The sequence below is a fragment of the Oncorhynchus keta genome, chromosome 2, assembly GCF_023373465.1.
Source record: "Oncorhynchus keta strain PuntledgeMale-10-30-2019 chromosome 2, Oket_V2, whole genome shotgun sequence".
Classification (NCBI taxonomy): Eukaryota; Metazoa; Chordata; class Actinopteri; order Salmoniformes; family Salmonidae; genus Oncorhynchus; species Oncorhynchus keta.
In genome coordinates, this window is record NC_068422.1 from 68265953 (window position 1) to 68409768 (window position 143816).

The window sequence follows — 143816 nt, forward strand, 5'->3', positions numbered from 1 at the left end:
TCTTGCTGAAAAAGGTTATAACCAGAAAGGTTACCATCAGTATTCAAAACATTCTTTCTTAATTAACCACGTCTCAGTAATGACCAACACATATGGATTGGAGCTGTGAACCCACACTTTCAATTGATCCATTTTCGGTAATAAGTTTCTATTGTTAACGTGCAGAAAACACAGGCTTTTACGAGAGTGTACATGCACATTTCTAGATATCATCAACAGTAATACAATCAAGGCACGGCAGAGGACAGGTAGAGCTCTGCAGTGTTGATTTATGACATTTGAATGTGTATTATATGGCAACAAGATCATATTATACAGCAATTTCATCAGGTAACATGAAAACAAACCCGGCGAGAGATGGTTAGAATAGGATGGGAGGCAAAAAGTCTGTGCAACCAATAGAGAGTCGGAATCCCGAGTGTGGGAACAAACATATTCTGTCCCACAGTTGGGTAAAGATGAAAGTTCATAGTCAACAAAGCATGCAGGAGTCATGAGGCAAATATCAAAATGCACAAGAAAAAAATATATATAACGACTTGGGGATAGCCATTGTAAGTTCAGAGTCACTCTCCCCAACAGTGCCTGTGTGCTGGAGGCGAACGAAAGCTCAGTAGAGAGGGGGGAGTGTGGTGGGGGTACCTGTACAAGTTAGGGGGAGACAACCCGAGCAGACGACGAACAGATCGTCAGGTGGAATCCAAACAGCAAACAACAGGAGAAGGTGTTACACCCACGTGGGAGAAGCTTTTATTTCTGGAGGCAGATTTATTGTAGAATACTCCAGTGGATGATCTCTGAACAGGAGGGGGCTTCAAGGCCTCTGGATCTGGGTGTGGTAGCCTGCCATATGATGGCCTCAAAGGCTTCGACACCTCTCACTCTACACCTCCGCACTAATTGAAGTTGTATCTGGTCTGTCTGGTCTGTCTCAGTTCTCGGTTGGATGGTGTATTAATCCTTCCAGGTAATGTTGTCCATAAATTAGGTTGTAGGTTTGGAGTTTTGATCTGGAGTGAAGGTTATGCTGTCGAGGGTAGCCTTAAGCTCTCAGAGTGATTAAGTTGATCTAACTCAAAATCTATATTTTTGCAAAAAACATGTTGAAAAATGTGAGAGCTCACATGCAGCTGTCTCTCTCTCTCTCTCTCTCCCTCCACCTCTGAAGTAAATGTAATTGCCAAAATATACTTAAGTATCAAAAGTAAAAGTACAAATCATTTCTAATTCCTTATATTAAGCAAACCAGACGTCAACATTTTTTATTTATTTACAGATAGACAGGGACACATTCCAACACTCAGACATAATTTACAAATGAAGCATTTTTGTTTAGTAGAAGGGCCTTGGTCAGGGAGGTGACCAAGAACCTGATGGTCACTGTGACAGAGCTCCAGAGTTCCTCGTGGAGATAGGAGAACCTTCCAGAAGGACAACCATCTCTTCAGCACTCCACCAATCAGGTCTTTATGGTAGAGTGGCCAGACGGAAGCCACTCCTCATAAAATGCACATGACAGACCGCTTGGAGTTTGCCAAAAGGGACCTAAAGGACTCTCAGATGATGAGAAACAAGATTTTCTGGTCTGATGAAACCAAGATTGAACTCTTTGGCCTGAATGCAAAGCGTCACGTCTGGAGGACACCTGGCACCATCCCTACGGTGAAGCATGGTGGTGGCATGTTTTTCAGCGGCAGGGACTGCGAGACAGGTCAAGATCAAGGGAAAGATGAACGGAGCAAAGTACAGAGAGATCCTTGATGAAAACCTGCTCCAGAGCCATCAGAACCTCTTTGGCAGCCGCCCAGTCAGAGCCCGGACTTGAACCCTATCGACATCTCTGGAGAGACCTGAAAATAGCTGTGCAGCGATACTCAACATTTAACCTGACAGAGCTTGAGAGGATCTGCAGAGAAGAATGGGAGAAACTCCCCAAATACCGGTGTGCCAAGCTTGTAGCGTCATACCCAAGAAGACCCAAGGCTGTAATCGCCGCCAAAGGTGCTTCAGCAAAGTACTGAGTAAAGGGTCTGAAAACTTATGTAAATGTAATATTTCCATTTTTTTTTTTTTTTGCAAAAACAAATTACAAATCAGTTTGTGCTCTGTTGTTATTGGGTATTTTGTGTAGCTCCATGAGGGGGGGGGGGAAATAAATTACTTTAGAATAAGTCTGTAATGTCACAAAATGTGGAAAAATTCAAGGGGTATGAACACTTTCCGAATGCACTGTACACCAAAAAACGACTTTCTGTAAGTAGTACTTTAAAGTATTTGTACTTAAGTATTTTACACCACTGCATAATGTGTCTTGCAAGACTTTAGTTTTGTAATATTCCTTTCTAGCAAGTTTTCGCAGAGAGGAAATTAATTTCAAGCCAGAGGCACTATGGGCTGAGTCGCATCCATGTTTGTAGGCTATAGTTCAGATTGCATCCTTGGTCCTTAGACAATAGACATAAAACTTCAGAAATCCATTCACAGTGAATCGTTGTTCTCTCTGTAATATAAAGGTCAGACTCTATAAATATACAGTGTAAGGTATGTTGATTAATGGACCATGTCTCTACTGGCTTAGGGCAGTTTCTCTGGACCCCCGCAAAGTCCAGGTCTCTGTCGGGCCTGGGAGGCTGCTAATGCTAGTTGCTGCAAAACTAGGCCTACTGGCTTCCACTGCGATGGTGTTTCGTCAAACGAGGACAAGGGGGTAGCTTTGCTGATGTGGCAATTTGGCACAAGGTTGATCAGATAAAGCTTTTTTTGCGGCGTATTTGTGCACCTCTTGGTCTTGACTATTATTTATCCATCTTGAACAATTCACTCATTCTCCATCCGAGTCCGATCCGATTCACCTAACTTTTTAAAAACTTGATAGGCAATTAGGTGATGAGGCCGAGGCGGTTTGCCGCCAGGCCGTTGCGATTTAGGCTAATTAGATTCATGAAAACTATATTGTCTGACTCACCTACTGTAGATTGGACAACACAATAACTCTGCTTGCTACATGTGCAAATTAAAATGGAGGGTTACTGTCAAAATGATTTCTAACAAATATACAGTATCAAGGCACAAGGCGAGACCCAAATGCAGACACAGGAGGCAGATGGTTGGAGTCTTACAATGTTTATTAATCCAAAGGGGTAGGTAAGAGAATGGTTATGGACAGGCAAAAAGGTCAAAACCAGATCAGAATCCAGGAGGTACAGAGTGGCAGGCAGGCTCATGGTCAAGGCAGGGAGAATGGTCAGGCAGGCGGGTACAAAGTCCAGAAACAGGCAAGGGTCAAAACCGGGAGGACTAGAAAAAGGAGAATGCAAAAAGCAAACCGCTGGTTGACTTGGAAACATACAAGACACCTGAAGGGGGTGGAGACAATCACAAGGACAGGTGAAACAGATCAGAGCGTGACAGTGCAGTATATATACAATTTAAACAGAGGTGTGAGATGACAGGCGCATGAGCCCCAAACTTAATGACAACACACTGCTCTGTCACTGTAGAAGCAAGGTTTCCATGGTTGGCATCCTCAGCCATTATTATACCTGTATACAGAGATTGTTTGAGGATACTTTGACCACAACATGTGAGATAATCCTATGTTGGGAAATGCAGGCATGCACTGTCAGGACCAGATGTAGTGGGTTAAAGTGGATGGAGTAGATTTGTGTCAGCAGCATGGGCTGGAATAAGCATAAAACTATTCAGACTATAGCACTCTCATGATTTAATGGCCTCAAAACCTAAGGGCCATCTGTCAGCCATGTCTGTCATCAGAGTGATTAAAGACAGAGAATATCATATTAATAATATTCTGGTCTAAACCCAAGGAGAGTTGCCATCTGCTTTCTATACACTTTGATTAAAAAGCTAATTCCATACCTCGAAGCAGGTGAGCTTAAGGCCAGTTCTGTACCATGCGACGAACTGTGCAGGGTTAGAACTCAGTTAAAAAGCACTTCAACTGACCCGGAAAAATCCAAGTCAATGTTTTTTAGGACAGTCTGAAAACTCCAAGGCTTCCAAGACACATACTGAAGTATTGATAGATTTGGCAAGGTTAAATGAAAGGAATGGAGGCTGGGCTGGAGTGGTGGGGTTGACATTAATTCTGATGTAAGTGTAAATAAGCAGAGCCAGATGAAAATAAGCACTGCCATTTTACATCACACCCAGGTAGCCTTACAAACCGCTGCCTCCACACTGTAGTAAATCACAGATGTGCAGTGGGCTGTATGCCTGTTAGCTGGGAGGAATGGACCACACTGATCATACTGTATAAGGGCCTGACTCATTCTCCCATGAGAGTGAATCTGATGAGATGGAGTAGCATAGGAGACCAGTGGTTGTTTGTCATGTCACCTCAGGGCTTACACAGGGAAGGGGGAATGGAAAACAAATGGATCCCATCTTGATGATCAAATATATTCAAATAACAATGCCCTCTATGTTCAAATGTGATTCTAATGCGATTATAAAGGAATACATTTGATATCAAATGGTAAGCAGATGGTATTACATCTTCTAATTGTGTTTGCATAATGTCTTCCCCTACTGATCCTTACAAATTTCCCATCAATGCAATTGTTAAAGCTTTTTAATTCCCAGAGATGCTGAGGCTGCTTGGTGCTCTATACTTGTGGCATCCTCTCTCTAATCAAGTTTGTAATCGAGGCCAGCCACACAGGCGGCCAGTAATTCATTCTGTTCTGAAGAGGCAGGGACTGTGAGTGTCCCACAGCGAAGGTTGAGAGGGCACCCGCCACCTCCCTGCTGTGACATAAATATGCTGGTCAAACTCCTTAAGCAGTGCAGATGTCTGTCAGGGGCAAAGACCTGTCATAATTATCCGCCTTTAATCTGGTGTTGAAAACACAACTGGCCTGCTGGGGCAACATTCCCTGCCTCTCTTTCATCACATATATTGTGAGTCTGGCCCTGCTGCTGTCTTTGACTGGTGCTTGTGATGACTAAGAAACTGAGTGCAAATGACCCTCTAGCTCTCCTTCAGATCATATTGAGAAATGTAATTTTAGGTCGAATGCTGATACCAGACTTTGATACTGCCATTTATGCCCAACCCTGAGGGAGAGGAGGCTTAGAAACACGGTGCTTTAGAAATAGGGAGCTACACAAAAGTCATGTTCTGGTCACACTGCAACAAACCTCACAAGAGGACCATGGGGCCAGTGGGATTTATGAATACAATATATAGAGTGGGCTGACCTGTAAAAAGGTATAAATTAGTTCCTCTTGATTGGCGACAGGAAAAGGGCTGTTGGAAGCTGCTGGTATCAGAGGAACACTTGAGGCATTACACAGATGTCTCTCATCTCTAAAAGCAGTCAGCATGAAGAGCGAATCAGAATGGGATTTGGGAACGTTTTGTTCCAACTGGCACACAAACAGAAAATCCATTGGCCCCACTGCACCAAGAACATTATATTCCAGCAGATATGAGAATTACAGCATGGTGCTTTGGACTGAGATTTTTACAAAACCCTCGCCACTCTGACTAGGTTCTGTGGAACAAGACTGGCTTTCTGCTGTGCCCCTTAATTGAGTCTCCACTCTCTCCCACAGCTGCAGTGTGCTTGGCATTTACAAAACTGGCACTGAAGCCATTTACAAAGGGCCTGCACTCTGGGCAGACGCAAATACCAATTTTCAAAATTCAAGTTTCATACGACTAGACGATTTGAGATCCATTAACGGCATCACAACAAAAGGGAGGCCCAGAAAGGCAATTAGTGTACAGCAGAGCATGTAATTCAGGAAGGAGGATGCATTGTTGGGGTGGAGGATGAGGAATGAAGGGATGTGACGGAAGAGGTGCAGCGCCTCCAACATTTACCTTTATTAGCCTTTCACCTCTGACCAATGTCACATACCGTGCATAAAGGTTGGATCTACAGTGCATTCTGAATGTACTCAGACCACTTGACTTTTTCCACATTTTGTTACGTTACAGCATTGTTCTAAAATTGATTCAATTGTTTTCCCCCTCATCAATCTACACGCAATAGCCTATAATGGCAAAACAGATTTCTAGACATTTTTGCAAATGTATTACAAATAAAAACCTGAAATATCACATTTACATAACTATTCAGACCCTTTACTCAGTACTTTGTTGACACATAGGTTACAGCCTTGAGTCTTCTTGAGTCTTCTTGGGTATGACTGTCACGTTCTGACCTTTATTTCCTTTGTTTTGTATTTATTTAGTATGGTCAGGGCGTGAGTTGGGTGGGCAGTCTATGTTTGATTTTCTATGATTTGGGATTTCTATGTTTCGGCCTAGTATGGTTCTCAATCAGAGGCAGGTGTCATTAGTTGTCTCTGATTTTTTATTTTTTATTTTTTTATTTCACCTTTATTTAACCAGGTAGGCTAGTTGAGAACAGGTTCTCATTTGCAACTGCGACCTGGCCAAGATAAAGCATAGCAGTGTGAACAGACAACACAGAGTTACACATGGAGTAAACAATTAACAAGTCAATAACACAGAGAAAAAAGGGGAGTCTATATACAATGTGTGCAAAAGGCATGAGGAGGTAGGCGAATAATTACAATATTGCAGATTAACACTGGAGTGATAAATGATCAGATGATCATGTACAGGTAGAGATATTGGTGTGCAAAAGAGCAGAAAAGTAAATAAATAAAAACTGTGGGGATGAGGTAGGTGAAAATGGGTGTGCTATTTACCAATAGATTATGTACAGCTGCAGCGATCGGTTAGCTGCTCAGCTAGCTGATGTTTGAAGTTGGTGAGGGAGATAAAAGTCTCCAACTTCAGCGATTTTTGCAATTCGTTCCAGTCACAGGCAGCAGAGTACTGGAACGAAAGGCGGCCGAATGAGGTGTTGGCTTTAGGGATGATCAATGAGATACACCTGCTGGAGCGCGTGCTACGGATGGGTGTTGCCATCGTGACCAGTGAGCTGAGATAAGGCGGAGCTTTGCCTAGCATGGCCTTGTAGATGACCTGGAGCCAGTGGGTCTGGCGACGAATATGTAGCGAGGGCCAGCCGTCTAGAGCATACAAGTCGCAGTGGTGGGTAGTATAAGGTGCTTTAGTGACAAAACGGATGGCACTGTGATAAACTGCATCCAGTTTGCTGAGAAGAGTGTTGGAAGCAATTTTGTAGATAACATCGCCGATGTCGAGGATCGGTAGGATAGTCAGTTTTACTAGGGTAAGCTTGGCAGCGGTAGTGAAGGAGGCTTTATTGCGGAATAGAAAGCCGATTCTTGATTTGATTTTCGATTGGAGATGTTTGATATGGGTCTGGAAGGAGAGTTTGCAGTCTAGCCAGACACCTAGGTACTTATAGGTGTCCACATATTCAAGGTCGGAACTATCCAGTGTGGTGATGCTAGTCGGGCATGCGGGTGCAGGCAGCGATCGGTTGAAAAGCATGCATTTGGTTTTACTAGCGTTTAAGAGCAGTTGGAGGCCACGGAAGGAGTGTTGAATTGAGAATCATACTTAGGTAGCCTGGGTTTCACTGTGTGTTTGTGGGTGATTGTTCCTGTCTCTGTGTTTTGCACCAGATAGGGCTGTTTTTGGTTTTCCACGTTTATTGTTTTTGTTAGTTTATTCATGTCTAGTGTCTTTATTAAAAAACATGAATAACCACCACGCTGCGTTTTGGTCCGCCTCTACATCACCTAAAGAAAACCGTTACAATGACGCCACAAGCTTGGCACACCTGTATTTGTGGAGTTTCTCCCAGTGATCTCTGTAGATCCTCTCAAGCTCTGTCAGGTTGGATGGGGAGCATCTCTGCACAGCTACTTTCAGGTCACTCCAGAGATGTTCGATCGGGTTCAAGTCCAGGCTCTGGCTGGGCCACTCAAGGACATTCAGAGACTTGTCCCGAAGCCACTCCTGCATTGTCTTGGCTGTGTGCTTAGGGTCGTTGGCCTGTTGGAAGGTGAACCTTTGCCCCTAGTCTGAGGTCCTGAGCAGGTTTTCATCAAGGATCTCTCTGTATTTTGCTCCGTTCTTTCCCTCGATACTGACTTGTCTCCATAGGGATGGTGTCAGATTTCCTCCAGACGTGACGCTTGACATTCAGGCCAAAGAGTTCAATCTTGGTTTCATCAGACCAGATAATCTTGTTTCTCATGGTCTGAGAGTCCTTTAGGTCCCTTTTGGCAAACTCCAAACGGGCTGGCTGTCATGTGCCTTTTACTGAGGAGTTGCTTCCGCCTGGCCACTCTACCATACAGGCCTGATTGGTAGAATGCTGCAGAGATGGTTGTCCTTCTGGAAGGTTCTCCCATCTCCACAGAGGAACTCTGGAGCTCTTTTAGAGTGACCATCAGGTTCTTGGTCTCCTCCCTGACCAAGTCCCTTCTCTCCCGATTGCTCAGTTTGGTGGGGCGGCCAGCTCTAGGGACAGTCTTGGTGGTTCCAAACTTCTTCCATTTAAGGATGATGGAGGCCACTGTGTTCTTGGGAACATTCAATTCTGCAGACATGTTTTGGTACGCTTCCGCAGATCTGTGCCTCGACACAATACTGTCTCGGAGCTCTAGCACAATTCCTTCAACTTCACGGCTTGTTTTTTCCTCTGACATGCACTGTCAACTGTGGGACCTTGTATAGACAGGTGTGTGCCTTTCCAAATCATGTCCAAACAGTTAAATTTACCACAGGTATACTCCAATCAAGTTGTAGAAACATCTCAAGGATGATCAATGGAAACAGGAAGCGCCTGAGATCAATTTCAAGTCTCATAGCAAAGGGTCTGAATACTTACAGTATGTAAATAAGCTATTTCTGTTTTTTATTTGTAATAAATTAGCAAACTTGTCTAAACCTGTTTCGCTTTGTCATTATGAGGTAGTGTGTGTAGATTTATTTTTATTGAATCCTTTTTAGAATAAGGCTGTAACGTAGCATAATGTGGAAAAAGTCAAGGGGTCTGAATATTTTGCGAATGCACTGTCGATAGAAGAAGACAATGCAAACCATGCATCAATGAATCGCTGTGGTGCTGAATATGTTATCTTTGCTTTACTGTAAATCCATTAACTTACAAAATAATGACGCCATATTGTTCAAGCGCTGAATCGCTCGTTAGAGGGGAGGAAATAATGCCTTTCCACCAGTACATTTGCATTCCTATGAGGCATAAAACCAAAGTCTCAATGTGCAGCTGAACTCACGCTGGCATCAGAGATCAATAGCCATCTCAACTTTACATTATAATATTGCATATCCATCTTCCATGATGCCCCCCATTGAGCGGCTGCTGAGATGTGTCAGTGTTTATTGTCGTTTTCAGGCCTGCAGGGGTGAAATCCTTTATAGGCCTGCAGGGGTGAAATCGTTTATAGGCCTGAGGGGTGACATTTCTCTCATGCTTTCATGTTCCAGAGGAATACAGGGGGAGAGGGATCAAGGCCCTGTCTGATGCACACAGCAGGAGCAACTGGGCACACTGGGTTCCCTCCAGAAGGAGCCATTGTGCATGATGGGGTTGGTTCTAAGACCATTGAAGGAAGAACTGGGCCAAATGCTTTCACCATGGTCCCCACTCTAACAGTTGTAGCCTGTTTCAAGTAGGCTTCTCACTCAGGGACACCTAAATGCACACAGCAAAGATAGATTTCTGTGCCATTGTGCAATGAAATATGTTGTTGTGCATGCAGGGAAAATGTGTATTCTAAGTGACTGATTATAATAATGATGATGAGGATGAAAATGTGTTTCAGCACCTTATTGTTTTGTTTGGCCGTCTGTTTGTCTCCTTCACTGTGTCCTCACATAGCGTAACTGTGATGACCAATGGAAATGTAGTAATTGGGTTGTCCAGTGTTCCCCCCTTTGGAGAGAGAATAGGCTTAATCTACAAGCAATAAGCAGGACACTGTTATGAGATAAACATGTTAATTTTCTAACATTAACCTTTCCTGTCGAACTGATGAAGTAGTGTGCACAAACACTTATAATACACCTTACCATTTAGGTCCCAGTGTCTCTATCTTGTGGCTTGATAAAGTATTGCAAGTGATCTCTCACGCTCTTACTCAGTGCCACATCCATTGGAAACAAAGTTGAACGTTCAATTTGCAGGGAGACGCTATTAAAAAAATTGGTCATTAATTTATTTGGATACAAAAAAGATTACATGTCAACAATTACCTTAAGCGACATGGGGATAATTTTGTCACAAGAACAACATATGACATACCAACTGAGTGTTTTCTCCAAGCCAATCAGTCTGATTGTCTGTAAAGGTGGCAATATTTAATACGCTGTCATCTCTAGGATATGTTTACTAGGCCTACTCTTAGTATGTGACAGGTTGCAGATGACAAGAATGCATGTGACAAGAAATAAGTATTTGACAAGAATTTAAATGTCACATTTTACAATGTAAATTGTAGCCTAGGTTGAATCTATTCCTTGATTGGACAACAGTAAAGTCAAACTTCAGTCATTGTATGACTTCTTGGACTGTACAGTAGCCTACCTTTATATCAAAATAGGAACATCGTGAAATTAGTAATTCCTATCTATTAATTATTAGTGCAATGAAAACCTTCACAATAACCCCCCAATCTAAATGGATAATTGTGGAAGTGAATGCACAGTAGCCTATTACACAATTTTACTATTGTTTCTCATTGGACAGCGGTTAAACGCATGTTCCACACGCCTTCTGTCTGTCGGTGAAATCGCGGCTGGTGTGGACTTGCAAATGAAGCGAAATAGGGAACGTTCGTCACCAAGACAATCACCTTTACTTTCCAACGACTGAGATTTTTTTCTCTCCATTTTTGACCTACCTATTTGGATTAAATCATAGCCTTCTGCGCGTGAAGGCAGAGTGCGGTTATTGGATCCGGAGGCGCTGGTTGCCCGCATTTGCAGAACGAATTGCATCGTTGTGGAGTTGTAATTTATCCAGGTTGCTCTCAAGTGACGCGCATAGCACATTCTAGGATTTTGGTGGGCGACAGTCGCACTTGTCCTCTGGTGTATTGAATTTCGTTGGCTGTATGGAGGGATGTCGGGATGGCTTGCACCAGGAGAACCAAAACTTTGGTGTCTACATGCGTGATCTTGAGTGGCATGACCAACATCGTGTGTCTGCTCTATGTTGGATGGGTCACTAATTATATCGCGAATGTATACATCAAAGTCCCTATGCCTGTCCCAGAGAAAAAGTTAGAAGGCGATAAGAAGGGGGAAACCCTACGGATCATAGAACGACTTGATCGACTTGAGAATGTGGTCAACCAGCACATACAAGGTAAAGTAACCACTACACGGAGCAAGTATCCTTTACTTACCGTTTGATAGATTCTGAGTTGCATATGTTTAATTGCATTGAATGGATGGTTTGCGATGCATTAATGATATCGACCTATGTGAATGAGCCTATATCTCCAAACTCAGCAAATAATGACATTGTTGATTTATAACATAAGATGACCCTAACATTTTCCTTTATGAATAATGTGACCAACATTTGTCATCTCCTTACTTTGAGTGGTCTGCCTGTCTGGACCATGTGACAGAAAGGGAAAAGGACAATGAGATCATTGAAAAAGCCATTTATTATTCTCTCTGGAGGCAAAATTCCTAGTAGTCTATGTATTATAACTGGAGCAGTGTTGGTGAACTTAATGGCTTCTCCCACAGCATGAAATATACATATAGTCAATGTGTAGCTGCAGTTATACTCAACCTCATTGTTTGCTGTCTCTCACATGCTGAAGCTAAAACCCTTATTTTTCATACATATACATTTTGGCATAATTGTCCATTTTTTGTTTTGCATCTGCTCATCAGGTGTATTATGACTGCCTATTGTGAAACTATTGAAGTTTGTTTTTCTGTTAGGCCAATAGTCTCATGAAGACTGTAGTGTAGACTGTGAATGTGAAAACTAGCCCAGCATACTGTACGTATCTGCTACAATGTCATCTATTTTGAGCTTTAAAACTCAATGTCAAATGTACTGGGACTACATTTTGAAGGATGTTATATCAATGTAATATGTAACACACAGTATATACTGTACCCAAACAGAGGTTGGTCTGTTTTCCCCGGACATAGCGTTGGAGATACTGTTGAACTTGCAGCGAGTGAATTTCCACAGACATCATTTTTGTTATACTGTTCTTTATAGTATTATCTCACAAGCTCAATTGCTACAGAATGGGGCCATTAATTCAATTAATCTAATGGTAATCTGATATTAAAAAAACATTGAATATCCTTTTGACTTTGGATTCCTCTTGTGTTCTTGGGAATGTCTGGATTTCCCTTCTCAAATTCCTTCAGGCTTTGCCTCTAGCTTACAGCATACAGTTACTCCATACTCATACTGTAATTCTCTCCCTCCCTTTTTGTGTCATGATTTGAGCTTCACTCTTGTCAACACAAGAGAATAATGTGAACCAGGCTCTGATTTGACAGGTAGAGTATGAGTTACAGGGAGACACCCATCCCTAGGTCACGGGCAGAGGTGGACTTCACTGAGCTGTGAGGCACCATACATAGTCAAGCCTGTCTGGCCAGTTGTGGTGCCAAGACTACATTTCCCTATTTGGCACTGACAGAGAGCAGCCTGTTGAACAGCGCTCTGTACGTTTTCTGTGTAAGAGTGTCTGCCTAACTGTCTCATCTCCTCAGGAAATGTTTGGACTATTTGTGTTACTCAAAAGGGGAAATGTCGCATTCGGTCAGATTGTAAAGATCAATTCAATGTGGCACAGAACACGGAAACACTGGTAGGACAGAATGCCCTCTGTCTATAGCACTATACTGTATGGATGACGGGTGGACTGATAAAACATGCACTGTAACTCAGCTGTGCATGCATGTTGATTTATATAATAATAATAATATAATAATATATGCCATTTAGCTGACGCTTTTATCCAAAGCGACTTACAGTCATGTGTGCATACATTCTACGTATGGGTGGTCCCGGGAATCGAACCCACTACCCTGGCGTTACAAGCGCCATGCTCTACCAACTGAGCCACAGAAGGACCATCACTCAGCCTATTAGAGGACCTCAGATTTGAGATAGGTTTGAAGACACGGCTTGGGCAGGCATAGAAAAATGTGGATTAGTTTTGTAGAATAGTAAACTAGGAAGACTACTACTCAGAACACATCTAGTGTTCTGTTTATCTTGTCAATGTAACTGCCAAGAATTAAAACATTTCTAGTTTGCTGTCCCTGTAACTGTCACACACACACACACACACACACACACACACACACACACACACACACACTTTTGTTTTACTATCCTTGTGGGGACCAACAAATATATTCCCATTCAAAATCCTATTTTCCCTAACCCTAAATCTAACCCTAACTCCTAAACCTCTAACCCTGACCGTAATTCTACCCATAATCCTTATTGTAACCCTAAACCTAGCTGCTAAGCCTAAAATAGCCCTTTTCCTCGTGGGGACCGGCGAAATGTCCCCACTTATCCAAATGTTCTCGTTTGACTATACTTGTGAGGACTTCTGGTCCCCACAAGGATAGTAAAACAAAACCACACACACCTCAAGCGCTGCTTGAGATGTAAAGATAATGCCCCATGTCCGATAGTGTGTCACTGCATGTGGGAAGGGAACATTTTCACCGGTACATTTTCACCATGTTGGATACAGACAGTCCGTTAAAATGTGTCTGACTGATGTCACCTCCATACTCAATATATATACGGCTTGAAAACTCCTCATATCAGTATTTGATGATTGAGGGCAGTGGTCTGCATTTGTCTAAAGAGAGCATAAGGCACTGCACACAACCCTTGATTTGTATTAAGCAGTCACTGAATGAGGTTTGGCTGGGTGCTGAAAAGTCCACACACGCCCACCATAAGTGCTGTTACTGCACTCTACGGCATTCTAAAGTGCCTATTAGGACATCCAATAGTCAAAGGTATATGAAATACAAATGGTATAGAGAGAAATAGTCTATGCATTATAATTCCTATAATAACTACAACTTAAAACTTCTTAATTGGGAATATTGAAGAACTGGGAATATTGAAACACCAGCTTTCATATGTTCTGAGCAAGGAACTTAAACGTTAGCTTTTTTAGATGGCACATATTGCACTTTTACTTTCTTCTCCAACACAGTGTTTTCACATTATTTAAACATGTTTCATTATATATTTGAGACTAAATATATTTTATTTATGTATTATATTAAGTTAAAATACAAGTGTTCATTGTTCACTCAGCATTGTTGTAATTGTCATTATTACAAATATATATATATATTCGGACGATTAATCGGTATCTGTTTTTTTTTGTTCCTCCAATAATCGGTATCGGCGTTGAAAAATCATAATCGGTCGACCTCTAATAGAATTGTGTCTTGTGCTGTATAACACTGGGCATCATTCAGGCATCAACCACTCAGAATGATGGTGTTTGTATTGTAAGTGTGAAGTGTCTTTCCTCCTGCAATGTGTTTACCTGTCTTTTTATGAGCATACCAGCGCTCACATTTGGAGCCGTTCAAGAGTGCTCCTCTACACAGGTAACTGCGAATTCACTTGAGAGGTCCTGAGTCATAAAAAAGTGAATATGAAACTCAAAGGAGTTTTCTTCCGTAAAGTACAGCTGTGCATCAGAGACTTTACTATAGATCTCCCCTCTGAACACGAGGAAAGCAAAGACAAAGTATGGGTGTATTTAATGGTGATTGTTTTTGTGAGAAGGCAGTCGTCCTCTGGTTTATTTTACCTCGGGGGCTGTATATTACCCCTGGGGATAACTAATGCTTTGTTGCTGATTCAGAAGGAGATGATGATGCTATTTGATTGGAAGGCCTCAATCAAATCAACCTGTCAAATCAATTGAAAAGCCCTCTAAATCACAATGAGTGTTTACTCTTGAGAAGAGGAGCGAGAGAGGGGACGTGTGTGTGTGTGTGTGTGTTATACACTCCTTGCTGGAGGGCAGGTAATAAATGCTGTATAATGGAAGAAGACATGTATAGCTGATGGTTTTATCTTTTTGCATGGTTTTGGCTATAGAGCACTTATCTGCCTTGTTGCTTCCACAAAAATATCGCCCCCCGTATTCTGCCATGCCAAGTCAGTTTGCCCCCAAATCCTTTCAATTAAATATTGAATGACATAATGGCTGCAAGAGGCAGCAGGCGTTGACCAAGTGTCATAATAATACATTATGCTTAACTTGCTGAATATACAGTAAATTGAATATGAATATATCGAAAAAAGTGGTTCTCTTGATCTAACATTAGAACACAGGCGGTGTTCAGCTGATCTGCTGACTGTTGGGAAGCTACCCAAAATACTAATCAAATCATTGGCGATGCCAGGTTACTTTTGTTTTTTGTAAACGTTACTTAATGCATCAAAGACTAACACACGCAACCCAAACCGGCTACGCGCGTGCACCAACGTGCTCAAATTTATTTTGTCCCCCAACACCAAACGCAATCACGACACGCAGGTTAAAATATCAAAACAAACTCTGAACCAATGACAATAATTTGGGGACAGGTCGAAAAGCATTAATCATGTATGGCAATTTAGCTAGTTAGCTTGCACTTGCTAGCTAATTTGTCCTATTTAGCTAGCTTGCTGTTGCTAGATAATTTGTCCTGGAATATAAACATTGAGTTGTTATTTTACCTGAAATGCACAAGGTGCTCTACTCAATTAATCCACACATAAAGCAGCCAACCAAATCCTTTCTAGTCATCTCTCCTCCTTCCAGGCTTTTTCATCTTTCAACTTATATGGTGATTGGTATCTACATTTTCATAGTATTACCACGACAACCGACAAAACATTTAGTCTTTCAATCCACCACGTGGGTATAACCAATGAGGAGATGGCACGTGGGTACCTGCTTCTATAAACCAATGAGGAGATGGGAGAAGCAGGACTTGCAGCGTGATCTGCGTCATTAATAGGAATGACTTCTATTTTAGCCCTTGGCAACGCAGACACTCATTGGTGCGCGCGAGCAGTTTCATTAGATATTTAGTTACAGTCGGAAGTTTACATACACTTAGGTTGGAGTCATTAAATCTCGTTTTTCAACCATGCCAAAACTATAGTGTGTTAACAATACATTTGTGGAAAGTCGGTTAGGACATCTACTTTGCATGACACAAGTCATTTTCCAACAATTGTTCACAGACAGATTATTTCACTTATAATTCACTGTATTACAATTCCGGTGGTTCAGACGTTTACATGCAATAAGTTGACTGTGCATTTAAAAATTTTGGGAAATTCCAGAAAATTATGTTATGGCTTTAGACGCTTCTGATAGGCTAATTGACATCATTTGAGTCAATTGGAGGTGTACCTGTGGATGTATTTCAAGACCTACCTTCAAACTCAGTGCCTCTTTGGTTGACATCATGGGAAAATCAAAAGAAATCAGCCAAGACCTCAGAAAAAAAAATTAGACCTCCACAAGTCTGATTCATCCTTCGGAGCAATTTCCAAACGCCTGACGATACCACATTCATCTGTACAAACAATAGTACACAAGTATAAACAACATGGAACCACACAGTCGTCATACCGCTTGGGAAGGAGACGCGTTCAGTCTTTTAGAGATGAACGTACTTTGGTGCGAAAAATACAAATCAATCCCAGAACAACAACAAAGGACATTGCTGGAGGAATGCTGGAGTAAACCGGTACAAAAGTATCTATATCCACAGTAAAACAAGTCCTATATTGACATAACCTGAAAGGCCGCTCAGCAAGGAAGAAGCCACTGCTCCAAAACCGCCACAAAAAAAGCCAGACTACGGTTTGCAACTGCACATGGGGACAAAGATCATACTTTTTGGAAAAATGTCCTCTGGTCTGAAGAGACAAAAATCAAATATTTTGGGCTGTAATGACCATCGTTTTGTTTGGAGGGAAAAGGGGGAGGCTTGCAAGCCGAAGAACACCATCCCAACCGTGAAGCACGGGGGTGGCAGCATCATGTTGTGGGGGTGCTTTGCTGCAGGAGGGACTGGTGCACTTTACAAAATAGATGGCATCATGAGGGAGGAAACGTATGTGGATATATTGAAGCAACATCTCAAGACATCAATCAGGAAGTTAAAGCTTGGTCGCAAATGGGTCATCCAAATGGACAATGACCCCAAGCATACTTCCAAAGTTGTGTCAAAATGGCTTAAGGACAACAAAGTCAAGGTATTGGAGTGACCATCACAAAGCCCTGACCTCAAACCTATAGAACATTTGTGGACAGGACTGATAAAGTGTGTCTGAGCAAGGAGGCCTACAAACCTGACTCAGTTACACCAGCTCTGTCAGGAGGAATGTGCTAAAATTCACCCAACTTATTGTGGGAAGCTTGTGGAAGGGTATCCAATACATTTGACCCAAGTTAAACAATTTAAAGGCAATGCTACCAAATACTAATTGAGTGTATGTAAACTTCTGACCCACTGGGAATGTGATGAAAGAAAGAAAAGCTGAAATCATTCTCTCAACTATTATTCTGACAATTCACATTCTTAAAATAAAGTGGTGGTTCTAACTGACCTAAGACAGGGAATTTTTATTAGGATTAAATGTCAGATATTGTGAAAAACTGAGTTGAAATATATTTGGCTAAGGTGTATGTAAACTTCCGACTTCAACTGGAAGTACCCGGCTTTGTACTGGCAATCTTTATGTACTATTAAGGGGCCAATGAATATCCTCATTTCAGAGCAGAATGCAGAAATGCTGTAACCCTTTTCCCTCAAAGGGAAGTGGAGATACAGTATCTCATTCTCCCATGCTGCCTTTTAACTCTCAGAATGCCTCTTAGCAACTCCCACAGTTAATTACCTTTGCAGGTTATGGGTTGGTAGAATCTGGGTGTCAGGGTAGCATTGGTGCCACGGTAACAGAGTAGAAATGCTGTCCTTTCTCTACAGGGTGTCTGTTCTTTACAGAGTACAGCCTCAATGTATGTAGTGGTTTTGGGATTGACAATTTACTGGAATGACAATTAAGATCTACCAATCCAAAGGGAATGTGGTGTCAGTGAAAGTGTGCTGAAGCAGGGGTGGAGTGTGAGAGTGTGGAAAGGGAGTCTCCAGAATGTTGATTTGCTTTACCAGTAATGGAACGATTATTGAGTTACAGAGAAACAAATGCACTGGAGGACTATTGCTAATGAAAACAATTAATTACCTTGAAACCAGAGGGCAAAAGCATCATGAAGAAAATCAAAATAAATGAGAAATTGTAACCTCCCTTGCAAGTATTTCAGTTCTGAGTGTCCCCTGACAATTTATTCTAAACAGGAAACTATTTATGGCACTTCTTCAAGGCTGCTGTTCCATGTTTATTTGAATTAACTAATACAATAGTGTCTTCATGTAATTGTTGTTAGTCACTACTGTGATTCTGAGGTAGATTTATGTCTCATTTCTGGAGAAGTGTAAGGAGGAGGTTATTGTTACGGTTTACTCCGTATCTGCTATAATATCTAGAATGCAACGTACAGATAATTCAGAACAGCGTTTAGAAGTGTCCCACTGAAACAAAAGCATTTGACAGCCCTCTCTGCCTATACCATGATTAAGATGGCCCCATGCAGACTCTGCCTCTCCTCTGTACCCAACCATCATCCCAAGCAATTTGTCTCAGTCCCTCATATCTGCCCAGTCTATTTGCTAAGTGCATACATGGGCACAAAGACAGCTTGTGTTCCACCATACAGACTTTTTAGGGAAGGCTCATCTCCATGTGGCGAAACGAGGAAGCTGAGTGAAGGTGACAGTAACTTAGACAAATTGGAGTGCTTTGTTTTTACATGCTAGATTGTCTACCCATATTCGTCTGCCATCCCATTTACTTCATAATTCATGCCTCTGAGTAAGAAAGTAACATTTTGGTTTGAGCAGAAAAAGCCCTTTATTTCTGAAGTTCTACAGTCTTTCTAGTTTTCTAATACTGTATTATTCTTTGATGTATTGATTTATGAGTAGGACTATTTTCTCATAGAGCAGGAAACATACCAGGATGTACTACACATGGGAAATGCACAAACTCATTTTCTTATTTAGGAATTCATACAGAAACTCGGTGGTGCAAATCGAGGTCGTGCAGAACACAGAACAGTCGATGACTGCATTCGAAAACAGGTCTGGAGAAATTTACAGATGTAGGATCTAAATTTGAGCTATTTCGCTACAGCAGGAAAATAATCCTGTGAAGTATTATGTGGATTATAATTCATGTACATTTTTGTAGGGGTTGATGCATTTTTCAAAGGGAAAATTAAGTCTGAAATTTTCAATTACAAATTACAAACTTCAGAAGCTTTTTTAAACCGTAAATACACTACATGCCCTGCATTTCAGGGAGGTTCAACTGCAACACAGTGATCAAATTAAGATCCTATCTGTAATGAAGATGTCTTATTCCGTAGGTAGTGTGTGCAGGTTAAGACATTTAAGGTAGGGTATCGCTGGAGCTTATTGGCAAAGAGGAAAAGAAGAGTTGTTCTTATTGCATGCCTTATTTCTCTATGCCTCTGCACCTCTCCCTGATGAATCAGCAGACTACAGTTGTAGGATCTTAATTTGATCACCCTGTTGCAGGAGAACTTTCAAACGTAGTGTATTTGAGGTTTAAAAAGGCTTCTAAAGTTTGACATTTTCACAGACATTTCAGACTGAATTTAGCCTTATGAAAAATGTATCAACCTCTACAAAAATGTATATTAATTATAATCTACATAATAATTCACATTTCCTGTTGCTGCAGGATATTTTAACCACTGTAGCAAACTGGCTCAAATGAATATCCTACATATGTATCCTGCTGAAGGTTGGTGTAAACCATGGATTGATAACCCAGAGACTGAAGGAAGTGAGACAGAGAGAGATGATGACGGGAAGGAAGGAAGAGACTCAGCAGGAGACTGCATCACCAGTGGCCTGCCCGAGGATTCATCACTGTTAACCCTAATTGGGATGTTAATCAAAATGCATATGTCTCATCATGTCCCCTACTCACTGGCTCCCAGGGCTTTTAAAACATTAATAATCCATCACTGATCCAGAAGTGAACCGAATGGACCTAACTAACTGTTATACTGTGGGTCATTGTGTGTTATTCTATGATAGTTATTCATTGCCACGTGCGTAGCTGGGAGACTATTGAGGTTGCTGCTGTGTCATTGTCGTTGAACCGTCAGTGAGTGAAACAACTCCCTCCTGCGTCGGTGTTCTTATTACGGAGTGTACTGAGTGGAGAGGCTTTCTAACTTATACTAACTATTGAGTGAATGAAGCAGCTAATTACAGAGGAGACACTTTTTTCTCCCATATCTTGAGCAGGGGATTCTAATTAGCGGCAATGGGACCTAATTGCTGGTTAATTAGAGGGAATGAAGAACCTGTGAGGAGCTACGAATATAGGCCCAATCAGCCAGAGTTGAACATTCCCTGATCCTGACAGAAATTAGTGCTCCATTGCAGACTGGCATTTGTGCTGATGTATTGGGAGAGAGTCCTACTAAGGCATCTCATACCCACAGGATGTTGAAAATCAGCCTCAATTATCACCATGTCTCATTTGATAATTTTTACCCTGGAACTTAATTACTTCGTGCCGCTAAATTCTCCTGTTATCTAATTGTTTTTCAGTATTCCTCACAAACCACCTGAAGGCAACACACACACCACACAGGTTTATTTTCAGATGTTCATTAAAATCACTACAGCAATTAGCATCTGGCCACTTTTGTCCACTGGGCTGCAACACGTCCTGTTATTCATAATAGCTATCACCAATCCATATAATCACAATCTGCCCTGTGCGCATTAAAGACATGCCCCATTCATGCTGTCGTGTTTTCTTATAGTGCACATTAATACTACCAGTTATAGTAATGTGCCTTCCTGTGTAGGCTATCTTTATATTAATTCATTCATCATTATATTGAACATATTGCAAGTACAGTAGGGCTGTGGGGGTCATGAAATTTTGTCAGACGGTGATTATCAAGCAAATAACTGCCGGTCTCACGGCAATTGACTGTTAATTAACATAAACACGTTTAGCATCTCCTGGCTTCCACACACAGCCTACAAGCCACTGATGCAGACCTTTGGAACATCTACATTTTAAAAAGGTTAATAAATAAATCCATGTAATATAGCATAGACCTTCACAATAAATCCATGTAATATAGCCTAGACCTTCACAATAAATCCATGTAATATAGCCTAGACCTTCACAATAAATCCATGTAATATAGCATAGACCTTCACAATAAATCCATGATTTATTTTAGACAGGTATAAAAAAACATGATATGAAGAAAATGTAGTCTTATTTCAGAAGAACAGAATAGCAGTTGTCCTTATGTTAGGCCCTGATCTGGTTATGCCATATGGCTGTGGGCTACACTAGTTCATTTAGCAACAAGAGTTGCTTAGAATCCACACAATTTTTAAATATTTTATAGTATGAAGAATACAATTGAACATAGCTGAATAAAATTGAAAAAATATTTTCTTCAAACGATTTCCAAGGAAGTGCACGCAATTCTGTGTTGAGCGGTTCACAAAGAAATAGGTCCTCATATATGCTTAATATCGAGTTATTTATGCAACGTTAGTTGTGATATAAACTTTGGGCTATGTGTTTAGATTGTAATACATTCTGGAGCTGCACGATGCAACTCTAATGATGATTGGAAAAAATTCTCATGAAAGGCATGAGCTCTGATTTGTTTCTTGTGCAGGCTGCACAAACTTCATCAATCACTCATTCTCAATTTGACAAGCACTTGATAATATTCTCAACAGACTATGAATTTCCCAGCAGCATCCCCCTTTTGTGGCCATAATGCCCCCTAAAAAAATCCATGCCTTTTGCGGTGGACATTGTGCCCTTGGGCTTAATATAACAATTATAATTCCCTTCTCCCGGCTGTGGCACTCCAAAGCGCCTCTCACTCATGTGGCTCTCTCAGATATCTCAATTCTTAGCCAATGCATTATCAGGTCCTTCTCACAGGCATCTCAGCTAAGAAGTAGGCTACAAGTGAAGACAGACACATTGGAGATGTAACTGCGCGTATCCCTCTTATCGAGTTCCGAGGCGCATATTGAAGATGTTAGAAGAACTAGGCTTAGTACAAAAGTTGACCTAAAAATGTTTAAAAGCAATGAGGCTGATGCAACAGATTACAACATTTGACTTAAAATGTTGATAAACAATTAGGCTATTTCAGTAAGCTATAAGCTATAGCTTATATAGCTATAGCTTATAAGCAGTAAGCTATAAGCACGAATGTTACAAAATGCAATCAATTAGCAGGAAAACACTGTTCTCAAAAATGACTGCAAATGCATACGGTACATGCAACAATTTCAAAGACTTTACTGAGTTACAGTTTAAATAAGGAAATCAGTCAATTGATATAAATTCACAAGGCCCTAATCTATGGATTTCACATGGCTGGGCAGGGATGCACCCTTGGCAGATGGGCCCACCCACTGGGGAGCCAGGCCCAGCCAATCAGAATTAGTTTTTCCCCACAAAAGGACTTCATTGCAGACACAAATAGTCCTCACTTTAATTGTGATTCAAAAAGTATCAAACATATAGGCCTATGGACTAAGCTACATGAGCTGTGCGACTGTGAGGTGTGCAACTTTTTTTTTAAAGTAGCAAAAAAAAGGCATGCACTGTTTCTTGCCTTACTACACACACTGGGCATCATTCACAAGTGATAATACATCATTCACAAGAATTGTCACCCATCAGATGATTCTTAACTTAATGTTGTCTTTTCATATTCTCAATAATATATATGTGAAATTGGTTTTGATTTAGAATAGACCATTATCATGCTCCTGTCTCGAAACATGCACTTAAGTCGTGAATGGAGGACACTTTTCCCATGGTTCATTTTTATGCCAGCCAGGAAGGCTATGCTCCTGTTGTTAAGCAAAGCAATCTGCTTTAATATTAGGATAAATAAATATAGTAGACTTAGCCTATAGAAAGCTGATGGGATCCTCCTCTTTTTAAAAGAGGGCATCAAAACTGTTTTCTCACGCAATTGCATAGCCTATAGAAATGTTGCGCAACAAGAGCTCTCATGAAGTGTTTGATTTGATTTTTCGAAAACATTTGCATTGATGTCAGAGTGATTAGAGGGACAATAGAGTGCTGAGTACCAGGCAGTTAGCAAGTTTGGTAGGCTACTAATGACCATCAGCAGCATCAGAGCTTGGAGAAGCCAAGTTACCATGACTAAATGGTCTTGTGGAATTTGGTGGTAATATGGTCAACGAAACAGCCCTAATCCCAAGCATGTTCAACTGTCACTGGGCATTAGCGATGTCCATCATTAGCCATACTACTGTAGTTGTATTGATGTGGACATATAGACATGTTGTAGTAAAACTAGTAATGTATGATTGCAGTCTAGATGTGAAGTTGTCATATACTGAAAGGGAACGTAAGACAGCACCCTTCTGTCTGTTTCAAGGCCAGAAGAGACAGTTGCAGGTGAAGACAAAGAGTCATTCTGGCCTCATTGCGTCAGGAGTTTTGGCTGAAGCCAAAAACATTTGCAAGCAATGATGTTCTTTGAAATGCTGTTAGTGGTAAAAGCATGCAGGTACAAAGACTATAAGTGATGATTTGCTTTGAAGCCAGAGGAGCGTGCACGGTTCAGTTGAATCCCATTGAGTGCACACACTGTTGTTTTTTTGTTGGAGAACCACAGACGACTCAAAAGATTAACTTTGAACAGATGTTATTATGAGGGGGAAATCATCCATGCCTGCACTATCAAACCTCTCCATTTCTGCCAATGGGCAGAGGGCAGAGGTTTAGTCATCTCTGTTTCATCGACTGACTAATCTCGTATGGAAGGACAGACCTGTAGAAGCAGACAGTGGCCTATGAAGACACTGAAATTAAGTGTAGCTCACTCAAGAGACTGTCTTGAAACATAACGTTGGATTGGGTTTAATAGTTAAAAAAAAAAAAATTAAGCAGTTTCCCAGGAACGGTTCAGGTATGCTTCAAGGCAAGCCCCTAATCTGCTCTGCTCAGAAAGAAGACCCAATGATGTGTAAACCTTCCCACTGTGTTAACTTTGCAACCTGTGTCGGTGTGTTTCGCCTCTGGCATTACCATGTAGGCGCGTCTTGTAACCTTTGAATCGAGAGAAAACTGCTTCAAAGAATATCAACCACTCTCATTATCCCATCCTCTTTTGATAACTTCATTCACCTTACGTCAGAGAGAAACCCTAATTATTTTCACTTTAAGTTGTGACATTAGCATGAAAGACAGTAGCCTTAAATTCTAATTTTAAGAGAATGATAATGTATTTACCCTCCAAGTTCAACTCACTCGTCCTCTTCTCTCCAGTTGAACTTGAAAGCCCAGTGTTACATTTGCATTAGCATACGTCAGATCCGAGGACAGATAGCAGCCTGTCCTCTGCTGTTTCAGTAAACTATTAAACTTGGGGTGTTGGTGTCAGATGCCTCATGTTGAAGAGCACAGACCACAGGGCTGGTGGAGGAGAGCCCTTTATGCATCTGTTTCCACAGGGAACCACTACAGAGACGACTTTGTGTTACTGTAGGACGTGATGCTAGGTGAAGTTATCAGGCCCTTTGAAGCTCAGAGCTTGCACCTGAATTGCATCAGTGTCACAGGGGACATCTTCCACATTGACTGCAGCAGGTGCATCAGCAGAAACAATGTGGGGGTATTTATCATACACAATATTCAGAAGTTTCAAATATTTTCTGTTTTAAATGTTAAAAAGGTCTCTTCAACTTGTCAACACTGGTTTAGTCCTGTCCATCTCTCAAGAGCTGTCACTATGTCACTGCAGGCCATTCCTGAAGGAATGCCCAGAGATATGAGTGGTGTTCTGAATCATGGCATCTCTACTCCTGAAATAGTCTGAGTGATGTATTACTTGTTCCCACAACTGCCTCTGACACACAGGCATCACAGATGTGTGCTCAATTAACATGAGGTTTTTGTACATTTGAGAGACATTGATCTGTAAACCTCATTACTGATATCTGTAGCATGTGTGGTTGCTATATTCCACTTCCTCATGAAACCTTCCTCTTCTGCAGGCGTTGTTTTTGTTTTCAAAACCTCATCTGTGAATGTTTGTATCTCAAAGAGCTGCTGTTGTTTCTATTGATTTAGAATCAAGGCCATCAGCTTGTATAGAGAAGTAGCCCACGCCAGTCAGAGGCTGAAGTGGAGCCAGAATCTTTGGTCATAAAATGAGTTTATGCCAGGAGTGCTCTGCTCTGCTCTGCCAGCCTCTCTCCTCTGCCTCTCTGTTCCACCTCCTCACTGCACAAGTGCAAGCCATCAAATATTCACTGCTGCCTTTAGAATGCAAATGCAAAGTGTTAAAATAGATCCAATATGTTTGAAGGTGGTGATACTGGAAGGACTGAAGTCATTACCCATTCTCCCAAAATATACTTAAAATGTTGTTTGCATTCGCATCCGACCCCCTCCACTGAATTTTGTACAGAACTCTCATGAACTCAGGTTGAGCATTCCAACAGCGGTAGTGTTGGCTCGCTGCAGTTTGATTCTGTTGGACCCACAAAAGGCTCCTTGAAATGGTAGTGGTGCATTCATCAAAGAGGATAGCCTGAAGTGTATGATGTGCATCAGCTAGTACTTCTCACACTCATGACATGATCCCTCAGACCTCAGGTCACAGGTTCAGGTTCAGCCTCATTAGCTACTCCCGCTCTCTATCAGTTATTTAATCAATTCCCTAAACCGCAATTATTCAGATAAACATCTATGTGAAGACAAATAGCACAGCGTGGAGAAGGTTAGAGGAATGTTAACAACAAACCTGATGCAGGTATTACATTCTAAAGTTAGTTCCACAACAGTGTATTGTATTCGCTTGTTACATGTTTATATCAACTCTGATGACAATTCCCCATTGTAGAAAGGATAGTACAGTACTGCTCTGTAACAAAATAACTATTTGTCTGATACATCTGCCGCAGAGGGACAAGAGTGAGCCATGGAAATAAAAATGCTGAAAACAAATTAGCTCCCTATTTAAAAATGAGATGGAGAACAAGCTACGTTGTTTTATGCAATATAATAGGGTTCTTAGAACTCTGTTGTGTCTGTGTGAACTGAGAGGAGCTTTTGAGATAGGGGTATCTGGAGCTGACAATTGATTTATGCCATAGAATGAGGTGGTGTTTCTGTACTGCAAAGTACCAGGGACAAGATCAGAGCCTTGTCTTAGGGGACAAACTCTGTACAGTCTTCATAGCAAATGCTATCTGCCTGGGGGATATCCCTTTCTCATATATCAAGTCTCACCTTGGGACTCATTCCACACATCTGTTGTTTGTCATGTAGACTAAGGGGGGCTATCTTTGCCATATAAAAGCTTTTGGTATTCTTTGTGTCGGAGGGTGGTTTGTCGACCAGCCATTGTTATTGCAGGGCACTCACGTCATTCACTTGTGTGTGTGTGACCTGCTCTCCTTATTAATAAGTGAATAAAGATTTAGTTTAAGTATAACTCTAACTTGTGTGATAATATAGAAATAACCACTACAGCTATGAAGGGAAAATACTGGAGTTTTGGTGCAGGGGTGGCAGCGTAGCCTAGTGGTTAGAGCGTTGGACTAGTAACGAGTTCAAACCCCCGAGCTGACAAGGTACAAATCTGTTGTTCTGCCCACTGTTCCCAGGCCGTCATTGAAAATAAGAATGTGTTCTTAACTGACTTGCCTGGTTAAATAAAATAAAATAAGGTACAGCCAACTAGTGCAAAACTAATTTTGCGATATATTCAAACTGATACGATACAATATATTGTAAAAATTAGTATCCTGATATTAAACTGAATAAATGTTTTCCCCCATCTCTAGTAATAACTCTACAGCAGGCATGCTGCACAGAGCACAATGCAAATAATGCCTATTTAGTAACAATATATTATTTCTTTGTTCACAGCTTTGAATGTCTTCATGCTATGGTTGGAGAATATTGTCCAGCCACCAGCAGCTTGAGAAGAACAGAAAAGAGAATGGTCTTGAATTAAAAGGCTACAGGGTGTATTGTGTGTTACTTCTGAAGGCTCTCAATGGATACTTCTGAGCTGCCTTTCATAAAAACCCAGTTTGAAGCTTTGGAAAACAGATATTCTGACAAAACATGACAGGAAGGATATAGCCACCAGGCAGGGCTTTGTCAGTCTGGCACAGAGGGCAATGGCAGCCATCAGCGGCCAACCGCTTTGTCTGACCTTAGGTGTTAGCGAAGCTGCACAGCGAAAACCTTCCCTCTCATGTGCTTTAGTGGGGCATCTGTGGAGTGGTGATAAGGAGTGGACTGTTTAATTTTTCCCCTCACTGCAGACATTTTCAAGTCCATTAAATCTCTCATAGCACGTTCTGGAATTTAAGTTAGGGCAATTGTTTGGTTCAGAATTTATGAATTTGCAACCCCAGTCGTGATAGTGATAGCACATGTTGTAAAATGATAGCTGGGTTTATTGTCATAAACCCCTCAAACAGTAAGGTAAGCATGGATATGCTTTACTCTGATTACAGAATTATTGAACGCCTAAGCATTTCTTCCTCTCACTGTGCTGCATATGCCAGGAGACTCTGCCATTTTCTATGAATTAGAGCTACAGTTTAAACTTAATCTTATCACATCTGAGTATCGGTGTTACTGCCAATTCCACATCCCCTAGTCAATTTCAATTAATCAAGTTCACCTCACATGGGAGTTTTACTTCGTTTGATGATTTTGAAGGGAACACTTCTTTTAATAGTATAAGAACGATGGCTCTAGTGTTTTCTATGCCAGGAGATAGAATCAGCATAGACGTGTGTGATGTAGAATGCTTTTTTTCTCCAAAATGCAGAGACTTCCAGGGACTACACACTGTCAAAAGTCTCATCAATGAATTAGACTGTTAACCGTAGGTGATTCACCTTAAAGTCAACAATTGAAATGCATTTTCCTCCATGGTTATCTATTGTTCTATTGTTTCCTTGAGACAGGTTGTGGATAAATATTTTTAATATAACATTTTTAACTAGGCAAGTCAGTTAAGGCCAAATTCTTATTTACAATGACGACCTACCGGGAAACAGTGGGTTAACTGCCTTGTTCAGGGGCAGAACAACAGATTTTTACCTTGTCAGCTCGGGGATCCAGCAACCTTTACTGTTACTGACCCAACGCTTTAACCACTAGGCTACCTGCCACCCAATATAAGCTTGTTGTTTTCATAACTGTTCACAAACTCTTCACCACTCCCATAATCTAATGCCGCAACTAATCGCAACTAGGAAACTCGTACATTTCCGACTTGCTAACAGGTTGTAGTTATACATGTGCCATGTTCTACCAGTTAGCAAGTTGGACATTTCGTAGTTTCCTACTTCCGACTAGCACACGAACGCATTATTAACTTGTGGTCCATGCAGCTGCCGTTCCCTGTTGTGATTCACTCTAAAGAATGAGAATGTGTTGTTTGTTGTGTCTGAGAAAAACTTTTCTAAGTAGAGAGGCCAAACCTACCAGTTTTGAGAGAAATAAAAGCGCTCTGCTGTAGCAAGGTTGGTGAATGGTAATTATCACAAATGAGAAAGCTTTTACCTTGCCATAAATATTTAGAGAGGAAAAACATCTATGGAAAAAAATACAAGACATCTGAATGCAGATCTTTGTGGCCTCATTGAGTTGCCTTCCACCCCAGGCAAACAAAGCGTAATGGTGTTTGTCTGGTACACATAATGCAGAGTCAGCCAAGCACTTCTCCCTCTGAGAGCAGCCTAAAGCTCCCTGCTGGATGTCTGTCTCTGCAGCACGCAGACTGAGCACGCTCAGCAGCAATGAGCCCCCCAATCAGTCAGGCCCTGTTTAAAGGCCAGTCTCATCCAGTCACCCCCAGCCTCCTCCCTCTCCCTTCCTGCTTCAGCCACTTTCTTCCTACTCCAGCCTCCCCAGTCCCCTTCAGTCTTCCCCAGTCCCCGTCAGTCTTCCCCAGCCTCACCCAGTCTCCTTCAGTCTCCTCCAGTCCTGGTCCCTCTGGTTAGAGATCTAAAATCCTCTGGAGAGGAGGGGATCTGGGCCACATTGAGAAGGAAATGGGGGTAATGGAAGTACTCATGGGTCCACTGGTCCTGTCACGGGGTCTCCACAGTCACCAGAACGCTCCTTAAAGAGGCTCTGTGGTAGAGGGGAGGGGGCAGGTTCATTTGGAGATAGGTAACCATTTCAATCCTGCTCTCCTTGTGCCCATATTAGAGATTGTGAGGATGTGGAGACAGGACTCAAGAGAAAGCTGTTTATTTTCAGTCTGCAGTCTAACTGGAGTGGAATGTAAGTGATGAATAAAGGCAAGGGGAGGACAATAGATAACAACAGATGACTGACTTTCCCTTCACTTCCATTCAGCTGTTGTTTGTCATTTTTCATCATGAATCTATTCTGTCAATGCGTGGGAGGAAAAGGCTAGGACTGTATTCGAGCTGGAGAATAGAAAGATGGTGGACATATTTCTTGCTGTTTGCATGTGGGATGGTCCGGTACAGAAAATACATCTTATAATAGGGGCTCACCCTCTATTTTGTATTATTCCCAGGCTCCCATCCTGATGTCTTGAATTTGGTTGGCAGCCTGTTTCCATTATGTACCCTTATGGGAGACTTCTTGGGTTCTGGGGCTTGTTTTCCACCTTCAATGGCTGGTGACACATTCAGCCAGCTAGTTCAGTTAAGAAGGCTCTGCATTTAAACAACAACAACACTACTACCTCAGGCTATCATTCCACCCATCCCATCTCTCCCTGATGCAGCACCCCTGTTCACACCGGCAGCAGAACAGAGGAGGCTGGTTCAGTAGAGCTGGGTTAGCATAATATAATGCCAGATAAATAAATCACATAAATAAAAATAAATCACATTACTGTACTTCCATCAACTCTGTGCTTTGGTGATGAAGGGCGGTGTACGTGTGATCCTAGCCTCTGCCACAGAGTATCATCTATTCCATTCAGAGTTAGGTGCAGCCTAGGAACTTATGTTCCTAGCCAAAAGCCAAAAGCCAATCACCAAGCGAGCAGCAGCTCATCTGATTGAAGTACTTGCAAAAGGCTCAGGCTGCACTGACCTGTGCCAGATTCCCATCAACATTCCCTCAGTAAAAATCTGAGCGCTCCCAACTTGAATAATTCATTGAAAACCAACACCAGATGGAATAACTGTGATGTTATGATGATGCGAGATCCCAGTGATTGGCCCTGCAATCAAAATCTATGTGGACATAGTGTTCTAGCATATAGGCCAGTGGAGTCTGTTTTTAGAAGCGGTGAGAAACAACTCAAGTTCAGGTGCACATCACAAGTGGTGGGTGTTACATCTTTAGAATGGTTGTTTAAAGACAGCAGTCTGTTACTGAAATATTTAACACAGCAGGTAGAAGAAACCTTGAGTCTTCTCAAGGGTCCTTTTCACTTTATCTACTGGTGTCTAAATGAGTCTTCTCAAGTTCCTTTTCACTTTATCTACTGGTGTCTAAATGAGTCTTCTCAAGTTCCTTTTCACTTTATCTACTGGTGTCTAAATGAGTCTTCTCAAGTTCCTTATTACTTTATCTACTGGTGTCTAAATGAGTCTTCTCAAGTTCCTTTTCACTTTATCTACTGGTGTCTAAATGAGTCTTCTCAAGTTCCTTTTCACTTTATCTACTGGTGTCTAAATGAGTCTTCTCAAGTTCCTTTTCACTTTATCTACTGGTGTCTAAATGAGTCTTCTCAAGTTCCTTTTCACTTTATCTACTGGTGTCTAAATGAGTCTTCTCAAGTTCCTTATTACTTTATCTACTGGTGTCTAAATGAGTCTTCTCAAGTTCCTTATTACTTTATCTACTGGTGTCTAAATGAGTCTTCTCAAGTTCCTTATTACTTTATCTACTGGTGTCTAAATGAGTCTTCTCAAGTTCCTTATTACTTTATCTACTGGTGTCTAAATGAGTCTTCTCAAGTTCCTTATTACTTTATCTACTGGTGTCTAAATGAGTCTTCTCAAGTTCCTTATTACTTTATATACTGGTGTCTAAATGAGTCTTCTCAAGTTCCTTTTCACTTTATCTACTGGTGTCTAAATGAGTCTTCTCAAGTTCCTTTTTACTTTATCTACTGGTGTCTAAATGAGTCTTCTCAAGTTCCTTTTCACTTTATCTACTGGTGTCTAAATGAGTCTTCTCAAGATCATTTTCACTTTATCTACTGGTGTCTTCATGGATTGGAGCATGTTTTGGAGATTTTAGAGTTTTTTGTTCTTTCTGGGGGTTTTTCTTTAGAAAATATTATGTTGTCTCATTTGGTTGATTACAATAATTAAGATGTAGTTATGGTTTAGATATCATGACAGACATGCAGATCCATTATTTGAACAATGTCACCCACAAAAAAAAAGTTATCTTGCTCTTAGATGAACTTTGCTTAAGCAGGCTCCTTTGCAAGATCTTTGTATTATCTTATCTCAGTATTATCTCTGTGATAAAAATATCTAACTTATTAACCTGTAGGGCTTTGATCCAAGTTGATGGAAATTCATGTTCTGTAATGGATCAAGCACCATAATTCTGTACTTATCATAGATTTTGACCAGATAACTCTCTATTATCATCAGACAAGCTGCCTTGATCTCATTTCATTTGGCTCAGCCAAGTATTTATTTCCTGAATCTTGTGATCCAATCTAAAAGGGAAGGGAAGGCGAAATGTTACGGGCATAATAATCATTTTCTGTCTCTTTCCAGCTTCAGAGTCTTGTTACCATATTGGAAAATATTCAAAATGCTTAGGGAGGCACATCACGCTTCTCTCTCTCTTTCTCTTTCTTTCTTTCTTTCTTTCTTTCTTTCTTTCTTTCTTTCTTTCTTTCTTTCTCTCTCTCTCTCTCTCTCTCTTTCTCTCTCTCTCTCTCTCTCTCTCTCTCTCTCTCTCTCTCTCTCTCTCTCTCTCTCTCTTTCTTTCTCTCTCTCTCTCTCTCTCTCTTTCTCTCTCTCACTTTTTCTCTTTCTTTCTTTCTTTCTCTCTTTTACTTTCTTTCTCTCTGAATGGTATGGTGTGACATTCAGATTTATGTTCTAAATTTTGAAAAAGTGTTGAGTTACAATATTTAATTTGTGGTAGAGGAGAAACATTTTCAATTTAGGTGGTGAACAATCAAGGCAAGTAATAGCTTACTGGAAATCAATGTAGTCCAACATTAAGGCACACACACTAGAACTTAATTTGATACAAAGCAAATGTGAGCCATGTTGACTTTTTATAGGTCTTACGTTGAAGATTATTCAGACAGTGCGTCCCTAGAGCTTATTGTATGTCATTGGTGTAATTGCTCTGGCCCTGGCAAACTTGTTAGCTGAGTGATGTGCTGTGAGTCAGACTGTCCGGCAACTGAGGACATTAAATCAGATAGATGATTCCCAACAGGCTAGTATAGATCTGAGCAAATGAGACACAGGATCATTTACATAAGAAATTAGTCTTTTGGGGGATATGCCTGTCCCATAAAGTTTGCAGTGTTTCTTGATACCCCTCTAGATTTGCAGTTTTGTGGAGTAGCCAAAGGAAATTAGAGTTTAAAATGTAACCACACTTCCATGCTAATTTGCGCTCACTAAAGCATGCTCCATGCACTCCATCTGTGACCGTGTGACATTTAACCTAATGAATGATTCAAGGAGATATAAATAGCACCAGTGCAACAGCTTTTTAACATCGCCCACACACATTATCCCACACTATCCATATTTCATTTACATTTTCAATATACTTCTTTAAATTGTCCTCCTGCATTTAGTAGGTAGTAGTTTGTACCATACTCAACTCCTCGTCTCACAGAATACAATGAGCTGCTATATGTGATATTAGACATAGCTTTTGGGGTTCTAAACTTGAGACCACTGAATATTTCTTCTATAGTTTCTAGAATGGATCAATGTATAAGGGTTTTGTAGCAGTTTTTTAAGCCCTGTCAAATGGTGAAGAAATTAGTTGCCTGACTATTTCCTGAAGAATGCATCCAACGCTGTATTTCCTGGTCTTTGTCCTAGAATACTTTTTTTTAAATAAAGGAGAGCCGCACACTCTAGGAGCTCAGATGCAAAAATGTTTTATGTCCAACGTTTCAAGCATTTTGTCCTAGAATAGACATGTATCGATCTGAAATACATTTCCTTGTTTGAAAAAATATCACTCGCTTGTTGATTTCTATACAAACATTGATCAAGGGATTTCACTGTAAAAACCTTTGCTTAAGTGGCTGCTCTACCATCGAAAACTGACGAGAGGCAATCATCAATGGTACTTGAGACATGTACTGTAAAGATGCCTATGTTTCGGTAAGAAGATGCACAGTATTTTCATATTGATTCCTGACTGTCTTCGCATGCCTTTGGCTAACCACTGTTGTTCGGACACTGTAATGTGTTGCTGTGAAATGTTTTGATGTGTTTCCTGCGGTGGTGAGTTTGTTTCTGAGCAGAGTCCATACCCTACACTGAAAATAGAAACCCTTCAGGAGAAATCATGCTCAGAGCGCTGTGCAGATGAGACTCACCAAGCAAACAGAATCTCTTTTGAAATCTCCCTCTTCAGAGAGTGAACGCTAATCCACAGGCACCAAGTGTAGTGGGAGTCAGATCAACATGATAGGAGGCAACAGGAGACGCACCTCCACTGACTGGTTTAATAGAGTGGCACATCTAACATCTAGTCTCTCATCTAGTCTCTCTCTCTTAGTCTCTAAGAGACTGAAAAATGTACCCAAACACAAGAAACAAAACAATGTTTTTGTGCTGTTTTTTTTTAACATGTACTTTACTTTGGAGAGAGAAAAAGTCCCCCTTCTGATGTTCTCTTGTTTTTTTTTTAAATGTTATTTTTCATTTTTTGGAATTGTTGGAATAGGCCATATTTATCATCTGTGAACCACCCATTGGTTTCCTAAGGGATGTCAGGGTGAGTGTGAGACATGTGAGTGCCTTCCTGAAGGGCCTAGTGATTGTATTACTTTAATGAGCAGAAAGGAAGAAGGAGCAGGGTTAACAATAGCTTGTGGGAAGCAGAGGCCACCCTACATCCAAACTTTGGCAGTGTGTTTTTCCCCTCTCAGGAATAAACCCAGAGAGTAGGCCTACACCCCACCACACCCTTCTTTCTCCCCTACTCCCAGAGAAAGAACAATGTCAGGAAGACATGTCAGCCGCTGATGTGTTCTAATGAGAGAGTGCCTCTTTTACAGACCCAGTCAGAGAACTTCATCAGTCTCCACTGGGGCCCAGTATGACAGAGTACACAGCCTCCCAACCTGTGAGCATGTTAATTGGCTATTAGCTGTAATATGTGCTTTCAAGCAAGCGGGCGCTGGCACCAACCAAACTACAGTCGTTGAGAGAGAAGTGATACAGTATGTCATGGCACTGAGCTGAGCTGTGTGGAGTTGGAGTGTAAGCTAATTGTGCATTTATTTTCACAGGAGAAGTTTTGTTCTGTGAAGATGCGAGTTGTAAAGAGCTTTGACTGTTGAAATGGGGGGGTTGATGGCTGGATTGGAGTTATGTAACCTTGTAGCATGAATAGATGACGAGTGGTAGAAGTAGTGGCCATGTACACACAGGGAATAACAACATTTCTCCACCTCCTTATCCCACACATTCTAGAGATTTCCTTGTCAAGAGGTGATTATGCAGTACATTAAAATAGCAGCACCATTGGTTCTTTATTTAAGTGGCAATTTCGCATGTTGAAGGTAATGTTTGTGTTCTGGTCCAAGTTTTTGGGGGTAATAATTCTTGGCAGTGTGCATAAGCCAAAGTATTCCATCTGTCTATCCACATGGGATGCTGATGCTGTTCAATGAGCCAGGTGTTTCTCTTGTCTCAGTAGCACACTAGTGTCTATTCAACACCCCAGCTCACCTGAAAAGAATCCACCCAAAAACACACATTCCTTTAATTTAGTGTTAAATAACACTAATATGTGAACAAATGTTTCATTTTGGTATTATAATAAGGTTGTTAGGAACATGGCAAATTGTTGTGGAAATCTGTTGCAGCTTAAGTCGACTACAAAATCCACAAATAAAATAAAATTGTATTTGTCACATGTGCCGAATACAACAGGTGTAGGTAGACCTTACTGTGAAATGATTAACTACAAGCCCTTAACCAACAATGCAGTTCTAGAAATAGAGTTAAGAAAATATCCAGTTGAAGAGGGAGGTGTTTAGTCCCAGGGTCCTTAGCTTAGTGATGAGCTTTGTGGGTCCTATGGTGTTGAACGCTAAGATGTAGGTGGGAAAGGGCAGTGTGGAGTGTGATTTGGGATTGCGTCATCTGTAGATCTGTTGGGGGGGTGTGTGAATTGGAGTGGGTCTAGGGTTTCCGGGATGATGGTGTTGATATGAGTCCTGACCAGCCTTTCAAAGCACTTTATGGCTACCGACATGAGTGCTATGGTGTGGTAGTCATTTAGGCAGGTTATCTTCGCTTTCATGGGCACAGGGACTATGGTGTTCGGCATATACTGTAGGTATTACAGACTCGGTCAGGGAGAGGTTAAAAATGGCAGTGAAGACACTTGCCAGTTGGTCCCCGCACACTCTAAGTACACATCCTGGTATTCCTTCTGTCCCTGCTGCCTTGTGAATGTTGACCTGTTTAAAGGTCTTGCTGACATTGGCTACGGAGAGCATGATCACACAGTCATCCGGAACAGCTGGTGCTCTCATGCATGCTTCAGTGTTGCTTGCTTCGAAGTGGGCATAAAAGGCATTTAATTCGTCTGGTAGGCTCACGTCACAGGACAGCTCGCGGCTGGATTTCCCTTTGTAGTCCGTGATAGTTTGCAAGCCCTGCCACATCCAACGAGAGTCAGAGCTGGTGTAGTAGGATTCAATCTTAGTTCTATATTGACCCTTACCTGTTTGATGGTTCGTCTGAGGGCATAGCGGGATTTTGTATCAGCATCCGAATAAGTGTCCCGCTCCTTGGAAGCGGCAGCTCTAGCCTTTAGCTCGGTGCGGATATTGCCTGTAATCCTGTGTGGAGTAAAGCAATGCTCTCTCTATGGACTTGCTGGCTAGCTAGCTATGTAGCTAACAAACGTAGCTAGACACAATAACACCAAAGACAATATCAGCATGTAACGTAGCTGCTGTAGTTGGTGCAGTTTGTTTAGGCGATTTTACAGCTATCAATTTAGTCTAAAATCATACCATGTTCAACCTGCAGATCGATGTGCCTCACAGAGTGGGGTCAACATTCGCAACAGCAGATATGCTTTTGAGAAGATTGGAAAAGTTGCCCATGCTATGTCAATGAGCAACGCGGTGCATTCTGGGCGATTCTGGGACAAGGAGTGCTCTCCTTCAAGGAGTGAATGGGAGACTATTGGGCACTAGCTCAAAAACCCAACATTTGCACGAATTTCGTAAGCAAGACATCAACAAGAACATTATAAATATTTTCCAAGATGTGAGATTAACTTGCAATCTGTAGTATCGTATAGCTTTGGAATCGTTACATAAGGGGTTTTCGAGAAAAATAGGCACGTTTCTCGACATAACACTGACTTTGAGAAGGGATTGTGTGACTATTAGCTTAGCAACTGCATGGCGCAGCATGACAACATGAGCGCGATTGGTCAACAGTCTGCTGGGTGGAGTATTATAAGGTCCATCGTTCATTGGATTCCAATCTCCTTTCTATAATATCTCTGGCAATGGCAACATGCAATGCACCCTGAACAAAAGAGGCAGACAAATAGGAAAAATGTCCTACGCCCTCCATTAAATTATACATGTCTCAAGGCTGGAATATCGCAAAAATATGATCAATGGCTCATTCGAGAGAAGACATCCTCCAGTTATGACATCGGGCCAGAATTGAAATCGGACATGTATGATAGACGTTTCGCGATCTAAAAGTCGTATTCCTATTAACTTCCAGTGTAGTGAGAGTGACTTTGTCACGATGTTGCATCATACCAGACGGATTTTGGGGTAATAAGGTTACACACAAGGGCAATTTATAAGGGCCTAAGGTGTGTACTGAGGGTGTACATTTTTCCTATATTTTCTGTCGACAGGCAAAGATGTTGTGTTTTTTTCAACACAACTTTGCCTCAGTCAGTTACCATGTATGCAGTGCCTCAACTTGGAGGTGTCAAAGACAAACGGTCCCTGGTTGAAATATGTTCTCCCTGTGAGGCCACAAGGAGATGTAATGTGATCTCTTTTCATCTTCAGAGTACTCTTATCACGGTGATTTCTTCAGAAAGGATACTGTTAGAGTTTTGTGGGGAAAGTGTAATTGAAAATGATCGCATGATACGATAGCTTTAAAAATATAATAATACTTTGTAGTCCGTCATAATGATTTAATTGGGTTGGAAAGGGGATGTAAAGGGTTAATGTAGACCTTCAGTGTGTTTTCTTCGCTCTGTCTCTGCTGACCTCCCCTCACTCTGCTGGGGAGCCATCGTCATGTATATCATCTGATAGTGTTTGATATGGTGCCTCATGGTACAGCAGCATAGATGAGAGCTGTTGAGTCTTAATGACCTATTATACCCCAGACGAGACATTAATCTCACTGAACAACTGAGGAGAACAGTGGTCGGCAGGCAAGATTGGAGCTCTGGTGCAATGTGTCTTATTGTCCTGAAATCCCTGTTTTCCCATAAAACAGCAGAAATCCTCCATCCGTACGGTTCGCCCTGGGTTGGTTCTGTGTGTTCTGTCATGGAGGTTAGCATAGGGAACACATGTTTTGCTGCAGCGTACAGACCTGTTCACTGTATCTAACTTTCTCTCACTTTGCGGTGGACCTCCTTTTGTAAACCTCCCCCTTGCCTCTCGATGCCATAATCCCTTCGCTATATTGTGCTGTTTGCCTTCCTGAACCAGGAATAAAGGCACTTTGTGTGTCCTGTTTCCCTCTTCATGTTGTCTCTCAGCCTTCCTCCTCTGTGGATGTGCCACAGTAAGCACATGGCCCTAACTGACTTGTCCTGATGTGCACACAATGGAGCGCACTGACTGACTCACTTCACCAGGCTGGGCTGCTGCTGATAAGCTCTGGGCCTATGTTGCTGCTCTCTGTGTCTGGACCAGAGCCATCACAGTTTAAAGCAAAACCCCGCTGGGTCCCCCTTCCTGAGCCCTTCAAAACCCACCGCGTACACACAGACACACAGACACACACTCCCACCCACAGAGAAACAAGCCAGGAGAGAGAGACAGGCAGGGTGTTCCTCTTCCTATTATAGGAGTTGCAGTTGTAGGTTACTTACATGGAACCGCTCAGTATTATCTGAGGAACGCTCAACTCTGTTCTCTTGTATTGAGACGGAGTTATGTTTTGAAAACTGGTCTCGTGATTTGCTATCAACAACATTGAGCCACCATCATTCGATACTTGTAAAAATGTAAATTCTGAAAACACTTACCTGTACCAATGTTTGTCCTGTACCACTGCGGTCCTTCCGACATGTGCTTAAATTCATACTTTTAATAAAAACTTTCATTGAATTCAACCACCAAATTTTTCCTCATTTGTGTTGCTCATCTCAGCGTGAATGTGCTTGGTAACTCAATGTTGTTGCTAACAAATCACATGACCAGCTATCAAAACTCAGCATTCCTCAGCCAGACATGTATTGACATGCATCCTCCTTTCCTTCTACTCTCCTACTGAAACATCAGTTTATCTGCTTCATGTCATGTTTTTAAGATACCTTTCTTCTGCCTTCTACATTTTTTAAGTCTTGTTTTGTTGAACTGCGATTGGGACTTGTGTGTCAGACGAAAGTGGGATAAAACTACTAGCTATAAGCATTTATAAATATATTAATGCATTCATTTATAATTCATTACAGACTTGGTTCATAGTGTTACTGAGTTCTCGACACTCTCATCACTGAATTACTGTACCATTTTTGTCAGAGAGCACTGAGCATGCAGCAGTTGAGTGGTTCCTCTTATGTGTTCAATAGGCAATTGAGGCTGCCTACATGTTTTAGGGGTTTCTGAGTTCTTGTCCCAACAAAAGAGCCTTTGGGATGACACACTGCCCATACTATTACAAGTTGCCTAGGTTACCCTGTCTGCAAAACATCAACCCCTGACCCAGCCGGCGCTCTAGCCTTTCACTCCTGAGGAAAGCGTCTCAGAAGGCCTAATTAATCACCAGCACAAGTAGTCACATGAATGAGCCTGGAGGCATGTTTGCTGGGATTGGCAGACTTTTAGAACATTATCCCGGTCTGAGCCTAATCACTGTGTTCTTCTCCCATCAAGAATGGAGGCATTCCCTTGCTATTCAAAGCAACTGAAACTTTCAATGCTGTATGTTTAATTTACTGTAAGGTTCTGCTTGTCTTTTCTTAGTCAACCTTGTGTTCTTTTTCTTTGTGTTCTGGAACGTTGCCCTGGCTTTCATTTTTGTTCATTGATTTCACATGTGTTCGTTTCTCACCTGGTCTCATCAGCTCCCTATTTAGTTCAGTTCTTTCTGTTTGTATGGTTGTGAGGTATTGTTTGTTTTTAGACTCTCTACCTGTGTTTGACCATTGCCTGCCTACCTGTGTTTGACCATTGCCTGCCTACCTGTGTTTGACCATTGCCTGCCTACCTATGTTTGACCATTGCCTGCCTACCTATGTTTGACCATTGCCTGCCTACCTGTGTTTGACCATTGCCTGCCTACCTGTGTTTGACCATTGCCTGCCTACCTATGTTTGACCATTGCCTGCCTACCTGTGTTTGACCATTGCCTGCCTACCTATGTTTGACCATTGCCTGCCTACCTGTTTGACCATTGCCTGCCTACCTGTGTTTGACCATTGCCTGCCTACCTGTGTTTGACCATTGCCTGCCTACCTGTTTGACCATTGCCTGCCTACCTATGTTTGACCATTGCCTGCCTACCTGTTTGACCATTGCCTGCCTACCTGTGTTTGACCATTGCCTGCCTACCTGTTTGACCATTGCCTGCCTACCTGTTTGACCATTGCCTGCCTACCTGTGTTTGACCATTGCCTGCCTACCTATGTTTGACCATTGCCTGCCTACCTGTGTTTGACCATTGCCTGCCTACCTGTGTTTGACCATTGCCTGCCTACCTGTTTGACCATTGCCTGCCTACCTATGTTTGACCATTGCCTGCCTACCTGTTTGACCATTGCCTGCCTACCTGTTTGACCATTGCCTGCCTACCTATGTTTGACCATTGCCTGCCTACCTGTTTGACCATTGCCTGCCTACCTGTTTGACCATTGCCTGCCTACCTATGTTTGACCATTGCCTGCCTACCTGTGTTTGACCATTGCCTGCCTACCTGTGTTTGACCATTGCCTGCCTACCTGTTTGACCATTGCCTGCCTACCTGTGTTTGACCATTGCCTGCCTACCTGTGTTTGACCATTGCCTGCCTACCTGTTTGACCATTGCCTGCCTACCTATGTTTGACCATTGCCTGCCTACCTGTGTTTGACCATTGCCTGCCTACCTGTGTTTGACCATTGCCTGCCTACCTGTGTTTGACCATTGCCTGCCTACCTGTTTGACCATTGCCTGCCTACCTGTGTTTGACCATTGCCTGCCTACCTGTGTTTGACCATTGCCTGCCTACCTGTTTGACCATTGCCTGCCTACCTGTGTTTGACCATTGCCTGCCTACCTGTGTTTGACCATTGCCTGCCTACCTGTTTGACCATTGCCTGCCTACCTATGTTTGACCATTGCCTGCCTACCTGTGTTTGACCATTGCCTGCCTAACTGTGTTTGACCATTGCCTGCCTACCTGTGTTTGACCATTGCCTGCCTACCTGTGTTTGACCATTGCCTGCCTACCTGTGTTTGACCATTGCCTGCCTACCTGTGTTTGACCATTGCCTGCCTACCTGTGTTTGACCATTGCCTGCCTACCTGTGTTTGACCATTGCCTGCCTACCTGTTTGACCATTGCCTGCCTACCTGTGTTTGACCATTGCCTGCCTACCTGTGTTTGACCATTGCCTGCCTACCTGTTTGACCATTGCCTGCCTACCTATGTTTGACCATTGCCTGCCTACCTGTGTTTGACCATTGCCTGCCTACCTGTGTTTGACCATTGCCTGCCTACCTGTGTTTGACCATTGCCTGCCTACCTGTTTGACCATTGCCTGCCTACCTGTGTTTGACCATTGCCTGCCTACCTGTGTTTGACCATTGCCTGCCTACCTGTTTGACCATTGCCTGCCTACCTGTGTTTGACCATTGCCTGCCTACCTGTGTTTGACCATTGCCTGCCTACCTGTTTGACCATTGCCTGCCTACCTATGTTTGACCATTGCCTGCCTACCTATGTTTGACCATTGCCTGCCTACCTGTGTTTGACCATTGCCTGCCTACCTGTGTTTGACCATTGCCTGCCTACCTGTGTTTGACCATTGCCTGCCTACCTGTGTTTGACCATTGCCTGCCTACCTGTGTTTGACCATTGCCTGCCTACCTGTGTTTGACCATTGCCTGCCTACCTGTGTTTGACCATTGCCTGCCTACCTGTGTTTGACCATTGCCTGCCTACCTGTGTTTGACCATTGCCTGCCTACCTGTGTTTGACCATTGCCTGCCTGCGACCACGATTCCTGCCTACCTGTGTTTGACAATTGCCTGCCTGCGACCACGATTCCTGCCTTCTGCGAAGGCTTAATTAACATCTGCTGCACTCTGCGTGTGAATATACACCTTTTTCTCCCTGAGTATTCGTTACACTTACACTACCCATCTCCAGGCATTATAGTGCCCTCCACTAATATTGGCACCCTTGGTAAATATGAGCAAAACGGGCGGTGAATTTTTTGTTGTATTTTTATCCTCTCAATTTATATAAAACAAATAATTTTCTCAAATATGTGTGTAACAATTATAGGCATCCCTTCATTCAATACTTTGTGCAACCTCCCTTTGCCAAGATAAAAGCTCTGAGTCTTTTCCTATAATGCATAATGTGGTTGGAGAACACATGGAAAGGGATCTGAGACCATTCCTCCATACAGAATCTCTTCAGATTCTGAAGTCCACACCTGTGGACAATCCTCTTCAGCTCATCCCACAGGTTTTCTATGGGGATTAGGTCAGGGGACTAGGATTGCCATGGCAAGACCTTGATTCTGTGGTCAGTGAACCATTTTTGTGTTGATTTTGAGGTGTGCTTTGAATCATTGTCCTACTGGAAGATCCAACCATGGCCCAGTTTAAGCTAGCAGAGGCAGTCAGGTTTTGATTTCATATCTGTTGGTACTTGATGGAGTCCATAGTACCATGTGTCCTAACAAGTTGTCCAGGGCCTTTGATTGAAAAACTCCTACAACATCAAAGATCCACTACCATACTTCACAGTTGCAATGAGGTACTTTCCTGCATGGCTGTCTTTCTGTCTACACCAAATCCACCTCTGCTGTTTGTTTCCAAAAGGGTCTATTTTCGTCTCATCTGACCATAGAACCCGGTCACATAGAAAGATCCAGTAACGTTTGGTAAACTGTAGGCGCTTCAGTTTGTTTGACAGCAAAGGCTTTTTATGGCAACCCTCCCAAACAACTTGTGGTTATGTAGGTAGTTTCTGATCTTAGTTTTGGAGACTTTGTGACCCCAAGACCCAACTAACGTCTGCAGCTGTGATCCTGAGAGATTTTTTTGGCAACTCAAACCATCCTCCTCACTGTGCGTGGGGTCAATATAGACACATGTTCCCTTCCAGGCCGATTGTTAACACCTCCAGTTGCTTTAAACTTCTTAATTATTGCCCTGATAGTGGAAATGTGCATTTTCAACCATTGAGTTATTTTCTTCTTTCTTATAGCCATTTCCTGATTTGTGCAGCTCAACAACCTTTTGTCTCACATCATTACTGTATTCTCGGGTCTTTCCCATAGTGTTGGATGACTATGGAAACTTGGCCTGTGTGTCATCTTATATTTACACTACCGGTCGAACGTTTGGACATCCCTACTCATTCAAGGGTTTTTCCTGTATTTTTACTATTTTCTACATTGTATAATAATAGTGAAGACATCAACACTATGAAACAACACTATGAAACAACACATATGGAATCATGTAGTAACCAAAAAAGTGTACAAATCAAGATATATTTTATATTTGAGATTCTTCAAATACCCACCCTTTGCATTGATGACAGTTTTGCACACTCTTGACAATCTCTCAACCAGCTTCACCTGGAATGCTTTTCCAACAGTCCTGAAGGAGTTCCCACATATGCTGAGCACTTGTTGGCTGCGATTCCTTCACTCTGCGGTCCGACTCATCCCAAACCATCTCAATTTGGTTGAGGTCGGGGGATTGTGGAGGTCAGGTCATCTGATCCAGCACTCCATCACTCTCCTTCTTGGTAAAATAGCACTTATACAGCCGGGAGGTTGGTTGGGTCATTGTCCTGTTGAAAAACAAATGATAGTCCCACTAAGCCCAAACCAGATGGGATGGAGTATCGCTGCAGAATGCTGTGGTAGCCATGCTGGTTAAGTGTGCCTTGAATTCTAAATAAATCACAGAAAGTGTCAACAGCAAAGCGCCCTCACCCCATAACACCTCCTTCACCATGCTTTACGGTGGGAAATACACATGGCAGTTGGAACCAAAAATCTCCAATTTGGACTCCAGACCAAAGGACAAATGTCCACCTGTCTAATGTCCATTGCTCATGTTTCTTGACCCAAGCAAGTATTTTCTTCTCATTGTGGTGTCCTTTAGTAGTGGTTTCTTTGCATAAATTCAACCATGAAGGTCTGACTCACACAGTTTCCTCTGAACAGTTGATGTTGATGTTTCTGTTACTTGAACTCTGACGTATTTATTTGGGCTGCAATTTCGGAGGCTGCTGTCAGGTCGGCATAAATGATTCGGGAGACAGGTGCAGGAATGCATAATATTTTTTTTATTAAGCCCAAATTACGGCGTGCCGTGTAAGGGCACGGGGACGAAGACCAAACAAACGCTTATGCGGCTGCCGAAGTTGCGTCATCGTCGGACGGGCCAGTTGCCGCTACCAAAGTTGCGGTGGTGTCGGACTGACCAGTAGCAGTGGCGTCGGACGGACCGGTTGTGGCGTCGTCATAAACTTTCAACGTTATTGACATTTTCCGTATTGACTGACCTTCATGTCATAGAGTAATGATGGACTGTCGTTTCTCTTTGCTTATTTGAGCTGTTCTTACCATAATGTGGACTTGGTCTTTTACCAAATTAGACTATCTTCTGTAAAGCCCCTGTATAACTGATTGGCTCAAACTCATTAAGAAGGAAAGAAATGCATTCCAGGTGACTACCTCATGAAGCCGGTTGAGAAAATGCCAAGAGTGTGCAAAGCTGTCATCAAGGCAAAGGGTGGCTATTTGAAGAATCTCAAATATAAAATATATTTCGATTTAACACTTTTTGGATTATTACATGATTCCATATGTGTTATTTAATAGTTTTTGATGTCTTCACTATTATTCTACATTGTAGAAAATAGTCAAAATAAAGAAAAACCCTTGAATGAGAAGGTTTTCTAAAACTTTTGACCGGTAGTGTATACCCCAGTCAAACAGGAAGTCATGGGTTACCAATTAAGTGTTCCTAATCACTCTGGTGAACTTAAAACACATAAAATATGAATGGGAATATACTAAAGTTAGATTTTACTCATAAGAATTTCTAGGGGTGCCAATACTTGTGGCACACATGTTTCAAATAAAAATATTTAACTTTTTTGTCAATCATTGTACTTAAATTAAAGGTTAGATTTTTGTGAATATTTTGAATGAAAGACCAAGAGGATAAATAGCAGAGATTTCTTTTCACAGCCCGTTTTGCTCATACAGTATTTACCAAGGGTGCCAATATTAGTGAACACTGCACTTTGAGTGAATACCTGTTGTATGTGCTTTATATGCGCTAGTCAATTATGATTTGCATTTCATATCTTGGCTGGAAGACAACGCATACTATCCGACGATATGAAGTAAATCGAAAATTACAACGTATAAGTGTGATAGCAGGGAAAGTTCAATGCGAAAGCTAACTTTTCCAAAAGCTAGCCAAACTAAAACATAATTACTTTTATGATTCGTGTTTTTACAGTTTCTAACTTATTTACATTGTTTGTTACTTACACTTGTATCTACATGTTGGTTTTAAGTTTTGGTATACTTTTCTTAGCGGATCTACAATCATCGTGAATTGAATTATGGGGCGTTTCAGGCCCCAGAGTGAACAGAATTGTACATTCGCACAGTTGCCAACTTCCCTTGCTTGGCTAACTGTTTGGACCGACGGCAAAGATGGTCGTGGGGATTCCACCAAGGGCATAAGGCCAGGGTAAGTGGAGGGGAGTGTGTCTTTTAATGAGTTTGAAACGCAGAGAATAACAAGGTTGTTTGTTTCATAGGAAAGTCCAATGCCGCTCTGCATACATACCACTGACTCAAATAATAGGATTAAATGCTATACTTTGTCACCATAGCAGGCTAGCAAGGGCAGAGATGCTGCACTGATTTATAATGCAGTACTTTACTGTGTTCCTGATAAAGTCCTTTACCTACAGATAGACAGACCATTGGAGGTACTGTTTCCTGTCTCTGAAAGTATACCATTCAATCTGAGGTAAACAATAATCAACCATCTGCTTTGTTTATTTTGAGTTTTAGATAATTCATTAAAAGCACATATTTCCTTCTGAATTTGTTGAATGTATAACAGTAGCATTACTTGTTAATGTTTATGTATTCTTGGTTTGGAAAACACATTTTTGATACCTGGAAAAGAAATGGAAGTGTTTTTTCCCCCCACTGTTTAGCTAAACATCCTTTCTGTGAAAGGGTAATGGTTCATTGTCGTGCTGCCATCAAACAGATTCTCATAGTGATGTTTCAACTCTAGTCTAATTCCCACCCCATTTTTTTCATATGACCTCATGTTAGGGGATATTTAATTTGGCTTGTCAAAGCAATTGTTTTAGTCTGCTGAGTTGATCTGGAAATAGCTGGAGGCAATCTAGATTTGTTTTCCCCTTGACATTTTGTTTGGTTTCATGTTAATTATCTATTTTTTTTTCTTACAGTATGTTGTTACCCAGGTTTCTGAATAAAACACTGTATAATAGTACATTTGGATATGAGTTACCTTATTTTTTCTTCATGTAGTTGTCTGGGGAGTGTGCATCCTATCACATGCCCACATCTGACAGACCATTCAGCCCAGGGACCTCCCTGACCCCACAGTCTCAGTGTCCTGACCGGTGGCTCTGGAGTTGTTCTCCCTTACTGTTCTGTTACAATGGCCGTGCACACTCTGCCTTGTTTTGTCAAATCAATTCAAATGTTATTTGTCACATTCACATGGTTAGCAGGTGTTAATGCAAGTGTAGCGAAATGCTTGTGCTTCTAGTCCTGACCATGCAGTAATATCTAACAATTTCACAACAACTACCTGTCACGCCTTGGTCTTAGTATTTTGTGTTTTCGTTATTTATTTGGTCAGGCCAGGGTGTGACATGGGTTTATTTTGTTGTGTTTCATATTGGGGTTTTAGTAGGCATTGGGATTGCGGCTGAGTAGGGGTGTCTAGCATAGGCTTGGCTGCCTGAGGCGGTTCTCAATCAGAGTCAGGTGATTCTCGTTGTCTCTGATTGGGAACCATATTTAGGTAGCCTAGGTTTCACTGTGTGTTTTGTGGGTGATTGTTCCTGTCTCTGTGTTTGTTTTCAAAAGATAGGCTGTATAGGTTTTCGCGTTTCGTTTGTTGTTTTGTAATTTAAGTTATTTCATGTACAGTACATATTTTCAGTAAAGAACATGAGTAACCACCACGCCGCATTTTGGTCCGACTCTCTTTCAACAGACGAACGCCGTTACACTACCATATACACACAAGTGTAAATGAATGAATAAGAATATGTACATAAAAATACATGGATGGCCGAACGGCATAGGCAAGATGCAGTAGATGGTATAGAGTACAGTATATACATATGAGATGAGTAATGTAGGGTATATAAACATTATATAAAGTAGAATTGTTTTAAAGTGGCTAGTGATACATGTATAACATTTTTTTCATTGTGTTAGTGATGGCTGTTTAACAGTCTGATGGCCTTGAGATAGAAGCTGTTTTTCAGTCTCTCTGTCCCCGCTTTTATGCACCTGTACTGACCTCGCCTTCTGGATGATAGCAGAGTGAACAGGCAGTGGCTCGGGTGGTTGTTGTCCTTGACGATCTTTTTGGCCTTCCTGTGACATCGGGTGGTATAGGTGTCCTGGAGGGCAGGTAGTTTTCCTCCGGTGATGCGTTGTGCAGACCTCACTACCCTCTGGAGAGCCTTACGGTTGTGGGCGGAGCAGTTGCCGTACCGGTGGCGGTGATTCAGCCCGGCAGGATGCTCTTGATTGTGGACCTGTAGAAGTTTGTGAGGGTCTTAGGGGCCAAGCCAAATTTATTCAGTCTCCTGAGAACCAGTGGGCTTCAGTCTCTCACGCTGTCTGTGTGGGTGGACCAATTCAGTTTGTCTGTGATGTGTATGCCGAAACCAATGACTACTCAGTGACATCCCCAACTCCCTTGTGTTACAAGGTTTTGGCTAAACCCCTTAAACAATGACTGTCCTCCTGGTAAACTTGAGCCCACTGTGGTCACCATGTGAGATGTGTATTTGAGAAGATATAGGAGACCTTGTAGGTTTAAGGTCTTCACAGCGGCCAGAACAGAATGAGCAGATTAAAAACCTACAGCATTTCAGTTTGATTTTCTGCAGTTTTCTCTTGGATCATTCTGGATCTATTGAAAGCTCCTAGATAGACACACTACACTGAACCATCATAACATAACCTTTTCCACTGATCCCCTTTAGAGTAATTTATGATGTAGCGACATTCAAGATTTGCACAAATGTATTGAGTCTTTTTTCCTTCTCTTCACAGCGATCATAAATGTCATCGCGCTGTACAACAATGTCACATTCAAATCACACTGCAGCGTTCAGCATTACAGAGCTTTCAGATGTATCCTTCTGTCCTCACTCTAACGTAGAATCCCTCCACACTGGGATTTAAAGGAATGACTGCATTAAATGGCAGCCCTGGGGCATACAGTGTGTGGCTGTGAGAGTCATAGAGGAAGACGCGGGATCTATTTCAATTCAATTGGAATCCAGGAGTAAACACTGTAACCACATGTACCAACTGTCTGTCTGTCTGACAGATTTAATGTTTCACTCTATCACGCTCACTGGAGCTTTCATTTTTATTGGCTTCGTTAAATGTGTCTTTGGTTTACAAACTACTAGCCTCTGGCTGTGTTCTCTGAAGGCTCACATCACAATGCTTGACTACATCTTTCTCAGTGACCATGGAAATCTATTATCTTGAAAAGCTGTATAAATGAATACAGTCTCTTTTCTATCGCAGTATATGAATGAAATACTATGCAATTATTTACTCAACATTCAGAACTGTATATTGATATCAGTATTGTTACTGCTTTCTAAGGTGTGATAGCTGTGTGGACATAAGCAGTGTAACGTCAATTCATTTATTAATGCAAGAGCTCTACTATGTCTTCTAACGGTAGTTACATTGACCTTGTTATTGAGGCGTTGCTCTCACCTCTCATGCACCCTCATTAACAGGCAGGGTCTATGTGTGGCTGGTTTATACAAATATTCATTTTCTCTCTCTCTCTCTCTGGCTCACACAGAAACCCCCCTGAAAGGAGAAGATGTTCTAGGAGACAAATCGTTTTCTGACTCGTCCCTGTTTGCCCACTGGGGTCAGGAGCTGAGCGCTGACAGCCGCAGGGTGGCCCTGAAGATGTTCCAGTACTACGGTTACAACGGCTACCTCAGCGACCGCCTCTCCCTGGACAGAGCCATCCCAGACCTCAGACCTGATGGGTACGCTGAACTATCTGAATGAAGCACTGAGAATATCACCCACTTAAACTTCTGCTGTCCCCCCAAGTCATACCAGTAGCCCAGGGGCTAACAGGACCTTCATATCCAGACTGTCTGAATTCACTATGGTCTGACTATAACACACTAGTTGTGATAGTTTGGGATACAGACTATACGGAAGAGCACACATTAGAGTACCCACTTGTTTGACTTTGTAGAGAGCATAAAAAACATAGCTGCCTCGTGGGTTTTCATGTTGAGAATATGCCTCTGCATTTGACTCAAGCCCTGTTTTGACTGGCAACCCAGAAGGGAAGTGTTACTTCAAAACAGTGGGGTGCAATTTTACCTCTCATAATTACCAACTCTTGTCTACCCAGTAGGAGCATAAAAGACCCTCACTCCCCCTCTCTGTCTATCTGCGGCTCTCATACAATAACGTTACATTGTGAAAAGTGTCATATCTTATCCCATTGTTTGCTTCAGATGCTTTAATCTGGATCACACTGAAATACACGTATTGTTACTGTCACATCTGCTGTTGGGTTTGGAGGTCTGCCAGGGACATTAACATAACAACCACCTCAACATTGAGACCACAAATTCCCCAGGCGTCTGAGAAACAGACACATCTTTTTAATATAGCTAGAATGTTATTGCTTTGAATGTGCACTTCTCTAAATCAGGTCCCTTCTTTCCACACGCCGCTCACATCAGGTCTGTTTTCTCCCCAGGTGTAAAAACATCACGTATCCATCTAACCTCCCTCAAGTTAGCATTGTGTTTATCTTTGTGAACGAGGCCTTGTCCGTCATCCTGCGTTCCATCCACTCTGCCATGCACAGGACCCCCTCCCACCTCCTCAAAGAGATCATCCTGGTTGACGACTACAGTGACAACGGTGAGCATCATTAGACTGTATTGAACTGAAATGACCCATGATGAAAGTGTATTGCAACCAAGTGTTTTGTCTGAAGCAGCCGTAGCTTGCCCATATTTTGTTTGATTGCCTTTTCCTTTGAGAACAAGAGCGGCGGTACTTTTCTTTCGCTCTGGGTCTTGGCTCTGTTGGACTCCAGTTTATAAGTAGGAATCTTCTAGTCTTGGTCTGCAGGAAACAAAGGGGTAATTACTATCTTTCTATAATCTAGCTCTTTAATGTCCTTAATTATGGGCTGTGCTCACTGGATTTAAAGGATAGGTGAAAGAATACTAATTAGCAGGAAAAGCAGAGAGATCTGCCTGATGGTAGATTACCATCCAGAGAGGTAATTAAGTATTTTGAATTTTATTATGGCCTCCCAGCTGTGTGAGCTCACTGGTTCTGAGATCTGTCTCAAACTGTGGTTTAAAACACCAGCTGATCCTATGGAGTCTCACCACAAGCACACAGTCTTTTAAAACAGTGCAGCCATATCGGTGAGCGGCCTGTGTCTACTGTTACTAATGACCACCGTCACACAGTCTGGTGTGGAGGGGAAGGCTGATTAAAGATGACGCCAGCTGTGAGATGGAAGCAAACATCCTGCTGTTGTAGAGTTTGTGCAGGACTACATCACTAAAAGTCAATAATGCCAGCTATCAGTTGGTGTAGACTGGTGATTGGAGAGAATGCTGATGGGTGGGTCAGTGGGTTGAGGTCAGCCAGAAGAACCTCATACTCTCCCTGCTGGGATAATAACTAATTTAAAGATACCCCTCTTTCCTTTTTCCCCTCGTCTCTTTTCTCCTCTCTCTCCGGTTGTGCACTCAACCTCCTGCACCCTTCTGCTAATCCCTAGGTACCTGAGGCACACTTTATTGCCTCAGTGAGCTGACAGCCTCCTGGGACAGTCCATTATTACCTGGGTACGGGGGGTAGGCTGAGTGCCCTTATCTGGAGATGCCATCTGTTTCCCACCTATGTGAGGTGAAATTCCAAAGGTTGTTGCCGTCCTCCCTCAGCTCAAGTGGATTACCGTGTCCCATGGAATCTTTGATTTTATCATGTAATTGGGAGGCAGAGAGCAGCCCCTGAGGTCCCTCAGGAAAGCTAGTCGCGCCGTGACATTTTACTAATGGCATTGCAACCTGTTTGCCAGAGCATTCTGTCAGATTCACTCTGATAGATTTATCCTTATCATTATCGTCATGATTGCTAATCTTATCTCTACTAAACGTTGTCAGCCTGTTGACCCATGGTGCTGCTTAGGCCGTTTCGGGGGCCACCATCTAGCTGCTGTCCTCCAGTACCAGGAGCATCATAATGGGAATCTCTGTCTGCAGAGAGAGTTCTCCTCCACCTCCACCCAGCATTAGCATGCAGGAGACACTGTGACCATTGAGGGGAAGAAGGGCCAATTTACCTGGCTGATTGGATGATGTACCCGGCCTGAGGAAGACATGTCTCCGTGCCACAGGGACTCTGACAGGTGTCCAATCATCTGATTGATTGGAGGAAGGCTCAGGATTTCATTGGAAGCCAAACAGAATTTGGAATGGCTGCCAATGACTTCTCAATGTATCAACATTGAACTACACACTACTGTATTTTAGGATAATTGTAAACTGCATAACTTACAGTATATTGTTTGGAATGTTGTCGGTCCTTAGTTGAACCTGTCATCTTGTGTATTTCACTATATTCAAATCAGTATGAGGTCATCTGACAGGGTTGTATCAGAGTGAGTTTCTAAATTATTATCCTTACGAACAGGCAATGAGAACCCCTTAGGCACATCCTAACAGCCTTGTTATCCAGCTACTCTCCATTGCAGGGAGAAAGGCTGTATATCACAGGGCTAGAGAAAGAAGCATGGAGGAACCATCTTTGTCTGTCCACTCTCTCTGTCTCTCTCTGGTCCCTCATCATCTTCTCTCATACTCCATACATCAGTCTCTCTAACGTTTAAAAAAAAAACATTTTCACCTTTATTTAACCAGGTAGGCTAGTTGAGAACAAGTTCTCATTTGCAACTGCGACCTGGCCAAGATAAAGCATAGCAGTGTGAATAGACAACACAGAGTTACACATGGAGTAAACAATTAACAAGTCAATAACACAGTAGAAAAAAAGGGGAGTCTATATACAATGTGTGCAAAAGGCATGAGGAGGTAGGCGAATAATTACAATTTTGCAGATTAACACTTGAGTGATAAATGATCAGATGGTCATGTACAGGTAGAGATATTGGTGTGCAAAAGAGCAGAAAAGTAAATAAATAAAAACAGTATGGGGATGAGGTAGGTGAAAATGGGTGGGCTATTTACCAATAGACTATGTACAGCTGCAGCGATCGGTTAGCTGCTCAGATAGCTGATGTTTGAAGTTGGTGAGGGAGATAAAAGTCTCCAACTTCAGCGATTTTTGCAATTCGTTCCAGTCACAGGCAGCAGAGTACTGGAACGAAAGGCGGCCAAATGAGGTGTTGGCTTTAGGGATGATCAGTGAGATACACCTGCTGGAGCGCGTGGTACGGATGGGTGTTGCCATCGTGACCAGTGAACTGAGATAAGGCGGAGCTTTACCTAGCATGGACTTGTAGATGACCTGGAGCCAGTGGGTCTGGCGACGAATATGTAGCGAGGGCCAGCCGACTAGAGCATACAAGTCGCAGTGGTGGGTGGTATAAGGTGCTTTAGTGGCAAAACGGATGGCACTGTGATAAACTGCATCCAGTTTGCTGAGTAGAGTGTTGGAAGCAATTTTGTAGATGACATCGCCGAAGTCGAGGATCGGTAGGATAGTCAGTTTTACTAGGGTAAGCTTGGCGTCGTGAGTGAAGGAGGCTTTGTTGCGGAATAGAAAGCCGACTCTTGATTTGATTTTCGATTGGAGATGTTTGATATGAGTCTGGAAGGAGAGTTTACAGTCTAGCCAGACACTTAGGTACTTATAGATGTCCACATATTCAAGGTCGGAACCATCCAGGGTGGTGATGCTAGTCGGGCATGCGGGTGCAGGCAACGATCGGTTGAAAAGCATGCATTTGGTTTTACTAGCGTTTAAGAGCAGTTGGAGGCCACGGAAGGAATGTTGTATGGCATTGAAACTCGTTTGGAGGTTAGATAGCACAGTGTCCAATGACGTGCCGAAAGTATATAGAATGGTGTCGTCTGCGTAGAGGTGGATCAGGGAATCGCCCGCAGCAAGAGCAACATCATTGATATATACAGAGAAAAGAGTTTGCCTTTTCTCTCTCTCTCGCACTCTCTCTCTCTCACACACTTTATTTTCTATTTCCCTCGCTGTCTCTTGGTCTGGGTGGAGTGATGAGGATTTGTTCATGTATTACATTCACAGCCCTGACAGAGTTGCCAACCCGAGCTCATTTTGAGTGATGGATGGCAGCCTCTGTGTCTCTCCAACTCCCAGCTTTTAGCTACAGAACATACAGAAACTTTGACTCAACAACAAGGATTGGGCCCATCCCCCCTGGATTATAAACTCCTCAACTGTGCTCGATTTAGAAAGACACATTTGGAATGTAGGAAACGGCTTAACAGTGAGCTCCAAAAGTATTGGGACAGTGACAAATTTGTTGTTGTTTTGGCTCTGTACTCCAGCACTTTGGATTTGAAATAATACAATGACTATGAGGCTAAAGTGCAGACTGTCAGCTTTAATCGGAGGGTATTTTCATCAGCATAATAAACAAGCAGACAGTCTGCACTTTAACCTCATGGTCATTGTATCATTTCAAATGCAAAGTGCTGGAGTACAGAGCCAAAGCAACAACAAAATAGTCAGTCCCAATACTTTTGGAGCTCACTGTATATCATCACCTATTCATTATGCTTCTTATACAGATGTAAGATCTTAATATGAGTTTCCTACAGCAGGATTTAAATGTTACATTTTTTTATTTCACCTTTATTGAACCAGGTAGGCAAGTTGAGGACAAGTTCTCATTTACAATTGCGACCTGGCCAAGATAAAGCAAAGCAGTTCGACACATACAACAACACAGAGTTACACATGGAGTAAAACAAACATACAGTCAATAATACAGTAGAAAAATAAGTCTATATACAATGTGAGCAAATGAGGTGAGATAAGGGAGGTAAAGGAAAAAAAAGGCCATGTTGGCAAAGTAAATACAATATAGCAAGTAAAACACTGGAATGGTAGATTTGCAGTGGAAGAATGCGCAAAGTAGAAATAGAAATAATGGGGTGCAAAGGAGCAAAATAAATAAATACAGTAGGGGAAGAGGGAGTTGTTTGGGCTAAATTATAGATGGGCTATGTACAGGTGCAGTAATCTGTGAGCTGCTCTGACAGCTGGTGCTTAAAGCTAGTGAAAGTAGTAAGTGTTAAATAAGTGTTTCCAGTTTCAGAGATTTTTGTAGTTCGTTCCAGTTATTGCCAGCAGAGAACTGGAAGGAGAGGCGGCCAAAGCAGGAATTGGTTTTGGGGTGACCTGAGAGATATACCTGCTGGAGCGTGTGCTACATGTGGGTGTTGCTATGGTGACCAGCGAGCTGAGATAAGGGGGGACTTTACCTAGCAGGGTCTTGTTGATGACCTGGAGCCAGTGGGTTTGGCGACCAGTATGAAGCGAGGGTCAGCCAACGAGAGCGTACAGGTCACAGTGGTGGGTGGTATATGGGGCTTTGGTGACAAAACGGATGGCCCTGTGATAGACGGCATCCAATTTATTGAGTAGGGTATTGGAGGCTATTTTGTAAATGACATCACCGAAGTCGAGGATCGGTAGGATGGTCAGTTTTACGAGGGTATGTTTGGCAGCATGAGTGAAGGATGCTTTGTTGCGAAATAGGAAGCCAATTCTAGATTTAACTTCGGATTGGATATGTTTGATGTGAGTCTGGAAGGAGAGTTTGCAGTCTAACCAGACACCTAGGTATTTGTAGTTGTCCACATATTCTAAGTCAGAACGGTCCAGAGTAGTGATGCTGGACGGGCGGGCAGGTGCAGGCAGCGGTCGGGTGAAGAGCATGCATTTAGTTTTACTGGTATTTAAGAGCAGTTGGAGTCCACGGGAGGAGAGTTGTATGGCATTGAAGCTCGTCTGGAGGGTTTTTAACAGAGTGTCCAAAGAAGGGCCAGAAGTATACAGAATGGTGTCATCTGCGTAGAGGTGGATCAGAGACTCACCAACAGCTATAGCGACATCATTGATGTATACAGAGAAGAGTCGGCCCAAGAATTGAACCCTGTGGCACCCCCATAGAGACTGCCAGAGGCCCGGACAACAGGCCCTCCGATTTGACACACTGAACTCTATCAGAGAAGTAGTTGGTGAACCAGGCAAGGCAATCATTTGAGAAACTGCCGATGAGGATGTGGTGATTGACAGATTCGAAAGCCTTGCCCCAGGTCAATGAATACGGCTGCACAGTATTGTTTCTAATCGATGGCGGTTAAGATATAGTTTAGGACCTTGAGCGTGGCTGAGGTGCACCCATGACCAGCTCTGAAGCCAGATTGCATAGCGGAGAAGTTGCGGAGGGATTCGAAATGGTCGTTAATCTGTTTGTTGACTTGGCTTTCGAAGACTTTAGAACGGCAGGGTAGGATAGATATAGGTCTGTAGCAGTTTGGGTCAAGAGTGTCCCCCCCTTTGAAGAGGGGGATGACCGCAGCTGCTTTCCAATCTTTGGGGATCTCACACGACACGAAAGAGAGGTTGAGCAGGCTAGTAATAGAGGTTGCAACAATTTCTGCAGATAGTTTTAGAAAAAAAGGATCCAGATTGTCAAGCCTGGCTGATTTGTAGGGATCCAGATTTTGCAGCTCTTTCAGAACATCAGCTGACTGGATTTGGGAGAAGGAGAAATGGGGAAGGCTTGGGCGAGTTGCTGTGGGGGGTGCAGTGCTGTTGACCGGGATAGGGGTAGCCAGGTGGAAAGCATGGCCAGCTGTAGAAAAATGCTTATTGAAATTCTCAATTATAGTGGATTTATTGGTGGTGACAGAGTTTCATATCCTCAGTGAAGTGGGCAGCTGGGAGGAGGTGTTCTTGTTCACCATGGACTTTACAGTGTCCCAGAAACATTTTTTAGTTTGTGTTGCAGGAAGCAAATTTCTGCTTGAAAAAGCTAGCCTTGGATTTTCTAACTGCCCATGTATATTGGTTTCTAACTTCCCTGAAAAGTTTCATATCACAGGGGCTGTTCGATGCTAATGCAGAACGCCATAGGATGTTTTTGTGTTGGTTAAGGGCAGTCAGGTCTGGAGAGAACCAATATCTGTTCCTGGTTCTAAATTTCTTGAATGGGGCATGCGTATTTAAGATGGCGAGGAAGGCATTTAAAAAAAATAACCAGGCATCCTCTACTGACGGGATGAGGTCAATATCCTTCTAGGATACCCAGGCCAGGTCGATTAGAAAGGCCTGCTCGCTGAAGTGTTTCAGGGAGCGTTTGACAGTGATGAGTGGAGGTCGTTCGACCGCTGACCCATTACGGATGCAGGCAATAAGGCAGTGATCGCTGAGATCTTGGTTGAAAACAGCAGAGGTATATTTAGAGGGCAAGTTGGTTAGGGTGATATCTATGAGGGTGCCCCGTGTTTACGGCTTTGAGGTGGTACCTGGTAGGTTCATTGATCATTTGTGTGAGATTGAGGGCATCAAGCTTAGATTGTAGGATGGCTGGGGTGTTAAGCAAGGCCCAGTTTAGGTCACCTAGCAGCACGAGCTCTTAAGATAGATGGGGGCAATCAGTTCACATATGGTGTCCAGAGCACAGCTGGGGGCAGAGTGTGTTCTATAGCAGGCGGCAACGGTGAGAGACTTGTTTTTAGAGAGGTGGAATTTTAAAAGTAGGGTTAGTTCAAATTGTTTGGGTACAGACCTGGATAGTAGGACAGAACTCTGCAGGCTATCTCTGCAGTAGATTGCAACACCGCCCCCTTTCGTCGTTCTATCTTGTCTGAAAACTTTGTAGTTAGGGATGGAGATTTTAGAGTTGTTTTTTTTCCTAAGCCAGGATTCAGACAGGGCTAGGACATCCGGGTTGGCAGAGTGTGCTAAAGCAGTGAATAAAACAAACTTAGGGAGGAGGCTTCCAATGTTAACATGCATGAAACCAAGGCTATTATGTTTACAGAAGCCATCAAAAGAGAGCGCCTGGGGAATAGGAGTGGAGCTAGGTACTGCAAGGCCTGGATTCACCTCTACATCACCAGAGGAACAGAGGAGGAGTAGGATAAGGGTACGGCTAAAAGCTATGAGAATTGGTCGTCTAGGACGTCTGGAACAGAGAGTAAAATGAGCAGGTTTCTGGGGCCGATAATATAGCTTCAAGGTATAATGTACAGACAAAGGTATGGTAGGATGTGAATACAGTGGAGGTAAACCTAGGCATTGAGTGATGATGAGAGGGATATTGTCTCTAGAAACATATTTGAAACCAGGTGATGTCATCGCATGTGTGGGTGGTGGAGCTGAAAGGTTGGATAAGGTATAATGAGCAGGGCTAGAGGCTCTACAGTGAAATAAGCCAATAAACACTAACCAGAACAGCAATGGACAAGGCATATTGACCTTAAGGAGAGGCATGCTTAGCCAAGTGATCATAAGGGTCCAGTGAGTAGTGAGGTTGGTTGGGGTCACTGCGATTCAGACAGCTAGCTGGGCCATGGGTAGCAAGCTGGCAGAGGATGGAGGTCTGTTTTTAGCCACCTCGTGCGTTTCCGTCGGTAGATTTGTGGGGTTCTGTGTGGTAGAGGGGACAAATCCAATTGGCAAAAAAACATATAGTTATAGTGACCCAAGAAAATTGATAGACCTATTCAGATAGCAGCCGATAAGACAGCTAACGATTAGCGGGCCGCAGATGGGTGTTCAGGTTACATCGCGACAGATGGGCCAGTTGGATAACTCCCTCTGGCAGATAACGTCAGTAGTCCAGTTGTGAAGGTCCGGTGGGGCTCCGTATCGGCAGTAAAACGGGTCCGGATAGGTGATTGATTCCTGGCTAGCTTCTGGCTAGCTTCTGTTTTGGATTTCAGATTTGAGGTGAATAATTGTATTTGTTTAAATTGGTGAGGTGGGTTGCAGGAGAGTGTTTTGAAGTTGAGTTTTTAGAAGAAAAAAAATCTATATATAAAAAGATATGCGAAGAAAACATTTAAATATATATATACACGGGACATGACAAGATAAGAAAATAATCCTGCAGCAACAGGAAATGTGTATTATTATGTGTATTATAATTAATGGACATTTTTGTAGGGGTTAATACATTTTTCGTGAGGGAAAAATCATGTCTGAAATTTAAAAATCCAAAATACTTTTTAAACCTCAAATACACTACATGTTTTAAAGGAAACTTGTCCTGCAACAGGGTGATCAAATTAAGATCCTACATCTGTACTGTGCATTTTGTTTTTATAGCAACCTATTATGTCCTTGATTCTGCAGTTGTCTTCATTAGCTTTTTCCACAAATGTACAAAACAGAATCATCTTTATAAAAAGAACTTTGAATCTATATGAAAAACACTTTGCACTTGATGACTTCACAAATCGCTGATGACTCCACAGCTCTAACTGTAGGACTGTGCCTATTACATTCAAACATGAGAATTTCTTAGGAAGCTTCAGTTAGGATATCAGTCATAAAAGATTGATGTTCTTGGTCATCAGCCGTTCCCAGGGTAATGAACTGTAACTCCATGTGCTTTATTATGATTCATTAGAAACCATTACACTTCATCATTATTCTTCTCAATTCACACACATCTGAATCTCTTAATTATTAATTGTATAAAACAAATGACTTAATGCGGCTGATGAAACATCATCAGCACGTGCCCAAAGGGCCTAAAGGGAATGATCATTTAGCATTTAGCTACTCCCCATTCCATCACTGAACTGATATGTGCCACTCTGAAAGCATTAACACAATTTGTGAAACATCTAGCAGCTTGTAACCAACGCTCCTTTTCTGAAAAGGAACAGCAGCACCTTTCACAGCACGTCCAGTTGGGCTATTGAACTTTACCCAATGATTGATGAGGGACACATTTTGCTCAAGGATAAACAAAACGCTGGGGTGCTCAGCCAAAAAAGAACAACTATTTCAAGGGCAAGGTGTTGCGCTTCAAGGCAGCAAACAAGGTTCTCTCAGAACACAATCTACTTGACCTGAACTGGGACTGCATGGTGCTGGAGTGGTTATTAGAAACAAATGTAACCATTGTATTATAAAATAATCTAATTTAATCATGTAGGGTTCATATACTTTTTTTTCCAGATTCTGCTCCATGTATTATTCTTATATTTGCTGGGGAATGTATGCTGTCCTTGAAATCACAAGTCTCTTACGTCTAGTAGAGATCTCATGTGCTTTTTTATTCAGTGAGATTCTATGGTACCTGGAGCTCAACTCCCTCAGACAATGTTTAGTATGCTGCTGTTCACTATGGGAGAAGATTAGAATGGAGACTGCTGCTTGAGGGGAACTATGGCTGCATTATGGAAAACAATGAGGAAGCAAAAGTAAAGCTAACACTCTCCATTCTCTACTTACCTCCGCTTGGGTTGTAAATGAAATCAATGCCTCTTTGAGTATAAATCAAATCAAATCCAATTTTGTCACATACACATGGTTAGCAGATGTTAATGCGAGTGTAGTGAAATGCTTGTGCTTCTAGTTCCGACACTGCAGTAATAACCAACGAGTAATCTAACCCAACAATTCCACAACTACTACCTTATACACACAAGTGTAAAGGGATAAAGAATATGTACATAAAGATATATGAATGAGTGATGGTACAGAACGGCATAGGCGGTTGGGTGGTTGTTGTCCTTGATGATCTTTATGGCCTACCTGTGACATCGGGTGGTGTAGGTGTCCTGGAGGGCAGGTAGTTTACCCCCGGTAATGCGTTGTGCAGAACTCACTATCCTCTGGAGAGCCTTACGGTTGTGGGCGGAGCAGTTGCCGTACCAGGCGGTGATACAGCCCAACAGGATGCTCTCGATTGTGCATCTGTAGTTTGTGAGTGCTTTTGGTGACGAGCCAAATTTCTTCAGCCTCCTGAGGTTGAAGAGGCGCTGCTGCACCTTCTTCACAACGCTGTCTTTGTGGGTGGACCAATTCAGTTTGTTTGTTTGTCCGTGATGTGTATGCCGAGGAACTTAAAACTTACTACCCTCTCCACTACTGTCCCGTTGATGTGGATAGGGGGGTGCTCCCTCTGCTGTTTCCTGAAGCCCACAATCATCTCTGTTGTTTTGTTGACATTGTGTGACACCACGCTAATGACACTCGATGCTTTCCCTCTGAACAGTATGACCATCAAAGTGTCTTATAAAATCTAGAGAGCTGGTAGCTGTGCAGTGTCTACAGTGCAGTGTCTACCCAGAATACCAAAATTGGTTCTGTGAATGTTCCCAGAACATTTGTTAGGGTGCGGCAAAAATTCTCATAACACAAACACTGCTCAGTTGTGCTGATGAGTATACAATGTTTGTATAAAACAATCGCCTGATGTTGCAAGAACGTTCCCTGAACAAATTTCTATGTTATTATAAAACCGGGAACCTAATGAGACTGTTTGGGGAATGTTCTGTGGTGGTTCTGTGGTGGTTGTTACAGACGTTACAGACGTTTTTAGTGAATGTTCGAACATTCCAAGGATATTTCATTTCAAACATTTTCTGAAGAAAAACAACATTTTGTTATCTAAAACATTCTTTGAGTGAATGCTTTTGGGATGTTATCATTCTAATGTTAGATAAAACACGAACTAGAACTTAATGGGAACCTTAGCTAGTGTTCTAAGAAGGTTCCCAGTTTGCTGGGTAGCTACAAATGCTTTCTCAAAGGTTCTTCAGTGAATCTCGGTGGAGCGCAATCCGCATAGCTGTGTGTTGTAATGAGTGTACTGACTGAAAGGGAACCACCCCAAAAAATGTAGGCAGGGAGGCCTTCTGTCCCATTCTCTGTGGATCCATTAGTGTTTACAGTAAGTCATTACTCCCAGGTGGACTGTTTGGTGTGGTGTTACACATGGTGAAATGTGTGATTATTGGATTATGGCTGCCAGCCATGCAGAGCACAGTAGCTGTAGTGTTTAGGGCTCCCTCTGTTCCTGGCCTGTAGACGTACCATCTGGTGAATATTGCGAGAGATGACTGATAGCACGTCAGATGCAAACAAACAGGTGCCTGGTGGAGGTGTGCGAATTAATTTACCACATCTCTCTGCTTTATAATGATGCTGCAGAACGCTGAGACTTGAACAATAGCACTTTGGAAGAGTCTAACTATCTTCTTCACACTGTAGGCATTTCTCTGGAGGTTTACACAACACAGCTCATAAGAGTGTATTTAATATTCTTTGTAATTGACTGAAACCTTTTTGATTGGCTGGCGTTTCATAGGCTGCTATTCCCCAATGTGTGATTAGTGTGAATGTAAAGATTTCCTGGTTTTTAAGTCAGTGGTACCACAGAGTTCCAGTTAGCACACAGGTGAAACCACTATCTGTCCGCTGACATCAGTTGATATCAGGTGGTTGACCTCATGTTTCCTTCAGTCTGATACTTGGCCTGACATTATGTTGATTAGTATCCCTTTACACTCGTACCCCGATACGAGTTGAAAATGGAAGATTTGGACACTAATAAGCACCTAAATTTGAACGCAGTGGCTGTGCAGTTACATGCTATACATGACGCCAGAGCTCAGGTTCTTTACAGCTCATTATTGAATGACTGCCGTTCTGAACTTGAGCACCGTGCACGACAATAAAAAATGAGGCAGCGTGATGTTTCAGTTTACATAATGTTTATTCACTTTTCAATTCACATTAGCAACAGAACGTCATGTGCCGCAAGAAGATTCGGCGCTCGGCAACGGACATTTACTGTAAATATTCCTATGAACTATCTCAGTAGGCTCTAGCCACAACTAGTATGCTTTAACTATGGAAGTTACTTTTTTATCTTAACCAGATAACACATTTGAAAAAGGAACCAAACCACATTACACTCTTGAATATAAGGCAACAATTCACAAGCATGTGCAGAAAATAAGTTGGCCAGTAGCAGACAATAAGTTGGGCCAGGAACCGAAAGGCTGCTGGTTCAACTCCTCGAGCCGGCAAGGTGGAAAAATCAGCAGTTCTGCCCTTAAGCAATGCAGTTAATACCCAATTAAAACTGTTCCCGGGGCGCCGATTTGGACGTCGATTTAAGGCAGCCCCCCGCACCTCTCCGATTCATGCATTCAGTTGTGCAACTGACTAGGTATCCCCTTTCCCTACACAATACATTTTAACTTCAAGACATAAGCACAGTTTTTAACAGCATGTCTTTATCAAGTAACTTTTGCCTGTCAAAAATGAAAGCTTAGGCCTACTACCCCCTCTCATACAAATGTAAAAGTAGGTAGGCCTACCTTACAACATTACAAGTCAGGCTTAATTTTTATCAATATCATGCAAATAATTTGGTCTACATGTGGTAAAATGGCTCTAGGGTATCATGTTTCAGATAAGAACCAGATGCAGACGGTGTAGAAGTAACAAAAGTGTATTACTTGAACAGGAGCAGTCAAAACGACAGGTCAAGGGCAGGCAGAGGTCAGTAATCCAGATAGGGTGCAACAGGTCCAGAACGGCAGGCAGTCTCAGGGTCAGAACAGCCAGGGGTCAATAATCCAGTGTGGTGTGGCAAGGTAAAGAATGGCAGGCAGACTCAGCAGAATGGTCAAAACCCGGGAAAAACAGAGAAAACAGGAACTAGAACAGAACAGCAAGGGGAAAAACACAGGTAGGTTTCACATAACAAACCGAACCGGAAACAGACAGAGAACACAGATATAAATACATTGGGGATAATGGGGAAGATTGCACAAAGACATGCAAAGATCAGGGTGTGACCCCCCCCCCAATACCTGGATGTGTACTTGAGAAGGGCTGACCAGGCTCTCTTCCAGGTAAGAGAGCCTTCCAGGCGGACAAACATTTGTGCCGAAGGTATGCCGACCTACTCCTCCTGCTCAGAGAAGAGCGGGGGCTGATATCCCAGGGAACACTCAAAGGGAAATAGAACCTGGGGCAGAGCAAGGAAGGGTGTTGCGGGCATATTCAACCCACACAACTTGCTGACACCAAGTGGTCGGGTTGGCGGAGACCAGGCTGCGTAGAGTCGTCTCCAGGTCTTGGTTAACTCGCTCCGACTGGCCTTTGGCCTGGGGTTCGGAACCCTGTAGGACAGGTTGGCCGACGACCCAGTGAGTGTGCTGACGCCATCCAGGATGAGAACTGAGGACCCCGGTCAGAGGCATTTCCACAGGCAGTCCATGGATCCAGAAGACGTGCTGCACCATGAGCTGGGCCGTCTCTTTGGCAGAGGGTAGCTTGGAGAGGAATGAAGTGGGTGGCTTTGGAAAACTGATCCCCTACGTTCAGGATGGCGGTGTTGCCATCAGACGGGGGAGACCCGTGACAATTTCCAGGGATATGTGAGACTAGGGACAGTGAGGGACAGGCAGAGGTTGATGGAGACCAGCCGGAGCCTTGTTCTGTGCACAGATCGTGCATGCAGTGGTGAACGCAAAGAGGTCAGGAACCATGGAAGGCCACCAAAAATATTGTCACACAAAGGCCATGGTCCGCCGGGAGCCCAGGTGGCAGGATCGAGGAGTGGACCGCATCAGGAATGAACATCCGGTTATTTGCCCCCGGTTGAAGCCGTGGGGTTATAGTATGTAAAATTCTGACTTCAACGCTCCTGCGGCTATGTGCTGTTCCAGCTCGCACATGCCAAGGCTACTAACTTACTCTGGGACCTGTGATGCTACCTCTGAAATCACCACACAATGTTAAAAATTAAAGGAGGGTGAAAAAATCATTTTTGTATGATCTACTATCGACATTCTACATTTATTTTGGTGGTGGGGATGGGCCTCCATAATTTTAAGTAGCTCCGTGCAGGTAAAAACTCAATAAAATGTGTCTCAAAATTTTGGAAAATGTCTATACATTTCAGCTGTTTCAAAATTATTGCTCTAGGAGTGTTGGGCTGAACAAATCAATTCTGTTCATACTGCCTTGTTTCTAAGGGGGAAACTCGTAGCTACTGAAGTAGCGTTGTGCACTACTTCTGAAGGTTGTGGTAGAGAGTTAGCAAATTCACATTATTAAACAGTATAGCCAAGGGTGTTCTCCCAAAACCTCTAGAGAATCTGTCGTAGTGTGAAAAGGGTCAGAGTTGCCTCCACCACTCCCGCTAATTGAGCAACTTGCAACTTCTTCGTTGTTTGAGTGATGGAAATGGTGTGTGTATATGACGAGGACTTTGAAAGATGAGATGTTGAGGATTATAATAAATACTGCTTTGATGTCATACAAGCAAGCCACGTGCACTTCACATTTCCATATCATAAAACTCATGTAATATACAGGGGTTTATGATCAGTTGCAAGATGCCATGGCATTATACCCTGGGGTGTCCTAAACAGAATGAGCCTATGTTGTTGTATTGTGAATACATTTTTCCCACAGACCACACATATACTCAGCAAAAAAAAGAAACGTCCTCTAACTGTCAACTGCGTTTATTTTCAGCAAAATTAACATGTGGAAATATTTGGGGGTCAAAATCAAAAGTAACAGTCAGGATCTGGTGTGGCCACCAGCTGCATTAAGTACTGCGGTGCATCTCCTCCTCATGGACTGCACCAGATTTGCCGGTTCTTGCTGTGAGATGAGCGTTGAGATTGCCTGCTATGACAACAAGCTCAGTCCGAAGATGCTGTGACACACTGCCCAAGACCATGACGGTTCCTCCACCTCCAAATTGATCCCGCTCCAGAGTACAGGCCTCGGTGTAACGCTCATTCCTTCAACGATAAATGAGAACCCGACCATCACCCCTGGTGAGACATAACTGCGACTTGTCAGAGAAGAGCACTTTTTGCCAGTCCTGTCTGGTCCAGCGACGGTGGGTTTGTGGCCATAGGCGACGTTGTTGCCGGTGATGTCCAGTGAGGACCTGCCTTACAACAGGCCGACAAGCCCTCAGCCCAGCCTCTCTCAGCCTATGTGTACAGTCTAAGCACTGATGGAGGGATTGTGCGTTCCTGGTGTAACTAGGGCAGCTGTAGTTGCCATCCTGTACCTGTCCCGCAGGTGTGATGTTCAGATGTACCGATCCTGTGCAGGTGTTGTTACACATGGTCTGCCACTACGAGGACGATCAGCTGTCCGTCCTGTCTTCATGTAGCACAGTCTTAGGCGTCTCACAATACGGACATTGCAATTTATTGCCCTGGCCACATCTGCAGTCCTCATGCCTCCTTTCAGCATGCTTAAGGCACGTTCACGCAGATGAGCAGGGACCCTGAGCATCTTTCCTTTGATGCTTTTCAGAGTCAATAGATAGGCCTCCTTTATTGTCCTAAGTTGTCATAACTGTGATCTTAATTGCCTACCGTCTGTAAGCTGTTAGTGTCTTAACGACCGTTCCACAGGTGCATGTTCATTAATTGTTTATGGTTCATTGAACAAGCATGGGAAACAGTGTTTAAACCTTTTACAATGAAGATCTGTGAAGTTATTTGGATTTTTACATATTATCTTTGAAAGACAGGGCCCTGAAAATGGGACATTTCTTTTCTCGCTGAGTTTAGAATCGAGTCATGCACTTGTGATTCCATTCTATGCCCATACAAATGACAATCTGCTTCTCTGAATTGCCTTGTGAAAACCTAACACTGTAAGATCATATTTTAGAATTTATTATGCTGGCAATAGAACAAGCTTTCATATTATGCCCAACCTAACCCAGATTGTGATTTATAATGGACTGTTTTTTGATTGTGTAAACAACAGTAGTATTTGTGTGAAGGCAGGGATGCAGGTCTGTGTTCCAAGCAAAACAACTACAAGTGTGCTTGCTCTAGTTCCTCAACCTCACAGCTAGGAGTGCAAAAAAAATGCACCTTATAATTGAGGATTCTTTTTTGAGTCATAAAAGTGCATTGCAATAACTTACGAACTGTGCACACTTTGGAGAGGTGTGTGGCCATTTTGAGACACCAGATAGATGTCACGGGTAACTTGGTGCGTGAGGGAAGAATCAGGCGCAGAGAGCATATAGTTCCACAGGAAGACATGCACTTTTAATATCGCACAGAAAATAATGCCCAACAAAACAGGGCGCGGAAAATGTGGACCACCACAACAGGGTATCAGGTCCAGAGCACGAACACCAAAAAAAACATACACACGTAACAAATGAGTAATCCCGCACGAAACAAGGGCGGGTAAACGTACTATAAATAAGGAAGCCAATCAAGCACACAAATAGACAGGTGCAACTAATAAGACAAAACAAACAGACAACAAAAAAGGGATCGGTGGCGGCTAGTAGGCCGGTGACGACGACCGCCGAGCACCGCCGGAACAGGCAGGGGAGCCAACTTCGGTGGAAGTCGTGACAATAGACCTCTTACTCAAACCCTTGTAATTATGTTGAATCTACCACAAATTTCCTGTGAATTTTCTTATATTATTGAATGTATTCTGAGTATTTTCAGATTTCGTTATTAACAAATGCAGCAAAAAGTACAGTAAATGTCAAATGTAAATAAAATCAACAGTGTAGTGTTTGGATTGAGTCTTGTGTCAGTTGAACTGTTTAGTCTAATAATTTTCCCATAATCTCCAATCTGTTCCCTTTTAATTGCTACCATGGTTATGCATACAGTATGCTTTCCATATTTCGTCTGTAAGAAACATTTTAATTTAGCCCTATAGGCCAATACACATGAGTGTAAGGGGTTAAGAGAAAAACTGTCTTTGGTTGACCCCTATAGCAACACTTTACAAGCCTGTGGCACTATGCCACCATCTTTATTTAGGCCTATTCGTTTCCATAAACCTACAGTTTGTGTGACTCAAAAGCATAATATTGAACTGATTATGAGGTGACTTGTTGGTTTGTCAAAAAGTTAAATACTGTATTGAGGCCAAAAGCACCCCAACTGTGCCCAATTCCTGCTTTTACTTTCACACTTTTGATAGAATTGCGGCCTGATTCTTCAGGATTGCAATATCCCCTCTTGTACAGCAAGCCCTATGGAGCCCTACAACTGGAGGCAAGTTCTTTGGTCTAGTGATCAAACCAGTGGAACATGAGTGCTTTTGGCTGCCTCCCTCTACCCGTAAATACCCCAAGGTGGATAAGATGGAGTCTATTGGGTGTGGTGTCGTCTATGTATCATCAGTAGCATCTCTTAATTACCTCACCAAAGATTATGAGGAAACTCAAGGTTTAACACATTATTGTGTGCATATGCATGTGTGCATGTGTGTGTGCGTAATCATGTGTGTTTCTTCTTTAGACGAGCTGAAGGAGAAACTACAGGACTTTGTGTCTGCGACCAACCGCCAGCGGCCCGGCTTCATCAAGGTGGTGCGCCATGATAAGCAGGAGGGTCTGATCCGCTCCAGGGTGAGTGGGTGGAGGGCGGCCACCGCTCCGGTTGTGGCCCTGTTCGACGCCCACGTGGAGTTCAATATAGGCTGGTGAGTCACATGACATACACACACACAGTACATTAACACACTTCAATACACTGATTTGTGAAGCATATGGGTTCTCAGGTACAGCACTCTATGGCCATGCTCAAAGCCACATTTGATCAAAGACTATTGCCTTCTGAGGTATAGCTTAGAGTTGCCAGTGTGTTGGCATGGCATGTTGTCTATGATGACAATGTGGCAGGAAGTGTGTGAGACCTTCTGTAGGCCCTTCCCATACTTCCCTGGGGCACAACTATCATTGCTCTGACAGAGTTCTCATACCGTCGATATGTGGTCTCAACAGCCTGACCCAAATCTGTCAGGGGGGTTTGAACAGCATCCCAAGTATTTCTGTTTTTAATCTGTGCTGATTCGGTGTTAAACCTACATAGCACAAATAGCATCCCTCAGGAATGCTTTTACCTAGATGTGCACTTGCTACAGGCTGATTCATTGTTTCAGTCTGAATACTTGGCAGGAGCGCCTATGCACATGGTTTGTTCAGAATACAATAGATTCATTTTCCAACTCAGCTTCTACAACCTAATCTGTTTTTATTGTCACACACTTGATAGGTGTAGAGAAATGTGTTGTTTTATAGGGCCAGCCATAGTAGTACAGCATCCCTGGAGCAAACTATGGTTAAGTGCCTTGCTCAAGGGCACATCAACAGATTGTTCACTTTCTTGGCTCAGGTATTCGAACTAGCGACCTTTGTTTACTAGCCCAAAGCTCTTACCGCTAGGCTACCTGCCACCCTGTAACTATCGGTATGTGGCTAATCCAAGCATGATTGCACAATTATTGTATACTGTTTGCATTGTTTTTGTGTATGAATGAATCATTAACACATCTATGCTCTATTCTCACGTTTCTGTTTTCCCAGTAGCTTATATTTTACATATACATTTTAGTCATTTAGCAGACACTCTTATCCTAGAGCGACTTATAATTTGTGGATTCATCTTAAGATAGCTGGGTGAGACAACCACATATCACAGTCGTAGTAATACATGTTCCCTCAATAAAGTAGTTATCAGCAAAGTCAGTGCTAGTAGGAAAATACACATTTTTATATTCTTTATTTTTTGGACCCTTAGTTACAATGGACCCTACAGAAAGCTAGTTGCAGAACTTTTATATATTGCACATGGTCCTCATTTACATGTGTAGGGTAGGTAATTGAGATAGCTTCTCACATACTCAAATTTAATTGCGTTCTACTATGTGTTTGAAGGGCTGAGCCTGTTCTCATGAGAATTCAGGAGGACAGAACACGCATCATCTCTCCGTCGTTTGATAACATCAAATACGACACGTTTGAGATTGAAGAGTACCCACTGTCTGCTCAGGGCTTCGACTGGGAGCTGTGGTGCCGCTACCTCAACCCACCCAAGTCCTGGTTTCACCAGGCCAACAACAGTGCTCCAATTAGGTAGGTAGAAATATGGAGACTTATGAATATAGATTATTTCAGCTCTTTTGTATGCAGGCAGAATGTGATGGTTGCGTTGTTTCATAACACCCGTTACAACATGCAGTGTGTTTTCTGATTTACAAGGCAAATGCATACATACAGTATACATGCCAATTAAGCCTCCAGGTGTATTAGAATATACTGTACGTCATGTGAACACAATATTATTTTGATTGATTGATATATTTTATTTGGGGTAAAACAGTTTGTACAAATAAAAAAATACAGTATTTAAGATACAAGATACCGAGAAGATGACACATGAAAGCGCAAAAACACTTATTTCCTCATGTAGGACAAAAACAGGACATAACACATAGGAAAACACATTGAAATAGACATTGATTGATTGATTGTGTTCATGACTCCCAAGTTATTATTTTTTAGTTCAGCAAAGTATCCAGTAGGTCGACTAACACATGTAAATACATTTTGTATCTACTCCATGTGTGATGGTGTAGGAGCCCTTCTCTGATTGGCTGCTTCGTGGTGGACAGGCTGTACTTTGAGGAGATTGGCCTGCTTGACGAGGGGATGGAGGTGTACGGGGGCGAGAACGTGGAGCTGGGGGTCAGGGTGAGTAATGACGCCACTTCCAGCAGGCACAGGGCATTGTTCATTTAGGCATTGGCTCTGATCCTGGAGAATTAACCGCGATAATGACCCACACAGTTTTTGGCAGCCCTACCTTTAGAGTTTGGCCTCCCTCTACTTTTTATGTAAAGTGTCCTCTGGCTCAAAGCATTGTGCAGTCTGTAATTAGAACACATTATCAATGTGTAGTAAGAGGACTAGGAGGAGTTATACCACCCCAAAGTCATATTTTTTGTTCTATTTCAGTCTTTAAAGGCCCCCTTAGTTCCTAGCAAAGAAAAATATGTCCGATTTTAAATCAAAACCTTTTATACACTTCACAGAGTGCTTTGGGTTGTGGCAGTTATATGTATCTGTGTTAATCTTACGTCATATTTTCAAACTGTCGAGAATACCCCCAGTCAAGTATATCCCCTGTATGTGTGAGTGACGGGCCATTCCCCTGCCTCAGCTCTGTCTCCGAGGCAGAGTCAGAGTGATCTCAGCAGTACAATGAGCAGATGGGCCAGAGGAGGCAGGACTTCCCCAGGGAGGTCTAATAATAACCCTGCTACACTCACTGTACATATACCGCCACTAAAACAGCAATCAACTCCAACAATAACACCCAGAGACAGGGGACAAACACAGTCTTCCTCCAGCTGTACTCTGTAGATTACAGTACAGCCTCAGACAGAGACAGAGACAGTGCGAGAGAGAGAGAAGGCTTACCATGTGATGCCAACGTGGGGAAATATTCATCCTCGGTAATGACAGAGATGTAATCAACAGTCACTCTTTATAAGTAATTTTCCTTCAAAAAATGACATGCTTTCAGGATTTCGTGCTTGATAATGGCCCTGCTGATTGCTTTCTGGTGAAAACATTGGTGATTTTATCACCTACATAATACATCAGTGTCCTGCATACCACTATGTACAAACAGTTGATAAATCATTTCAGTTAACTCTACCTCTAAAAATAGAGACAAAGGAAATCTGTGCCTCCGGATGTGCTGCTTGAGCCATGTGATGTTTTAATGGCTGGGGTCTGTATCTGGACAGAGTCATATAGGAGACTGAGTCATATAGGAAGTGACCCCTGGTCCCTAGTTGGAGGGTTAATGTGGCGTAGCCTGCAGTCCTTGTCTGTGTCCTGGCTGTGTGGACTGATGGGAGGCGTTGGTCTGACAGAAGGTGATGCAGTGAACTTGGAGCTGCAGTACTGGAGCCCATAGAGGCCCTGGAACTGGTCCCAGATCAGCAACCCCACTGAGCTCCAGCAGGGCCGGCCTGTTGCAGCATATTGGTCCTGCCTGCAGACCACCTACCTGCACACACTCTGGCTGACACCAGAACAGCGCTAAGGGACATTCACAGAGATACTCACACACAAGGCCAACCCTGCTGCACAGCGCAAGGGACCTCTCTGGTCCAGGCTTGGGCTTAATCTGTAGGGTGTTGTCCTGGGTGTATCAGGATGACAGCTGCACCATGTTTTCATTCTTTCACTGGAAGAAAATATACAAGGATCATGAAATGTCATGTGAAGGGCATTTACAATGAATGGTGTTCATTTATTTATTGTATGTGTTAGAGATTTAACATAAGCGTCCCCTGTGTGCTGCTTTAGCTTGCAGAATGTGTTGCTAGGGAATGGAAGTATACAGTAGTGCTGACTGGCTGTTGTTGGAGCTAGAGGGCACAACATGTTTCTGTCCTTTCTGATGAAAACCCAGCTGTAGACGACGGCCAAATCTAAATTATATTTCTGAAAGATAATCCCTCAAGGCTAATTCGGTAATAAAACACAAGCAGAAATGTACTTTGTTTTGCTAGAGGGTGAGAATTAGGTTTGAATATTTTCCTGGTATTTTACAAAATGTTCTATCCTGAGTATTTCCCGCCAAAACCGGGAGTGTCATTATAAAGTATATAAATAGGCCTATGTCTGGATTTGATTATAGCTTTGATCGAAAAATTCAAGCCTGAGCCATTAAATCAATTTTATGGGCCCTACATTAGACATGTCATGAGCCCAAGCCCCAAAAAAGCCCTAATGATTGTGCCGTTATTCAATACATATTATATAAGCTACTGCACATTACTCAAGACGGAAAAACATAAAAGCCCATAGATGTAGCTAGCTATATACTCTCGTAGGTAAATAAACTACACTAGCTCCAGTAGGCTAATCCTTTTGATTGTGAACTGTATTACTGTATTGTATTATACTGTAGCCTATTATATTGTAGCCTATTTTACGCACATCAAACCATGATAAAGCATGGACAGAACATCCAATTCTGGTGCAGCACATGCGGCCTACAATGTTACAAGTATAAGCTAAAGAATTAGATTTTTCAAATGACTAGGCTGGCACATATATACCTTTCATTATATTTCCCCTAATGTTATTAGCCTGCCTCCTCTTTCTCTCTCTATTGTTGCTTCATTCCTTCCTAAAATTTAACAGTTAAATTAAATAAGCTTTGTTGTCCTTACCTTCGTCATTCTAATGACACCCATGAATAATATAGGACTAGAATTAGATACAGAAGGCTTTCACTTCTCTTCACGAAGATTGAATGATTGTGGGTCTGAATAAATAACTTTTATAGCCTACCGCCATATCACGTTCACTCTTCTGGCTGCTCTATTCAACATTCAGCAAACAAGAGCTACCGTCCCTCTTCGAGTAGTCTATTGGTATAAGAAATGCTAATCCAGCAAACTATTCGAGTCTAGATTTTCCTGCATGGGACTCCAAGAGCTAAGGAGCGTTTTTTAAGGAGAGAGGCCAGCGGAGCTCAGGTGCGTGTGTATATCACAAGAGACAGACGCTATAAGATAGAAGCTTATTATGCATAACCCATCATTAAAAATATAAAGCTAATACTGCATTTAATTTATTACCTGAAGATGTAGGTTATGACATCTTCGGAAAATATTCAGACCCCTTGACTTTTTCCACATTTTGTTAGGTTACAGCCTTGTCCTAAAATTGCTTAAATTCTTTTTTCAATCAGTTTGTCTGGGTGGCCAGCTCTAGGAAGAGTCTTGATGGTTCCAAACGTCTTCCATTTAAGAACACCCAAACGGCGTTCCATAGTATGTCGCGAAGCTAATAGCAGTGACACTATTACTGTGTAACTATGGCAGGGCAACAATCTGAACAATAGTGCACTTGGTAAAGTGTACCGGTGCTCGACCAGTCACGAAAGCCAACATCACCACGACAGATGATGGTTGATTGTCAAGAGCAATGAATTCCATTATCTTGCCGCTAATGGATTTGGCCTTTGAGTTGTCTCCCTGAAATGTTCTTACTCTTTCAAATGTTGGTTGCTGATATGTTCACCGTTATATCGCACATCCCTAGAAATGATAGGTCTACATGCAATGTGAGATGGGCTGTCTGTCCCCACCCTGAGCGTTGATTCATCATGCTGAGGCCGTAGAGAAGACAGATTTAGACATCACATATCATTTAACAGTTCCATTTCACGCCATGCTGTTCATATGAATAATTTACTATAATTCACCGGTAACCAGGTTCCTGCCATTCAACCCTATTGAGAATGTATGGCTTTGTATGCATATTCTTTCATAACACCTGCACATTTTGGAGATGCAGCCATTGTGACTTATTTTGGATGGAGAAATTAGGATCTTTGAACACTGTGAAGAAGCTTATAGATCAGTTATGCAAATGTTATACGCTCTCTAAGACTGTTTATGAATAACCCAATTGGACTCCCTGTCAAAATAAAGGTTTTTGAATGAGTATGGATATGTATGGAAAGCATGAACATTTTCATAATAAAACATAACTAGCTTTAGACTCATTTATATCCTAGCCCTATCCATATAAACAGTATACAATACAGTCATGTTGTGTATAAACAGGAGACATAGCATGCACCTACAGTATGCTCTGCAACAGGTATCTCTGGTTGATAAGTACGTGCTGGAAATGCAAATGTAGTTGCAGACTGCATGGAAATTAACACATACTGCATAGAATGACTATTAATGTAGCCTATGTGTCACACAGAAGTAATTTACTGAAAATGTCAGGTAAAAGAAAATTGACTTTTTATTAATGTTAAGGGCCATAGGATTTGAGACTGTTTTACTATATTAGTTATTGTAGGCAGGACATATTCCATAGATTCCAAAGCCAATTGTATGCTGTATGTTGTGAACTGCTCCGTTCAACACCCTATTCACAATGTTGACGTAATAAGCCAATGGCTGGAAAACTATGTCATAACACATTCTCTGTGATGCTTGGTATACACAGCTCCTGTAGCATGAAATACAGTCTTGACATGTGGGAGAGAGAATGAGTGGGTTGTGAAATGGTTTTCCTGAAGAAGGTTCACTGAGGTCATCATCTGGCGTGTCCATACTCTGCCCCATGCCATAAGGGCTGAGAAGATTGGAGGATAATGATGATGAGAGCAGTTTGATGTTCTTGAGGACCTATACTGCACCTCTCCAATCAAAGACTGATGAAGATTTCTGTCTGTTCTCTGTCTGTAGTGTATTAACACCAGTTCACTTGGTTCACTCAGGTCAGGGGAAAATATTGACATACATGTACGTTACTTTTTCACAGATGCCTGTTTTGCCCCTTCAGTTTGCTTAGTAGAAACTCTGAATGGGGAAATAGGACTGTGGGTGTTGACATTGCCAGTTAGTTAGTTTACCATGGAGAAATGAGCACAGCAAACAGAGGAGAGGAGGTGACTCTGGAAAGCAAGACTGAACGCCTCTGTGAGAGAATGTGACAGAGTGCCTCATCCTTGGAAGTAGATCATAGCACAGCAGTCACAGACATCATCAATTACAGGACTTGCGTCATTGAGCTGTATCACTCCTGTAACGCTGTAGTCTGACTGTTGTGGTCTGTAATTGTGTGTTGTTCTGTGTGCTCTTGTTTCTCTTTCTGGGTCTGTCTGTGCGTGGGCGTGTATGTATGTGTCCTGCTTCGTATCCCCTGATAGACGACTTAGAGCTTTCTGTGGCTGTCCCTGAGTGCTATAGGTAGACAGAGGAAGGAAAACTCCTTGCAGACAGCTGAGGCGGATCTACTCTCCATGCCAGTTCAGGCAGTGCTGTGGGCAGCAATGTAGGAAATGATAACATTGTGGAATGAGCATTACCTCTCCAGAAACTCTGGAAGAACTCTGGAAGAACATCAGAGCTTTGTAGTGAATTTTTGCACGTTGAACCTGACAAGAGGAGATGTGGAATGAATGTCGGTGTGCAGGAATTCTCAGGATGGAATGTTAGCCCGTTGGAGCTCGGTTGGATGTCAGTTAGTGCTGTGCTGTGGAGGGAGTCGAGAGGAGAGAGGCTCCTGGCTGGAGGCTATGAGCTCTTCAGGGCCGGAGCAGTGAGATAAAAGCAGGCAGAGCACAGATATACAGAGCCACAGGGGACAAAGAGCAGACAGTTTTATCACGACAGTGATTCACAGCATTACACTAGATTTAAGAAAGAGCAGGATATATGGCCATACTGTAGGAATGTTGTTACTGACATACTCTGAATTCTCCTTCTCCCTTTTTCTCATTCTCTCACACTCTCTTTTCTCCCTCTCTCGCTTTGGCTGTGTGTTTCTCTATCTCTCTCCCTCTCGCTCTCCTAGCAGCCATTAATCATGCCATTAAGCATAAGGCACTGGGACTCCAAATGTCATCTCACATCAGCAAGTAAAACTGTTACCCCACTAAGTCAGACACAGCATGTCAGATGTCAGTGAAAACATGGTGCTCCTTTTTGATGAGGCTTCTGGCACCCTCAGTACTGTGAGGTATTATCTGGACCAAGGAGCGGTGTCTCCAGGTTTTCTTCCTGGTTGGATCTGACATGCTTTTTGGATCAAGTAGAGAGGTGGAGCTTATGTAGCCTTGTCAGCCTCAGAGTAAGAAGCTTCAGATCTGAGTATCTCCTGGAGCACCCTCTAGAGCTCTAGATCTGCTCTGGGTCTTTTCCTGTCCGGCACAACTGATGATTAACCAAGTTTTTCCCTCTGTCTTTTTATGTGTGACACCAGGTGTGGCAGTGTGGGGGCAGTGTGGAAGTCCTGCCCTGTGCCCGTATCGCCCATATAGAGCGTGCCCACAAGCCCTACACTGAGGACCTGACGTCTCACGTGAGACGGAACGCCCTGAGGGTGGCGGAAGTCTGGATGGACGAGTTTAAGAGCCATGTCTACATGGCTTGGAACATCCCCCAGGAGGTGAGAGTCTGTCAGCTGCTAACTGGATGGGGTCTACCGAACCATGTCTAATGGAGGGTGGGCAAGTGGTCAGGGAGGGGAATATTGTCTCGCTAGTGGTAATTTGTAAATAAAGAGTGATGTGTAGTACGCTAGTGTACAGGTTTAGGATCTTAATTTGATCACCCAGGAGAATTTTCCTAAAATGCAGGACATTTTAAACTTGTAGAGTATTTGAGGTTTAAAAGGCTTCAGAAGTTTGTAAATTCCACTTTGAAATGTCAGACTTAATTTTCCCTTATCAAAAATGTATCAACCCCTAAACAAATGTCCATTATTATAAACCACATAAATCGGCAGGTAGCCTTGTGGGCGGCAGGTAGCCTAGTGGTTGAGGCTGTTGGAACAGTAACCGAAGGGTTACCAGATTGAATCCCAGAGCTGACAAGGTAACAATCTGTTGTTCTGCCCCTGAACAAGGTAGTTAACCCACTGTTCCTAGGCTGTCATTGTAAATAAGAATTTGTTATTAACTGACTTGCTTAGTTAAATAAAAAATAAATTATTCAAATTAACTGTTGACACAGGATTATTATACTGCTGTAGTTAACTGGTTCAAATTAAGATCCTACACCTGTATTGTGAAGAAGACGGAAGTCGGAAGTTTACAAACACTTAAGTTGGAGTCATTAAAACTCGTTTTTCAACCACTCCACAAATTTCTTGTGGACAAACTATAGTTTTGCCAAGTCGGTTAGGACATCTACTATGACCCAATAAGTTGACTGTGCCTTCAAACAGCTTGGAAAATTCCAGAAAATTATGTCATGGCTTTAGAAGCTTCTGATAGGCTAATTGACATCATCAGTCAATTGGATGTGTACCTGTGGATGTATTTCAAGGCCTACCTTCAAACTCAGTGCCTCTTTGCGTGACATCATGGGAAAATCAAAAGAAATCAGCCAAGACCTCAGAAAAAAATTGTGGACCTCTACAAGTCTGGTTCATCCTTGGGAGCAATTTCCAAACGCCTGAAGGGACCACGTTCATCTGTACAAACAATAGTATGCAAATATAAACACCATGGGACCGCACAGCCGTCATACCGCTTAGGAAGGAGACTCGTTCAGTCTCCTAGAGAGGAACGTACTTTGGTGCAAAAAGTGCAACTCAATCCTAGAACAACAGCAAAGGACCTTGTGAAGATGCTGGAGGAAACAGGTAAAGTATCTATATCGACAGTAAAACGAGTCCTATATTGACAACCTGAAAGGCTGCTCTGGAAGGAAGAAGCCACTGCTCCAAAACAGCCATACAAAAGCCAGACTACGGTTTGCAACTGCACATGGGGACAAAGATCATACTTTTTGGAGAAATGTCCTCTGGTCTGGTGAAACAAAAATAGTCGTTATGGTTGAAGGAAAAGGGGGATGCTTGCAAGCCAAAGAACATCATCCCAACCATGAAGCACAGGGGTGGCAGCATCATGTTGTGGGGGTGCTTTGCTGCAGGAGGGACTGGTGCACTTCACAAAATAGATGACATCATGAGTGTCACGTTCTGACCTTAGTTCTTTTGTTATGTCTGTTTTAGAATGGTCAGGGCGTGAGTTGGGTGGGTTGTCTGTTACTTTTTCTATGATTTGCTATTTCTGTGTTTGGCCTGGTATGGTTCTCAATCAGAGTCAGCTGTCAATTGTTGTCCCTGATTGAAAACCATATTTAGGTAGCCTGTTTTCTATTGTGTTTCGTGGGTGATTATTTTCTGTTGTCTGTTGTGTGTCTGCAGCAGCCAGAAGTGTTTTCGGTCGTTTCTCTTTGTTATTTTTGTTATTTCCATGTTCATTTTAATAAATATGGACACATACCACGCTGCACCTTGGTCCTCACATTCTTCCACCAACAACGGCCGTTACAATGAGAAGGAAAATTATGTGTATATAATGAAGCAACATCTCAAGACATCAGTCAGGAAGTCAAAGCTTGGTCACAAATGGATCTTCCAAATGGATAATGACCCTAAGCATAATTCCGGAGTTATGGCAAAATGGCTTAAGGACAATAACGTCAAGGTATTGGAGTGGTCATCACAAAGCCCTGACCTCAACCCTACAGAATTTGTGGGCAGAACTGAAAAAGTGTGTGTCAGCAAGGAGGCCTACAAACCTGACTCAGTTACACCAGTTCTGTTGGGAGGAATGGGCCAAAATTCACCCAACTTATTCTGGGGAGCTTGTGGAAGGCTACCTGAAACGTTTGACCCAAGTTAAACCATTTAAAGGCAATGCTACCAAATACTAATTGAGTGTATGTAAACTTCTGACCCACTGGGAATGTGATGAAAGAAAGAAAAATGAAGAAATGGAAATGAAATATAATTCTCTCTACTATTATTCTGACATTAAACATTCATAAAATAAAGTGGTGATCCTAACTGACCTAAGACATGGCTTTTTTTTAAACCAGGATTAAATGTCAGGAATTGTGAAAAACTGAGTTTAAATGTACTTGGCTAAGGTGTATGTAAACTTCTGACTTCAACTGTGTAACATATAGATGTTGTAGTACATTAGCAGGGATGCCTGGTGTTTCTTTGAACAAAGGCTGAGTTGATTAGATGCTTAATAGTTTTCCTGTTTGCACTCAATACTCACAATTATGTAAAAACTCCTTTCAAATAGATGAGCATCAGCAGGCAAATCTCTAAATTGATATCGATAAACTGAGTTCTGCAATTCTACTCAACAAGCTTGGGGGGAAATTTGGTCTCAGGATTAGTCTCGTGAATTTATTTTGTCCAAACGTATTAGAAACTTTATTTCAAGTCACAGCTGTTGCTGTTTTGTCTATTAGACTCTCGTCAGTCCATTTATCGTATCTCAGTCGGCTGCAAGTTGCCTCCATTGCAGTTGATGTTGGATCTATCCGGTCTGCTTCAGCTTTTAAGTTTGTCAGCGAGGCAGCAATTAAGATAATTAGGGTAGAGTGGACAGGAGCGGCAGCTTGCTGCAGAAGGAAGTCTGGGCCAGAGTGTGACTGTGGCAGCGTGAGGACTCAGAGGAAATGGCAGATGATGTTGAAGTCAGTCACTTAGTCCTGCGGTTCTTTATACAGGGAACATGAAGGGCTCGCAGGAGTTATGTCACATTGAAACAGACTTAACTATTCCTCAGTGAGTCTTGCCTCTCTGAAATCAGGGAAACTGGGAATCTGACTCCTTTTTCCACCTAAGAGCTTGGCACATATGTCCCTTCCTATGCACGATATCTTTATGCATTTGTATCTTTACAGCAATCACTGCCGAACTGTGTGTGTGTGTGTGTGTGTGTGTGTGTGTGTGTGTGTGTGTGTGTGTGTGTGTGTGTGTGTGTGTGTGTGTGTGTGTGTGTGTGTGTGTGTGTGTGCAGGACTCAGGAATAGACATTGGAGATATCTCTGAGAGGAAGGCACTGAGGAAGAGGCTCCACTGTAAGACGTTTCGGTGGTACCTGGTCAACATCTACCCAGAGATGAGGATGTACACAGACACCATTGCATATGGAGTGGTAAGCAACATGCCCTCTGCAAACATGGAAATGCGATGTCAAGTAAAGTCTCCACAGAATAAGCCATGCGGTCCATGCCTGGACAAATAATCATCATCCATTGAGTTACGATTTGGATGACTGCAGTTAGGAATACATTCATTTCACAGAGAGATGCATTTCTGTAGCAGTTTGGCTCTGAAACATGTGGACATGCCTACCATAGCCTCAGTCTTTGTGTGCACTGCCAGGGTTGGCACGCTAAAGCTTGGACATGATGTGGGCATGATGTGGAAAAGGTGCAGGAACTCAGACTCTGGGAGAAAACAGAAGCCTCTTTCCATTACATGGACTGACCAGGTGAATCCAGGCGAAAGCTATGATCCCTTATTGATATTACTTGTTAAATCCACTTCAATCAGTGCAGATGAACAGGATGAGACGGGTTAAAGAAGGATTTTTAAGCCTTGAGACAATTGGGACGGATTGTGTATGCGTGCCATTCAGAGGATGAATGGGCAAGACAAAAGATTTAAGTGCCTTAGAACGGGGTATGGTAGTATTTGCCAGGCGCACCGGTTTGTGTCAAGAACTGAAACGCTGCTGGGTTTTTGACGCTCAATAGTTTCCTGTGTGTATCAAGAATGGTCAACCACCCAAAGGACATCCAGCCAACTTGACACAACTGTGTTAAGCATTTGAGTCAACATGGGCCAGCATCCCTGTGGAACGCTTTATACACCTTGTAGAGTCCATGCCCCGACAAATTGAGGCTGTTCTGAGGGCAAGGGGGGGTACACACAACTCAATATTGTTTGGTATACATAGTATATAAAAGGTTGTCTATTGTGTAGTCTATGCACACACGAACAGAGCATTGTGCACTGTCGTGTAAGAAACAGTGAAATGTGTATTCATGAGGGTATACCATTGAGTATGCACATATTGTTGTGCAGTGGTGGGTCTGGTGAGCAGAGCTTGTTTTATATCACCTCCTCTCACAGAGATCTGCCTGTGTGGCAAATGGAATTCTCAGCAATGCTAGACAAATGTTTCTGAATTTGTATTCTGGCCATGAGGGCACGCTGGCAGTATTTATATTAGCAATTCATGTTCAACACAAACAGCTTTATTTCTGTGTGGCCACAGTGCATCAGTGCAATATGCCTGAATCTACAGTGACACACCCAAAACGTAGTCTCATTGGAGTACAGTCTTCATTTTATGGTTGGTTTCCTTCTTCGTATTTCCATTTATTATGAAAGGTAGAAAGATACAGAGAGGAAAATAGGTCAGCCTTATTAAAATTAATTCAAGGAGTAAGTGGGTTCGAAAATAGCATATCCTCATTACACTGCATTTGCTAGGTGCATTTCATGAACTTGTCAATCATTTTTGTCAGAGAATTCGTTATCCAGAATGCAGACTGTGTTCAGCACAGCATTTGAGGTTAAAGGTTATGCTTACTACACCACACAAGCAGCCCCAGGTTTTATTCACTCATACATGAACCTTGCACGTTATCATTTTTTTCATTTCATGGAACCTCAGTGAAATTTTTATACGTTGTCTGTTAGACTTTATTCCATCATGTTCACTCCCTGCCTGGCTTTTTAATGATCAGCAGACAGAATGAGACATTTCCTGTGCCAGTGGGGAGTTGACAGGCACAGTCTCTGGCTGTGTCTTTGTAATGTCATATCCGTACCTAATCCTGTCCTCACGGACAGCAGGGCAAGCACATCTTAATCCTCCCAGCCACCAATCCCAGTCTCCAGAGTACCTCCCCTCTCCTCACACAAACTTGTTGATTAGATCTTTAAAATAAATGCTGCTACAGATTGAAATAACTGTGCAAACACAAGGATTCATGTTTGAATTAAAAATCCCATTTATGTTTTATGTCATGTTGTTCTGCAAAGAACAGAAAGTGTTCCCTCCATGTGTTGTTTTGAAGTTATACCAGAAACCTGCTCTCTGGTTTGATTAAATAGGGCGTTGTGATAGGTGGGAATATAATCAATTCAAGGTCTCATTGATTCTCTGTCACACAGCTAACCTCTCCCTGAACTAGCCGATTGAGTGACATATCAAATTATGACTCCCTTTGTGTGCATGTCCTCCCTCAGCTGAAGAACTCTCTGAAGAGTGACCTGTGTCTGGACCAGGGACCGGACACCGACAATGTCCCCATCCTGTACCTCTGTCATGGGATGACACCTCAGGTTAGAACCCCCTCGAGCCCTCTTCAGCCCACATCACTGCTACATAATTTCTGTCTCTGTCAAATCTCCCATGTGTATAGTCCGCCTTTTCTTATCCCTCCTTTTGACCCTTTCTTATCTTGCATGAGGCTTATCAATGAAGTGCAGTCCACGACTCTGCTACAATACGACCCGTCGCTTTTATGGCTTAGTAATGGCAGCAGCCGTCATGATCTACCAGCTGACCAGCAGGACTCCACTTATCATTCACCTCCCTGCCAAGGGCCCCCATCCACCATGGGCTTTATGTTTCTGAACTTCAGCCTAAGCTGCATTTGTGTTGTATTGACAGAATGCAAAGTGGAATCCATTTGTAGATAGTTTCTACTTCAAAAGTGACAAGTCTGCAGGAAGGAGTAAACTTACAGGAAGCTTCCTCAGAGATTAGACAAAACTTGTCTCTTTCTTCACTTTGTGTTTGTATTCGTTATCATCAGAGAGAGAGAGAGAGAGAGAGAGAGAAAAAAACTGAATCCAGTAGTTTTTTTTATAAAAGGTATACTTTCCCGGTTTCCAGACAGGCATTAGTAGATAATTCCAGGAAGCCACTACAGTGCTGTTGAGATGGAGAGCATCCCCTGACACTGTTTCTATCTGGGTCAGGCTGGCAGCCTGATACAGTCCTATCTCAGCACAACTGCTGCCTCTGCACTATCACTATCAGCCTCACCTTCTCTAACAATTTCCATAATGTTTTGAAAAGTGAAATACCTTGGACTATGTAAATGTTAAGCCAAAACCAAAATGGAAACTAAAATAACTTTCTACAACGGCTACCTAGTTGTATATTTTTCGGCCATAAATATGCACAGCAGTCATTTCTTTTTAGAGATTTGGTTCTATTGTTTCTGAATAGACTTCTCTCAAGTTTGCAGAAGGTGAGATTTTAGCCCTGGTCTTAGGGAGATTTTAGCCCGGGCTTAAGCAAGTCTTTACACTTGCACATCCTAAAGTGGGCTAGCACCAACCTTAGCCCAGGCCTAGCTGGCCCTGCTCAGTCATTTAGGGTTAGTATAAACTTTTCGGGGCTAGCCCCAGAAAACACAGTGCCAAAATAGCCAGTGTGAAACAGGGTCAAGAACAATGCCTGGAATGCTCACTGTCCAATCACAAAATATGCAATGTCACTTAATTGACATATTCTTGTGATGATGCCTCTAATGCATTCTGCACATCATTTAGTAAATTCATACTATTTAGACCCTCCATCTGAGGACAAAAACCAAAATACTTGGTTGCTATGCCAAAAAAAATGGTTGCTATGCAGGCTGGCTAATGTCTTCTCACTTAGCAAACTAAAGCTGGAAGGGCAGCAAATGCTAAATTCTTTTCGTTTTTTTTTATAGGTTTTGTATTGACATTTAATTGGATATATTCATGATAATAATATTCTTGCATAATTTGGCCTGGATCAGAAAAGTTAAATTGATTTATAAAAAATAAAAAAATAATTGTGCACAGCAGGACTCCACTTAGGTCTGTAGACCTATAGGGGCAAGATCAAATTTCAAAAGTAAAACATTGTTTCCTAGGTTAGACGGACAGACAGTGAGGTTTATTCAAACCATCACTGTTGGAAATCAATTGCTTGACAAGGAGCAAGAGGAAATCATGTGCTAATAAATGTCTTATCGCTTATAATATTGGTCAGGTGTCATAGATATAATGTTGGTCGCATGTTGTGTTTGTCCGTTAGCCCAGGGCTTTGGAATACAAGTGTGAATCTTTAGCCCGGGGCTCAAGCTTAGCCTAGGGTTAACAAATGCTTGTGTGAACACAGGCTAAGCTAGCCCAGGGCCAGTCTAGCATGTGGCTTAGCTAGCCCTGGGCTAAGAACAATGCCTAGAGTTTTATGTGATCCTGACTAGTATTTGTATTTTGTAAGGATCCCTATAGTCCTAGTTGGTATTCACATAATAATAATAAGGAATATTCCCCTTGACCACATTATTTTCTATTGACCCCAATTGTAAGAGAGGCAACTTCATCATCAATTTAAAAAATAAAATAAAAAATGTTTATACAGAAATAACAAAACATGCTGAAAAGCTGCTGCATTTCTCAATGTACATGTAGCCAGGTCAAAAATCACAACCTACGGTTCGCAATGCTCCCACGTAGGGAAATAGAGCCTGTGAGAGGAGCCCTGTGGACTCAGGCTACTCAGAGTGGGAAATGTAGGGACGCGTTGTCCAATTAGGCTACACGTAGCTATGTGTGTAAAAAAACATTTAACTTGTTAAGTACAGTCTGTTTGTAACTCCACTCACTACTTGTAGCTGTATAGTCTATTTCTTTGTGTTGTTGGTCTTGGCTAGGTTAATGTTTCGGTCATTGGTAACTAGCTAGCTAGCACTAGTGGCTGCTAGCACCGTCATAAAAAGGGGATGGAGGGAAGCCTTATAATGTGTTTTTCTAAGTAGTGAGAACACTAGAGAGCAGGCAATATTGAAGTCATCTTTAGTCATGTACTTTTCTTAAATGTAGTTTTGTACTTGACTAAAACAGACAACAACAAAACATTTGTTTGAATAAGGTAACGTTTTTGCTGTGAGCCAATGGGATCCAAACAAGATTAAGGCAATTACATCACGCAAAAAAAACAGTATATCATACAGCACATTATTACACCACTACTCTACCATTACATATCTACAATACAAAATGTATAATACCACACTACAACATAATTACAACATTACATTGTACGTGTGTAGAGTGCATGTGTTAGTTTTATCCGTTTTTTAAAATTAGATTTTACTACTCGCTTGAGTTACTTGATGTGGAATAGAGTTCCATGTAGTTATGGCTCTATGTAGTACTGTGCGTTTTCCAGAGTCTGTTCTGGACTTGGGGACTGTGAAGAGACCCTTGGTTGCATCTCTTGTGGGGTATGTATGGGTGTCTGAGCTATGTGCTAGTCATTTAAACAGACAGCTCGGTGCTTTCAACATGTCAATACCTCTCACAAAGACAAGTAGTGATGCAGTCAATCTCTCCACTACATTGACCCAGGAGAGATTGACATGCATGTCATTGATGTTAGCTCTCTGTGAACACGAAAGGGCCAGCCGTGCTGCTCTGTTCCGGGCCAACTGTAATTTACCTATGTCCCTCTTTGTGGAACTTGACTATATGACTGGACAGTAGTCCAGGTGCGATAAAACTAGGGCCTGTAGGACTTGTTTTGTTGATAGCAATGTCAACAAAGCAGAGCAGCACAGACCTCTCCCCATCTTAGCTACCATTGCATCAATATGTTTTGACCATGACAGTTGACCATGACTCCTCAACTTGCTCAATTTCCACATTATTCATTACAATATATAGTTGAGGTTTAGGGTTTAGTCAATGATTTGTCCCAAATACAATGATTTTAGTTTTTGTTAAGCTGCAGCTCTTTGTTAAGTGTTGCAATGATTTAACTTGCTGTGGTATCTGACATGTATAATGTTCAGTAATCAGCATAAACAGACACACAGGCTTTACTCAGTGCCAGTGGCAGGTCATTAGTGAAAATAGAAAAAGGTAAGTGGCATAGACAGCTGCCCTGGGGTATTTGCAACTCTACCTGGACTATGTGGGAGATGCTTTAATTAAAGATGATGTAAAGCCATAACATACAGTACCAGTCAAAACTTTGGACACACCTACTTATTCAAGGTTTTTTTTTTTGTGCTATTTTCTACATTGTAGGATAATAGTGAAGACATCAAAATTATGAAATAACACATATGGAATCATGTAGTTACAAGAAAAGTGTTCAACAAATCAAAATATATTTTAGATTTTAGATTCTTCAAAGTAGCCACCCTTTGCCTTGATGACAGCTTTGAACACACTTGGCATTCTCTCAACCAGCTTCACCTGGAATGCTTTTCCAACTGTCTTGAAGGAGTTTCCACATGCTGAGGACTTGTTGGTTGCTTTTCCTTCATGCTGCAGTCCAACTCATCCCAAACCATCTCAATTGGGTTGCGGTCGAGTGATTGTGGAGGCCAGGTCATCTGATACAGCACTCCATCACTCCCCTTCTTGGTCAAATAGCCCTTACACAGCTTGGAGGCGTGTACAGCTGGTGCTCTCATGCATGCTTCAGTGTTACTTGCCTTGAAGCGAGCATAAAAGGCATTTAGTCCGTCTGGTTGGCTCGAGTCACTGGGCAGCTCGTGACTGAGTTTCCCTTTGTAGTCCGTAATAGTTTGCAAGCCCTGCCACATCCGACGAGCATCAGAGCCGGTTTTAGTAGGATTCAATCTTAGTCCTCTGTTGACGTTTTGCCTGTTTTGATGTTTCGTCTGAGGGCATAGCGTAATTTCTTATAAGTGTCCAGATTAGTGTGGCACTCCTTGGAAGCGGCAGCTCTAGCCTTTAGCTCTGTGCGGATATTGCCTGTAATCCATGGCTTCTGGTTGGGATATGTACGTACGGTCACTGTGGGGATGATGTTGTCGATGCACTTAAATGATGAAGCTGGTGACTGAGGTGGTATACTCCTCAATGTCATTGGATGAATACCGGGACATATTCCAGTCTGTGTTAGCAAAACAGTCCTGTAGTGTAGCATCCGCGTCATCTGACCACTTCCGTATTGAACGAGTCACTGGTACTCCCTGCTTTAGTTTTTTCTTGTAAGCAGGAATCAGGAGGATATAATTATGATCAGATTTGCCAAATGGAGGGCGAGGGAGAGTTTTGTATGGGTCTGTGGAGTAAAGGAGGTCTTGTTTTTTTCCCCCCCTCTAGTTCCACATGTGGCATGCTGGTAGAAATGAGGTCAAACGGATTTAAGTTTGCCTGCATTAAAGTCCCCGGACACTAGAAGAGCCGCTTCTGGATGAGCATTTTCTTGTTTGCTTTTGGCCTTATACAGCTCTTTGAGTGCGGTCTTAGTGCCAGCATCGGTTTGTGGTGGTAAATAGACGGCTACAAAAAATATAGATGCAAGCTCTCTTGGTAGATAGTGTGGTCTACAGCTTATCATGAGGTACCCTACCTCAGACGAGCAATACCTCGAGACTTCCTTAATATTTAACATTGTGCACCAGCTGTAATTGACAAATAGACACACACCACCCCATTCATCTTACCGGACGTAGCTGTTCTGTCCTGCCAATGCACGGAAAACACAGCCAACTGTATATTATCCGTGTTGTCGTTCAGCCACGACTCGGTGAAGCATAGGATATTACCGTTTTTAATGTCCCGTTGGTAGGATAGTCTCAGAATAGAGCTCATCCAGTTTATTCTCCAGTGATTGCACGTTGGCCAATATAACGGATGGTAGAGGTGGATTATCCACTCGCCAACAAATTTTCACAAGGCACCCTGATCCCCTTGTACCTCCTTTTCTTCATGCAAATGATTGGGATTTGGGCCTGGTCTCGGAGAAACAGTGTATCCTTCGCGTCGGACTCATTAAATAAAAAACCTTTGTCCAGGTTCAGTGTCTGGTTGCTCCTCATTAAAGCCCACAGACCAGTAAATATTATTTACATCTTTAACATAGGAATTAGTACAAAACCTCTTATATGATCTCTTAAACGCTATATTAGGCTCACACTTTGGTTTTCTTAGATATGCCTACTACTGTATGATCACTACATTCCATTTCGAGCAGATTTCTGTAAATACCCTGGTATACCCTGATAACCTGAACCAGGTTGCAGGCACTGGTTAGTTTGAAGTTTTATTTTCAGTTGACAGCTTGATGTCAAATATTTAGGTTACTCAGAAAATATATCTTTCTGTTGATATCACACACATCATCAAGCATTTCACACATATTATACAGATACTGACGATTAGCACTTAGTGGTCTTTAGAAACTTCCCACAAGAATAGGCATTAGGTGAGGCAAGTGAACCTGTAGCCATATTACTTCAACAGCATTTGACATGAGATTCTTTCTAGGTTTTAAAGGAATATGACTCTAAATATAAACAGCAACACCTCCCCCATTGGAATTCCTGTCTCTTCTGTAGATTTTATAGCTATGTATTGCTACCACTGTCTCATCAAATAATTATGTAAGTGTGATTCAGAGATCCAGTATATGAATGTTATCTGTTACTGGCAAGGTATTGATTTCATCAACCTTGTTTCTTTGGCTACATACAGTATGGTAATGTGGGCTATTTTCAGCACCTTTCTGTGTTGCGTTATTGTTTTTATTGCTTTACTGGGAGGCTTATCAGAGGTTAGACATGACAGTGATGTTTATATTTGAGCTGATAGTGCAAGGTGAACTATTCCCAGTGGGCTTCCTACTAGGGCAAACCGTATCAGTGCTTACAGCATAACTCAGGTTCGTTTAGGCGCATGATTACTGCTGACAATAGCTGTCGGATTGACAGAGGCATTCAAGGGAGTTAGAGGAACATAAATTAGGTTACTTACATTATGACTGATAACTCTCCTGGGAAACTGTACATTTGCAGCAGCACGACGACAACTCAGCATCACAATGGTAGGGATTATCTGAGCAGGGCTTGGGTCACCGGTATGTCATTGTTTCAACACAGCCTTGAAATGGGAGGACAGGGTCCAAGTACCAACATGATTTAGATGGACTCCATCGTTCCTGTAGAGTATCTTCTGTTTCCAAAAGGTGTCAACGTTATTTATAAAAGTTATGCCAACAGAGCTACAGTAATCTTTTAGCCAGATGTGTAGTAAAAAGTGGTTTAATCCTTGAAAGTGAAGCAAAAAGTTGCATCCACTGTCATCCTTGCCTATTCAAACATCTCCATGGTAAACCATTCACACTCATTGCACCTGTATTGATGTTTACGCTGGTTTACAAATTAAAGCTCTGGAGGAATCTCCTGTGATCTCTTACAAGAAAGAAATCCAGTCGGAGCTGATCTTTCCCAAGATGCCTTGCACACTTTTCTTAACAGATAACTCCAGAGAAAACATACTGTAACACCCAATCTCACATCCCGAGAGCAGGCTAATTTAAGAACTCATTAATGTTAGAAATCTGTTCAGATGTCTCTGTTGAATAGTTGTCGGGTTACAGTGCTGTTACTCCTTTTAGAATCCGTTTACATTTCATACCACTACTGATGTCATTTTCTTCCTGCTTTACCTCCCACTGATAGTGAGGATAGTTTTCACTTTTTTTATTATAATATTTCATTTTCCCTTTTTAAAAACTTCTTTTTTTTAAACAAACTTATACATATGATCATCAACACATGGCTACATCTGGAAACAATTAAATTCCCTTTTGCGCATATTCAATCATAATTAATCACAGAAGTACTGTACATATGGTCATAAAGTATTATAAAGTATTATATACATACAAATGGGTCCAAGTTCAAACCTAGGCAACAGTAATTAGATTACGTTGGAAACTGTTGGAATACCCGCCCAAATGACCATTACATGCGGAACGCGCAGTGGCCATAGTGACCTATTTCAAAAACAACTTGTGTACCTCTAATCATTTGGTATCAGTAGTTACAAAAAATCTAATATATTTACAAAATGACCAAATTGAGACCAATATGGCAGGACAAATCAACGTGACATATTCATGGAATGGTCTGATATCAAACTCTTGGTTTAGACCTTTAGGAGACATGGCCGACAAATAGTGAATCCAATACAATTCTCTTCTTAGTAGTAGATAATCAGTATCTCCCCCCTCCTAAGAGTCTTAACATGTTCGATACCAATGTATCTCAGAGAGCAATCCATGAAATTTGTAGCCACAGGGATTCTCTGATCAAGAGTCCTGATATTACTCCCGTGTTATGCTATCCTTGTCTCAAATTGTTGCCCATGATATGGTGATTGAACATTGTGTGCATTGTTTGTGAAGTTACACTGGGTACATCGGCCACATCTGTAATTACCGTCCGTCCGGCACATTGTCTAGGAATGTGTCACGTGGCACCGGTGGAAGATCAGTCACCACCATTTGACTGATGTTGGGGGCGCGTCAAAAGACTACCCGCGGGGGTTCTTTAAATGTCTTTTCCATTTGAGAATCAGGCCTCAAGATGTGCCAGTGTTTTTTTATGACATGGCCAAACGGTTTGCCAAGTGGGGAGTATTGAAGGAACTCTGAACTCGTTGGTCAGGGGGGAGGGGTGATTTGGGTGTGAGGATGTCATTCTTGGTCATAGTTTTTTTTATAATCCCTTGCGTCATGCAGCCATTCCTCTGGGTAACCCTGCTGTCTGAAAAGCTCGTCCAGACAGTCGGCTTGTTTGTCATAGTCACTCTGTGTACTACAGATCCTGCCTAAGCGAATGTATTGGATGATAGGGATGTGAGCACTCGGTCTGTTTGGTTTGGATCATGTAAAATCTGTTTTATTTTCTATCATATCGTTATAGTGTTTTAACTATGAAGTTGTTAATGTTCATAGCTTTACCCTTTTGAAAATAGACACGTAAAAAAATTCTGGAGTTGAGCATGCACATCTTCAATATGTATCCCTTTGTTCCTCTTTAATACATTTAACTGTCGCAAGGAAATGTCTTGGGTAGCGAGTTGATACAATGCCAAGTCTGGAAGGTTAAAACCACCCTCGGATTTAGGAAGATGTAACACTTTGTATTCTATGAATTTTATTTGCCCATATAAAGTCTGTTATGACCGAGTATACTTTTTTAAAGAATGTCATCGGTGGGGTAATTGGTATGACCGAAAATAAATACAAAAACATTGGCAGCCTTGTCATTCTAAAGAGATGTATTCTACCTGTATGATTGATGGGGTAGTTTAAGGTGACATACACAGTGTATTTCTGACAACTGTTTGCAAACGACAAGGTAGCACTAAACACCTCCTAATGTAACCCTGTGCTCCCTACCACCTTTATCCCCACCCCTATCCAGCTGTGATGTCCTCCCTCCCCTCCAGCTGTTACATTCCCCCGCCTCTCCCAGGGTTCTAGCTACCCAACATGTCTAGCTACCCCACATGTGCAGACAAGCTCCCTCATCCCTCATACGCATGCCGATGGAGTCCGAGCACAGATGCAGCTGCCATCTGTAGCACACACAACTACCTCTGCTGCTCCGCTCAGTTCAAACAGATGCTTTTTCCTTCCAGTGGTGTTTTACGGACTGTTAGCTAAATATGGACACTCAAGTGCCCTTGGAAAATACGGTCTGGAAGGACCGCATCAGAGAGTGCAATTTGAAGTGTTTGGGCTAGCTGATCGATTTGTATTGTTTATGGAGAGCGCTCCTCTCAATAAACAATAAGCCATTTCCCACACTATGCCATTTCCTGCCCTGTGCTCCAGTCCAGCGAGGTTAGCTGCATGAATAGACATGCCATATGGGTGAAGTAAGTCCTAGTGAAAAGCCTAAAACAAATCAACATTTTGTGAAATGCTTGAATGCCTCCAGCTCTCAGTAGCTTATGTATGTGCTGTCTCTTCTGTCATTCCAGAATGTGTACTACACCAGCACTCAGCAGTTACATGTAGGGGTGCTCAGTCCCACCATCGATGACGATGACAACAAGTGCCTGGTGGATGTGAACAGCCGACCACGCCTCATCGAGTGTAGCTACGCCACAGCCAAGCGCATGAAGCTCCACTGGCTATTTACTCAGGTAAGAAACAGACCTGACCAACACACTCAGACTGCTCACTGAAAATAGACCAGCAAGCGATAGATCATTGACTTGCCATTTTCTAAATGAATACTTTGTTGTAAGGGAGTTGGATCATTAGTAAATGTGGCACCAGTGGAGGTAGGTATCTTGGGTACATTTTAAGGGGTAATATTCGCGTAAATCTACGGCTCAGTGCTCAGTGGGGTTGGTTTGGTCTCCATTAAGGAGTGTCACAGATATAACAGAGTTTTACGGTCCACAGACCTCTCCACAACAGTAAATGCATCATAATGACTCTCTCTGTCTCCATTATTGGACCGGCTCGCTGAGCACAGTGGCCTGTAATGAGGGCTACATCAACATGGTCTGAAGAGTGCGTCACCCACTTCACCCAGTTTTGAAGGTGCAATTAAAACCGTTCTGATCATGTTCAGTGTCATCATAATGTATGCGCTCAAAATATCCACTCAAAATGGTGGGGTGCTAACCTTGAATTCAACTTCTAGGAATTGTGTTTTCAGATAAAGACGTATGTTTCTCTCCAATGGTGGATCACTTATTTATTTTGAGTAGATGCCCGCACAAGTTAGACACTTGTAGGTTCTGTACTGTATCCCGCCCAAAAATTGATAACAAGGAGTGAGACATTGAAAACATATTATACAGTAGCATGTACTGTATGTCATATGCCGGGATTGGTTGAATCTCTATCATTAACCTCCTAAAAGTCAAGGTATTGTCAATTATGGATTCAACCTATTTTCTTTTATAGCTTTGACATTAGTGTGATGCCTTGTGAACTTACTGAGAAGGAAATCATGTATGTTCCGTTCAAAGGTTTTTATTGAAATGCTGCCAAGCACAGTTTTACATCTTAATGCAATTGTTCTTTGATTATGTTGGGGAGATCATTGTTGATGGAACTGTGTAAAATTCTTAGTTGGCGCCTTCCGAGTAGAGCAGCGTTCTAAGGCACTGCATCGCAGTGCTAGCTGTGCCACTAGAGATTCTGGGTTCGAGTCCAGGCTCTATTGCAGCCGGCCGCGACCAGGAGACTCATGGGGCGGCTAACAATTGCCCCAGCGTCGTCCAGGTTAGGGGAGGATTTGGTCGGCAGGGATGTCCTTGTCCCATTGTGCACTAGCGACTCCTGTAGTGGGCTGGGCGCAGTGCACGCTGACACGGTGGCCAGGTGTACTGTGTTTCCTCCAACACATTGGTGCGGCTGGCTCCCGGGTTAAGCGGGCGTTGTGTCAAGAAGCAGTGCGGCTTGGTTGGGTTGTGTTTTGGAGGACGCACGGCTCTCGACCTTCGCATCTCCCGAGTCCGTACGGGAGTTGCAGCGATGAGACAAGACTGTAACTACCAATTGGATACTACGAAAAGGGGTAAAGTATAGGAGTGTAAAAGGATTGAAATGCTTGATCTCACGTTTCACATATCTACATGGCTCTTCTGTAGGTGGTTTCTTGGTTTAGCATTGTATAATTTAAGAAGGAATAGAGTCAGACACTATGGATTATTGAGCACATTTCTGCTAGACATAGTGTGAAATGTGTTTTTTTTTTACCTCAAAAGGAAATGCATCGATACAACTCAAGCATAGGGTGGCACAGTACTGTAGCGAGGAGGAATGTTCCTATTCCCATTCTAGCTTAAGCGTTACCACACTTAAATTCTACGAGGTGGAGAGGAGGAGAAGAGCAGCAATCAATGAATCTCTCTGGTTGAATGTGCCTGACAATTGTGTGACTTTTCTTCTCTTTAGAGCCTTATAGTGGAAATTCAACATGCTCTCCTCAAGTTAAATAATTGTTATGTATCTTGGGAAGCAGAAGAAAAGAAGTGGGTGTTTGTATTCGTAAAGATTTTGTCAGCAGTTAAGGTGGCTGTAGCGTGGGCTGTATTATGGAGAGAGAGGGTTTAGGTGTAAAGAGCCCTGCTTGGGAGACAATCTTAACACGCCGATTAAACACATCTAATTATCTTTCTGTTCATCCTCAGTTCTTTTACTGACTCGATGACATCACCTTCCCAAGTGCTTCAGTTTTCTACTATCCTTTGTGCTTTTCTACTACATTGTGTATCTTCTCCCTCTCATGTCGGCCTACACACTGTAAACACTTCCCAGAAGCACTTGGGAAGGTGATGTCATCGAGTCAGTAAAAGCACTGAGGATGAACAGAAAGCTAATTAGATGTGTTTAATCGGCGTGTTAAGATTGTCTCCCAAGCAGGGCTCTTTACACCTAAACCCTCTGTCTCCATACTACAGCCCATAATATCTCCTTATGTAACACAACACGTAAACACATGCATGCATTAACACACAGACTCCCAAACTGTTCACTCAAAAATAATCAATTAGATGAAAGAACACAGGAGAGTTGGTTAACCTTTCACCGCTGCTTGTGAACCCAGAACCATTATCATTCTGGCTCACTGGCTCACTCTCTATAGCAAATCAATATGTTGATTTGGCAGCAGCCCACAGGATCAAGCACAGGGAGCAAACAGGACTGGTCTTCTGCCAGTACAAAATTCAACCTCGGGCCTTGTATTGTAATGCAGCTTCTCCTGGAGAGAACGCAGGCTTTTTAAGCACCCTGAAGGTTATAATGGTTATTGGTGTTTAGCATCTTTTGATGTTGACTTCCCAGATAGAGAAAGGCTGAGTAATGCTGATATTTTGTGTGAAATTGTTCTGAAGTGTTCAGTGACCCACTGGAATTCAACTGCCTCAGAAAATCTTTGCTATTTAGCCATGTATAGCCGAAACATCAGGTTAAGAACATTATGCCGAAGCCTTGAGGTTACTTGGCAGGCTTCCTGCTGCAAGATGGTAATGTTTCAAATATGAATAGAATCAGGATGAAATGATGAATATTTTCTGTCAATAAATACGTGTTTTAGCTGCTTGGTAGATGCCTCGTAAATATTTCAGGATACGCCTCTGGCAAAGTATGATAATGACAGAATGAAAAACAAATGTATTATTGTTTTATATTTTGAAACTACTTCAATTTCATACATAGTCTTAACAATTGAGGAGCTGAAATAAATTCATCAGCAATGATAACATAAAGTACATGTACAATGTTTTTCATATGGGACTTTTTGTTTCTACTGCATTGTGTAGCTCAATTTGTTTTCTTTGTCATATCTTATTTGCAGGTAATGTTGTTTTCCTTGGACTCATTCAAGGCTATATGCACCATGTGGCCAATGAGGTGTATCTAATGGCTAATGGTTCTTTCATTTGGTTGAACATATGGAATCCACCATGTTATATTTCATGCTACATCTGACAGCCATTACTACACGTGGAGATGTTGATTACTGATGAAAAACTATTAGTGAATATGTAAACTGTATCCGTCCCCCATGTATTTTACAGAATGCACTCAAGCAGATAATTGTTTCATTCCATAGCTGTTAGGCATGCAAGACCTGACAAGCACTCTTAACTAAACAGACAGTTTTCTATACTATTCTAATGCAAACTTATCATATCCTGAATCAGAGTGACATCGACTAGACTCCTTGTCATTTTGATTAATTCACTTTCAAATTAACCTGACCAAATCATCCGTATGCTGAATGTGCAACAAAACATTGATGACAAGTTGACAACGAGATTGCTTAGAGGTGGTTGTTGACTCCACATATAAGGATGAATCCCTCATAAAAAGCTATGTTAATTATCAATTGGTTAGTGCAAATCTTAATGATGTTTATTGGTTTGAATTTCTGAACCTTAACGTGCCCTTGGCCTCTTTCTTTAAAGATGAGAAGAAAACATTTTTTCACACGTCACCTGAGAAAACAACCCTCACACTTACAGGAAGAAACTCCATCTTTGTCACCTAAGGAATCGTGTGCTTCGAAGTGTCTCTCCATCTCATCTCTCATTCCCATTTCCCATAGAGCATCTAGTCTTGAACCAAAATTAAAAGCCATTTTAAAACGGTTGCCTTTCCAGCTTGAGTCTTCGTTCTCCTGACTGAGCGGTGACAGGTGACATTCTCTGATCCCAGGCCCTGAAGTTAGAGATAGTGAGCTTATCTGATCTGTGCAGTGACTCCCATCACACTGGTCCCAACCGTTGAGTCCAACACAAAGCTTTAAGGCCTCCACGTACATGTGAGAGACTCTCCACTCTAACAAATGGGAATGAGAGATGAGATGGAGAGACACTTCGAAGCACACGATTCCTTAGGTGACAAAGATGGAGTTTCTTCCTGTAAGTGTGAGGGTTGTTTTCTCAGGTGAAGTGTGAAAAATGTTTTCTTCCCATCTAATGTTATATTCTTCTGTTATCACATAATCTTGGCATTCCTACTGAGAGTGCTACTGAGTATAATGGTAGATAGCATCAGCATGCTCACGAAGCAAGAACACTATCTGGGAAGGCCCCAGTGCTGGTGCCGAAGGGAAATCAGTACAAAACAGAGCTGCGGGTGCTTGTTAAGCTATACACATCAACCCCATCCATTAATTCATAGCACTGTGGGGTTAAGGTGACACAGCAATCAACGACATGCACACCAATGATGCTGTCGCATCCCACTGTAATTTGATCTACCCGTTTTTCCTTTCAGGGAGGTTCCATTCAGAACAGGAAATCGAAGCGATGCCTTGAGCTGCTGGCCAGCAATGACAACGAGTTTGGGTACCAGCTGGTCCTTCAAAAATGCACTGGACAGAAATGGTCCATCACCAACACACTGCCTGGCAGTGCCCTATGATGAGCCCCTCTGAGAGAACACTGGTCAAATATACTGGAGCACACTGGACTGGATGGGGTGCTTACTCTGTTACTCCTCTGGATTTTCTGTTGTGGATAAAGGAGAATGGTGTATGGTTAATGACAGGCATTGGAGGACCATGATGTCTTTTGTTCACCAGTTGACATCACATGATAAATGTTAAACATTTTCTTTCGCCTATGGATCAGCGATAGATGGTTGATATTGTTCATTATGAGATACTACAATGTTATGAAACATATTTTGTGAAGAGTGTAGTTGGTTTTCTGTTGACTTGAAGGTTGTACTGGGTCCTATATGTTCATTGTTGTACTTGGTACATAACTGCTACCGTGTAGCAAGCATTTCAAAAAGTTCTCTGCTGTTTTCTTTTCTTCTAGTGTCTCAGGTTTGTAGGATAAGTTTATTATGCGATTAAGCTGTACAGTTTTGGGGAAATGCCAACATGTTGGAATATATATATGAAAATAATATACTATTTTCTAAGTGTAAATATTCAAAATATTTATAATATATGCCAGTAAAAGAACTGATACTACATGAATGTGTGGTAGTGTGTTTTTCCAATGGTACAATATTGAGTGTGCCCTTTCCATGTAAACAGCCACCAGCTGTTCCGTATGTGCGTATGGTCCCATGTGACACAAGGCAAATGTCATGTTATCAAAATGAATGTGTTTTTCTCCCCTACAACTCATGCCTTTAAGGTTATAGCTCTCACAACATACAGAAGTTAATCATTTATGTTCACTATTTAATGGTAGTTGATTACACAAATTATATTAATGATCACGTAGGATCTTAATTTGATCACTCTTTTGTTGCTGAGAATTTTCCTGCACGGCAAGAACTTGTAGTGTATTCAAGGTTCAAAAAGGCTTCTGAAGTGTGTAATTGCCTCTCTAAAATGTCAGACTTGATTTGCCCTAATGAAAAATAATCCACTTAAAAATTCACATTTTCTGTTGCTGCAGGATTATTTTCAAATGAATATCCTACATGTGTCCTTATTTTTGATGGTTTTGTGCAGTAATGTAACAAAAACATTTTGCGAGCACACACATGCGCACAGGGAGAACATTTGAGAAACGGCATCTAATCAGTTTCTCACAGAAGCAGACAGCAGTCTAGAATCAGGGCTTGTTTCTGTCGAAGCCTTTCTCTTCTGACTGTTGTGTGTACCAGGGGAGGAGAGGAGTGGCGCATTCGGTTTTCAACATGCCAGTCCTCGTTAGCATCCACATTCATGCTGGGCCAGGGGAGTCATGCCATTAAATATACACTACTGTTCAAAAGTTTGGGGTCACTTAGAAATGTCCTTATTTATTTTTAAGAAAAGCTCTTTTTTGACCATAAGAATAACATCAAATTGATCAAAAATACAGTACAGACATTGTTAATGTTGTAAATGACTATTGTAGCTGGAAACGACAGATTTTTTAAATATTTTTTTTATGGAATATCTACATAGGTATACAGAGGCCCATTGTCAGCAACCATCACTCCTGTGTTCCAATAGCACGTTGTTAGCTAATCCAAGTTTATAATTTTAAAAGGCTAATAGATCATTAGAAAAGTATTTTGCAATTCTGAGTCTTTTGCAGCTGAAAACAGTTGTGCTGATTAAAGAAACAATAAAACTGTCCTTCTTTAGACTGGTTAAGTATCTGGAGCATCATCATTTGTGGGTTCGATTCCAGGCTCATAATGGCCAGAAACTAAGAACTTTCTTTTGAAACTCGTCAATCTATTCTTGTTCTGAGAAATTAAGGCTATTCCATGAAGATAAATTGCCAAGAAACTGAAGATCTCGTACAACGCTGGCTCTAACCAGAATAGAAAGAGGAGTGGGAGGCCCCGATGCGCAACTGAGCAAGAGGACAAGTACATTAGAGTGTCTAGTTTGAGAAACAGACGTCTCACAAGTCCTCAACTGGCAGCTTCATTAAGTAGTACCCGCAAAACACCAGTCTCAACGTCAACAGTGAAGAGGCAACCTCCGGGATGCTGGCCTAGGCAGAGTTGCAAAGAAAAAAGCCATATCTCAGACTGGCCAATAAAAATAAAAGATTAAGATGGGCAAAAGAACATAGACACTGGACAGAAGAACTCTGCCTCGAAGGCTAGCATCCCGGAGTTGTCTATGTCTACACTGTATTTCTGATCAATTTGATATTTTAATGGACGAAAAATTTGCTTTTCTTTAAAAAACAAGGACATTTCTACGTGGCCCCAACCATTCGAACGGTAGTGGACATGCAAACCCACTTCCTTCGCAAACAGATTAAAATATTTTTGTGCATTCTCAAATTCAAAACGGAATTGATTTCCCAAAGGTTGGGAGTTGATATGCACAAACGTTCTCATATCTGGAATACCATAATCATCATCTCACATTTTGTCACAGGAGTTGTATTGCTCTAAATTCATAAAATAATGCAGAACCACATACAGTGAACTCTTCAAACAGATTTCACCAAGTGAGATATTCAAATCTTTGAATCTCAGCGTGACATTGAGTTATTTATGACACTGGAGCTCTTCTTGTTAACGCATACAGTAGGTGGCTTTTTTGCATAATGTTAATCATGAATGATTAAAACCTTTCAGATGAGCATAATGATGGGATAGCACCTGCTTTGAAATGGCCTCTTCATACTCACAGTAAAAGAATTAGGATTCACATATCATTTCATGAATTAAAGCCAATAAATGGAAGTGTGATTTATTACATGACAATAACATGGACCTGTTCAATCAATCCCAGTAACAGTGTTTCTAAGATGACTAAAAAACATGTGCATCATATGAGAAATGGTATTGTTATCGTACAGATATCGTACAAACTTTACATAAAGATACTGATTGCATTCCTGGATACGTCACTGAGTAATAACCATCTTGCTTTGAACACTGAAAAATTCTTCCAATATCTCAAAATGCGGGTTTGATGATTCTATGAATGGCATCGCTCCTTGTTTTTTAGTTCATCTGAACACCAGAGCTTTCTGAGAAATCTAGAATTCCTAACCCAATAAAGCAGTTGTGTCCTTGGTCTGTGTGCGTGAGACGGTCCCATTACCCTTACCCACATTTATAATTCAGGTTTCTGCCTCTTGGGAGAAAGGCAATGAGAGAGTGCACCTCGATAATCATGCACACTCGCAGTTACTGCTGCCCCTGACACAGTCTCAATAAAACAGACTGAGAGAGATATATTCTTGGCACAAAACAAGCCCACTATGGGGGAATCAGAAAAGGTTTGGGTAGCATATGGAGGGAGTCGGAGCCTTGTCTGAATTGAGAATTAATAAATGTCCCACAGGACTCACTGGAGGAGAGAGTTTATCAGTTGTGGATCCTGCAGGTAAGGTACAGGTGGCTAAGTGAAGTAGAAGAACCACCACAGGAGGGCCCAGGGGATACGAGAACTGGGGCTGGTAATGGGGAGCCAACTTTCAATTGAAAATTCAATTAAATCCTGTTCAAAGTAAAGTCATTTGTCATCTCTATTTCGCATATATATTGTAAGCTTACTGAGCTGTAAACGAGACAGATTTATAGTCAAATAGCTTTACTCTGATTTAGTGTGACCCTACATCCAACACATAGAGAAATGTCCCTGTTAGTTATTTTCCAAATCTAAAGTGCATTTTACCCATACCATCTCTTCGAGAATGTTTCATGTTGCCAGTGGTGTAAAGTACTTAAGTAGTACTTTAAAGTATTTTTACTTAAGTAGTTTTTTGGGGTATCTGAACTTTACTTTGCTATTTACATTTTTGACTACTTTTACTTCACTACATTCCTGAAGAAAATATTGTACTTTTTACTCCATACATTTTCCCTGACAACCCAAAGTACTCGTCACATTTCGAATGCTTAGCTGGACAGGAAAATTGTCTAATTCACGCACTTATCAAGAGAACACGTGGTATTCCCTACTGCCTATGGTCTAGTGGACTCACTAAACACAAATGCATTGGAGTGTTGGAGTGTGCCCTTGTACAGTTTTAAAACAAGAAAATGGTTACGTTCGCTTTGCTTAATATAAGGAATTTGAAATGATTTATACTTGTACTTCTACATTTGATACTTTTATTTGTTTTGTTTAAAAAAAAAAACATTTGACCCCCTTTTCTCCCCAATTTCGTGCTATCCAATTGTTAGTAGCTACTATCTTTTCTCATTGCTACAACTCTAGTATGGGCTCGGGAGAGACGAAGGTTGAAAAATACACAACCCAACCAAGCCGCACTGCTTCTTAACACAGCGCGCATCCAACCCCAAAGCCAGCCGCACCAATGTGTCGGAGGAAACACCGTGCACCTGGCAACCTTGGTTAGCGTGCACTGCGCCCAGCCCGCCACAGGAGTTGCTGGTCGGCGATGAGACAAGGATATCCCTACCGGCCAAACCCTCCCTAACCCGGACGACGCTATGCCAATTGTGTGTCGCCCCACGGACCTCCCGTTCGCGGCCGGTTACGACAGAGCCTGGGCACGAACCCAGAGTCTCTGGTGGCAGAGCTGGCGCTGCAGTACAGCGCCCTTAACCACTGCGCCACCCGGGAGGCCTTACATTTGATACTTAAGTGTATTTTAGCAATTGCATTTACTTTTGATACTTAAGTATATTTAAAACCAAGTACTTTTACTCAAGTAATATTTTACTGGGTGACTCACTTTTACTTGAGTAACTTTCTATGAAGTTATCTTTACTTTTACTCAGGTATGACAATTGGGTACTTTTTCAACCACTGCATGTTGCCATAGGAACGTTGCTTAATTTAAGTCACCTATTTTCAGATCCCAAGCCGTCACACCAGAGGTGAACATACAAACTCAACAAATCCATATTTCCTGCTAATACAAGATTCATCTCTGACCTTTTAATATTATGCTTGAATGCCTTGAGCTGTGCACAGGAACTGACTGACAAACATCTTATATCTGCATAGACTATGGTCTGTGTGTGGTACAAAAGGGACATGGAGATAGTAAAAGAGCATTCACGAGGCGTGCTGTGTGCTATGCACTGATGGGTAGCTTTCCGGAGGTTCACAATTATTAAAAAGACAACCACAATAGCATGCAGTACCATCAGCTTGTTTGAGGTTAGGCACACCTTGCACATCTCAGACCAGACACAAACCATATCTGAAGTGAATTGAAGCCTTGCAACTCATCCATGAACTACTCTGAAGTATTTTTCTAGTCCTTTCCTATTTCCTCACTGTTTTGACAGTGCTCGTTTCGATTGGACATCCACTAGTGCAACTTCAAAGCTCCTCCAAAGCAAATGTCAGATTGTCTGTCATGATCAGAAGAATGATACAGCAAGTTGTTGAAGCAGCCAGTGTCAGTTTCTCTGCTCCAAACAGAGCAATGAAGCTGAATATTACGGCTTTCTGTATTTGTCAGACTGCTGGATAATCACAGAGAGGCAGAGGGAGCCCTGATAAGTGATAAGGCTAATTTTCTGTGCCACACTTTATTTATGCTTATGGATTACAGCTGTAAGGTTGGATGACAGTACACATTTACACAAGAAATACACAGACAGTATGTCTGTACACCTCAATTACTGCCTAACAACCATTTGGCTGTTTGACGGCGCCTGCTGTAACGGATTGTGCCATTGCCCAATGGAATGGTGTTTGAATAAAGAGTTCCAATCCTCTAAATAAAGGTTGGCTTGTCTTTTTATACCAGTGAATTTTGCTTTTGTTCTTTTGCCAAGTCTTACTGTATATATTTCTATAGTTACTGTACCAGCCCTCCAATTGCACCAAACCCTCCTATGGACTGATGTGAAATTACTTTTCTCTTGTATATAACCACACCTTGTGTTAAGCTCTGTGTGAATAAATCAAGCTGTAAATTACCCAGGTATCTTGGCGTCATGAATCAGACAGATTTGGAGCAAGTCTGCAAATGAATTTGTTACATACTGAGAGGAGAGAGAATCTTTAAAAGAGTCAGCGGTTCTCTGTTCAGTATGAGCTCATCACTTGGAGAGACTATCCTGGGAGGCAATATAAAGAGTGAGTGGATCTTTATTGAAATAAATAGAAATGCACACAGCTCAGAAAACCTCTAAACACAACCAAATATCAATTGAAATTAGTGTGAAGGAATATTTTAGATTTTGTTGCTGTACTGAAATGTTTAATCTCAAATACACTGACCCGAAATTCAAAATTAATCATAGATCACCTCTTAGGCAAACAGCACCTTTCAAGTTGGACTTCAATATTTCAATGGTATTTACTTTACAGGGATAAAGACCCATTTTATGACCACCTGGTGGTGAACTTCTCTTGGCGGTGCACACAATACAATAAGCCCTAATCCTCTGTATATTGCAGTAGGAAACCCATCAATACTTCTGAAAGGCCTTGTGACTCAATTATCAGCTTCATAAAATACATTGCTTATGGCATTGAAACTCATAATGTGCTTCCTGGCAATACGTATTGGGTTTAGAGTCCTAGTTTGCACAATGATTTGTAAATGTCTGAGTCATTTCTCATTTTAAGAGTTTTAATATGAACCTCATCCTTAAAGTTTGCAAACACAAAGCCGTTCCTAGTTTAGTTAATATACTTTTGAACAACATCTCAAATTATTTTTCTGTGCACTTTTTAAAAAGCTTTATTTAACTAGGCAAGTCAGTTAAGAACAACTTCTTATTTTCAATGATGGCCTAGGAACAGTATTTAAGGGGGGTAGATAGGGGGCAGGTCAGCTCAATCACCGAGGCAGTGTTTTCACACAGCTGAGCTAAGATTTGCTTTAATTGGATAGGTCAGGAATACATTTGTCAGCACATCCCCATGCTTGTGTCAAGTAGGGATCACATAACAGTGATATGGGATGAATAGATACAAACAGAAGGCAACACTAAATGAGGCCTCCTACTAGGCTGGCCTTCTAAGGCTGACATGACCCGGAGCCAAAAGATTTAAACAAAGGTTAGAAACTTAGCCTACAATAGAAATTGGCTGCCTGTGTACTGTAGGCATGATATGATTTGATTTAGGTTTAATCTTGGACAGATATTGCAACCTGAGTAATCATGCTCACTGTGTATACTAGACAAGGACCAAACCTCACCACAGCATTAATCACATTGATATTGTGGTTTGTATTGTCAAACAATATGAACATTTCCACAGAAACAGATGCCTCAGTAGGAGCCAGGAGGTGTGTGATATGAGGTAGTGTCTATATGGGTAATTTCAAGTGTGATCACCCCAGGTTCTCTTTCATTCCTCCCTTCTCCTGACTTTCAATGATTGTCTGATGGCTGTGATCCAAAACACAATAGGGGAAACTGGGGCATGGAGGAAGGAGTGTTACCTTTGTATTAATATGCTGATAGAACTATGTGTGATAACAAGCTCCATGCCTCATAGATGCTGCAGTATTACCCTCTGCGGTGCAGGTTTTATCCTCCTCATCCCTCTAATGCAACCTGGCTGCAGAACTGATTAAGCTGCCTGCAGACAAACCTGCCCTCTGACACATTGTTTCAGATTCGCAGTTTCCCAGGGAGCAAATTGCCCACAAGCCAGAAGATGATAGCTTTTGATATGACAAAAAAGGGTTCAGGTCTTAAACTATTTGTTGCCCATTGTTACCCATAAATACAATTAGATTATAGAATATAATAGCTATTGAGATTTTCAGTGTGTGAGATTGTGTTTTATTACCTCCGCTGAACAAAACATACAGTATACAGTATATATTGGAAGTGTATGACTGTACATTGCTGTACTCGGGGTTAACAATGCAATTGTATTGATTATGAAAAGGAGTTATGGTTTGACAATGTTAAAGAAAACAGAAATGGCACTCTCTAAACATTCATTTACAGACATGCCGATCATTTTAGTGTTGGGTAGAAGAATAGAGTCAAATAGGAGAAGCCTCTAGGTCAAAACCATACAAACACTAGGCATAGATTTAATATGCCTCTCACTCCTCCTTCCTCACTGAGACCATTTGACCTGAGTAGCATGAAACACAGAGGCATTAACAGTGAGCAGCTCTGATGTTGTTTCCTTGGCCGGAACAAGGGATGCGACTGATGCTGAGATAGTTTGATATGCTAATGATATCTGTCAGGAGAAAACTGTAAGCAGAGGAGGGTGTTTGCTACTGCACAACAGTGGGCAAGGTCACACACACACACACACACACACACACACACACACACACACACACACACACACACACACACACACACACACACACACACACACACACACACACACACACACACACCAATATGCAAGTACAAAATATTGATCCATGCCAGCACTTTACCCAGAGAGACAAAGAATGTGTGAGACAGAAAGAACAAGTGTGTGGTGTGACACAGAGAGAGAGAGAGAGAGAGAGAGAGAGAGAGAGAGAGAGGGGAGAAAATGAGAAGTCATCAATGTAATTCATTTGGGATGATGTGCTCATATCAGCGCTAAGACACAGTAATGGAAGCCCTTGGAATTTGGACTGTGGAATGACCACAGAAGGAGTGCCAGCCAGGGAAGAATGAAGTGCAAGGCCAAGTGCTGTGAGGTCATTCAGAGTGGTGCTCACAGTGACAACATGGGCTTTGATTTTACCCAGCAGTTTATCAAACATATTGATCACTGAGCCACATATTGAGCTGCACATTGTGTCCTTGCCACATCTCATGAGAGAGCTCGTTTGGATGGGCCAGGATTATTTCTTTGCCTGTTGTAGTATTGTGAGATAGATATTGTGACAGACATCGCCAGCCTTGACAAACACTCTGTGTGTGTGTGTGTGTGTGTGTGTGTGTGTGTGTGTGTGTGTGTGTGTGTGTGTGTGTGTGTGTGTGTGTGTGTGTGTGTGTGTGTGTGTGTGTGTGTGTGTGTGTGTGTGTGTGTGTGTGTGTGTGTGTGTGTGAGAGAGAGAGAGAGAGAGAGAGAAGTGGCTGTTTGAAGAGGCAGGCAGACACGGTGGTCCCTCTGCGTCTGCCTCCTACACCGCCTGTCTGTCTACAGGAATGGAGCACCCAGAGAATTAGGCCACTGCCAGGGGGATGACAGCTCAGTGACACACCACTCCAACAGCATAACACCACGTCTGAAAATGTCTTATTCTGTCAAACAATCTGTTTGTTGTACTTGAATTAACTCTAATATGCGATAAATGGTGGTGAGTTTTGGAATGTTTTGAGTAATAATCAAGGTAACAGACACATCTGAGTTTTTGTTGTTGTTGTAGAGTTAGGTACATACATACAGTATCACTAAGTGCACAGAGTATCCTATATTAGGGTAGACTAAAGTGTATTATAGCTCTTTATTCATCCCTCCTCCACTCTTCCTCAGTTTAACAGCATGAGTCCTGTCATTATTTGCTTCCTGTTCAATTCACATTTGCTTAAAACATTTGTTCCCTACTGCAATGCATCTTTTTTAAATTATCCAGGAGTCACTCAAAATAGTATCTGAAACAATATATTTAATGACACGAGAAAAGTCACTCATTTGTTGGAGAGGAAAGCCTAAGCCGCAGTAAATTGTTTCCTAAAGGCAAACACACTGAGCAAAATGAATTATACAGTGACTGCACAGAGCCCAGAAGAAAATGAGAGACAAGCCACCCAGGGAATGAGTACACAAAACTTTCCACATCTCATTTAAATGTAACCTTAGTGCCCATCAGTCTCAATCTCGAGGAAACAAAATCAATAGGAACTGGGCAAAGCAAATTGAACCAGAGGAAAGAGGAGTGTTAAATTGTCTTCAGGCTTTGTTTCTCTTACATAGTACTTCAGCAAACTGGATACGTGTTTAAAGTGTTGTGGATGTCTCTGACTGTGAGTAAGGTACCCGAATCGGAGGGTGCAGATTTGTAATTGACTTCATTAGATAAGGAATTAGGTCAAATCTTAAATGCTTTCCACATCTAATTGGGAATATGAATTAAAATATTTTATCTACCCAGAAATTACTTTATTCAATTTTCATTGTAATGCATCCCAGAAATGTCAACTGATGGACACTAAATGCAGGAGTTATCCACTAGATTATTATTTTTACTCATTTTCCATTACACAGTCTGTGTATTCTTCATTATAATTGGATTAAGCTAGTGATGTCTATGTTACCCCAGCTTTGTGAGATTATGGAATATTGGGATCACTTTATTACTCAGGAAACAGGGGGGAGAAACATGTTAATGAAAATATAAACATGAGAGGAGAATTGGAATAAACCTAATATTCTCTCGCAAAAGTTTGTCATTTCCTGTTTTACTTCTGGGGGGAATGCCATTAACAATTGTGATTACCTTTGTGCTAAGGAAGGAAGTGAAGTCTCCTCCCTCGCAAACGGAAACTCTCGGCCAAACCCGTCCCTTCCACTAATTTCACCGTATCATGTATCATGGTCAAAAAGGACATGTTTGTTTTCATGAATTTTTACGATTTAGCCAATTTTGACTTTGTGGCTATGGAATTTAGTGGGAAACATTTATCATCCACACACAGGCTTGAACATCACTGCACCGGTTTAATTCAACATGAGCCATGACAGATTATCACCGTTTCATATGTCCACGAGAATCTGTCCTTGAGAGATTATAATAAACTAACAAAAAACACTACAAAGTACTGTACTTTAAGTGTTCATCAGTAAAGTGGCTGGGAGCACATCACTGTATAATCGTCAAGAGCTAAGAAAAACAATCCACCATTTCAATGATCTAAAACCAATATATTGATTTGAAATACAATGTAACTCTCTAACACTGAAAACGGATAGCCAGTGTTTAGATGCACCAATCAAGCTTGACCTCCTGGGTGCCCACTATACCATTGCTCTGATTGTTCAGGTACCTACTTGGAGGGGATACTAAATCATTTGCATTCTGTTTATGCATATAATCTTCCATAAAGAAGCCTATATGTTTTCCTCAATGGAATCAGATGTTAAAAAGTAACAACTTGTAAGCCCACCAATAAAGGCATGGAACATAGAGCATCTCCCCTATATGCAAAATGTACCTTGACAAGCCCATATACAGTTGGGGGGGAGAGTAGCATTCTGATTCCAAGTACAAGTACATGTCAGTAGCTATCACAATATAAATGTGACCTTGTCCTTGATGAGACAGTAGGAAAGGTGAGAGAGTTTGATTTTACCCAGAAATACAATTAATTATAGCTGTGGATCAGCCTATCGTAAACAATATTTTGTAATAAAAGTATTCATGCACTTGACTGCTAGTGCAGTTTAGTAAGGGACAAGGACAAGATTAGATGCTGCTATGGGACTGAAGGACAACTCGCCCCCAAAAGACAATCAGTCATCTGTGATAGTCACACCTCCGTGGCAGTCAGATAACGAGGGAGAGGAGCATGGCTGGGTTGAGTTCGCAGGAGGATGAAAGCTCTCTGACAGGACAGAGATATTGGTCAATAGAGGGGTTGCAGTGATAACAGTGGGCATGTGGCCACAGGAGTGTTTTCTTTGTGATGCAACTGCTCTGATTGACTTTTATAGTTGTTGTGAGGCTCAATACAATGCTGAATAGCAGCTTCTTGTGAATGTCTCACTGTGAAGCAAACAATTCCCGTTCAATGACAAACACTATTGGCAACCAGGGGCGCAACTTGGTTTTAGAAGTGGGGGGGACATATCCTGTCAGAGAGTCTGGGGGTTTCCTGCATTTCTACACAATTTAATATGACCCTTTTGGGGTTATTTTCAACACTTCTACAAGAATGTGGATGATAATCCTGAATGAATCGTGAATAATGATGAGTGAGAACGTTTTAGACACACAAATATCAACCCCCCTCCTCCTCCACCCCCCTGCAGTTGTAATCATGAGAGGTTATCATGTCTTTGGGGTATGATATTTGTGCGTCTCTAACTTTCTCACTCATCATTATTAACGATTCTTTCAGGATTGTCCGTAATCATGGTAGCATCCACATTAATGTAGAAGTGTTTATAGACACATTATATTCTTATTTACAATAAAAGTGACTCCAAGATGACACAATACATTATTTACCATTAATTTCTATTGGGCACAAAATAATCTGAAACACAAACAAAATAAACAGTAAATGCATCCAACACGTGTAGAGTCACAAGCTTGATGTAGTCATTGCGTGCTATGAATGTCGGTCCAAATACTTCACTTTTTACTTCTTTAATGCACATATAAGTGAATATGTACAAAAAGAGCTGTACTTTCTAAACGGTTCACCCGATATGAATGAAAATACCCTCAAAAGAAAGCTGACAGTCTGCACTTTAACGTCATAGTCATTCTTTGATTTCAATACTTCACTGTCCCAATAATTACGGAGGGCACTGTAATTCATACCATAGACCTAATAGTACTGTACATGTAGAGCTTATTTTACTTGAACACACTATAGCTGGATCGCTCCGTCCTGCACCCTAGTGGTCACCACCCTGCAGTTCCCCAACCCAACACACCTCACTCAGCTTTAGGATCTAAGTGAAACATTCATTATGGTTTCAGGTGTGTTTGGCCAAGGCCAGAGTGACAACCACCGATACGACAGGCCCCCAGGGCGAGGACTGAGGAGCCCAGCAGCTAGGGATTGCCTAAATACTAAATACTTATTATTATTATTATTAAATACTGTAGGTATCTCGGTTTTTCTGATGACTTCCTTGCCTGGTTCACCAACTACTTTGCAGACAGAGTTCAGTGTGTCAAATCGGAGGGCATGCTGTCCGGTCCTCTGGCAGTCTCTATGGGGGTGCTACAGGGTTCAATTCTTGGGCCGACTCTTTTCTCTGTATATATCAATGATGTTGCTCTTGCTGCGGGCGATTCCCTGATCCACCTCTACACAGACGACACCATTCTGTATACTTCCGGCCCGTCCTTGGACACTGTGCCATCTAACCTCCAAACGAGCTTCAATGCATATACAACACTCCTTCCGTGGCCTCCAACTGCTCTTAAACACTAGTAAAACTAAATGCATGCTTTTCAACCGTTCGCTGCCAGCACCCGCACGCCCGACTAGCATCACCACCCTGGATGGTTCCGACCTAGAATATGTGGACATCTATAAGTACCTAGGTGTCTGGCTAGACTGTAAACTCTCCTTCCAGACTCATATCAAACATCTCCAATCTAAAATCCAATCTGGAGTCGGCTTTCTATTCCGCAACAAAGCCTCCTTCACTCACGGCACCAAACTTACCCTAGTAAAACTGACTATCCTACCGATCCTCGACTTCGGCGATGTCATCTACAAAATAGCTTCCAACACTCTACTCAGCAAACTGGATGCAGTTTATCACAGTGCCATCCGTTTTGTTACTAAAGCACCTTATACCACCCACCACTGCGACCTGATGCTCTAGTCGGCTGGCCCTCGCTACATATTCATCGCCAGACCCACTGGCTCCAGGTCATCTACAAGTCCATGCTAGGTAAAGCTCAGCCTTATCTCAATTCACTGGTCTTGATGGCAACACCCACCCATAGCACGCGCTCCAGCAGGTGTATCTCACTGATCATCCCTAAAGCCAACACCTCATTTGGCCGCCTATCGTTCCAGTTCTCTGCTGCCTGTGACTGGAACGAATTGCAAAAATCGCTGAAGTTGGAGACTTATCTCCCTCACCAACTTCAAACATCTGCTATCTGAGCAGCTAACCCATCGCTGCAGCTGTACATAGTCTATCGGTAAATAGTCCACCCAATTTTACCTACCTCATCCCCATACTGTTTATATTTATTTAGTTTTCTGCTCTTTTGCACACCAATATCTCTACCTGTACATGACCATCTGATCATTTATCACTCCAGTGTTAATCTGCAAAATTGTAATTATTCGCCTACCTCCTCATGCCTTTTGCACACAATGTATATAGACTCTTTTTTTCTACTGTGTTATTGACTTGTTAATTGTTTACTCCATGTGTAACTCTGTGTTGTCTGTTCACACTGCTGTGCTTTATCTTGGCCAGGTCGCAGTTGCAAATGAGAACTTGTTCTCAACTAGCCTACCTTTTTAAATAAAGGTGAAAAAAAAAAATCTCCCCAGATGTGGGCATGTTTTCAATGCAGACTCTTTTTGTCATACAGTATTCCATATAAGGCATCCAGCCCTTATGAAAGGTGCACAGTATACCCTTAATCTTGCAATATATAAAACCTAGTGAAACATAACTTGACATTTCTGCCATCCATTGTGACATTGTGGGAGGATTAACAACCTTCCAATTAATGGCAATGCATTTCTTAGCCGCTTTAAATGCTAGGTTACACATTTTCTTCTGATAACAGTCTCCAGTATTAACATTTCCAAACAAACAAAAACAGGGAGAAGGGAGGATCTGTAGACATGCTGAGATAAAACAACATACTCTTTGCCAGAATTAGGCCATCCTTCACAAGAACACAACATATGCAAATATGTCCCATTTTGTGTTTTACACCTCCAGCAGAGGAATGACATTTCTGAGTGCATGTTATTCAGTTTCACTGAAGAGGGGGAGCACTGGGGCAGTGGCGGCAGGTAAGGGAGAAACAGGATAAGAAGTAGAGGGCGTGGCAGGAGCAGATGTAACAGGGACAAAATAAAGGCTGCTACATACTGCTACCTGATAGGTAGCTAGAGCCCAGAAATGAACTGGCTGTGGTAGCTACTAGCTAGCGAGTTAATTCACTTCAGACAGAACTTCAGTCGAGAGGGGATTAAACATTAGCTAACCAATTAAATATGTTTATAAAAATACCTTTTTACATCACCTTTTTTACATCATAAAGAAACCCAGTCTAAAACCCCAAACAGCAAGCAATGCAAATTAATTTGCAGATGAATTTGTTGATAGAGATTGATAACATTCATATAATCGTGTTAAAAAGTTCAAATCCGTCAAGCGTACAAAGGATACGAATTGTGAGAGGAATGTGTAAACGTTAAATTAATTACTTTTTCCAAGATGGCGTAGCAGTCAGACGTCTTTGTCCTGTCGTGTCCCTTGTATATCGTTTTACATCTTTTTCGTCGCATATCCTTTAAAATATTTTGATAAACCTCAACATCTAAATACTTCCCTGCAACCCGCCTCACCCAATGTGGCGTGGATCTGCTTTTTTTTCCTAAAGTATTTATATTTACTTCGGATCCGGAATCCCTCAACTGAAGCTAGCCAGCTAACTACCAGCTATCAGTCAGCAAACCATTGCCAGCGGTCATCTGCTAACCTTCAGCTCGGAAAGCTCTCGTCAGTTCGAACAACGTGACTCTAACCAGAGCATAACGGACCTGTTATTTTTATCACCGGATTCCTACCGCAAACTGAACATTTTCATCTAGATCTTCACAACTAGCTAACCACAATCTCGGATGACTACTCCTGGCTGTCACGCCTTGGTCATTGTATTTTGTGTTTTCGTTATATATTTGGTCAGGCCAGGGTGTGACATGGGTTTATGTTATTGTATTTTCGTATTGGGGTTTGTAGTATTTGGGATCGCGGCTGATTAGGGGTGTTGTATAGGCTTGGCTGCCTGAGGCGGTTCTCAATCAGAGTCAGGTGATTCTCGTTGTCTCTGATTGGGAACCGTATTTAGGTAGCCTGGTTTCGCTTTGTATTTCGTGGGTGATTGTTCCTGTCTCTGTGTAGTTTCACCAGATAGGCTGTAATTAGGTTTCTCGTTCCGTTTGTTGTTTTGTATTTTGTATAGTTATTTCATGTGTCACTTTTTATATTAAAGTCATGAGTAACCACTACGCTGCATTTCGGTCCGACTCTCATTCTACAAACGAAGAACACTGGCTAGCATTTCCATCCCAGAGCAAGCACCAATTAGCTTGAAGCTAGCCCCGCCAGGGCTCCTGTGCTACCACCGAAGTATACTCCTGGGCTACAATATCCGAACCCCTTCTACAGCCGGTAGGGGGCATGGAACCCCGCAGATCCCCTACGACCGGAATACCGACATAATCTGCCCAAGGACTACAACAGGCCCCTCAGGCGCGACGCCCGCTGAAGACCCATTATGCTAACCAGCTAGGCCTGCTAGCTACCAAGAGCTACTTGGAACCCTACTAATTCCATGACTGGTCTATCGACGTCACCGCACGAAGAGGCAAAAAACAGACTTACCCCCATCGTGACGTCCCCCAAAGGCTAAGTTTCTAGCCCCTGCTATCTACTTGCTTGCTAACCCGGTCTGCTAACTGCTAGCTTACCTGCCCGGTCTGCTAACTGCTAGCCCCTGCTAACTGCTTGCTAACCCAGCATGCTAACAGATAGCTTGCCCCTGTCTACTAACTGCTAGCTGCCGGCCCCGGCCTGCTAACTGCTAGCTTACCTGCCCGGTCTGTAACTGCTGGCCCATGCTAACTGCTTGCTTGCTCACTCGGCCTGCTAACTGCTAGCTTGCCCCGGGCCACTAGCTGCTAGCTTGTTTTGCCCCAGCCTACTAACTGTTATCTTGTTAGCCTGCTAACTGTCTGAATCGCCGTGTCCCCAGCCAGCCCAACCACTCACTGGACCCATATGTTCACTTGGCTAAGCATGCCTCTCTCTAATATCAACATGCCTCACCCATTACTGTCCTGGTTAGTGATTACTGTCTTATTTCACTGTAGAGCCTCTAGCCCTGCTCAATATGCCTTAACCAACCATGTTATTCCACCTCCTACATATGCAATGACACCACCTGGTTTAAACATCTCTAGAGACTATATCTCTCTCTTCATTACTCAATGCCTAGGTTTACCTCCAATCTACTCACATCCTACCTTACCTTTGTCTGTACACTATGCTATCGTGTCCAGAAACCTGCTCCTTTTACTCTCTGTTTTGAACGTGCAATACGGCCAGTTCGTATAGTCTTTAGTCGTACCCTTATCCTACTTCTCCTCTGTTCCTCTGGTGAAGTGGAGGTTAATCCAGGTCCTGCAGTGCCTAGCTCCACTCCCACCCCCCAGGTGCTCTCATTTGTTGTCTTCTGTAAACGTAAAAGCCTTGGTTTCATGCATGTTAAAACCTGTTAAGGATAGGCAGAATAGTGCCCCCTTTGGATGAATTGCGTGCCCATAGTAAACTGAAAAGAATCTGTCCAAAATTGCTAATATATGCATATAATAATAATTATTGGATAGAAAACACTCTAAAGCTTCTAAAACCGTTTGAATTATGTCTGTAAGTATAGCAGAACTCACAGGGCAGGCAATCTCCCAAACTATTTTTGGGAGCCTGAAACTTGGGGCAACTTTGACGTCATCGCCCCCACCCTTCCCAACCAGCTATGGATCTGGAGACACTTTCTATGTCTTCCACTAGATGTCCTCATTCAGTACAGCATTTAATTGTGCAAATCCCGCAGGTTTTGACCCTTTGGGAGGCAAAAGATTGAGTGTCGCGAGAAAATACAAGGTCAGGAGAGCGCGCATTTTGGAGAGACGTCCCTTTGTTCCAGAATGCCTGAGAGCAAGCAAGAATGTCCGATAGATTAGATAATTGTTTTGTACGTTTAGAACATCCTAAAGCTTGACTCTGCACTTAGTTTGACCAGTTTAGTCGACATATAATATGTAATTTTGAAGTTTTGATGCGCAACTGTTCGGGACCAGAAGTAATTTTTGGTAGCATTTCAGCTGGAACTTGCAGCATATGCTAATACAAAGACACACGACTTGAAACCAAACGATGTTTTGGGTAAGTATGACTTCTTCCACGACATTCTGATCGAAGACCATCAAAGGTAAGGGAATATTTATGTTGTAATTTTGTGTTTCTGTTGACTCCAACATAGCGGAGAAATATTGCTTATGTCTGAGCGCCGTCTCAGATTATTGATTTCTGTAACGTTAAAAAGAAATGTGACAAAGCGATTGCATTAAGAAGCAGTGTATCTTTCTAACTATATGTAGAACATGTATATTTAGTCAAAGTTTATGATGTGTATTGCTGTTATCTGGCGTTATCTGGCGGAGTTATCTATAATTTCTCCGGACATTTTTTTAGCATTTTCTGAACATGGCGTCAATGTAAACCGAGATTTATGGATAGAAATGGCATATTATTGAAAAAAACATAAATGTACTGTGTAACATGTCCTATTACTGTCATCTGATGAAGATTTTCAAAAGGTTAGTGAATTATTTTTCTTTTAATCCTGCGTTTGTGATTGCATCTTTTGTTCGACAAAATGGCTACATATCGCCTGTGTCTTTGTGGTGGTTTGATATAAATATGTGCTATGTTTTCGCCGTAAAACATTTTAGAAATCTGACACGCTGGGTAGATGAACAAGGTGTTTATCTTTCATTTGAGCTATTGGACTTGTTAATGTGTGGATGTTAAATATTTCTAAGAATATTTTTGCATTCTGTGCGCCACTGTTTCAGTTGAGCGGGGGGTGGTACCCCTTGAGGAACCTGTACCGTTAACAAGTTTTAACATTAGAAGCCTACTCCCTAAGTTTGTTTTACTCACTGCTTTAGCACACTCTGCCAACCCAGATGTCTTAGCCGTGTCTGAATCCTGGCTTAGGAAAACCAACAAAAACCCTGAACTCTCCCAAGATAGAACTGCCAAAGAGATAGTAATACAGAACTCTGCAGGCTAAGTCTGTACTCAAATAATTTTAACTTCTACCTAAAAATTCAACTTTCCAGAAACAAGTCGCTCAATAGACCTCCTGCCCTCAATACCATATGTGAATTGATTGCCCCCATCTATCTTCTGAGCTCATGGTACTAGGTGATCTAAACTGGGACATGCTTACAATGCCCTCAATCTCACACAAATGATCAATGGACCTACCAGGTACAACCCCAAATCAGTAAACACGGGCACCCTCATTGATGTCATCCTAACTAATTCACCCTCCAAATACACCTCTGCTGTTTTCAATCAAGATCTCAGCGATCACTGCCTCATTGCCTGCATCCATAATGGGTCTGCGACCAAACAACCACCCCTCATCATTGTCAAACGCTCCCTGAAACACTTCTGCAAGCAGGCCTTTCTAATTGACCTGGCCGGGATATCCTGGAATGACATTGACCTCATCCCGTCAGTAGATGATGCCTGGCTATTCTTTAAAAGTGCCTTTCTCACCATCTTAAATAAGCATGCCCCTCTCAGAAAATTTAGAACGAGGAATAGATATAGTCCTTGGTTCACTCCAGACCTGTCTGCCCTTGACCAGCACAAAAACATCCTGTGGCGTTCTGCATTATAGCATCGAACAGGCCCCGTGATATGCAACTTTTCAGGGAAGTTAGGAACAAATATACACAGGCAGTTAGAAAAGCTATCCCAAAGATTGAAAAGCTGCTGCGGTCATCCCCCTCTTCAAAGGGGGTGACACACTAGACCCAAACTGCTACAGACGTATATCTATCCTACCCTGTCTTTCTAAGGTCTTCAAAAGCCAAGTTAACAAACAGATTACTGACCATTTCGAATCCCACCATACCTTCTCCGCTATGCAATCTGGTTTCAGAGCTAGTCATGGGTGCACCTCAGCCACGCATAAGGTTCTAAACGACATCATAACCGCCATCGATAAGAGACATTACTGTGCAGCCGTATTCATCAACCTGGCAAAGGCTTTCGACTCTGTCAATCACAACATTCTCAATCTTGCTTGTTTGTAGGTGACCAAATACTTATTTTCCACCATAATTTGCAAATAAATTCATTAAAAATCCTACAAGGTGATTTTCTGGATTTTTTCCCTAATTTTGTCTGTCATAGTTGAAGTGTACCTATGATGAAAATTACAGGCCTCTCTCATCTTTTTAAGTGGGAGAACTTGCACAATTGGTGGCTGACTAAATATTTTTTTGTCCCACTGTATATCTCACTGGTCACCCCCAAAGCCAATTCCTCCTTTGGTCGTCTTTCCTTCCAGTTCTCTGCTGCCCTTGACTGGAACGAATTGCAAAAATCTCTGAAGCTGGAGACTCACCACATCTCCCTCACTAGCTTTAAGCACCAGCTGTCAGAGCAGCTTACAGATCACTGCACCTGTACATAGCCCATCTGTAAACAGCCCATCTATCTACCTACCTCATCCCCATACGGGTATTTATTTATTTTGCTCCTTTGCACCCCAGTATCTCTACCTGCACATTCATCTTCTGCCGATCTACCATTCCAGTGTTTAATTGCTATATTGTAATTACTTCGCCACCATGGCCTATTTATTTCCTTAACTTACCTCATTTGCACTCACTGTATATAGACTTTTTGTTTTCTTATGTTCTACTGTATTATTGACTGTATGTTTTGTTTATTCCATGTGTAACTGTGTTGTTGTATGTGTCGAATTGCTACGCTTTATCTTGGCCAGGTCGCAGTTGCAAATGAGAACTTGTTCTCAACGAGCCTACCTGGTTGAATAAAGGTGAAAAAAAAATATTATTTTGTGGTACCTAATGGAAGGGTAAAAATGTTCATCTGTGATCTACTAAATGCTCTTAATCTATGAGCCTAAGATCGATTGCTCTGGTCTCTACCCAAGTTCCCGGGGAAATCGCGGTCTTTCCTCATTGCACTAAAAGTTCTCATTGAGGAAACAATACCGTATCACTCGTGATTATTTCTCCCCTTTTTCAGGGGCGTAACAGTAGCACGTCCGGTGAACAGGTCATGGTTCCATAACCGCAGGCAGAACATTTGAAACTTGAGCAGCAGCATGACCAGGAGGACTGGGAACAGCAATGAGTTATCATGCCAGGTAGTCCTGAGGCATGATCCCAGGGTTCAGGTCCTCCGGGAAGGGAGAGGGAGAGAGAGAGAATTAGAGGGAAAATACTGAAAAATTCACACAGGACACCGGATAAGACAGGAGAAATACTCCAGACATAACAGACTGACCCTAGCCCCTGACACAAACTATTGCAGCATAAATACTGGAAGTTGAGAAAGGAGGGGTTGGGAGACACTGTGGCCCCGTGACACACCCCTCCTAGGGATGGGATGGAAGAGCACCAGTAAGCCAGTGACTCAGCTGACATAATAGAGTTAGAGACAGAGAATCCTGGTGGAGAGAGGGGAACCGGCCAGGCAGAGATCGCAAGGGCGGTTCGTCGCTCCAGTGCCTTCCTGTTCACCTTAGCACCCCTTGACCAGACTATACTCATTCATAGGACCTACTGAAAAGATGAGTCTAAATATATAGACTTAAAGGTCGAGACCGAGTCTGCATCTATCACATTGATAGGCAGACCATTCCATAAAAATTGGTCAGAATTGAAGGAGTGCGCTAAATACTGGGAAATTATTGAGGGAAACCTGTTTCAGTCATCCAGAGATTTGAGACTGGGATGGAGATTCACCTTCGAGCAGGACAATGACCCTAAGAATACTGCTAAAGCAACACTTGAGTGGTCTAAGGGGAAATATTTAAATGTCTTGGAATGGCCTCGTCAAAGCCCAGACCTCAATCGGGCGGCAGCGTAGCCTAGTGGTTAAAGCGTTAGACTAGTAACCGGAAGGTTACTCGTTCTGCCCCTGAACAGGCCGTCATTGAAAATAAGAATGTGTTCTTAATTGACTTGCCTGGTTAAATAAAGGTAAAATAAATCTAATAAAAATCCAATTGAGAATCTGTGGTAAGACTTAAAGATTGCTGTACACCAGCGGAACCCATCCAACTTTAAGAAGCTGGAGCAGTTTTGCCTTGAAGAATTGGCAAAAATCCCAGTGGCTACATGTGCCAAGCTTATAGAGACATACTCCAAGATACTTGTAGCTGTATTACAAAATATTGAGTTTGGGAGAGTGTGATTCAAGGTTGTAAGGCAACAAAATAGAAAAAATGCCAAGGGGCGTGAATACTTTTCCAAGCCACTGTTGGTATGTATGGCAGGACCAAATCGGAGAGATTGGTAGTTACATGTCAGTTACACTACTAGCTCAGCACTGGGAATAAATACTTTTTTTCTGTTAAATCAAACAGCAGTTACCTTGTGTTCTCTCATACTCAAGTCTCATACGTTGTGTTAACACCACCTGTGACTTAATATAATGTTTCTCTCACCAGGCGATGTTTGACTGGAGCTTCTGCTCTCCTGTCTCGGCAGTGAGTTATGGTACTAAAGGAAATAATTAAGCAAGCGCCTCTCCTCTACTTCTCATTCCCGGATATTGGATCGGCACAGCCCAACCACAGTGAACATCAAAGCAGCCTTTTCCAGCAGGCAGGGAGTGGAACCGTCTCAGTATCTGAAGATGTGGGTTTGATTTGATTGTCAGAGCCTCCCCATCTCTTTGATTATCCACCACTCAAGCTGTGTTTGGCCTTGATGACTCAACCAATTAATGATGACAGGAAATAATTTGGCACAGAGCTGTCATAGCCTTAAAGGAATACCATGGGGAGTAAACATTTCTGATATCTATATGTCATTACAGCTCTACCGGAGATGAATTCCATCAAACTGAAAGTAGTCTTACCAGACTTTCCCTTGATTTATTTTTTATTTTTGTAACTTCTTAAATCATCAGGGTACATCATCGTAACGATGTGCGCTGAGAGTCGGGAAGCAAGTTCAGGGAATGAGTGTTTTTTATAAATAAACACAACAAGAAACAAACAACGCACAGACTTAACACTTGAACAGAAAAAAATAACATCTGGGGAAGGAACCAAAAGGAGTGAAATATATAGGGATGGTAATCAGGGAGATGATGGAGTCCAGGTGAGTCTGATGATGCGCAGGTGCGCGTAATGATAGTGACAGGTTCCGCCATAACGAGCAGCCTGGTGACCTTCAGGCCGGAGTGTGAACACGACAATCATTATAGTTTTTCTGCTTCTTAGCCCTTAAAGCAGTCGTTGTTTGGTATTGTTGGGTAGAAAAAAGTGAATTTGACTTCACTCTTATGTGAGGCAGGTCAGGTTGCCTGTAGGGATGTAGTCGCTTTGCTGATTTAGTGAGTGAGCATCAGAGTTTCAGGGCATGTTTGAGTCTGATTTCTCCTGACAGTCTACAATAGCAGGCAGGGCTATACAGTGTACAATCTCTGCAACAGACTGAGGGAGCTGAACACACAGGCACACAGGCATGTCTACTGGATGTCTGACATCCCTTGTTCTGAGCAGAAGGTCTGAAACACAGTCACATTACTGTAACTCAACTGGAACCTGTCCCCAAGTCGCTCAGCTGATCCCTCACCCAGCCACTGTGGGGATTTATCCCTTTCTGTGCCTATGCTGTGTGACATCTGTCGGAATGTGTAGCAAACTCCTGGAACAAAACTTAGCTGCATGCCATGAGGGAGCAAGCTATCAATGTCATTGTCAATGCAGTTCAACCAGACACAGGCCTGCCAGGACACGGCGATGAGAGCGAGAGGGTGATGAGAGCGAGAAAGAGCATCACCAGCCACACCCTAACCAGCTAAGACCACCGCAAGCATACTCTGGCCAAACTCTATATAGCCACCTCCCCCACATCAGACCTATGCCCCTTCTGCCCACCCCATGCCCCCCCGACCCTGTAGTAAGGACCTCAAGATGACAGCAGAACATATGTCCAGGCCATGAGCAGAGCAACAGGCCCAACCCTCACTATTACACCCGTCCAAGCTCCGTCATTCAACCGAAGAGGTACAGTTGAAGTCAAAAGTTTACATACACCTTAGCCAAATACATTTGAACTCAGTTTTTCACAATTCCTGAAATTTAATCCCAGTAAAAAATGCCCTGTTTTAGGTCAGTTAGGATCACCACTTTATTTTAAGAATGTGAAATGTCAGAATAAGAGTAGAGAGATTGTCACGGCAGATTTCCTCCTCTTTCTCTGAAGAGGTGAAACAAGGATCGGACCAAAACGCAGCGTGGTAAGTGTCCATGGTTTTAATAGGATACCTCAACATGAACACAACTACAAAACAAGAAACGTGGAAAAGCCGAAAACAGTCCCGTGTGGCACAAACACAGACACAGGAAACAGCCACCCACAAAATACCCAAAGAATATGGCTGCCTAAATATGGTTCCCAATCAGAGACAACGATAGACAGCTGCCTCTAATTGAGAACCAATCTATGCAACCATAGACATACCTGTCTAGGTAAATTGTAGGAAACAGCCCCATAAACATACAAAAAACCCTATACAAGTCAAAGCACATAAATCCCCCATGTCACACCCTGACCTAACCAAAATAATAAAGAAAACAAAGATAACTAAGGCCAGGGTGTGACAGTAACCCCCCAACGGTGCGGACTCCCGGCCGCACACCTAAATCCATAGGGGAGGGTCTGGGTGGGCGTCTGTCCGCGGTGGCGGCTCTGGCGCGGGACGTGGACCCCACCATAGTCTTTGTCCGCTTTAGTCTCTTCCTAGGAACGGCGACCCTCGCCGCCAACCTAGGATTGGCAACCCTACTAAATGGCCCCTGAGGGGCAGCTCAGGCCTGAGGGGTAGCTCAGGACTGAGAGGAAGCTCAGGCTGGTTGACGGCTCTGGCGGCTCCTGACGGCTCTGGAGGATCCTGGCAGACTGGCGGCTCTGGAGGATCCTGGCAGACTGGCGGCTCTGGAGAATCCTGGCAGACTGGCGGCTCTGGAGGATCCTGGCGGCTCTAGCGGCTCCTGGCAGACTGGCGGGAGACTCTAGCAGCTCTGGACAGGCGGGAGACTCTAGCAGCTCTGGACAGCCGGGAGACTCTAGCAGCTCTGGACAGCCGGGAGACTCTAGCAGCTCTGGACAGCCGGGAGACTCTAGCAGCTCTGGACAGCCGGGAGACTCTAGCAGCTCTGGACAGCCGGGAGACTCTAGCAGCTCTGGACAGCCGGGAGACTCTAGCAGCTCTGGACAGCCGGGAGACTCTAGCAGCTCTGGACAGCCGGGAGACTCTTGCAGCTCTGGACAGCCGGGAGACTCTTGCAGCTCTGGACAGCCGGGAGACTCTAGCAGCTCTGGACAGCCGGGAGACTCTAGCAGCTCTGGACAGCCGGGAGACTCTAGCAGCTCTGGACAGCCGGGAGACTCTGCTAGCGCTGGAGAGGAGGAAGGCTCTGGCAGCGCTGGACAGACGAGGCGCACTGTAGGCCTGGTGCGTGGTGCCGGCACTGGTGGTACTGGGCCAAGGACACGCACCTCAGGGCGAGTGCGGGGAGCTGCTACCGGAGGGCTGGTGCATGGAGGCGGTACTGGATAGACCGGACCATGCAGGCGCACTGGAGCTCTTTAGCACCGAGCCTGCCCAACCTTACCTGGTTGAATGCTCCCGGTCGCCATGCCAGTGCGGCGAGGTGGAATAGCCCGCACTGGGCTGTGCAGGCGAACCGGGGACACCATGCGTAAGGCTGGTGCCATGTATGCCGGCCCAAGGAGACGCACTGGAGACCAGATGCGTAGAGCCGGCTTCATGACACCTGGCTCGATGCCCACTCTAGCCCGGACGATACGAGGAGCTGGTATGTACCGCATTGGGCTATGCACCCGCACTGGGGACACCGTGCGCTCCACAGCATAACACGGTGCCTGCTCGGTCTCTCTCGCCCCCCGGTAAGCACAGGAAGTTGGCGCAGGTCTCCTACCTGGCTTCGCCACACTTCCTGTGTGCCCCCCCCTATACATTTTTGGGGCTGACTCTCGGGCTTCCATCCACGCCGCCGTGCTGCCTCCTCATACCAGCGCCTCTCCGCCTTCGCTGCCTCCAGCTCTTCCTTGGGGCGGCGATATTCTCCTGGCTGTGCCCAGGGTCCTTTCCCGTCTAGGATCTCCTCCCAAGTCCATTTTTCCAAATAGTTCTGCCTCTCTTGCTGTTGCTGCTGCTGCTGCCTCTCCTGCTGTTGCTGCTTTTCACCACGCTGCTTGGTTCTGATTTGGTGGTTAGTTCTGTCACAGCAGATTTCCTCCTCTTTCTCTGAAGAGGTGAAACAAGGATCGGACCAAAACGCAGCGTGGTAAGTGTCCATGGTTTTAATAGGATACCTCAACATGAACACAACTACAAAACGTGGAAAAACCGAAAACAGTCCCGTGTGGCACAGACACAGGAAACAACCACCCACAAAATACCCAAAGAATATGGCTGCCTAAATATGGTTCCCAATCAGAGACAACGATAGACAGCTGCCTCACAATTGAGAACCAATCTAGGCAACCATAGACATACAATTTAGCTAGACAGGTAACAGCCCCATAAACATACAAAAAACCCTAGACAAGACAAAGCACATAAATCCCCCATGTCACACCCTGACCTAACCAAAATAATAAAGAAAACAAAGGCAACTAAGGCCAGAGCGTGACAGAGATTGATTTATTTCAACTTTTATTTCTTTCATCACATTCCCAGTGGGTCAGAAGTTTACATACACCCAATTAGTATTTGGTAGCATTGCCTTGAAATTGTGTAACTTGGGTCAAATGTTTTGGGTAGCCTTCCACAAGCTTCCCACAATAAGTTGGCTGAATTTTGGCCCATTCCTCCTGACAGAGGTGATGTAACTGAGTCAGGTTTGTAGGCCGCCTTGCTCGCACACGCTTTTCAGTTCTGCTCACAAATGTTCTATAGGATTGAGGTCAGGGCTTTGTGATGGCCACTCCGATACCTTGACTTTGTTGTCCTTAAGCCATTTTGCTACAACTTCGGAAGTATGCTTGGGGTCATTGTTCATTTGGAAGACCCATTTGCGACCAAGCTTTAACTTCCTGACTGATGTCTTGAGATGTTGCTTCAATATATCCACATAATTTTCCTATCTCATGATACCATCTATTTTGTGAAGTGCACCAGTCCCTCCTGCAGCAAAGCACCCCCACAACATGATGCTGCCACCCCTGTGCTTCATGGTTGGGATTATGTTCTTTGGCTTGCAAGCCTCTCCCTTTTCCCTTCAAACATAACGATGGTCATTATGGCCAAACAGTTACCGTATACTTTTGTTTCATCAGAACAGAGGACATTTCTCCAAAAAGTATGATCTTTGTCCCCATGTGCAGTTGCAAACCGGAGTCTGGCTTTTTTGTGGCAGTTAGCCTATCAGTTAGCCAATCAGAATCTTCTAATGCCATGCCATCATTTTCTGGAATTTTCCAAGCTGTTTAAAGGCACAGTCAACTTAATGTTTGTAAACTTCTGACCCACTGGAATTGTGATACAGTGAGTTTTAAGTGAAATAATCTGTCTGTAAACAATTGTTGGAAAAATTACTTGTGTCATGCTCAAAGTAGATGTCCTAATCAATTTGCCAAAACTATAGTATGTTAACAAGAAATGTGTGGAGTGGTTATTAAAACTTGTTTTTAGACTCCAACCTAAGTGTATGTAAACTTCCGACTTCAACAGTATGTATCAGATGCTCAACGTGCCCTGCTCACACCAACTATGATTGTCCGGGTCTAACCCACACAAAACAACACTAGACACTATGGAACACAAAGCTTTTACTATCTCATCCTGGAATATACAAGGCCTGAGGTCATCTGCCTTTGGCCTAAAGTGCAGGAACCCAGACTTCATCAAAGAAATTGGAAATACAGACATTGTCATCCTACAAGAAACATGTTATAAAAGAGACGGACCCACTGGTTGCCCTCTAGGTTACAGAGAGCTGGTAGTCCCATCCACCAAACTACCAGGTGTGAAACAGGGAAGAGACTCAGGGGTATGCTAATTTCATATAGAGCAGACCTAATCCACTCTATTAAATTAGTCAAAACAGGAACATCTGGCTAGAAATTAATAAGGAAATTATCTCATGTGTGCCACCTATATCCCCCCCAATAGAATTTCAATACCTTAATGATGACAGCTTCTCCATCCTAGAGTGGGAGATCAACAATTTCCAGGCCCAGGGACATATACTAGTTTGTGGCGACCTAAATACCATAACTGGACAAGAACCTGACACCCTCAGCACACAGGGGGACAAACACCTACGTGAAGATGACAGCATTCCCTCCCCTATATGCTCCCCTAGACACAACTACGACAACATAACCAACAAAAGCGGGCCACAACTCCTGCAGCTCTGTCCGAAGCTGGGTATGTACATGGTAGGCTTTGAGGGGACCCCTATGGTAGGTACACCTATAGCTCATCCCTTGGCAGTAGTACTGTAGACTACTTTATCACTGACCTCAACCCAGAGTCTCTTAGAGCATTCACAGTCAGTCCACTGACACCCCTATCAGATCACAGCAAAATCACACTACTTGAACAGAGCTTTGCTCAATCTTGAGGCATCAAAGCCAAAGGAACTTAATAATATGAATAAATGCTATAGATAGAAGGAAAGTCGTGTGGAAATATACCAAAAAACAATTAGGCAACAACAAATTCAATCCCTTCTAGACAATTTCCTGGACAGGGTGTAAACTTGGCAGTAGAAAACCTAAACAGTATATTTTACCTCTCAGCTTCCCTATCAAATCTAAACATGTCAAGCAGACAACCTAAAAAGTTAACAACAATGACAAATGGTTTGATGAAGAATTTATTTTAATTTTATTTTAATTTCACCTTTATTTAAACCAGGTAGGCAAGTTGAGAACAAGTTCTCATTTACAATTGCGACCTGGCCAAGATAAAGCAAAGCAGTTTGACAGATACAACGACACAGAGTTACACATGGAGTAAAACAAACATACAGTCAATAATACAGTATAAACAAGTCTATATACAATGTGAGCAAATGAGGTGAGAAGGGAGGTAAAGGCAAAAAGGCCATGGTGGCAAAGTAAATACAATATAGCAAGTAAAACACTGGAATGGTAGTTTTGCAATGGAAGAATGTGCAAAGTAGAAATAAAAATAATGGGGTGCAAAGGAGCAAAATAAATTAATTAATTAAATACAGTTGGGAAAGAGGTTGTTTGGGCTAAATTATAGGTGGGCTATGTACAGGTACAGTAATATGTGAGCTGCTCTGACAGTTGGTGCTTAAAGCTAGTGAGGGAGATAAGTGTTTCCAGTTTCAGAGATTTTTGTAGTTCGTTCCAGTCATTGGCAGCAGAGAACTGGAAGGAGAGGCGGCCAAAGAAATAATTGGTTTTGGGGGTGACTAGAGAGATATACCTGCTGGAGCGTGTGCTACAGGTGGGAGATGCTATGGTGACCAGCGAGCTGAGATAAGGGGGGGACTTTACCTAGCAGGGTCTTGTAGATGACATGGAGCCAGTGGGTTTGGCGACGAGTATGAAGCGAGGGCCAGCCAACGAGAGCGTACAGGTCGCAATGGTGGGTAGTATATGGGGCTTTGGTGACAAAACGGATTGCACTGTGATAGACTGCATCCAATTTGTTGAGTAGGGTATAAGAATGCGAAAACCTAAGAAAGAAATTGTGAAACCCATCCAAACAAAAACATAGAGACCCAGAATACCTGGGCCTACGCCTTCACTATGGTGAATCACTAAAACAATACAGAAATACACTATGGATAAAGAAGGAACAGAAATCAGCTCAATGTAATTGAAGAATCCATAGAATCCAACCACTTCTGGGAAAATTGAAAACTCTAAACAAACAACACGAAGAGATCTATCCAAAATGGAGATGTATGGATAAACCCTTTCTCCAATCTTTTTGGCTCTATAACAAAGAACAAACAGTAGAAACTTATACATGATAAAATACAAATCTTAGAATCAACTATTAAAGACTACCAGAACCCACTGGATTCTCCAATTCCATTGAATGAACTACAGGACAAAAAAATACAAACCAACCCAAAAAGGCCTGTGTGATTGATGGTATCCTAAATTAAATGATAAAATATACAGACCACAATTTCCATTTGGCTATACTAAAACTCTTTAACATCATCCTCAGCTCTGGCATATTGCCCAATATTTGGAACCAAGGACTGATCACCACAAAAGTGGAGACAAATTTGATCCCAATAACTACCATGGGATGTGCAACAAGAGCAACCTTGGGAAATCATCTGCATTACCATTCACAGCAGACTCATACATTTCCACAGCGAAAACAATATACTGAGCAAATGTCAAATTGGCTTTTTAACAAATTACCGTACGACAGACCACGTATTCACCCTGAACACCCTAATTGACAAACAAACAAACCAAAACAAAGGCAAAGTCTTCTCATGCTTTGTTGATTTCAATAAAGCTTTTGACTCAATTTGGCATGAGGGCATGCTATACAAATTGATGGAAAGTGGTGTTTTGGAAAAAATATACGACATTATAAAATCCATGTACGCAAACAACAAATTGGAAAAAAACACACATTTCCACAGGGTAGGGGGGTGAGACAGGGATGCAGCCTACTATAATCTGAAGTGAAACGTCACCTGTCTGCTGATGATCTGGTGCTTCTGTCCCCAACCAAGGAAGACCTGCAGCAGCACCTAGAACTTCTGCACAGATTTGGAATGTCTTTATTCTTTGGAACTTTTGTAAGTGTAATGTTTACTGTAAATGTTTTATTGTTTATTTTATTTGACCTTAATTTAACTAGACATTTTCACTTTTGTTTATTATCCATTTCACTTGCTTTTCCTCATTTCAATAAAGCCTTTTAAGGATAAAAAGAAAAGGAATGAAGCTAATCTGCTTAGTTTTCCTCTGAGTATTTGGCAGGCATTGCTGTCTGAAGTGGTGCCTTTACAGCAAGGTCAGAGGGTACTCTAGCCTACTAATTCAAACTCTGAACTTAGAGACGAGAATGGGATCAACATGTTTGAATAGACTAATTAGGAAATGTCAAACGTTATTATGAAGTTTATGTTTTGAGAGACAGACAGACAGACAGTTCTGCTTGCCAGGTCTTTGAGATGCGGTGTGAATTTATGCAAAAGAGAATGTATGCCGTGCTTACTGATTCTGGATAATTACGATGAATAAACTTCAGCTCATTCAGATAACCTTGATAAACATGCGTGCCCAACATTGTAAATCTCTGGGTGTTATGATCAATACTGAATATATACATAACAATATATATATATATATATATATATATATATTAATATATACATTAAAGCTGGGATCCGCAAAAGTGGAAACAGTGTCGCTGGTCGCCCCGGGCGCTTTTGTATTTTTATTTTATTTTTTTTACTAAACAGAGGTTAGGAGCATCCTAACGGAAGTGAACAGCATGTTTAAATAAATTCTGTACATAGGGAAAAAACAGTGTTTTTTTGTTTGCAGTGATTTCTTCGTTGTTGTAATATTCCAAACAGACATGGCAGTTCCAGCTTTAACTCTGGCTCAGGTGATTCAAATGGCAACAGTGTAAGTAAATGATTGAATGATTATGGAATCAATCTAATTGTACCCTTTTTGAGGTGTATCAGATAGTAGTCAATTACTGGGCAACCAACCTATGAAAGAGGTATTGGTATGGGAATAGTTATATGCTGATTTATCAAATTACTCAGCAAGCTATTTCAATTCAGAGTATATTCTGGAATCAGCAGTGTTAAGAATGTTTATATGTACAGTAGGAAGATAAATATTCTGTAATTGGGAGACGCGGCCATGGAGGATGAGACCATCAACTCAGAAGTGAGAGAGAGAAAGGGTGGAAAAGTGAATGAGAGCAATGAACAAAAGCCTTTCTTGGTCTGAAATCTCATCACTGTTCGAAAATGTATGCCCCCATCAAGATTAGTTCAGCCTGAGTGGTTTAGTCCCTTAGTGAAATAGAGTGCCTTCAGAGAGTATTCACGAACCTTGACTTTTTACACATTTTGTTGTATTACAGCCTGAATTTAAAAAAAGTATTCCATTTAGATTCCGTGTCACTGGCCTACACACAATGTCAAAGTGGACTTATGTTTTTAGAAATGTTTTCAAATTAATTAAAAATTAAAAGCTGAAATGTCTCGAGTCAATATGTATTAACAGCTTTGTTATGAGCCTAAATATGTTCAGGAGTAAGAATGTGCTTAAAACTTCTTAGGGCTGAGATCACGCTAACGTGATCAATATGACAACAGCCAGTGAAAGTGCAGGGTGCCAAATTCAAAACAACAGGAATTCCATAATTAAAATTCCTCAAACATCTAAGTATTTCACACCATTTTAAAGATACACTTCTTGTTATTCCCACCACAGTGTCCGATTTCAAATAGGCTTTACGGCGAAAGCAACACAAACGATTATGTTAGGTGAGAGCCAAGTCACAGAATAACACAGCCATTTTTTCCAGCCAAAGAGAGGAGTCACAAAAATCAGAAATAGGGATAAAATGAATCACTAACCTTTGATGGTCTTCATCAGATGACACTCATAGGATTTCACGTTACGCAATACATGTATGTTTTGTTCAATAAAGTTCATATTCATATCAAAAAATCTCTGTATTCATTGGCGCGTTATGTTCAGTAGTTTCAAAAACATCCAGTGATTTTGCAGAGCCACATCAATTTACAGAAATACTCATAATAAATGTTGATGAAAATAAAAGTGTTATACATGGAATTTTAGATACACTTCTCCTTAATGCAACCACTGTGTCAGATTTTTAAAAAACTTTACAGAAAAAGCAAACCATGCAATAATCTGAGCACGGCGCGCAAAGACCAAACAAGCCAAAAAGATATCCGCCATATTGTGCAGTCATAAGAAGTCAGAAATAACATTATAAATATTCACTTACCTTTGATGGTCTTCATCAGAATGCACTCCCAGGAATCCCAGTTCACCAATAAATGTTTGTTTTGTTTCGATACTGTCCATCATTTATGTCCAAATAGCTACTCTTGTTAGCACGTTTTGTAAACAAATCCAAACTCACGAAGCGCGTTCACTAGGAGCAGATGAAATGTCAAAAATGTCCGTTACAGTCCGTAGAAACATGTCAAACGATGTATAGAATCAATCTTTAGGATGTTTTTAACATAAATCTTCAATAATGTTCCAACCGGATAATTCCTTTGTCTTCAGAAATGCAATGGAACGCGAGCTAACTCTCACGTGAACGAGCGTCACGAGCTTCTGGCACTCTGCCAGACCACTGACTCAAAGAGCCCTCATTCCTCCCTCCTTTACAGTAGAAGCAATCCAACAAGGTTCTAAAGACTGTTTACATCTAGTGGAAGCCTTAGGAAGTGCAACATGGCCAATATCCCACTGTATCTTCAATAGGGAATGAGTTGAAAAACAACCAACCAAGATTTCCCACTTCCTGGTTGGATTTGTTCTCAGGTTTTTGCCTGCCATATGAGTTCTGTTATACTCACAGACATCATTCAAACAGTTTTAGAAATGTCAGAGTGTTTTCTATCCAAATATACACATATTAGTAACTGGGACCGAGTAGCAGGCAGTTTACTCTGGGCACCGTATTCATCCAAGCTACTCAATACGAGTTGCATGGACAAGTTGCATGGACTCTGTGTGTGCAATAAAAGTGTTTAACATGACGACCTCATCTCTGCACCCCACACATACAGTCGAGCAGTGGATTTCAAACAAAGATTCAACCACAAAGACCAGGGAGGCATTTTAATGCCATGCAAAGAAGGGCACCTATCGGTAGATTGGAGGAAAAAAAGCAGACATTGAATATTCCTTTGAGCATGGTGAAGTTATTAATTACACTTTGGATGGTATATCAATACACCCAGTCACTACAAAGATACAGGTGTCCTTTCTATCTCAGTTGCCAGAGAGGAAGGAAACTGCTCAGGGATTTCACCATGAGGCTAATGGTGACTTTAAAACAGTTACATAGTTTAATGGCTGTGATAGGAGAAAACTCCTAAATCACAAAACTCATCCTAAAAAGATGGATCAACAACATTGTAGTTACTCTACAATACTAACCTAAATGACAGAGTGAAAAGAAAAAAGCCTGTACAGAATAACAAATATTCCAAAATATGGATCCTGTTTGCGATAAGGCACTAAAATAAAACTGCAAAAAATGTGGCAAATAAGTGTATTTTATGTCCTGAATACAAAGCGTTATGTTTGAGGCAAATCCAATGCAACACATCACTGAGTACCACTCTTTATATTTTCAAGCATGTTGGTGGCTGCATCATGTTATGGGTATGCTTGTCATCGGCAAGGACTAGGGTGTCTTTTAGGATAAAAATAAATGGAATAGAGCTAAGCACAGGCAAAACCATAGAGGAAAACCTGTTTCAGTCTGCTTTCCAACAGACACTAGGAGACAAATTCACCTTTTAGCAGGGTAATAACCTAAAACGCAAGGCCAAATATACACTGGAGTTACTTACCAAATAAAGGTTAAATATTTAAAAAATATATAAATAACAAGATGACATTGAACATTGCTGAGTGGTCTAGTTACAGTTTTGACTTAAATCATCTTGAAAAGCTATGGCAAGACTTGAAAATGGCTGTCTAGCAATGATCAACAACCAATGTGACTGAGATTGATGCATTTTTTAAAACAATAATGTGCAAATATTGTGCAATCAAGGTGTGCAAAGCTCTTAGAGACTTCCATTTGCTCTTCTACTCGTATTTTCCCTATAAACAATGGCTGACTTAACTTTGAAGGTTTGGTGTGTTGTGGCTATTATTAAGCTTTAGCTATTGCAGGCCTATGATATGAAGGCAGTGCCGTTGACTGAGACAGTTGACCTTGTGGTGAGGAAGACTGTTTCAGGCCTACCAGAGTGACTCCTATAATCTAACAATACAATGCTTAACTTTATATGAAATATTCTAATCGAAAATGTAATAATTACCCTCTTTCTGTATGTCTATATCTGTATAGCAGACACAGTAGTCACCTGACATAAAGAAGTGCATGTCGGTTTCATAGCATGCCACCGGTATATGTATCTCTCTGGGGTTAGGCTAAGCTTCTTTTTCTTTTTCTTTTCTGTTTATATACAGTGCATTCGGTGGACACCTTAGCCTTTGCATGCAAAGCCCTGATACATTTTCTCCTGAAATCTCTGACAGCTGAACCGTGAGATGGACAGTAGGAAAGGAGCTTAACCCCCTAGACTAGAAAGATTTGCATATGCTCCACATCAAAATGCAATGAATAATGTTTTTGTAATTTGTTAAAGGCTATATTTAAGGATACGTAATTGCTGCTCATTTGGCCCACATTCCTCATTTATTGATGGTGCTGGCTGCGCAAGGTTGGCTCTGAATGCATGTGGATGTTCGGTAAATTTCTCAAATGTCTGGTAAATTAACATTTTCCCCTGTCATGTTGATCGGCAACAAATTGTCCCGAAGGAAACTCTGAAATTGCATTTGGTTTTTATGAATATTTTTAAATATTCACATGAAAATCTGTTGCCGATTGGATGGAAACCTGGCTATAGACATCCTAAAGACTCTGGCAAGTGTGCTAGTCCAGTGTAACTTTGATTATGCCTTCACATCATGGTTCACCAGCAGCCCAAAATGTATAAATAATAAGTTACCAGGCAAACATGATTGTAAGGGTGGAATGTTATTCATATTTTTCATAATTTCATAATGAATAAGCATTTATATTTTTTTTATGTTTACAATATGGTGTTTCTATGTCAAATGGTTTCATTATATTCCAGTCTTCTGGGATGTATATACAGTGAAATTGTCACACGCTGATCTGTTTCACCTGTCTTTGTGATTGTCTCCACCCTCCTCCAGGTTTTTCCCATCTTCCCCATTATCCCCTGTGTATTTTCCAGTTTTTTCCCTTTCTGCCTGCCCTGACCATGCCTGCCGTCCTGTACCTTTGCCCCACCACTCTGGGTTAACGACCTCTGCCTGACCTGTCCCTGAGTCTGCCTGCCGTCCTGTACCTTTGCCCCACCACTCTGGGTTAACGACCTCTGCCTGACCTGTCCCTGAGTCTGCCTGCCGTCCTGTACCTTTGCCCCACCACTCTGGGTTAACGACCTCTGCCTGACCTGTCCCTGAGTTTGCCTGCCGTCCTGTACCTTTGCCCCACCACTCTGGGTTAACGACCTCTGCCTGACCTGTCCCTAAGTCTGCCTGCCGTCCTGTACCTTTGCCTGCTGTGTACAATTTAATACATTTGTGTTACTTCGACACTGTCTGCACCTGGGGCTTACCTTCAAAACTGATAGAAATATTGGGATGCAAACTCAAAATGTAATACATTTCAACTCTATGTCTGACATGGTACAGGTGTCTTCTTTTAATTAAGCCCGTAACCATGTGTGTGAGGTGTATACTTTTGTTTCAAAGTAAATTTGTTTAAGACTACCAAAAAACACTCTGTGTGACCCTGATTTCGCCCACTGCGGCAAAGTTAATATCATAGTTATTTTCCAAGGCACAACCTCCTCACAACCTCCTTCACTCATAAATACTATAATATGTATTGCATTCATACTCATTAAATGACACATTTTCAACCAATTTAGTTTAACTTAATTTTGTTTACATCAACATTGTGTCGTTATTCATTTGAAAGACTGCAAGGAAAATAGTATTTATAACGTACGGGAGAGTGGGGCAAGTTGAGCCATCATTGTTTCTAGGAAAACATACAGTACCAGTCAAAAGTTTGGACACATCTACTCATTAAAGGGTTTTCTTTATTTGTTATATTTTCTACATTGTAGAATAATAGTGAAGAAATCAAAACTATGAAATAACACATACAGTGGGGCAAAAAAGTATTTAGTCAGCCACCAATTGTGCAAGTTCTCCCACTTAAAAAGATGAGAGAGGCCTGTAATTTTCATCATAGGTACACTTCAACTATGACAGACAAAATGAGAGAAAGAAATCCAGAAAATCACATTGTAGGATTTTTAATGAATTTATTAGCAAATTATGGTGGAAAATAAGTATTTGGTCACCTACAAACAAGCAAGATTTCTAGCTCTCACAGACCTGTAACTTCTTCTTTAAGAGGCTCCTCTGTCCTCCACTCGTTACCTGTATTAATGGCACCTGTTTGAACTTGTTATCAGTATAAAAGACACCTGTCCACTACCTCAAACGGTCACACTCCAAACTCCACTATGGCCAAGACCAAAGAACTGTCAAAGGACACCATAAACAAAATTGTAGACCTGCACCAGGCTGGGAAGACTGAATCTGCAATAGGTAAGGAGCTTGGTTTGAATAAATCAACTGTGGGAGCAATTATTAGGAAATAGAAGACATACAAGACCACTGATAATCTCCCTCGATCTGGGGCTCCATGCAAGATCTCAGCCCGTGGGGGACCTTGATCACAAGAACGGTGAGCAAAAATCCCAGAACCACACGGGGGGACCTAGTGAATGACCTGCAGAGAGCTGGGACCAAAGTAACAAAGCCTACCATCAGTAACACGCTACGCCGCCAGGGACTCAAATCCTGCAGTGCCAGACGTGTCCCCCTGCTTAAGCCAGTACATGTCCAGGCCCGTCTGAAGTTTGCTAGAGAGCATTTGGATGATCCAGAAGAAGATTGGGAGAATGTCATATGGTCAGATGAAACCAAAATAGAACTTTTTGGTAAAAACTCAACTCGTCGTGTTTGGAGGACAAAGAATGGTGAGTTGCATCCAAAGAACACCATACCTACTGTGAAGCATGGGGGTAGAAACATCATGCTTTGGGGCTGTTTTTCTGCAAAGGGACCAGGACGACTGATCTGTGTAAAGGAAAGAATTAATGGGGCCATGTATCGTGAGATTTTGAGTGGAAACCTCTTTCCATCAGCAAGGGCATTGAAGATGAAACGTGGCTGGGTATTTCAGCATGACAATGATCCCAAACACACCGCCTGGGCAACGAAGGAGTGTCTTCGTAAGAAGCATTTCAAGGTCCTGGAGTGGCCTAGCCAGTCTCCAGATCTCAACCCCATAGAAAATCTTTGGAGGGAGTTGAAAGTCCGTGTTGCCCAGCAACAACCCCAAAACATCACTGCTCTAGAGGAGATCTGCATGGAGGAATGGGCCAAAATACCAGTAACAGTGTGTGAAAACCTTGTGAAGACTTACAGAAAACGTTTGACCTCTGTCATTGCCAACAAAGGGTATATAACAAAGTATTGAGATAAACTTTTGTTATTGACCAAATACTTATTTTCCACCATAATTTACAAATAAACTCATTAAAAATCCTACAATGTGATTTTCTGGATTTTTTTTCTCATTTTGTCTGTCATAGTTGAAGTGTACCTATGATGAAAATTACAGGCCTCTCATCTTTTTAAGTGGGAGAACTTGCACAATCGGTGGCTGACTAAATACTTTTTTGCCCCACTGTATGGAATCATGTAGTATCCAAAAAAGTGATAAACATATCAAAATATATTTAATATTTTATATTCTTCAAAGTAGCCACCCTTTGCCTTGATGACAGCTTTGCACACTCTTGGCATTCTCTCAACCAGCTTCACCTGAAATGCTTTTCCAATAGTCATGAAGGAGTTCCCACATGTGCTGAGCACTTGTTGGCTGCTTTTCCTTCACTCTGCGGTCCAACTCGTCCCGAACCATCTCAATTGGTTTGAGGTCGGGTGATTGTGGAGGCCAGGTTATCTGATGCAGCACTCCATCACTCTCCTTCTTGGTCAAATAGCCCTTGCACAGCCTGGAGGTGTGCTGGATCATTGTCCTGTAGAAAAAAATTGGATAGTCCCACTAAGCGCAAACCAGATGGGATGGCGTATCGCTGCAGAGTGCTGTGGTAGCCATGCTGGTTGTGTGCATTGAATTCTAAATAAATCACCATCAAAGCACTCCCACACCATCTTACCTCCTCTTCCATGCTTCATGGTGGGAACCACATGTGCAGAGATCATCCATTCACGTACTCTGTGTCTCACAAAGACACAGTGGTTGGAACCAAAAATCTCTACTTTGGACTCGGTCTAATGTCCATTGCTCGTGTTTCTTGGCCCATGCATCTTCTTCTTATTGGTGTCATTTAGTAGTGGTTTCTTTGCAGCAATTTGACCATGAAGGACTGATTCACATAGTCTGCTCTGAAAAGTTGATGTTGAGATGTGTCTGTTACTGAACTCTGTGAAGCATTTATTTGGGCTGCAATCTGAGACTAGTAACAAACTAATGAACTCATCCTCTGCAGCAGAGGTAACACTGGGTCTTCCTTTCCTGTGGCGGTCCTCATGAGAGCCCGTTTCATCATAGCGCTTAATGCTTTTTGCGACTGCATTGAAGAAACGTTCAAAGTTCTTGACATTTTCTGGATTGACTGACCTTCATGTCTTAAAGTAATGATGGAATGTCATTTCTCTTTGTTTATTTGAGCTGTTCTTGCCATAATGTGGGGTGGCAGGTAGCCTAGTGGTTAGAGCGTTGGACTAGTAACCGAAAGGTTGCAAGATCGCATTCTGAGCTGGTAAAAATCTGTCTTTCTGCCCCTGAACAAGGTAGTTAACCCACTGTTCCAAGGCTGTCATTGAAAATAAAAATGTTTTCTTTACTGACTTGCGTAGTTAAATAAAGGTTAAACAAATATATGGACTTGGTCTTTAACCATATAGGGCTATCTTCTGTATACCACCATTACCTTGTCACAACACAACTGGCTCAAATGCATTAACTTAAGAAGGAAAGAAATTCCACAAATTAACTTTTAACAAGGCACACCTGTTAATTGAAATGTATTCCAGGTGACTACATCATGAAGCTGGTTGAAAGAATGCCAAGAGTGTGCAAAGCTGTCATCAAGGCAAAAGGTGGCTACTTTGAAGAATCTCAAATATAAAATATATTTTGATTTGTTTAACACTTTTTTTGGTTACTACATGATTCCATATGTAGAAAATGATAAAAATGAAGAAAAACCCTTGAATGAGTACATGTGTCCAAACTTTTGACTGGTACTGTATGTGAACTGCACTGTTGAAAATCTTGACTCTGGTAGTAATGACTCACTTCATGGAGGTCAATAACATAATCAGGCTGTCAGAGCTAAATCCCATTACACCTTACACCTGTGGAGAGGATGAAATACTGAGGAGACAGAGTCGTTTAAGGCCTGATACATAAAGTGCTCAAGGATGTGCTAAATGTCATGGGCTGTGGCTTTAGCACAGGGTAAATCTTTCTCTCTCCAGCCTCCTCACAGATTGAGATGCTTGGGGAATTAAACGAACACAGAGACTGCAGAGTATGTGGTGCACATAGAGTACAGCAGAGAATGTGAAACCTTGGACTATATAACACAGGTCTACTTTTACACAAATATTGCCATACCTCTATTCAACCGTTTCATGGAAATAGGCCGTAGCCTTCCTTTAAATCTATAAATCCTAAACATTTGATAATGCACCTTATTTATTGCTATTGTGCAGGTTCTAAATGTAGCTTATAGTTTACTGCTGTTGTTATTGGGTGATTTTTGATAAATGTCTTCATTATTTTTCCTGCAGTCTAGAGGAGATATTTTGTAATGGAACAGTACAACTTGTTTGTCCTTACAGAATGTTTGTGTCAGTAAAGCCTTCACCACCCAAGGCAGGCAGAGAGTATGATTTCATTGACAGATTTCTTACAAAGGATGATGGAACACAACTTCTGTTGTTATGAGTTTGTGTAGAGAGGTGACTGGGGGAAATGTGTGTTTCACTATAGACTGGATCAGTGAGTAATTATGCTGTTGTTGGAAAGTATGAATACACCCACACCTCCAGAGGCATCATGCCCATAGGGGCACAGGGGAAGGTGCTCCCTCAGATTTGTCCTCTTTTAAAAATAGATATAGCACTTTCTGGTTACATTTGCTGTTGTTGTTTCTCTGTATTACTACTAGCCACCTAGCAATTTTATGAAGTTGGTTTTAGCTAGCCCAGATAGGTTCCCAATCTCCCAACCTCATAACTAGCTACCCAAAAAGACATTTCAAACTAGAAATCAAGTTAGAGTAGCGCGCTTTTCTAACTATCTTTGTTGGCAAGCAATTACTAAATGTACTGAATAAGACTCACATTCCTTTACATCTTTTTACCCGGATTTTAGCAGAGATGCAGGGAAGCAGTTTCTTTAAAAAAAATAACCACCTAAAATAACCACCAGTCAGAGGTACGCTTATATATGCAGAAAAAGAAACATGTTTCTTTACAAGGAATTAAGCAGAATGATTATGGCTCTGGATTGCAGGAAGAAGAAAAATATCCGGAAGGGGAAGCCATCCTCACACATTTTGTTCCCCATCCGATTTTGGGGTGCATGATGCCTCTGCACACCTCTATCAGGGTTGATACCAGCCATGTATTTGGTTTTCATGCTGATGTGATGTGTTTTGTGTGTATTAATGGCATAATACCAATGTAAAAGTGTGTCTTATTGTTACAATATCCCCACTGCCTCGGTTGGTTAAACTAGAGTATTTGATATGGGCTCTCTCTTAAAAAAAATACAAGATATTTTCTCTTCTTTTCATTTTCTCTATCCCTCTTCAAACAGAACATTTGAACCTCAGTCCACGGAGACCCCTCAGAGCAAGAGATTTCGCCTCGCCTCTAATCTCAAAATGTGCCAGCGGCCAGCAAATTCCTCCTGCAGACAGGCTTGCTCATCAGGTGGGAAGCCCTGGATGTGTGAGTGGAGTAGGAATCAACCACAGGGCTCACCACAGGAATCAGCCACAGGAATCAGCCAGAGGACAATGACTCTGACGGTTCCTGAACCCCCACACAATTTGTAGATCTCATGTCCGCCATTGCTGTGTCTCAGCAGATCCGGGTAGGTGTATATGCGTGGAATGTTAACCGGTTGGAGCTGGGTCAGGACTACCCCTGTCCATCAACTTTGACCCCGTGACCCCAACAGCTCCAAACAGCATGCTTGGAGAATTTCCTGCTCATTGCAGGAGAGCCAAATAGATGCCCTGCAAGGTTTCCCAGAAAATAAACAGCTGTCTCACCTTCTTTCTCACAATACCAGAGAGACATGCTGTGTGCTGGGCTGAGCTGATAGGAAACTCCCTGGAGATACCTCCTATAGGAACCATTCTGTGTGGATGGTTCTATTGGCTAGGTTTGGCCGCTTCAGACAACTGAAATTAATTGATTAAGGACCAGAATTGAGGGGCTTCAATAAGCCGATTCATATGAATAATTCAGCACAGCTAGCCTTTGTTCTGAATGTAATTCATGTCATTCATGCTGAGGGTTCAGTCAATTAAATGTGAATTCTAAAGAGTTTTTTTCTACTCTTCCTTTGCTAATGGATGATTTCTGAACTCCTTGACCCATACACCATACACCATAAACCGTAATTTAGAGCTTACTGTAACACTCTGAAATGAGCGTGTGTGCATGTACAAGTGTCTGCATGGTAATTTATGAGGCAAGAGAAAGGGACAGAGATTCCATACAGTACAGATTATGGAGAGGGTGGGAAGGGTCCTTCTACTTACCCCATAACTGTATTTTGGATACAAGGTTTGGTTTGGAGTATGAGACCCAATAATAAGAGGGTGGGTCATGCTGTCAGGTGGTTGACAGGCCGTTACTGTGGAGGTTGGACCTCCATCTCTCAGAGTGCAGCTTGTCAGAGAGCCTGCCTATCAGTCATCAATCAGTGTGCCTCAGTCGTCCACAGGCATACCACACTGCAACACTTCATCCTGGAACAACCACACTGGAATCACCCGGGCAGAGCAGACTCCCAGAGATGCAGAAATATACCAGTTTCTCCACAGAACTTTCTTTCTCACAGCCGCAAATGTGTATTTGAAGTGTACACACACTTTGATGTGCCCGTTGCAGTCCATTGCCTATATCTGTTACACTTTACCAGCTCTGCAACATTGTAGAACAAGGAAAATAGTCATGTTCAGAAATTCATATGAAAACCAATAGGCTGTGACATAGCTGAAATAGTTAATTAGTTATAGGACCACTTCAGTACATTGACTACAGACCAGACAGTAAGACTGCTAATGCATTGGAGGGATGAGAAAAGTTCTAGAGGGGGGATAAGATCATAATTCTTGAAGCAACATAATGCCTGAACTCCTAATCGAAACCAGCCGGGGCCACTTTCCTCGCCTGCAGAAATCCAATTCCTGGACACCGATTGATTACCAGCACCTCCCCATTACATTGACAGAGGGCTCCAACGTTATGCTGTAAGCATGTGGGATGGGGTTAAGACAGGATTCTAGATATTGACAAAAAGGCATTGCCAAAGATAGGATTTAAAATCTTGTTGAAATAATATGTATCAATGTCAAATAATGGAATTTGCCAGGGAATTTGATTCCACTAAACAGTGTGAAAGCATACTGACCTCTTGTGGCTAAAGAATGGAGTTACGTATTTTATGTAAAGTGTTGTGGGCAGTACAAAACAACAGAACAGGGCAGCATAGTCTCTTTCCCTGCCCTCCTTTTGGGGCTCGCAGTTTAGAGATAGTCTTGTGACAAAGTACGAAAAAAAAGGCATAAAATATTATACAGTACTCTTGCACAATATATATTTTTTATTTCACCTTGAGAACAAGTTCCCATTTACAATTGCGACCTGGCCAAGATAAAGCAAAGCAATTCGACACATACAACGACACAGAGTTACACATGGAGTAAAACAAACATACAGTCAATAATACAGTAGAAAATACATCTATATACAATGTGAGCAAATGAGGTGAGATAAGGAAGGTAAAAGGAACAAAATAAATAAAATAAATACAGTCGGGGGAGAGGTAGTTGTTTGGGCTAAATTATAGATGGGCTATGTACAGGTGCAGTAATCTGTGAGCTACTCTGACAGCTGGTGCTTAAAGCTAGTGAGGGAGATAAATGTTTCCAGTTTCAGAGATTTTTGTAGTTCGTTCCAGTCATTGGCAGCAGAGAACTGGAAGGAGAGGCGGCCAAAGGAAGAATTGGTTTTGGGGGTGACCAGAGAGATATACCTGCTGGAGCGCGTGTTACAGGTGGGTGCTGCTATGGTGACCAGCGAGCTAAGATAAGGTGGGACTTTACCTAGCAGGGTCTTGTAGATGACCTGAATCGGTGATGTCACTTGCTCTGAGACCTTGAAGGAGTGGTTCCCCTTGCTCTGCAAGGGCCGCGGCTTTTGTGGCTTTTGTGGAGCGATGGGTAACGATGCTTCGTGGGTGACTGTTGTTGATGTGTGCAGAGGGTCCCTGGTTCACGCCCGGGTGAGGGGACGGTCTAAAGTTATACTGTTACACTTACATAACACATACGGTTAGTTGTCAAATAATGGAACTTGCCAGTGAATTTGATTCCACTAAACTGTGTGGAAGCATACTGACTTCTTGTGGCTAAAGAATGGAATTACGTATTTTATTGTGTTACACCAGAACTACGCAGCAATTAAAATCTCTAGTCTATTTCCCTGCCCTCCTTTTCCTCCACACATCCTGGGTAGTGATTTGCATGCAGGAAAAATACGTGTGATGTCAAGCTTCTAGCATTTTGTTCAAGCTTTTAATCCACAGTCTCTCTGCTAACCTCACACAGCTCACATGACATTCCTTTATCTCTGGGATTCTTTGTTCCTGCTTTGACTCCTTTTGGAGCAGTTCATTTTGAATGAAAGATTGAGTATGTCTTAAATTTGAATTCATTACTTAGTCAGGATCAAGGGAAAATCTCTATTTCTCTGACTTTCTCTCACATTTACACAGACATGCCTCTTTAATTTTTTAACATCACTAATTAGTTATTTTAGTTATCCGAATGTTCATGTTTTTTTAATTGTTCCATAAAATGACATTTTTATCAAAAAAATGTGCAAAAACATTTGAGTAATGCTTTTTCGTTCCCCTGACTACTTCTCATGTTTTATTTTCAGTAATGCGTAGTTCCATAATAGAGACTGTGTTCTGATCTCAAACAGAGATCTTTGGGAATTCCCCTTTGTCCATGCAAATGTACATCCATATTGACTGCACATTAAAATGGTTACTTTTATCAATGTTTTTGAAATTGTAATTCCTCTTTAAATATCTTTCCATCAATTTTTGGACAATTTACTGAAGGAAGCTGAAAACTTGTATTCACTTTCCATGTTCCAGGTAAAAGCTCATCCTCAGAGCTGGCAGGCACCTTCCGTTTCTGCAGAACGTGCTTATGAAGCTGCCTTTGACCGATGTGGACTAATCTTAACACTGCATAAGTTATCAGAGTTCAATTAGCAATACAGCGTGTCTTCTCCTTCACAGCAGGATACACTGCCAAGAGTTTACAGTAGTCTCTGTAGTATCACACTGTACTGCTGGTATAACTGTATAAGTCCACAGAAGGTGTTACATTTTGAGAAGCTGCCCTGGGATCATAGCCCTTCCGTTCAAATTTGTGCTGGAATGTTAGAGTGTTTTCTTTTTCATTGTTCTAGTTGTTGCCTCTTCAAATGTTCGCCGCTGAAGCAGAATTTAACATAATCTAATTATGGTCTCTGAAATGCAAGGAAGCAACGAAGGGAGTAACTATGTGCCAAGAATAGAAAGCAGAGAATTATGCTACACTCTTCTTGTGGTGTCTGTGGAAATGGAGAGGGAAGCAAGTTTTGTGCCTAAGAAACAGCAGACAGACAGGATGGCATGGCAGAGAGACATCGCCCCAGGCATCTGTTTGATATCCTGTCCATGGCTAATGGTGGCTATTGTGGGGGATACTGGACAGATTGAAACCTTTTTCAGATGTTGCAGAGGCATTTGGGATGTTTACACACACACACACACACACACACACACTTGTAAAAAGTGCCTTAGTCCATCATGAGCGCACAGCAGCAGCCTCCATTTCCTTTCAGATGATAAAGTATAAATTCAAAAGCAAGGTCACATGACCCAGACCTTGCCCCTCAAGGTCTGAGTCATTTTGCTGGTGGATATTTACTGTCCCTCACACCGTAATATCACCTCTCATTGTGTTTTCCTAATCTAAAATAGATGTTGTTTTCTCATTGAAATTGCATGAAAATCATCATGTCAACGGGCATAATGAATCACAAATATTAACATAGTCTTAATGCTTCTCCATTTTTGACATTTACGGTGATAGTGCACTGTTATATTTATGTTTTAAAAGGCATTGGTGATGTTTAGGGAAACTGTTTGTATAGACAGGGGAGGACATAATGCAAACTTTGAGCCATTCCTCTATTTGGCATTTAAGTTCATTTGCTAGTTCTTGGAGTATATGTAGGCTACCATGCACTCTGTGAACAATAACCCAGAGAGCCCAATGTGACTCTCTTAACACCTGTGCAAAGCAGTCAGACAGAACATGTCAAATGTACACTATGCGATGGATGGATATGTAGGAACATATCTACATTGTGTATCAGACAATTCAGTGAGCAAAACAGTTACACACTGAAGGAAGGAGGGCAGGCTTGACATGATGTTGGCTGGCCCCAGAGAGCTTTGATATACACGCCTTTGAAACATGTATAGCTCGTGGCTGATCACAGCATTCTAACATGTTCAAAAGGGATACATCGTTTTATCCCTAAGTCGTCGTATCTTAATTAACACTGCAGTTTCTGTAAATGTCCTATGTGTTTGTCTTGGTAGCACATGTAATGATTAAAGATGATGTAGACCATCTAAATATATCCTATTTTGTCAAATTATAAATACAAGTTTAGTGACCTCATTTCTTGAAAAATAGAGGTCCATTTATAGATTTCAGGGAAAGCAAGGATAGCTGGTATGGCTTTGCATAGCCTTGGAGAAACAATGCAGAGGTGAGAGACCCGTTTCAGTCCCCTGCTGGGGACATGCAGTATGAACAGAACATCAATTATACAAAACAATATATGATAAAAGGAACATTGACATAAGCTAAAAACTACCATATTATAGTTCATTTGACTTATACAGACTTTTCCTCCACATTTTTTTTCATACCATGTTAAGGAATGATAATGTATCCATCCTTAGTGAAAACAATGTACACAAACATTTAAATATAGATTCCTTTTGTTCTACTTATCTGGTTAAAAGATACAAATATAGAAAGGAACCCTGCGTGATTTGTGTTGCTGTCATTGTGTCATGGGGTGACCAAAGTTAATGGTTTGTAAGCAATTATTCACCTTAATCTCTGTCGAGTCCCCCTGCACACCACTGCAGGGGCATACCATTAGTAGGATGGTTCACATTGTCCCCACATGAGGTAATGAGAGCAAGTTGGTTGGGTATAGCACACGTGTCCAAGCCTATCCTTTCCAGCAGAGCACACAGGTAGAGAGCAATTTAAGCTGTTTACTTGCAAGATGTATAGGATTTATGGACAAACGACTCAGCCTTAGTTAACAGCTTTGTTCCCCGTCTCCTCCTCTTCTTCCTTCTCCTCCTCCACCTCCTCTACCTCTCACATCACACCACACTGACCCATAGCCCTTGCCTTTTGGGGGCCCTAAGTGAAGTTTTGTTGTACCCATCCACCTTTAGATTGATGGATAGACTAAATTACCAATCTAAAAATGTTAGCTGACATGGGCTAATTGAGTGACTGTCAGTGACAGATTTTTTTTTGAGGGGGGTCCCCTAGTGGCCGCGGGGCCCGCTTATGTAGCTTATGTGTAGTGGCGGCCAAGCCGGCAAGGTACCGCCCACTTAAATGGCAGCCATCACATAAATCAACCTTTGACCTTTGAGCAGGATTCTGAACTTTTATCTGTACAACAATACCAAACAGTGACTGGATTCATGAGGGGTGGAGCAGGTGTCCTATTAAAATCAGTATTCCTATTAAACATAATATGTTATGAGAATATGTAACAAGACATTGTAAGAGATCCACCCAAGGCTACTGTAAAGAGGTCATCTTGTGACAGCTAGATATTGTTCCTTTTGTGGGACCTACTCCTTCTGGTCCTTCTGTCATGGCATAGCCATTCCTCTTCCACATTTAGAAAACCTATCTCATGGTTACCTAATGTGTCCTGTGAAAGTATGACAAGGTTATCCACCACCCATAGATCATGTAAGGCACAGGTAGGCCAAACC

General features: G+C 42.1%; 1 protein-coding gene across 1 annotated transcript; it reads left to right on the forward strand.

The window, feature by feature from the left end:
- The first annotated feature begins 10643 nt into the window (after positions 1-10643).
- LOC118359139 (polypeptide N-acetylgalactosaminyltransferase 18-like) lies at positions 10644-96493 on the forward strand. Its single transcript, XM_052481287.1, has 11 exons — positions 10644-11273; positions 48841-49036; positions 49771-49937; positions 67349-67532; positions 68767-68964; positions 69468-69582; positions 75646-75831; positions 79217-79354; positions 81463-81558; positions 91018-91182; positions 95786-96493. Exons 1-11 carry the CDS (start codon positions 11036-11038, stop codon positions 95930-95932), a joined length of 1830 nt encoding a protein of 609 aa, XP_052337247.1. The 5' UTR covers positions 10644-11035; the 3' UTR covers positions 95933-96493.
- The last annotated feature ends 47323 nt before the right edge of the window (positions 96494-143816 follow it).

Excerpts from the sequence above, each read along its gene's own strand:
- LOC118359139 (XM_052481287.1), top strand. The coding sequence starts at position 11,036 with ATGGCTTGCACCAGGAGAACCAAAACTTTGGTGTCTACATGCGTGATC. Across the intron at positions 68,965-69,467 it reads AACAACAGTGCTCCAATTAG|GAGCCCTTCTCTGATTGGCT; the intron begins GTAGGTAGAAAT and ends GTGATGGTGTAG. Across the intron at positions 69,583-75,645 it reads ACGTGGAGCTGGGGGTCAGG|GTGTGGCAGTGTGGGGGCAG; the intron begins GTGAGTAATGAC and ends GTGTGACACCAG.